This window comes from Triturus cristatus, chromosome 1_1 (genome assembly GCF_964204655.1).
Source record: "Triturus cristatus chromosome 1_1, aTriCri1.1, whole genome shotgun sequence".
Classification (NCBI taxonomy): Eukaryota; Metazoa; Chordata; class Amphibia; order Caudata; family Salamandridae; genus Triturus; species Triturus cristatus.
This window is the reverse complement of record NC_140579.1, coordinates 716,183,179-716,327,357: the sequence shown is the minus strand read 5'-3', so window position 1 is coordinate 716,327,357 and position 144,179 is coordinate 716,183,179. Positions and strand designations below refer to the sequence as shown.

Below are 144,179 nucleotides of genomic sequence, written 5' to 3'. Positions count from 1 at the left end.
ACCATGAATACTTAGAGGGTTCAACAAACTATGAACAACTTTTTTGTTACAACCACTATGGTCATCATTTCGTGCATAGATCTGCAACATCTAGAAATGTATTTATGTATAACCAATGGGAACATTGTACTACACCACCAAGGGGTAGCTCAAAAACATTTGCAATGAAGTTTCCATATTTTTCAGTGTACAATACATCCAATCCAGAAACGTTTTACTTTAAAAATGTGAACAAAACAGGAACATAAAATGTTAACTAATACAAAACAGATTTATTCTGCAGCCTTTATTGCCCAATTGTCTAGACAGGGTGTTGAGTTTAGGATAAAAACAATTGACACAAAATCTGTCTGGGGTACACAAGATTGGCAAGTGCAGGGGATAGAAGCTCTGTTTAGAGCATGCATCATCCCACAGCAGATAATGTTTTTGAATGACACGGTCCAACAAATGTCTTGCCTTGGGTTAGCCAAGATCAAAGACATGAACACACCTTCTATACCAACTCCAGCTAGTAACAGCACTGAACAGGGAGCGGTGACAGTAGAGACACTTTTACAAAACAACAGATCAGATTCAGAATGGAAAAAATGGTTGCTCTGGCCCACAGACACAAACATCTGTCAAGAAAGATTCCTGAACAAAATACAGGGTTTTACTATCAATAGGCCAGACCCACGCTATGTTCAAAGAGCATCCAGGGGTTGTAACAACATACAGTGTAGGAAACTTATGCCTCGATTGGCTACAGACCTCTACACTACAGGATGTGAAACAACACTTATCTTTACTTAAATAAGACGCAGACCTTAGGGATTTGTTGCTAGGCCCATGAAAACCGCGTCAAAATTTTTTCATACATGCCGGCATCTATGCTGCTTATAATGAAATATGGAAGGTTACCCAAGCTGACGCCGCAGAAAGAATATGAGAACTTGATCGTATTAATTTAGAGAAATCTCTTGCTGTTGTTGACAATGGGTTAACGACTGTCATCCAGGAAATATTCACTGGGCAACATTGTATCCTCTGCTATAGACATTGTGGAACAAGATTTGGTCCTGCTGCCACAAGGCCAGTCTCAATTACGTTCTATTCTGTCATTAGGCGTTTCATCAACACGTCTTCTCTGTTTTCTGAATTCAATCTCACTGATAAACAGATCGAACAGGCACAAAGGGGAGCAAAGTATACAGTGCTGAGCATTGAAAAACTGGAAAAATTGCCATTTACAGTAGCAGAAAAACCAGCTACAGAATGGATAATTCATGGCAAAATAACTCTGCCTGTTACAACTTTCCATTTTCAGTATTGCCTCAAACAAATGCAAGCAGGCAAATATGAAAGGTTGGGTAAAGAATACATCAGGACACCCTGGGATTTACCTTACACAGTTGTTGGAGTGAGGGGCATGAAGTGTTACTTAGCGGTACACACTATGAAAATACACTGAGCGGCTCACTCATATGTCGGGATATTAGTTTACACGAGGCTTGTAGCGGTTCCACTGCAAATTTATCCTGCCACCTGCAAGGTTCACCAGCCGCTGTGATTAATCCAACGTTGGACAACTTTCAAATGGAGGTTACCTCATGTTGAATGATCAGAGCTGTTGTGGCATGTTGCCAGGTATCCCATATCTAGTAACTGTTAGTTCCAGGGTCACTTGCTGTAGGAGAGTAGGATCTGCACCTTATGTTGCCCCCAATTTTTCTGATGTTTACACTGGTTACTGGCTATAGTCTGGCTGGGACCCTGCTAATCAGGGCCCCAGCCTCTCTGTTCTCTAAACAACTTGGAGTGCTTATCAGATGCACTAGTGATTGGATACTGTGGTACCTTATGAGCCCCTAGTATATGGTACCTTAGGTACCAAGGGCATAGTTACTTCACAGGCCTACCAGGGGCTGAAGCATGAATTATGCCACCCCTGGGAAGCAGACTAAATCTGACACCACAGGCCTGCTCCTGCAGCCTGGGTGAGGTAGTGTACGCACTCCTCACTGAGATATAGGTTCACTTTAGCTCTACCTACACACACACATAAACCTATCAGTCACCCCTAAGGCAGGCCCTATCAATCCTGAGGGCAGGGTGCTTGGTTTCCATGTGAGGGGGTGCCTCTGCCTGAGCAGGGCCCCTCTGCAGCTCTCAGAGTCCATTCTCTGGGGCAGTTTGTGAATGCGGTCAAACCATATACTCTTAAGTGCATTATAACCTCATGGTAAATGCTAACTCTGGGATGGCTGCATCAAAACATGTCGTGTTTGGTGTCAAACGCTTTGGAATCATACCCCCCCACACCAGTAACTGGTGTGGGAGTATGATCCCACCATTCTGGAGGGATAGACATGTACCCACTGTGGAAACACGGTAGAATCCTGAAGAGCCCTGGCATCACAAAATGGATGCCACCAGTCACAGACACAGGGCTGCCCTCCTGCTGATGACCGAAACTCGCAGTGGAGGAGGCCCAACAATAGGCATCCTGTCACAGGGAGGTTTGGTCACCTCCCAGACAGGGTTTAGTGTATTGGGGTTGGGTGGGTGCACTCCCAGAGTGCTTTGAAGTCCTGCACTGGAGGAGCAGTAGGTTCCACTGTGCATATGCCAGCTTAAACCAGTTCAGGGGCTACCTGCCCCAGCTCTGGAGCGAAACTGGACAAAGGGAAGTGGGTGTAGCCACCCACTCCCCTGACCCTCCCATAGGTGGGGTCATAGAGCTAGTCCCTCCCTTCCTTCTAGTATAAGTTAGGGAACCCTTGCCATTGCAAACTAGATATCCCTGGACAACGCTCTGAAGAAGAATCCTGGACCTTTGACGTTCCACTACCTGTGGAAGACTGAAGAATCTCCCTTGGAGTAAAGGAGTGACTCCCCTGCTTGGCAGGCACCAAAACTTTGAAACAACGGTCGCAAACTTTCCCGCTCCCGCCGGAGTCCGAAGTCCCTGGTGCCCCGGAAGTGGATTTCCTGACTTCTCCAAGACCATCATGAGTTCCCAGCGACGCTGAGGCAAGTGGACCCCACGAGTGACGAGGAACCACAATACCTGGGTACCGTGCACTATTTTCGAGTGCAACCCCTTCACGACGTTCTACGAACTTGTGCATTGAACCACGTGTGATCCAAGCCTCCAGCAGGATTTCCACCGAAGATCAGAGGCCTACCACGTCCCGAGTGACCGTGGGCCCCTGTTGAGTGAATCCTCCCGAGGCATTTTCACGATCCCTTGTCGGTTGGCTTGTGGGTCCCCAGAAGACTTTTCTACAAAACCAAAGGGCTCCCCTGTTTGCTCCAGGCCTGCCCTGACTTACCCTCGCTGGGTGAGTCCCTCAGACCTTGCTGGTCTGCACCGCTGACTTTTTACACTTTCCACGAGACTTGCTGTTGCCAAGGCTTGTTGGCTCCAATCTGGTCACCGACACCGCAGTAAGCTGCAGACTTCGTGGGACACGCCGAATCCAGCTCCTGGTCACCGTTGACACCTCCTGGACCTCGTGGCTGAAGAGTCAAGACACCCGTGGATCACCTGAAATCACCAGACGACTGTGGGCATCCATCTTCCTTGCCCCGGGTCACTGCCAAGTGACTTTGAACACTGTCCCCTCTGCTTTCAGGTCTCTGAATCCAGACTTGGATTCCACCGGACACTTCACCTGTCTTCACAAGCAGCATGTCTTCTTTGGCTCCCATTGGAAACGCCGCCGCGACCCGACACCAAAAGACACCTATGCACCCAGCTTCCCTGGGTGAGGTAACTCCAGCACTACGGTGCTCCTGTGGGTGTTGGCTCTAGAACTACTTACCCTGTAAGTGACTTGCTTGTAGACTCTCCTGAAGTATCCTAAAACTCAATTTCCAATCACGACTTACTCCATTGAAGGCAATTGGGATCCGCGGCTGTGTTCTCACGCTGCATGTGTCTCCCGTGAGTCCCTTACTTACCTGCCTTGGGTGGATTAGTGAGGCCCCAGCACTTCTGAAGGCCCTAGGCCTTGTCCCCTTGCAAGTCGTTATCTCAAAGTCTTTTTTAGTATATGGTCTGGTACGCCCCTAGGGCCCCAGCCATATTTGTGCTTAACTTGTTGTGAAATGTTGATTTGTGCATATGTCCTTGACTTCTAATCTCATAAAGAGATTAGTAGAGTGTGTCTAGTAATAAATATATATATATATATATATACCTGTGTGGTGTCCTTTCATTTGGTAATTCAAGAGATTATAAGGTAAAACAAGCTGCTTTACATTCCTCAGAGACTTAGCGTGAAGGCTGCTCTCCACAGCTACCACTAGGATAGCTTTCTTTAAAAGGTTGTCTTAAACCTATCTACCATAAGAGTCGAATTGTACTGGTGCAAGGTGGACACTTTAACTAGTGACCAGCACATACCAGGCCAACTTCTCACACTTGCTGTATGCAAGTCTTGTTACCCCAAATAGACACAGTCAGGGAGTCGCCTTCATGGCCTTCACTGAACATCTCTTCTATACGAATTGATACTTTAAGCAGAATAAAAGCCATTCTTTTACAACAAACCGTGCCTTTGACCTTGGCCAAAGAAACCTATGATCTGCAAATTGCAAGGACTTCGGCAGAGATACAGGCTTTGTTAAGGACAAACTGCCCTACACATTTCACAGAAATGTTGGGACGTATCTTAAACATGTCTGATATGGGCAGTATTGTGCATGTATTTAAGACTGTATGTTCAGGACTGTTAACACCTTTTCAAGCAGTCCTCGGAATCATTCCAAACTTCATGCACTCGGTGTTTGGTCGTCTGCCGCTAATTTTGGCACTCGCTGCAGGAATCCTATTTTTATTCCTACTACTATGCTATTGCAAGCCAATCCACCAGCGTCACTCCCTGCGACTTGGAGAAAGCTCTCCTGGAGAGGAAGTGTCGTGAACGCATAGTACAGCTAATGGGTTTTACCTCGTCTATGAGAACTAAATACCACATGGTGTCTGTCGTTCAGACCAATCTGGCAAGATTGCATCTTAACTGTTCTACGCTGCCTGCTTTGCAGTGAAGAATGCGTGCTAGACATCTGTCTAACACCCCCATCAGTCATGCCAACGGATATCGATACTCTGCTGGACCCGATAACGGGCCATGCTCTGTGTTGTCCCCAGAAGCTACCAATCCTGATGACGGCATTCATTGAGATCTCACAGACGCAACATGCTACTGCTGAGGTACAAGATGGATCAACAGGCACACAGGTAACATCGGTAACGAACACTGCTACTGACGATGCGTCACATCTATGTGCAGTTAGTCTTCTAAACGAGGTAATCAACCTATCACCGACTACGGTAGACGATTTTTGGTCTACGGGAATAGAGGATTTCATGTTTTCACCAGCATCTTACACTGACTTTCGATTTGGCTCACAGTGTACCGGATAATCTATGAATTTGGCCATCATTTTTTCAAAACAAGAGACAAAATTTGGAATTGTTTTCAGATTATTGACTTTTTTCTTTTATGGCAAAAAAAAAACTCTGCTTACAGTAGAACTATTTATAGAGAAGAGACTTCTTTGGAACACTTCCGGGAACACAGTGTCACCTTTTCTCCGCATTTATGTAATCATGACATGAACTGGGCCAGAACTAATTTTTTTCTCCTTTCTGTAAAAATGGACCATTTCATTATATATGTGTATATTTCTGTGCATTAATTTAGCATCCATTGTAAACATATGCTTCGGATGAAACATTACTTTAAATATGTACAGCACCTCTGCATTCCACGTTTAGCTGAGAGTTTTTAACATGAACTTATTTTTAAATATGCTTTTAGGAAAGTTTTTAGCGAACATGTGATACTCAATTTTATGTGTTTAGCATGTTTAGCATTTAGTAATATCGATCATTCGTCAATGGAGTGGGTGTTGTGTTTCGATTTAGATGCCCGTACATAGGTTTCCCAGAATCATGTCCTTATATAGGCACAATTCACATTGTCTTTATTTAGGCATAGATTCCCAGTCCTTATTTAGGCATTAGCCATGCTATCCAAATACTGGCATGGTCACCTACATCCGTCCATCCCCACGTCACAACGAGTGCTTAGAAACCAGACCCTTAAGCCATCGGGACTTTCCCTAGCTAGGATTATTGATTTCTCCAAGAACTCATCTATTATGCATGAACTACTATTCCTTAGGGGTTCATTCATGGCGTCTTCCTCTGCCAGACTTTACGTCAATGCTAGCATTCCTAAGCACCTTCCAGGTATAAATATACCTGCCCTTACCATGGCAAGCACGGCACGGCTCAGCTCGATACGGCTCGCCACGGCAAGGTCAGAAGAATTCGAGTTCCCGCCTGACGCATCGACCAGACGCTGTCATCCCTGCTCGCAGAGAATCCAGCTTCCAGTGTTCTGACTCAATTCGCGGGGTGTTGGAGTTTGAGATTCAGAAAGAGATTCCCACCTCTCTCATTCTAAGGACCTAGAGGGACTCTTGGCAGATAAACTTAGTATATACTATACTATAGAAAACAGCACCTACTTCTTACTTTGTACTACACTTAGGTTAGGTACACTGGGGTAGAACTATTTAGAAGCATCAGACGAGTATTCACTTTTTAGCCTGTGCTATTTATGTATGAATATAAGTCATAGCTAAAAGACAATGCTATTGCAGTATTATTTCTTCTTACTGCTTACGCTGTGCGTATTATATCTTGCTTACTGTCTAATGATTGTAACAGCTCATATCTCTTACACGAGAAACAAGACTGTTCAATAAATCTTTTTATCCTTTATCATAAAGGAATGTCATCATATAACATTTCTGTGCAACTCTGAAGAAACTAAGCATGCGCGATTGACTGAGTGAAACTTATCTATTGTTTCCACAATTCTGAGACACGTTCTAATTCTAGGGGAAACAAAGTTGTCATGTTTATGCAGTTGTCAGAAACTACTCCCTTCTTGTTTATTCGAGAAGTTTATAGTGACCTCTGAGTTAGCTGGTAAACAAGTAATCAAGTTTAATGTACTCGATAGAGGCATACTGACCTTAGTCCTATTCAAAAACTATAGTGTATATTATTCCAATGCGCAGAGCCTATAAGGGAAATGGGAACTACACTACAGTGCCCTAGATTGAAGCACCAATTGGCATCTACGAAGGCTTGGAGCCAGGACAGTGCAGCGGGAGAAGCATTCGCTGACTTTTTGCAAAGCTGGGGGAGGTAACTATTTTAGCTATGGGTCTCTTCCTTGTGTGTTACCTGCCTGCCCCCTGCTGTAATTTCTTCCTATAATGTGTCCCCACCACAAGCTGCACTGGACATAGATGACAAGTTTCTCCCTCTGCATGAGGTCTTCTATTGGTTTTATTCTTTTCCTTTGCCCCAGTTGGGTATCCTTAAATGATTGAAGTTGATTTTTGCACTGTTTGGGCATTCCGGACTATTGATGGTTGACCCCACACTGAACATTGTTAGGCACTAGGAATTATGGACCATGCACTGCGAATATGGACGGTATTATAATCTGTGGTTATTCTGATATTTGCTCTTAGGAATGTCTTGCCTCTGCATATTTTATGAAAACGTGTATTACTAAAATTTGAAAATGCCAATAAAGATACTTAAAAAAAAAAAATCAATATAGTTAGCATTGCAGCAAGACTATATATCATAAAGGAATGTCATCATATAAAGACAGTGGAGAAAGGACTATAAAGCCTAGCCACCCTCCTCATGGTAAGAAGTATTATTATATAATAGAAGATCTCTCAGCCTTGTCAGCAGACCCCATACCTTAGTGCCTAGATTGTATATCTACATCATAGGAAGTATATGGCTCTTCTCCCTGGAAAGCTCCCTCTCTAAGTGTGTGTTACCTAAGCATGCAGCCCCATAATATCTAAGCACGTGTTTCCAGCAGCAGCTGTGTTAGCATGTTTTGTCTAGGTGCTAGGGACTGACCAGAACAGAAGGGGCATTGTTTATCGACCTTGCTCAGTGTTCAGACTACACTCCAGAAACAGGCAGATAACAAACAAAGCAGACGGTTTTCTTCTGAAAGGCATAAATGGAGTCTTGCAAAAATAAAGCCCTTTCACCATTCACGCCAGTCCATTTTAACCCAGCATTCCCACCGGGTATTCAGGAGGGACCTTTCGATGCTTGGAGGGAGGGAGGTTGCCTAGCTTTGACCCACCTTTTTCACAACTCGGACCCTCTCACCTTCACTAACTGCCAGCGAGATTACAGGTTAGGCGAAACGGAGCGATACCATTACACCCAATTGATGCATTGAGCTCTTACGCCGCAAGTACGTGAAGCGGCTATCCGCCTGCTCATGAAGTTTGAAGCCTTCCTCACTAAGACCACGAGTATAAGGGGGACGATTTCGTTTATATACAACTTTCTTCACACCACTACACCTTCCCCGAGACCACGTTATATGACCATGTGAGAAGAAATCTTACAACGGGGTATCTCTGATGTTGATTGGGAACACCTATGGACAGATATTAAATGACTCAATCATTCCTCTGAACTGCGGGAGGCCCATCTTAAGACTAAGATGGACTGGTACCTCCATCCCTCTAGGCTTAAGCAAATATTTCCCGCTACCTCTGACAGATGCTGGAGAGGATGTGGATTGTTGGGAGATTTCCAACACATTTGGTGGGACTGCCCGACTATCCGCCCCTTTTGGGAAGAGATACTTGCGCACATTAAAGATATGCTAGGGTACTCGGTCCCGACCACCATGGCAGGGGTCCTCTTGGGACTTCGGGACCCTGCGCTAGAGCATCAGACCCGAGCAGACAAAAAAAAAATGATGTGGCTGTGTATAGGAGCGGCGAAGGTGACCCTGGCTGCCGCCTGGAAAAGAAAGGAGGCGCCAGCGATTTTCCTTTGGCACTACCGATTATGGAAACTACTCAGTCTGGAAAGTATGTCGGACATCTTCCGGGACAATATTAAGGACTTTGAATTCAAGTGGGGCCCCCTAGCCACCTTCCTCTCCCGGGGTCTACCATCTGCTGTATGCCCCTCATCCATTAGAGCTCTTCATCTTTTTCAATTATAAAATGACATACGTGCCTTTAGGCAGAATTGTTGTTTGATCACCGCCGCCACCATTGTTGGGGAGGGGGGAGGGAAGGGGTTCTCCTTATTTTCTGTTTTCATTTCCCCCTGGTTGGGGACTATTCTTGCATGTGTGTTCGCTATCCAAGTGACTTCCTCCGAATGAGGGCCCTAGTAGGCTTTCCATCGCAAAATAAAATGGGACGCACAATGATATGTTGGCTATCACTGACTGTTCTTAACTGGTTCACCCACTCTCCATATATGTAAGAAACTGTAACCCTTCTTTAGCTAACCAGCGCTTTTGGGGTTGGGTTTTCAAGGACCGTTAAGTGTTCTTCGCTTCTCACAGTCTTGTTGAACTCAGCGTTCCCCCTGCGAGGGGTGACTGGTTAGCATTGATGTATGCTGTTCTTTGTACAAATCTAATAAAAATATGTTTGACAAAAAAAAATAAAGCCCTGTAGTAACGTGCGCAAAAGCAGCAGCACGGTTGCTGGGCTCATGCTAAATTAGCGGTGTTTACAATGTCCCTATCAGCCATGTGACAGGATCAATGCCCAGTACGGCTGGTCGAACACTTGCTGATGGCTGTTGATCTTCGAGTCTTTAGGATTCTTGATTAAGAAGAAAAATTCCTCCCTCGTCCCATCACAGTCTTTGCAATTCCTGGGGTTTTTGATAGATTTGGTCAAGGCTACTTTGTCTTTGCTATACCAGTTGGCACAGATTGTGGGCTTTCTTTCATCCTCCATTCAGGCCATCTTCCCAGGCCCCCTCCATTATCAGGCACTTTAACGGTTGTAGATATCCTCACTTCAGCGGGGCCTTACTTATTCCCAGTTGTTGGTTCCCCTCCCGATCGAGGAGAAAGAGGAGCTTCAATTGTGGATTTCTCACATGGAGGCCTGGAATGATTGATCGATTTTTGGTTCCCAGCCCGATCTGGGGATAGAGTCAGATGCCAGCAGCTCAGGTTGGGGGGCACATTGCGGGGCCTTTGCTACAGGCGGAGAGCGGTCTGCCACAGAACAAACCCTCCATATCAATAACCTGGAACTGATGGCAGGTTCCTTCGCAGTCAAATGTTGAACCAATAGAAAGGTCCAGTGCTCGGGCCTCCTAAAGATGGACAATGTGGTGGGAGTGCGTAATGTCAACCACTTGGTGGGAATGGGGTCCAAGACTGTCAGACCTAGCGCAATCCCTATGGAATTATTGCTTGGCCAACCAGATTTCAGTATCCGCAGAACACCATCTGGGGAAATACAATCAGGTGGCATATTGGCATTCCCGACATAGGAAAGCTGTCACCCTATGCCAACTTCACCCCAGGGTTTTTCAACAAATTCAGGACAGATGGGGCCCTTTCTCCATAGACCTGTTTGCCTCTCAGCTGCACTTCCAGTTGGACAGGCATTGCAGCTGGCGTCCTGATCCATATGCAGCAGCTACGGATGTGTTGCTCCAGAGAGTATGCGTTTCCTTCTTTGCGATTATGAGGTTATCCATGCAGGTACAGAGGCAGCAGGCAGATCTGATAGTGATCACCCAGGTCTGGAGGTCTCAAGCTCAAGTGTGGTTGCCAGCTCTGATGGAATTTTCTTGGGATTCTCCAATCCCTCTACCCATTCCCCGATTTCCTTTGGGATCCCCTGGGAAATCTGCATAACCTGGCACTAGCAGGATCTCTGTGTCTCAAGTCCTGGAGGATTACAGGGAATGCTATAAAGTGGCTGCCTCTTTGCTCTACCGATTATGGAAACTACTCAGTCTGGAAAGTATGTCGGACATCTTCCGGGACAAATTTAAGGCATGGGAAGACAGTACTAACAAGCATTTCTGCCTGGTCTCAATGGTTGGGTTGGTGTCTTCAAAGGCAGATGGATCCCTTGGGGTTGGGCATTGTCCACATAATGAATTTCCTGGCATCTTTGGCATCTGACGCCTGGTCTATAGGTCAATAAATACGTTCCGCTCTGCTATCTCGGCAGGTCAACCGTCAACGTTAGGACGGCACCCGGTTGGGGAACACCGTTTGGTTTGTAAGCTTTTACAAGGCATTAGACTATGAGTGCTCCCAGAACCCCGGTATTCAACCTGTGAGATGTGAATAAGGACCTTGCTTTGTTTAAGGCCTGGCCTTCCAAATGGGTTCTGTCAAGGAAACAGCTTTCAGCTAAACTGGCCACCCTCTTGTGCCTCATTTCAAACCATAGAGTATCAGATGCACGGGCACTTGATGTAACAGATAAAGTGCTCACTCCGGAGGGGGTGACTTTTCATATTACTTGAAGGACCGAGAGTAATTCAAAGGTGGTATCTTATCTTGCATTTCCAAATGTGTCAAAACTTTGTGTGGTCAAAGCCATAAATGCTTAAGAGGTAATGACGGAGGATCGTTGTCCTCACGGGGAGAGACAGTTGTTGATTGCCCTGACTAAACCTCATAAAGCAGTTTCTTCCCCTACTATTGCCAAATGGGTGAGATGGGCAATGGAGGAGGCTGGTATTGATGTATCTCAGTTTGGGGCTCACTGTCATGGAAGCCATGGATTCTACTGGCTTTACGTTGGGGGTTCTTCTGGAGGACATCCTTAATGCAGCTGATTGGCCCTCAGATTCTACTTTTAAATGTTTTTACTTCAAACCAGTCTCTTTGCTAGCAAAATTTGTGGTAGAAAACCTTTTAACTAGCCTAATCCTCGCCTCTGGATCCTGACAGAATTAAATATTTCCTAGCTATTATAACGGAAAGTTTCAATTCTATTAAGGACGTGGAGGCGAGGATTAGCCCACCCATTTTTTTCTGACAGGGTCAGAAGACCAGTCCGATGTTTATTCCTTTGATGAATTTGAATATGTTACTTGGCTATATCTTGTGTATTCACCATTCTGGAGATGAACCTCTATTGTGAAGTTTATACTGTCCCTTTATTTCACAGATACTGATTCCACTGGGAAGATTAAGTTTTGAAGATGACTGCTGCAGTAGCACGAATAAAGGAGGAGGATAGAGAGCCGCCAGGAACAGTTATAGCAATGTGCCGTGTCCTGACTGGAGGAACGGTTTGTCTTTTTCCCCAGGGACTTCGGGAAAATGTAGTCCTGTTGTTGAACATAACTTGTTAAAAATGGCTGCTGGAGATTAAAGTGAAGGAAGCTGTAAACCTAATCCTCCCTTCTGTGTCCTTGATAGAACTGAAACTTATTGTTACGAAAGCTAGGAAGATTTTCATTGTATATCTGAGACTCATACCTCAGCTTGATGAAGGTCATTTGATGCAGCTGACTTGAGGGATCTTTACTAATGAATTGTGGAACTGCATCTTCATTCAAAGAATATCAATTTGTATTTGACATGAGGGATTTCTAGTAACAGCTTGTAGAACTGCCACTTCATGAAAGGATGTCGGTGCTTTTGCACAAGATTGAGAGAGAGACCTTTAGTAGGACTTATATTTGACTGGAAAGGGACCTCTAGTAACTCCTCAAAATGCAGGTCATGGAATTAATTTTGAATATTTTGCATCGGACTCAGAGGGCTCTCTAGTAACGACTGGAGGGATTGTATGTTTGAATATGTATATATCCTCTGGAAAAAAACATTAAAGTGACATTGATGGGAAATTTACTGAAAAAAACCAAAGCTTAAAATGCCCTTATAGTTAAGTGAAACAGATTATGTTACTTACCCTGTAAGCATCTGTTCTTGGCATGTAATGCTTTTCGTAAGTCCGCCATCTAGTGTTGGGCTCGGATGATTACATGTTTTTGTTCCAAAACGTTTTCTTCGAGTCACGATGCTTTGTGACATCTCCTCTTGGGAGTACTAGACATGGTCATCGACACCATCTTCAGATTGTTTTGTTGTAGGTAGGTGAGAATGTAAGTATGCTGTATATGTAAGCATTGAGATGTCCATGTGTTATTATGAAATGTAGTGTATGTACTGCAACCGACACAAGAATTATTTGGAGAGGAGGGTTGGCGCATGTGAATTTACAGCACTACATGCCAAGAACAAATGTTTACAGGGGAACAATCTGTTAGAGGGATGTGTGCTGTAGATACAAATGCTTTGCATAGACTGTAAAGCAGTCCCTCTCCCTTGGCAGTGGTTGCCTTTTGAGGGCTGCAGTTGTTTGAAAACGAGGTTTAAGTACTACCTGACCAACATTAGCTTGTTGGCATGCAAATACATCCACACAATATTTTGTAAAGGTGTAGGGAGTGTACCATATTGCTGCTATGCAAATATCAGCAGTAGGAACGTTCCCCAAAAAAGCCATAGAAGTTCAAATTTCTAGTGGAGCGTGCTTTTGGTGGAACAGGTAAAAGTAGTTTAGCTATCCATCTTCAGATGCTTGATTTAGAAATTGCTTTCTTAAACGAAGAGGTGCAAAGGCAACAAACAATTGTTTCGTTTTTCTAAATGATTTAGTCCTGTCGATATAATGCATCAATGCTCTTTTTACATCTAAAGTGTGTAATGACCTTTCTGCAGCCGTATCTGGTTGTGGGAAAACACAGTTAAAACAATAGATTGAATAATATGGAAATTGGAAACGACTTTTGGTAGGAATTTAGGGTTACTTATAAGCACTACTCTGTCTCTAAGCAGTTGAAAGAAAGGCTCTTCTAGAGCCAACGCCTGAATTTCACTGACTTTTCTACGAGAAGTAATGGTTCCCATGAAAGATATTGCAATTGACAAGAATGAAATGGTTAGAAATAAGGACCCATTAATCTAGTGAGGACAATGTTTAACTTCCATGCTGCGGCAGGTGGAAGCTAGCAGGAATTATGCCTTTAAGTCCCTCCAGTAAGGCTTTTTTTAACTGGAATTTTAAACACATATGTGTTGTCTACTTTGGAGATATGCTGCAGTTTGTAAATACAATGGGTATAAAATAAGTGTTTGTACCTTTGCCTAAAGAGGGTTAATGTTTCATTTGTGACAGACGAAAACAAAGTGTTTCCATTTTGCTGCATAACATTGCCTTGTAGTTGATTTACGAGCCTCTTAAAGAATGTTCACACATTTGTGGGGTAAGTTTAAGAATCCAAATTCTAAGACTTCAGGAGCCAAATTGCAAGATACATTATTGGGGTATTGGGATGTTTTAGTGTTCTGTGGTTCTCTGTGAGAAAGTGTGGGTTCAGGTGAAGCTTATCGTGTGGGAATAAAGATAGTTCCAGTAGTGTTGAAAACCATGTTTGTCGAGCCCATATTGGAGCTATTAGTATCATGGTGAGAGATGTCTGAGAATCTTGACCACTAACAGAAGTAGTGGGAGAGGTGGAAAAGTATATGCAAATATCCCTGACCAGTTCATCTATAGAGCATTGCCTTTGGATTGATGGTGTGGATACCTGCTTGCAAAGGGTAGGCATTTCGTGTTTTCTTTTGTTGCAAACAGGTCTATCTCTGGAAACCCCCACTTGTGAAAGAATGGTTGAAGAACATTGGGGCGAATCTCCCATTCATGGACTTGTTGTTGTGTTCTGCTTTAAAAGTTCGCAATTTGATTGATGTCCCTGGGACATGTTCTGCTAGGAGACAAATGCTGTGACGTATTGCCAATCTCCATATTTTCTGTGCTACCCAAGATAATTGGAGGGTGTCCCCCCCCCCCCCCACTTTTTGTAAATAAAAAATTGTTGTCCTATTGTCTGTCCGAATTTGGTCAACTTTGTGTTGTAGGTGAGGTAGGAAGGCTTTGATTTCTAGATGAACAGCTTGCAGCTCTAGGTGATTCATATGGAATTTCTTGTATTTGGAACCCCAGTTTCCCTGAATAGTGAGGTGCCCCCCACCTGTTAGGGAAGCCTCTCTTGCGAGTATTATCTGGGGAACTGGGTCCTGAAACTGGCACCCTTGTTTAAATTCTGTGGTTTCCACCATTGCAGAGAATGATTTGTGCAGCTGTCTACCAACAGTAGATTGTGAATGTGACCGAGTGATTGAGACTACTGTTGAGAGAGACATTGTTGTGGAGGTCTCATATTTAGTCGAATGTGGGACTATGTGAATACAGGACGCAATCATGCCAAGACGACTAAGAAAAGTTTTTGCAGGAAGTGGATTTCCTGTGTGAAACTGTTGAATTAATGTTACTATGTTGTGCACCCTGTCTGTTTGGGTATGCTAGTGCCGATTGTGTGTTTAGGATAGAGCCAAGTACGACTGAGTTTTGGCTGGTTGTAGATGAGATTTTTGTAGATTGATGGTAAAACCTAGATGATGCAGCAAACCTAGAATATTTTTAGTGTTTTAGTTGCGAATAATGTAGTTATTTGCTTTGATTAACCAGTTGTCTGGATATTGGAAAACATTAGCATTTTGTCTGTGTAGACTTTTAGCTACTACTGCTAGGCATTTTGTGATGATTCTTAATGCTGTGGTAATTCTGAATGGAAGAACTCTGAACTGATAATATTTTCCTCGAAATAGAAATACAAGGTATTTCCTGTGTGCAGGGTGAATTGGTGTGTGGAAGTTAATGGTCCTTTAGATCTAAAGCCGCCATAAGATCTCCTTTTTACAAAAATTGAATGATCTCTTGTAAAGTGACCATATGGAGGTGTTCTGATCTGATGTAATGATTTCATGGCCTAAGATGGCGAATGGGTTGTAGGGACAAATCTTTTTTGGGTATAAGGAAGTATAGGGAGTATACTCTTGTTCCTTGAAATTGTGGTGGAACTTTTTCTATTACTCCTTTTTGTAACAGAGCGGAGATCTCCTTTTGCAAAAGGGTTTGATGTTGTACAGATAGTTTGTGTTTGAGAGGTGGAATATTTGCATGAGTTGTTATGAGCTCCAGACAATAGCCATGTTGGATAATGTCCAAAACCCATTGGTCTTCTGTGACTGATTTCCAATTGTTGAGAAACTGTTGAAGATGACCCCCGACAGGTGTTAGATGGTCTGGGGGAATGGTAAGGAAGTCATTGTTTGTTAATGGCATTTGAAGAACAGGTGTTGTTTCCTCTACCTCTTTCTTTAAAACGGTTTCCTCTATAGGAACCTCTGTAGAAAGTTCTAGGAGTAGAGGTTTGTCCCTGATTTTTGTATTATGACCCAGAGATCTGTAGTGGCAGTTTTGGCACCTTGTTTGTAATTTGACCTACTAAAATAACCATGGTAGGTGTTAGTTTGTAGGGTTCCCATAGATACGGCCTGCTGTACTTCAGGTTTAAATCCAGACAGCCCTAGCCATGTGTGCCTATGTAATAGGGTACTGGTGTTAATACCCCTAGCAGCAGTGTCTGCTGCATCTAGTGCACACTTAATAAAGGTGTTGGTAATAAGTTTACCCTCATGCACTATTTATTGACCCCTCTTTTTGTGCTCTTCTGGGAGATGTTGGAGGAGCCCCTCCATTTCAACCCAGTATGCCCTGTCATACCTTGCTAATAAAGCTTGGCTATTGGCTATACGCCAAGGATTAGCTGCTTGTTTGCAAATCTTTAAATGATGTCTGATGGTGCTGCTTTGTACTTTGTCAATGCGTGGAGTAATTATTCTTGCTTTAACTGGTCTTTAAACATTTTGTCACAATGACGTGTCATATCCTTGAGTAAAGGTAAATATTGTGGCCCTCTCTGTGCAGTAGATAAAGTATCGAATAGAAATACCTCCTCTATAAAATCTTTCTATAAAGGAACATTGCTGCAAGTATTATGTCCTGGTAAGCCGAGGTATCATCGGTGGTGATGAGTTAGTAGGATACAAATCAGGATTAGTGCCTGCTTGAGCCTCAATATCATAAGTAGCCCAAGGATCCCCTGGTTGTGTATCATCTGGGATATCTTGATCTTCCCCTTATGTATACTGCGAGGATATGCTACCTGCCTCAGATAAATGTGGTGAGTGAGGTGGTAGAGTAGGTGGTGCAGGAGGTGTTTGTGGTGGTGGTAAAGTGGGAATAGGAATGTGCAATGGACTAGTTGCAGCATTCTTCCTTTTCTTCTTTACAGGTTGAACAGGAATGTCCAATGCCTCTTCAAAACTCAACTGCTTCTTAGAAGTGTGTTGTTTTGGAGGTGGTATCATATTTTTTTGTGTTCCAGGCTGAATTTGTAAAGTCTTTTGTTTCGGACCGAAAACAAAAGCATTTCAGTGGTGGGAGCTTCGATTTTGACAAAGGAATGTTTGGTTCCAAAATTTGTAGTCTTTGTTTCAGTGCCAAGACTAAAGAATGAGGTGTTTGGCCTCATACATCGAAGAGGTGGAGGCCCCTGCTGTAGGCCGGATTTTCGGAGTCTAGCCAGAGGGTGGGCTTCGGAGTCACATTTTCGGCACGCGCCATGGCTTACGTGCTGGGCTGGGCTGTAAGTCGGTTTTTCTGTAGAAACCAATGGTTTAGTCTTAGGATCAGGGGCAGAGATACTCACCATCTGTTTTTGTGCTGACTGAAAAACGTTGAGTCATCTTCAGTTTGGGACTCAGACTCTGAATCATGGATGGAGAGCAACTCCTCCTGTGCAGCTGATGCTACTTCTTCCTCTTTTTTCGACCAAGGATGTCTGGGACATCATCCGCTTGTTTACACTGCATTTACAGTCATCTTGCATGGCGATCCCGGAGAGTCTCTTTGAACCGAACGGATTATCAGGCCTCACGGGTGTCTTCTCAATGCTCGGGCAAGAGGCATAAGTTAAAACCGGATGTTGGTCGGTGTTAGGGTGTTTCGAGTGGCACTTCGGACAGAAATGAGTGTGCTCCATTAGCATGTCATTCTCTGTAAATGGAGAAATCTTTGCCCTGCCAGCGCGGACCGGAACCAGAGGTAACAAGCCAAAGATCCGCTTCGGAAAGGTTGTGCGAGACACAAAGTAGACCGATCAAGATAATACTGTCGAATGGGAATGAACACCCCGAAGGGAGCCTGAGGGAGTCTCGAACCGGAGCGCTAGATACTACATCCAAACTCGTCAGCGGAAAAAAATCTATCTGAAGATAGCATCGATGGCAATGCACAGTATTCTAAAGAAGAGGAGTCACACAGCCATGTGACTCGAAGAAAACTTCTTGGAACAAAAACAACTTGTAATCATCCGAGCCTAACGCTAGATGGCGAACTTATGCAAAGCATGTGTATCTACAGCACACATGCCTCGAACTGTCTTACACTTAACACTTCAAACTAAAAAAACAAGCATTTTCAATGCAATAGGTCTCGCATTTACTAGAGTTTGAGCTATTGGCATTGTAAATGACAATGCCTTTTATTTACTTGTTGATTTTTAAAACATAAATAAAATGCATTATTATTTACAATGCCAATAGCTTAAACTCTCACAAATGCGAGACCTATTGCGTTGCAAATGCTTGTTTAAACGAGTTTGTGTGCGCCTCCGAGAATAGCGCAACTTTAGTCACGTTGGCACTCGACACAGGAAGCGGCGCTAACATGGTTTTGGAACTGTCCAGTGCACCTGATCCAATGTTACTGCCCTCTCCGCCCATCTTATAGATGTAAACTAAAAAATCTACTGCCAGTAGATGGGAGGAGGTGGAGGCGGGTAGGCGCCCGAGGGAACGTCACCAGGAGCTGCTGGCATAGTAGGCTCATCCGTTACCCTTCGGATGAGGCGGTTATCATGCTGCCTGCCAGTGATGTGTCGAGTGACTGGCGGCACATCTCTTAAAATGTCACCCAAAGCAAATATTTCCTGTGCCAATGTACAGTCAAAGGCAGCTCTGTTCAGCGGAGCGGCAGAGAGAAGGCCACGTGGACAGTATGATAAGGGTAAGAACGGCCTCCAGGTTTCCATCCGCCTTAAATGGGGGTTGGTGCCTTCAAGGCGACTCCCGGTGTTTTTGTGCCCAAATGGCTGCAACTTTGATATGTTGAGGTGAAGACGTGGATTAAATGTGACTGTGCCCGTTTCGAAGACACTGAAACGACGGGGACAGCTATGAAGGGACGGCATGGGATGTGGATAGGGGTCAGAAAATGGAAAGCGCGAGGTACCTATAATTTGCATATGACCTGGTCGTTAAATAGTGACAGCAGGACTTGATATTGTTTAACCTTTCATTCTCATTGGTATTATTGCAGCGACGTCACTACCTGTAACTTCCATGTGCACCCGTGAAATGGATAAAAACGAAAATAGATGGTTGAAATAAGTACCCAAATCCTACAGCTAGTTCTATTCAGTGGATATGCATTGCGTTAATTTCACTAGAAAGAAAACCTGACAACTTTGTGACTACAAAGCTAGGCCAGTTCTTAAAATGGATGGTGAGCTTTGGAAGGTTAAACTGATGTGGAACAAGCGGCCGTGCGGCCGCGAAAGTGAAAGTGATCGCGATCAAACATCAAAGCGGCCGCGAAAGTGAAAGCAAATGGTATGCAGGCTGCCAAATGGTGCGCGCGCCCGGCGCACATGCACTGTATTTGGAGGCCTGAAAGCACTCGTTTGCACTTCCAGATCCCCCATTTACAAAAGCTCTCGCGAGAGCAGCGCTAAAGCGCTGGCTCAGGCGAGACCTAAAAAACCAGCTATTGAACATTTATAGTTATTTCAAGTAACATTAACTCGCACCCTGAGGCCTTATGAACCCGGCTGTCGGTGTCTGACCCCTATGGTTACATGTCTGCCCCCTATCAGATGTCATAGGGGTGGGAATGCAAAGGCAGGCCCGAGTACCTAGTGACCGGCAGCTGTGGGTGCTTCTGATGCTGGCTTGACTGCGAGCTGCACACGAGGTAGCAGAGAACGGATCCAACATATTGCAACTGGAGAGACCGTTTCGGATTGGGCCCCTGGCCGGGCCCAGTCAGTGCCAGTGAAACAACTGTGTTTTATACCATGGACATTAGGACCAATCATACTAAGGCAGACAACTGAGTGAGTATATATCTTCAAGTTTCCCCGAGTGCTTGTCAGATTGTCCCTACTTAATGCATGCAGTAGCCTTAGCAATCTGGGACTTCATACACCCTTACGCTAATCCCACTAGACGATGGCTTGCTTGCATGTGATCTATATGGAACAACAAGGACTGACCCATATCCCCAGAATGGAATCTGGGTCAAATTCTAGAATAAACACAAAGATCCAGTGGGTCACATTAATCTAGTGATCTAAACAAAACCTAACCAATCTATGGGTATAGTAGTATACCATTAAATGATTCAAGGCCCAACTGAATTTGAAAATGCAGTGAATTATTCCATCAACATAAACCAGCAAACGTCACAGTCTAGTGCAAACAGTGCAAGGTGCATAAAGTGCTCATATTTACATAAGCAAACACAGGGTATCCACACATTGTACACTACAGTATAAACATTAATATATCATAGTCTTTACTCAAGTGTGAGTGATAACCCTGTCAACATTTCAACCCTAGTGGAATTAAGCCACAAGCTTCCTCGGGATGGTGCAGTCTGTCTAGTGTCCACAATTGAAACACAGGGACCTTGAAATCAAGTATGTGCTGTCTAAATGCTAACCATCATGGTGTACTAACACCACATTCAGTGGGCAGAGTCGCTTCTCAGCCTCCTCTGGTTCTCAATCATATGACAATATCTGGAGTTGACCTTTAATCAAATCAAACTAAAAATTGTATTGCAATTAAGCGTACATTATTTTGCTACAGCAATGTATGTAGGGTCTGTCATAAACTTATTAGACTTATTTGTGAACCATAATAATGCCAGACAGTACCACATAGTATTGAATACATAACCCTGAATAGAGGGGGGCGTAATAACCCCAAGAATGCTAGACTTGTGTTTGCCACCTCAAAAAAGACACCGTTCTCCAAATGGAGACCCATTTGGATACAAGGAGACCTAAGGACGTCGCTTCAAAATGGTGGACCTTATCAATATATTTCATCATTTAGCTACTATGCTAAGGGAGTGGCTATCCTCTCTAGGAGAGCAGTGCATTTTACTCAGACATTTTCAGAGCCAGAGGGCAGCTTCTTGACGCACCCTGGTATTTTGTGAACACCAGTGTACACTGTAAACATATATGCCCCTAAAACAGTCATCTAAATTCTTTGAAAATGTATTTGAAATACTTCAACAGAACAGGAACCCAAAAATGATAGGTGAGTATGACTTCAACTTTAACACTGACCTCCTACCTTGACATGTGGGATCCGCCTCTTGCAGGCCATTCCATACTACGGAGTCCTCTGTCTAGACTACTAGATGACTGCTGTCACCTGGAAGCCTGACGGCTTAAACAGGGTTTGGGAACAGTCTTTCCATGTTAGGTGAGGCCATAGGTGTGGGTTAACCCTGAGACAAACACGGAGTACAATTGGGGTTTGAGAAACCTTGTAAAGCTGCTTTAAGAGGGGCTGCATAGTCAATCAATCAATCAATCAGGGAATTGTGAAGCGCGCTACTCAGTCGTGAGGGTCTCAAGGCGTGGGGGGGGGGGGGGGGGGGAGGGGGGGGGGGGGTTTCGCTCTGGGTCAGCCGAAGAGCCAAGTTTTGGGGCTCGTCTTGAAAGTGTGAAGAGTGGGGGCGCGTCTGAGGTTTATCGGGAGCTCGTTCCAGGCCTTAGCCACAATGTAGGAGAAGGCTCTTCCACCCACTCTGGTTCTGCAGATGTGCGGAGTTTCTGCGTGGGAGAGGTCGGCGGAGCAGATTTTTCTCCTGGGTACGTGAAGGATACTCATTTGGGTACGGTGTTGTGGAGGGATTTGTAGGCATGGATGAGTAGCTTGAAAGCTACTCTTCTCGACGGGGAGCCACTGGAGGTCACGCAGGTGTTGGGTGATATGTTCATGTTGTGGGATGCCGAGGACGTGTCTGACGGCGGTGTTCTGGATGGTCTGGAGTTTGCGTAGCAGGGATTTGTTGATTCCAGCGTAGAGAGCGTTTCCACAGTCCAGTCTGCTTGTTATGAGCGCATGTGTGACGGTCTTTCTGGATTCAGGGGGGATCCATTTGAAGGTCTTGCAAAGGATGCGCAGGGTGTTGAAGCAGGTGGAGGCGACGGTGTTGATTTTGTAGGTCGTGGTGAGGGTGGAGTCGAGAATGATGCTGAGGTTCCGGGCGTGGTACGTGGCAGTAGGGGGTGGGGGGTTGCCAGGGCAGTGAGCCACCAGGTGTTGTCCCAAGCTGAGGGGGTGGGTCAGAGAAAGAGGACTTCTGTCTTCTCAGAGTTGAGCTTCAGACAGCTGCTGCTCATCCAGGATGCAACGTCTTTCATTCCTTCCTGGAAGCTGAATCTGGTGGGGTCGGGTTCCTTCGTGAGGGAGAGGATAAGCTGGGTGATGTCGGCGTATTGATTTACCAGCTGTAATTTTAAACGTGTAATTTTAAGACTGTATACCCATAATGTTTTTATAGAAAAGCATTTGCTCAATACAATAAGTCTGGGTGTTTTTCTATGGTGAAAAGTCCATGCTAGAGGCTACATGCCAAATTAACTGAAAAAAGTTAGATCAGATGCCACAGGTTTGATCTGTTCACTACACTACGCAAGGGTAAGACAATGGCAATAGGTGTGACTAATTTATTGTGAAAAAAATATGCTAAAGCTAATTAGCAAATGTTAATACACTGTGTAAAAGCCTTTCGAAAGACTGGTATTGTGTTACATGCCTGCACATATTTCTAAATGTATGACAGTAAACTTCATGGTTACCTTCTATGCTCAATACAGTAAACTTGAACTTGTTATGGTGATGAACCAATGATATAGGGTGTAGGCCTGATTGTTTCATTGGAAAAGTTTATATCAGATGCCATAGATTTGATTCATCATGAAAAAATAGAACAAATGCAGAAGGCTTGAGTTATTTATTGGGAAAATTATATGTTAAAGCCAATACGCCCTTAACAGTGGATCGACGTCACACTATGTTAAAGCCTGTAGACAGGCATTTTGGTTCATGACATCTCACAGATTACTGGAGTAAGCAACAATTTTGGTATTGGTTAGTTACTTGGACAAATTAATAATTTGTAGCAGTGGCTTAAGTTAACCGCACATCCAAACAAGTCTAAGCATGTATAAATTTGGGTGCTACATAAACCCGAACCCTTGCTACCTGACGAGTGCGAAGAGAATGTAGTGATGAACAAGTTACTTACCTTCGGTAACGCTTTTTCTGGGGGATACAGTATCTGCCTGTGGATTCCTCACCTTGTGAATATCCCCTGCGCCAGCATTCCACAGAATTTTTCCTAGCTCTCCACGCCGACGTGGACGTCATAATACCACGGCTCCGCTCGCGACTGTATGACGTCACCGGAGCCATAAGAGAGCCATGTCGGCGTGATGACGTCAGTTCCACCCATTTTTTCCGTGCCTCCGAGGCGATCAGGTGGACTGACACAAACTCAAGTATACATAGTACACAACATTTGAACCAATATATACAACACAAGCCAAAAAAGGAAAGCTAAAAACATCAGCATTTCCTATAAATGTACTAGATAGAAATAACAATGAATAAACAACCAGTCAAAAAAGCAATCTTTTTAGGTATACAAAGGTGGACAACGGGGAGGCGGGTGGGACTGTGAGGAATCCACAGGCAGATACTGTATCCACCAGAAAAAGCGTTACCGAAGGTAAGTAACTTGTTCTTCTGATGGATACATCTGCCAGTGGATTCCTCACCTTGTGAATAGATTCCCACAGCAGTCCCCCTCCCGGAGAAGGGTGTCCACCTTTCCTATACCAAAAAGTCCTGCAAGACAGAGCGTGCAAAATGGCCCTCCCTCCTCATCTCAGAGTCTAACCAATAATGCTTTGCGAAAGTATGGAGGAAGGCCCAAGTCGCGGCCTTACAAGTGTCTGCAACTGGAACAGCCCTGGCCAAAGCAGAGGTGGAAGACTTAGCTCTAGTAGAATGAGCTCTAATACCCTCAGGTGGAACCTTACAAGCCAGGGCGTAGCAGATCTTGATAGTTAGGATGATCCAACTGGACAGAGTGGGCTTGTGCACAGCTTTGCCTTTTGAGAGTCCAACATAGCCCATGAAGAGCTGATCTTCCAAACGTATATCTTTTGTTCTGTCCAAATAAAATCTCACTGCTCTTTTAGGGTCCAAGCGGTGAAGTCTCTCCTCCTCCTTGGAAGGGTGAGGGGGAGGATAAAACACAGGGAGAGTAATGGACTGCCCCAGATGAAAAGGAGTAACTACCTTAGGTAGGAAAGCAGCCCTGGTCATGAGTACCATCCTTTCAGCATTTAAGGTTAAAAACGGGGGTTTTGAACTAAGAGTTTGAAGCTCACTCACCCTCCTTGCTGAGGTTATGGCTACAAGAAAGACCGTTTTAAAAGACAATAGCCTCAAAGGACAGCTATGAAGGGGCTCAGGAGGGAACCCCATCAAAAAAGTTAAAACAAGATTAAGGTCCCACTCTGGCATTACAAAGGGAGTAGGCGGAAACCTATTAGTAAGACCTTTGATAAATCTTAATACAATTGGAGATTTAAATAATGACGGCTGATCTGGAAGACTCAGAAAAGCTGATAAGGCTGATAAATAGCCCTTAACCGTGGCCACAGCACAACCTTGCTGAGCCAAGGAAAGAGCAAACTGAAGCACAATACACGAGTGGGCCTTTAAAGGGTCAATGGATCTCTCTCCACACCATTTCACAAACTTAGACCATCTATAGGAATAAATTGACTTAGTGGAGTGTCGCCTGGATGATAATATAACATCCACTACGTCCGGAGGGAGAGAGAAAGAACTCAGGTTGCCCCGTTCAATCTCCAGGCATCAAGGTGCAGGCTCTGGAGGTGGGGGTGAAGAACCTGCCCCCCCCCCCCCCCCACTGCGAGAGGAGGTCTGTCATGAGAGGGAGACGGAGCGGAGGGTGCGGCGAAAGGTAAAGTAGATCTGTGTACCACACCCTTCTTGGCCAATCCGGGGCGATCAATATAACTTGGGCCCGGTCTTGCGAATCTTCCTCAGAACCAGAGGAATCAAGGGTATGGGAGGAAACGCGTAAAGGAGTTGTGAGCTCCAACTCAACTGAAACGCGTCCCCCAACGCCCCCTGCATCGGAAACTGGAGACTGCAGAATGAAGAGCAATGCGCTCTCGTGAGTGGCAAACAGGTCCACCTGAGGAGTCCCCCCACATCCGGAAGATGTGCTGAACTACCTCTGGATGAAGCCTCCACTCGTGGTCGGCGGAAAACTGCTGACTGAGACTGTCCGTACGTACGTTCAGCACCCCGGCCAGATGATTCACTATCAAGCAAATCCGATGGCCCTGAGCCCAGGACCAGAGTCGCAAAGCCTCTCTGCAGAGACGGTGCGACCCTACTCCTCCCTGCTTGTTGACATACCACATTGCGGTAGTGTTGTCCGTCAGGACTTGAACCGACTGACCGCGAAGGGAAGGGAGAAAAGCCTTGAGCGCCAAACGTATCGCCCGCAATACTAGAAGATTGATATGAGACAATCTTTCCTCTGGAGACCAAAGACCCTTGATCTCCAGATCCCCCAAATGAGCACCCCACCCTAGGGTGGAGGCATCCGTTATCACTGTGGCCACCGTTGGAGGAAGACGAAAGGGCTTTCCTTGAGACAGATTGCCCTCCACGCTCCACCAAGACAGATCCGCTGCACCTTCTCTGGAAATCCTGATTCACTCCCTGAGATCCCCGTTGTGCTGATACCACTGCCTGCGGAGGCACCACTGGAGCGCCCTCATGTGCCAGCGTGCATGGTTGACCAACAGAATGCAGGAGGCGAACAGACCGAGCAGGCGAAGGACCTTCAGAACTGGAACAACCGCTCCATTGTGGAATAAAGGGATCATCTCCTGAATGTCGAGAATTCTTTGTGGAAGAGGAAATGCTCGACACACAGTAGTGTCCAGGACCGCCCGTATGAACAGGTTGCGCTGAGAGGGCACCAGGTGAGATTTGGGCACATTGATTGAAAAACCCAAGTCGAATAACAGATGAGATGTTACCTGCAGATGATGTTGCACCATCTCCGGCCACTCTGCTTTCAGTAGCCAGTCGTCCAGGTAGGGGAAAACCGGAATTCCCGGCCTCCTGAGATGGGCATCCACCACCGCCATCACCTTGGTGAAGACTTGAGGTGCAGTAGTAAGACTAAACGGGAGGACCGCAAACTGGTAGTGTTGCGACCCAACCGTAAAACGGAGATACTTCCTGTGCGACTTCAGGATTGGGATGCGGAAATACGCATACTGCAAGTCGATCGACACCATCCAGTCTTCTTGCTGCAACGCCTGAAGAACCTGAGCAAGGGTTAGCATCTTGAATTTCTCCTGCTTCGGGTAAAAGTTAAAGACTCTGAGGTCCAGAATCGGACGCAATCTGCCGTCCTTTTTGGGAATCAGGAAATACCGGAAGTAGCATCCCTGACCCCTTTCCTGCTCTGGAACCACCTCTATCGCGCCTTTTTGTAGCAATACAAGAACCTCCTTCTGCAGAAGAAGCAGATGGTCCTCTGATCAAAAACCTTGGCAAGGAGGGTAAGGGGGAGGAAATTCCCAAAAGTGAAGGGTGTACCCATTCTCCACAAGGTTTAAAACCCAAAGGTCCGTTGTGACCAATTTCCAACCTTGCAGAAAGTGGGACACCCGACCCCCAACAGGCCCCACATGATCCAGGATGGGGGATCTAGGGCTGCTTCCCTGTAGCATCATTGGGAGCAGAGGAGGCTGAGGAGGAGGAGAGATTGCGGCCAGAACCACGCCGACCCCTTTGTCTTCCTGTTGCTGCTGTTGAGGTTGACCGAAGGTGCGAAAGGAAGACCTCCCAAAACCCCTATACTTTCTGAAGCCAAAACCCTTCGACTGTGTCTGCAAACCTAATGATTTCGCAGTCGCTCTGCTATCCTTGAACCTCTGTAAGGCAGAATCCGCTTTCTCTCCAAAAAGCTTTGTCCCATCAAAGGGTAAGTCAACAAGTGTTGCCTGAACATCAGGTGAAAATCCAGAAGAGCGGAGCCAAGCCTGTCTTCATGTGGCTATGGAAGAACCCATAACTCTGGCAACAGAGTCAGCCGTATCCAGGCCTGACTGGATTACCTGCCTAGCTGCAGCCTGAGCATCTGATAGAACCTCCATGAAACAACCCTTCTCCTCATCAGGCAATTTGGGGGCCAATTGCTTTACAGAGTCCATTAAAGCGTGAATGTAGCGGCCCAACAAACAAGTGGCATTAGTTGATTTCAGTGCCATACTAGCTGATGAGAAAACCTTTTTAGCTGACTGTTCAATTTTCTTTGAGTCTCTGTCAGCTGGTGCTTGTGGAAAAGCCCCCGAAGATTGTTTGGAGCAGGATGCTTGCACTACCAAACTCTCTAGAGATGGATGAGAAGAAAGGAAGCTCGGATCTCCTGGAGCTACTCAATACCTTCTAGCCACAGACCTCGAAACAGCAGGCGAAGAAAGTGGCTCTCGCCAAACATCTATAATCGGATCCAGGGTGGCCTCATTAAAAGGCAACAGAGGCTCAACAATTGAGGAAGGCGAATGAAGAACCTTGGTCAATAAGTTAGGCTTATATTCAGCAGAAGGCAACTGTAAGACTAAAAGCTCTGCAGCCTTCTTTATTACCAAATGGTAAGGAGCCAGTTCTTGAGGCGGAGAAGACCTCGAAGAAGAAAGTTCCCACTCAGGAGTGGTGTCTAATCCGCTTGCCTCCTGAATACCTTCAAACTCATCCATTAAGCCGTCTAATTCACCTTCCTCCACTTCCTCTGCATGATACTGCTCCTCTTCTATAAGTCTCTGAGCCTCTCTTCGAGAACGAATCCGTGGACTCGGGTGTCAGCGGTGCCGTTCGTGGAGTCGGCTGCGCCGATTGAGTCGGCGGCATCACACGCGGCGCAGCTGGAGCCGGCGTAGAGGGAGGCTCCGACAAAGGCACACGATCCAGACGAGGCCGGGAGGAAGGCTCTCCAGACGGCTCCTGGAACTGTCATGACGGCGCCATCGGCATGAAGGGCATAAAAGGTGCCTGAGCATAGTGTTGTGGCACGCCCAAACTGAATGCCAGCGGACCCACGGGACCAGAAGGTGCACCGGCTGGGAAGGCTGCTTTTTTAACAAACTCCATACATTGCATTTAAAAAATGCGACGGATCCGCCCCTGGAGTCGGGAATTGCGGGTATGGATTCGAACCTGTATCCAGCCGGGGAGTCACTGGCGTCCGAGCCGACGGATCCTCTACCGGATCCACTGGTTCACCTTCAGGCACAGGAGAGAGTTCAGCATCCTGATCCGGCTCGACATCGGAAGCTGGTGAATCCCTCGGCGCCGGAGACTGCGCCGGAGTTACCTTTGGCAAAGGAGACTTCACCGGAGTGACACGAGGAGAAGGTGGAACCAAGTCCCTACTGCGACGTCGAGGCGAAGGAGATCTCGAAGCCGTACTCATCGTCAATCGGCACCGAGACTCATGCTTCCTCTTTTTCTTATGTCTGCTAGACTTTGATGAGTGCGAAGTCGACGACTCCGGCTTCGACTTGTCCCACTTGCAACCTCTACCTTCCTTCTTCGCCATAAACAGCTTCGCTTCCCGTTCCTTAAGTGCCTTAGGGTTCATGTTCCTGCAACAGGAACAGTCCTCCACGTCGTGATCCGAAGACAGACACCATAAGCAATCTTCATGGGGGTCAGTGATGGACATGTGACCCCCACATTCCCTACACAGCTTAAATCCGGACTTCCTCGACGAAGCCATGAGTACTTAAGAAACGGTAACTCACAAGGGGCCTCATGTAGGTAGCCAAATACCGGTCGGTAATGGCCGATTTTCGGTAAATATGCCGTTACCGACCGGTATTCAGACAAGTGAGATGTAGGAGTCCAAAAACCACTTTTCGGTAAATATGAGGCGGTAAATACCGAATCATATTTACTGAATTCTAAAATACCGAATCAGATTTACCGAATACATACTTAACGAATCGGTAAATATGAAGTGGTAAATTTGAAGTGGTAAAAATTAAAATGACATGTAGGAGCACTCGGTAATTAAGAAATCCAGGAAAATCGGTAAATAAGAGTCTGTAATTAACACGGATTGAAAGCAGGTGGTAACCATCAACAGTGCACATAAGCAATCCCAAAATGCAACAGCGTGGACAACATGGCCGCTATGTACGTCATTGCAAGGCGCCTACGTCTACAGGCAGCAGGACTGAGGGTGTGGCGACGGGAGGAACAAATCCACAGACAGCGCATCACACTATTCCAGCTGACTGATGCAGAGATACATGAGAGGTACAGGCTACACCCCAAAACCATCATGGACTTAATCAGGGACCGACACCCACTCCTGGACCATCCAATAAGAAGGGCGCACGCCATACCCCCACATGTGCAGGTGCTCTGCAGCCTACATCTGTTGGCATCCGGCAGTTATCAGGTGGTGATAGCTGCGGTGGGTGGGGTATCCCAGAGTTGCCTGTCACGTGTCTTCAGGAAGTTCCTGGATGCCATGATGCAGAGAATGCACCACTACATAAGCTTCCCAAACACACAGGCTGCACTGCAGAAAACAAAAACAGACTTTTATCACATGGCACAGTTCCCCCATGTCATCGGCTGTATTGATGGTACACACATCCCAATCTGTCCACCAGCTGACACAGAGCACATCTACAGGAACAGGAAGTCCACCCACTCCATCAATGTGCAGGTGATCTGTGATGCAGGGAACATCATCACAGATATTGTTGCAAAGTTTCCTGGGAGCACCCACGACTCTTACATCTTCCAGAATAGTGGGATCTACACACGACTGAGTGCCGGAGAATTCGGAGAGGGATACCTGCTAGGTAAGTAACAGTGACGCCCCTTGAAACCTGCAAATCATACTGTATAGAGGCATGTTACTGATGGTTCCCTTTTACTCATCCAGGCGACAGTGCATATGCATGCCGTTCATTCATCCTCACTCCCTACCTACACCCAGCAACCCAGAGTGAGAGACGATACAACGTGGCACACAAAACAACACGCAATGTGGTGGAGCGCACGTTTGGACTACTGAAGAGCAGGTTCCGCTGCCTGCACAAGAGCGGAGGCGCACGCCAGTACAAACCCATCACCTGCTGCAAGATTATTGCCACTTGTGCAATGCTGCACAACCTTGCCACGAAAAAAAGGGACAGATGTGGAACTGACATATTTTGAGGACAACGAGGATGAGTCAGGCCAGCCAGAGGGCAACGCAGCTAGAGTGCCAACTGCAATCGATGGGAGAGAGAGACTGGCAGAGATCACATGCAACTATTTCTGAGTAAGTGAGGGGACACAGCGAGTTGTGAGAAGTCATGACGTAGTTTTAATGTGGCACCACGCCATGAACACATGAACAGGCCAATCTGGCAATATACCATCTATACAAGGAGTATGTCCAGGGTTACGTCACCCAATGGGAAGTGGCTAAGCAGGGCTACATCAATGTTTGCGCATACGCGCTGCAGTGGTGGATTGCACGGCCTGTGCATCCTCACTAGAGCCAACCCCAAGCCGCCTGCTGCTCCTGCGTGCTTCTGGGACGGGGGGTGTGATGCTGCTGCTGGTGTCGATGCTCTCCGCAGCATCCCCTGCAGCAGTTGTCGACGCCTGACTAGTCAATAGCACCCCTAGTGCACTTGTCACCTGCACCATCCCCCGAGACAGGTCGCTGCAGCACTGTGTTAGGCCCTCCTGCATCGTCACAGAGCGCCGGCACAGTAGAGAAGTCGCAGTTGCCAGACGGTTGAGTGCCCTGCTGGTAGTGTCCCTTCTCTGGCGTTCCCGGCGCCGTGCTTCGATGTCAGCATCTAATTTGCTGCACAACTGCTGGATTGACTGGGACATGTCCCGAATGCCCGCAGCCATGCCGCTAATGTTATTGTCCATGTTGACTAATGTTGTCTTCATCACCCGCATGTGCCTCTGGACTGACATAACTGCCTTTGATTGCAGGCGCTGTTGCTTCAACATTTGGCCCTCGAGCCCCAAGAAGACACCATGGCCGTCAGTGGGTGCTGGTGGACTCTGGACACGCGACCTGCGGCGCCCTCTTGCTCCCGTCTGTGCTGCCTGTGAGGTGTGGGGCACAGTGGCATGGCTCCCTTCCTGGGGCCCGGTGCGGTCTTCTGGGCCCATGCTGTCGTCTGACGAGGTGTCTAAGGCTCGTAGCCTGGCTGCTGGACGCCTCCTCATTCTCACACCTGCAAGCGGAGATGTGGCCGGTGATTCGAACATGAGTGGCGATGCTGGCTCTGGTTGTGGTGATGCTGGCTCTCGGTGAGGTGATGCTGGCTCTGGGTGCGGCGAGGCTGGCTGTGTTGGTGGTGCGGCTGCCAGTGGGCCTGCTCCCTGGTCTGAACTTGTGCTGGCTAGAGGTGATATTTGTGGCCGGTGTGCCGTCTCTCCTGCAGCATGCCCTGTCCTGCATGATGTCACATCTGTGGACAGAAATACAACATTGGCTCAGTGTCCCCGAAGGGCTGCATTGCAAGCGTCACAATAAATCATTTCACATTCCAATATGTCCTCTGTCTCCTTGTGCCTCGAGTGCGTGACATGCCTTGTTGCCCTGTAACATTTACGTCATGGTTAGTGTTGCCCTGACTACATCTCCCGGAATGCATTGCCTGTCTGCACTGACACGTGTGGACTGCAGTGTGATTCTCGTTTCACAATGGGGGATGTGGGATAGGGGTAGGGGGGGCTACATTGCTGTGCTTTCGTCTTACCTTGGTGTGTTGCGGCTCTGGCAGAGCTGTCGGCGTCCCCAAGACCCACGACGCTCTCCTGCTCGATTGTGGCCGCCACCAGCTCCTCCAGTTCGGTCAGGGCAGGTGCCCTGTTGGTTCCACCTCCGGTCTGGCTGGCCTCCTTCTGGATGTCGCCCATCTTCCTCTTGGTTACAATCCTCCGGTCATACCAGCGCTTTTTGAGGACCTCAATGTCCCTGTGGGTCACTCCCACAGCATTGACCTGCGCCTGGATGGCCAGCCATATGTTGCGCTTTTCAGCCTCAGGCACTTGCAGGGATTGCCTTCCAAACAGCTTCTGGTGCTGCTTCACCACCTCCTCCACCAGCACCTGGAGTTCCTTGGGGCTAAATTTCAGCTTCCTCCTCCTTTCCCCTCCGTCTCTCTGTGTTCTCTGGCTGGACATGCTGTTCGTTTACCCGCTCGCACATGCAACGGCTCCCTGCCTCTCCTCTGCACTCCAAGCCTCTCCAGGGTCGGCTAATTATGTACACCTGCCTGGGTGTGGCCACTTCGGCTAATTATGTACACCTGCCTGGGTGTGGGCACTTCCTGGTTGGGTGGGCTGTCGTTGCACAGGATTAGCTGTTTCGTCAAGTCATGTGATTTTATTTACCGAATCCGTACATACCGATTCGGTATTTTCCGATTCGGTAAATACCACCTCGGTATTTTCCGATTCGGTAAATACCACCTCGGTATTTACCGATTCGGTGAATTCCGATTCGTGATTACCGAATCGGTAACTGTTACCGAATTTTTACCTACATATAACTTTCCGATTCTAATTTACCGATTCGGTCCGGCTCGGTATTTAAGAACCGGTAAAATTTATTTACCTACATGAGGCCCAAGATATCTACAAAGTAACTCTTCAACAAAGGAGAGTGCTAGAAAACCGTTACGCGTCGATGGCGTGTCAAAAAGGAAAGACGTCATCACGCCGACGTGGCTCTCTTATGGCTCCGGTGACATCATACGGAGTCGCGAGCGGAGCCGTGGTATTATAACGTCCACGTCAGCGTGGAGAGCTAGGAAAAATTCTGTGGAATGCTGGCGCAGGGGATATTCACAAGATGAGGAATCCACTGGCAGATGTACCCATCAGAAAACCACACTCAATATTATAGGAAGATCTAGAGCACACCAAAATAGAACATCTAAGTGGTAGTATTGGTAATACAAATAATATCCACTCAAAATATGGGTTTCTCTTTTTATTCGAAGTTCAAATTTATCCAATCTAAAGGAGGGTCCATAGGCAATATAACTGTGTATATAGTAAACGCATATAGATCCAGAACCAAATACTGCAGATGGATTCAGCTAGAGACTTATTGAGTAATTAGCAACTCATCTGCTAAGCATTCCTTAACTTCCTGAACAAACAATACAGCTGTCATATGTTTTGTCTAAGCGACTCTTCAAGTCTATAAAATATATGCAAGTATCGTCATCGCCAGGATCCTTATTTTCCATGACCACGACACCATCCTAAAATTAGCAAAATCCCAGGAAAACCTGTCATATGAATCCCACCGAAACATGATCTTTCCAGATTATACCAAAATGATTCAGCAGCAGCACTAGTCCTTTACAGCGACAAAGGCCCATCTTAGGGATCTTAAAATCTCCTACATGCTTTTATTCCCTGCCCACCTGCATGTGCTCTACAATTGATGCTCACTATATTTCTTTACATCCCAGATGAGGTTGTATCTATCTGTGAAGCCCCATATTCCACTGTCTTGATTCGGACTCGTCCACCAGCAACGCACGCCAAGAACTGAATAAAATGAAGGAGAAACCCAGACCCAGATTGTCATGGCATTTTAGGCCCCGCACAGACGCCTCCAAAGAATGGATAATAAGTGCTTTGCGTACTGCTTTGGGTTGATCTCTCCCACCGGGCTTGAGGACATAATTTATAAGCCTGAACATTCGGTATGATAGCACTCTCTGGAGAGCTGCGTTTTTCTAACTTTCCATAAAGACTATATGTTGATGGGGCATATGGGGGATCCACTGGACAAACCAGATTCTCGGCCCGCTGGGGATGGAGCTGGGTTCCCTCTGCGACAGATACTTCAGTGGTTTTAATGTATTAGGGTGGAAATTTGGGCAGGTTACGAAGTTGTAGGTTGTTTTATATATCTCATGTGCAGTTCTGGTGCCCTCCACAAAGAAGCTCTGCTTACAGACGTGTCAATCATGCGCCCAAATGACTGATGCGAATGCGAACGCTTTGCTAAGGAGACTTAACGTTGTCAGCTGGAATGTTCGTGGGGTCCTGGATAAGGTAAAGTGGGGTCCAGTGCTTCACCAGGCTAAAGGTCTATAGGGTGATGTATTGTAATTGCTGTAAACACATCTCCTGAGGTTAAGGATCCTTGTTTGGCCCGTTTTGGCTATGTACACACCTTTTGCTCAGGGTTTAGAAGGGGTTCCCTAGGTGTGGATTTCCTCATACACCCCAGGGTTCCCTTTCAGACCCTGAAGGCCTGGGGGGGTGTGGGGGATACACAGGGGAGGAGTGTTTTTGTGACTTAGACCGTACACGGGAAACTCATTGTCATTCATAGTGACTATGCTTCTCCACCACTTAGTCAAACCTTTGTAGACCAGCTGGTAGACGTATGGGGAGCAATATCGGGTGGGCTGGCGATCGGTGGGGATTGGAATGATGTTATGTATCCTGACCATGATAGATGGCGGGTGTCTTGGGAGGGCAAAGGGGGTGCAGGAATACTGCCTAAGACCCCTGGTGGACATAGTGGAATGGACGGATATATGGAGGGCCGATCACCCCACAGAGGCAGGATATACTTTCTATTTTTCAGTGCATGGATCATTCTCTCGGCTTGATTATATATTTGTGCCGATGGGTAATGCTCAGAGTGTCTGAAGTGGAGATACTACCCAGGGGGGCTCTCTGATTATTCCCCAGTAGTATTATGGATTTTGGTGGGCCCCCATCATCCTCCATTTCTCTGGCGACTTTCCCCCTGGCGCTTTAGAGACCCGCTGTATAAAACACATTTACACTGCGCTGTGAAAGAGTATTTCTCCCTCAACGAGGCAACCGCCTCTTCTAGGAGCATTCTATGGGAGGCAATGAAGCCCACGATACAAGGGGTTGATATCAGTTTCTGCGCAGCTGGACGCAAATAGCGACGGCACAAATTATAACAAATTGAAGCCCTAATCTTAGACCTGGAGTGGTGGGGGAGGTAGGACGTGTGACAGCACGACAACAGTTGGGCCTTGCTCAGCAACAATACCAGTGGCTGCTGTTGGAGGAGGATAGGTGTGCGTGGTTGGCTTCTCAGAGCGGCTGAGTCAGAATGCTCAGAAGCCAGTTCAGGTCCATGCGATTTGCAGGTCAAGGTGCTCAGCAAACCGGAAACTGTGGCGGATAGTTACTGGTCCTTATACACAAACAGAGGTGCCTTGACTAACGCATAGGTCGCAATGTTTTTGGACAATCTGCCCCCGTAGGCATTGTCGGCAGAGGCTAGGGAGTCGCTTGAGGCTCCCCTTACAGTCACAGAATTGGTTAAGGCCTTGTTGCAACTGCACCTGGGACAGCCCCCAGGCCCGAAAGGATTCCCCGTGAATTCTTCAGAGCATTTATCCGTTGCTGGGTAGCCATTACCTAGCCGCAGTTCAGGCAGCACTGAAGGAATCTTGTATGCCTCCGGACTGGTGACATGCCGAGATTGCGGTGTTACCCAAGCCTTGTCGTCCCACAGAGTTCCCCTCCATTATCGTTCAATCTCACTCTTAAATATAGAGCCTAAGTTGTTGGCAAAGTTCCTAGCTAATAGATTGATGCACCACATGGCGGACCCGGTAAATCCGAATTACAGGTCTCACTGAGCTATGCGTCACAACATTCATCGGGCTCACAAAGTCATTGTACTTGTGGATCGCCTGGGGTGCCGGCGGCCTTACCCGATGCAGATATAAATAAGGAATTCGATTCGGTTAGCTGGACGCACCTATTTCCACTCCTTCAACGCCCTAATATGGGCCCCCGTTTTCTTTCTTCCATCCACTTGCTATACACGGACCTGAAAGCTTCAGTGCGTGTAGCGGGCTCGGTCTCGTCCTCCTTCCCCATAATACGCAGTACTAGGCAGGGATGCCCCGTGTCCCATCTTTTATTTGCCTTGGCCATGGAGCCTTTAACTGCATGGGTTAGAATAAGATGCCTTAGTCCGGGGTTTCGAATGGTTGCAAGAGGTTTCTGACCACATCGGGCTATATGCTGAGGATGTATTATTCTACCTTACAGATCCCCACAGATCAGTCCCCAAGGATACTACGTATAATGCAGGTGTTTGGGGAAACTTTGGGATTATACATGGTCGATAAGGTGTTCACTGCGGGGGTCGATGGGAGATGGCACATGGGCCGCAGACTTGTCCACTGTAGTGGACTGCCTGCGGTACCTTGGCATCTTCCTGTCCTATAGTCCGTCGATTTCCTGAGTGTGCAATCTGCGCCCCCTGATAAAACGGGTGAGGACTGAGGTTAGGTCATGGTCTCAATTGCCCCTATCCGTATATGGTCACTCTGCCATCTTCAAAATGGTATCCCTTCCATTACCCGCCTCCTCTACCAACTACAGGATTACCCCAACCCAATTCCTCCTGTGTGGTTTCACCAGATTAATGAACTGCTGGGTTAGTTTCTGTGGGAAGGGTGGTGACTTCAGAGTGGCTCAGCAAACATGCTTTCAGTCTACATATTGTGGAGGTATTGCAGCAGCTGACGTTCAGTCTTATTATGTGGCCTCACACCTGCGGGTGCCTAATGAATGGTGGCATACGCAGTTGAACGTTGGATGATGGAAGATCTATCGCTGCACGAGTATTTATATAATAGATCGGATGCAAGATCTCTTCCTCTGGAAATACGAGTGGCAATACTGGTGTAGAGGCAGTCTCTTCACAGGATGGGATGGTGGGCAGTCTTACGAGGACGACCCCACTGTGGCAGAATAGACTTATTCCTCAAGTGGAGGGTTTTGCCAGTTTTTCGGGAATGGGTCCATACTGGCATCTCATTAACAGATGTGATGAAGGCCTTATCCTCAAATCATCCCAGGAACTCCAAACCGAATTCTCAATGACCTGTAGCCAATTTTTTAAATATCAACAATGCCGTCATGTCCTAACACCATATACGTCAACAATCTTTCGGTCCTTCCAGATTTTAACCCGCTGGAGGGTAAATTCCTAATGGTGGACCTTGGGAGTCATGAAATAACCAAGTTCTACCAATCTTTATTCACAGTATTACCACTTCAGATGCCATCCTGACAGAGTGGTAGGAAGATATGAAACAATTGATGACTAGACAGAGGCCTTGGAGTCTCTGCGCAGATTTGCAATATCCTTTCGCCTGCTATTGATTCAGTTTAAATATCTTCATCGCGCATACTAAAGCCCAACATAAGTTGTGGAGAATGGGTCTTGTTAATTCTCCAGTTTGCCTGCGTTGTGGTGATGATGGTACCTTTTTGCATACAGTGTGGGTTTGTAGAGCTCTCGCTTGGTTTTGGAGGGGGGTTGTTGCAAGGCTGGCTGAGGTCCTGGGTTGGGATATTTCCATGTCCCCGAAACTAGTTCCATTACATATCACTGAGAGGCTAGGGGGAAACCGGTATAAACACCACTTGCTGTTTCTTGGCCTCACCAATGCTAAGAGAGATATCGTACAACTTTGGAAGACTAAGACTCCGCCCCCGTTGAGCGTTTGGGAGAAGGCAATGGATTTCTGCATGGATTTGGAGGCACCCATATTTTCAAGCGAGGGGATGTCCACAGAAACACCCTAAAATTTGGCAGCAGTGGCGAACTATCGGGGCTTGATTCTCCAGCCAACGACCCCGGCGAACTCACTCCTGGAGATGGAAATTTGACAATATTGCCTGGACACACATTGCTTCATAACTCAAGCATATGGCGGGCTGTAGCTGTGGGTTGGGCGGGCATGGAGGTTTAAGGCACATTTGGTTAAGTTGTTGATTTGTATTTTTCTTTCTGTATTTGCATTACTGCTTGGTATAAGCATAAAAAACTGCAAAGTCACTGATCGAGTGACTACTTATACGTGTATTCGGCCCTCTTTGGCCATGCTATGGCCGAAATTCTAATAAAATGTATTGTGAAGAAGAAAAAAAAAAAAAAAAGGGGGTTCAGTAGTCATAGCAAAAGTTGCTAAAAAGCAGTGACTAGTACCCGTGAACTAGCAGAAAGGGAATTTCAGATTCAAATTATGTTTGATAAAATAGTGAGAAAAGAGACTATCTCCAACATTGAGCTATGCTAGATTAATGGCAGAGAGGGGATTTAATCAAGGAGACTGAGCTTATTAAAATAGTAAGAAGCGGAACCATCCCAGAGATTCATCTGTGTAATTGATCTAGATCAAGACATTAACATGACATTACAATTTGTCACTGCAAAAGTACTAATTATAATGAACTTTCAGTAACTGGAAGAGTATAGAGAGAATTGTGCACAAGTAGTGCTACTCTTATGCGTCTCATGAAGAAAATATTTTTAAGAATGCTACCTAATTTCCACTCCCCATCCTTGGGGAGTGGAAATAAGGTAGCATTCTTAAAAATATTTTCTACATGAGACGCATAACAGTAACTCTACTGCATAGTACTCAAATGGTCAGTCTGAGAACAGAAAAAGTATGATGAAACAGTATGTTGCCAAAAGGTTTGTTAACATTTAGTGGAAAGTATAAAAAGGAATGTTATTCACTGCAGGTAGGTTGAGCCAAGAGAGGTGAGCTTTTTCAATTGATGTATGCAGTACTTTTAGTAGAAAGTGGTGGGAGTAGGAGTTAACCCACACTAGATTTGGAGCAGAGTTGCACTGACAAAGTTCAAACCTACTGAACATAATGTAGCAATAAAAAATTATGGCACATCACAGAGCCACTAGAACAGGAACCAATTGTTGAAAAAACAGGAATTATCTTTATTGTAGGCCAAATAACCATGTATGCGCTAGAATATTTAAGAAGCAAAAAGATTAAATTATAGTATTGACTAGCATGCAATGTGGTGAAGATTCACCAACCGGTTTTTAATTAAATAAAGAACCTGCAGAATAGTAAGAAATATATATATATATGGGAAAGGAGGCCAACTATAGTGTTTTCCTGACTGAGGGGCAGAAGACACAGAAACCAAAGCGCTGCCCAGCATTGATGAAATGTAATGGATAATGCCCTATGAGAGTCCGAGTGAAACAGAGAATATTATACACTTTCAATCTGTTGTACAGACAACTTTAGGTAATTCTTAGAAAATGATGTTGCTCTAGTCCCGATTAAGACCTAGATCCACTGCCCTAAATTGAATAATCCGTTTAGCCTCCATATGGCACCGTGAAAGAATGCTATTTCCACCACATGGTTTATTTTTTGTGACCTCCAGTGCATGAAACCTTAACTGCAGATCTTTTAAATTTGGATGAGTATTATTGTAGTGGACTACTAATTAATATGCAACATAAAATATTGTGCATAGCTCATGTTTCTGTACGCATTTCTTTAGGCACGTAAGGTACTACAAATGATGATGCAGGTTACATATTTTGCATTGCAATTGTTACAGACCTAACCAGCCTGCAGATCGGACCCACAGCGCTGCATTTTTACACAGGGATGTGGAACTAAAATAGTCAGAGGTCATGTGTAACACCAGACCTAATTAAGGGCTCAATTATTATTGAAAGTCTCAAAAGTGCACTCAAGGTATATGTCCTTGCATTAAGTGCAAATTTACAGCTATCATGATTTCAAAAGAATGTACATAAGTAGGCCAAAAAAATAGTACTCCTAGAAAATATCTGTCAACTGCATTTAAACATGAGCAAATACGCAGGTGTAGGTTTGTTCATGCAAAAATCTGTTGAGTGTTTGCAAGTTCACTTTCCCTCAACTTTTTCCCAGCCCTAGAGAAAGTTTTACGCCTGCCATTAAAATATACAGGTTAGTAGGTTTGCAGACTCAAAAGAGCATTCCAACCCTGAAATTATTGCATACCACTAACTTCAGCCCCAGTTGTAGATCTGCCGAAATGGTGGCAAATCAGGGGAATTGCTAGTATTCAAACCCTACTATGGTATGAACCCAGGCATAATCGGAAAGGGTATATCAGAGCTCTTATATAATGATATCGCTGCCACAATTTGTTGTTGTATTAAAGGGACAAGCAGATTTTGTTACAGGATGAGTAGGCGATGTTAATAGGCGATACGGATCGCTAAACTCAAGTGACATCGCATTAGATGGCATTAAATTTGTGTTTGGATAAAGTTTACAGCACAACTGTTAGCGGTTTCATTTGCTATACATGCCACACAAGTAGGAGAAGGTCAGTACCCGCATTAACCTAGCTCTTGTGAACTGGTTAACTGTTAAGTGATTGCTAAACCTATTAGGAGTTGAAGCGTCAAAAAGTATTAAATCATTTACCACCATATGGTGCTTGACCAGGGAACTATGATAAGTTTCATGGCAAAAAAACATATTGTAATCAGCACAATTTTTACACCAAACATCAATTTGTTATTATGCCAATACAGGCTTCATAAAGATAACCAGCTCTTGATAGCGACTTTTGTAACACTGTCAACTAAGACATTGCATGTCAGCATGTCATTCACTGGGGTAACAGGAAGAGAAGGAGGATTTAGTGAGGCATCACAATCCAACAGTATCTGAAACAATCAGTACTGCTAAAAGTGTATAAGTGGGGGCGTGTCCAAGATGGCGCCCGAGCAGTAGTGGATCTGCTGAGCTACGTCGCCTGCCCATCGATTCTAGGCAAAAGCTATATATACACAACACGCTGAAAGCTTTCCCATAGTTCCAGGGAGGGGCAGGACTGCAGAGAATATATTTGATCGAGGCAACATCCCCCCTGCATTAAGTTTGGAGCGTTGCTGCATCACAACCAGGCCCGCCTGCATTCAACAAGGCAGATGTATGAAGACAGCTACAGGGAAAACCAGCTCTTAGCTGCTAGGAACCGCACTTGACACCTGTGCATTGGCAGTGGTGTTTCCTGACTGCTCCTGGACAATGCAGACGCAGGCACCAGTGGCCGCCGATCGATCGAGAGGTGAGTAGGACGCTTGAATGGTGGAGCTGCAGGCCTGACGATCATGCGGGGCCCATCGGGCCATAGGAATAGCCGGGTCCCGCTCCCCACGGCTCGGAGAACTGATTCCCGGAGAGGGCGAGGATATGGCAAGGGCTAGCCAGTTCCAGGCACGACTCACGAGGCGCTGGTTAGAGTACCGCGACAACGTGGGCCCAGGCTGCTTCTTATACCTGTTCTAACATGACAGCCAACCAGTTGCGCCCAGTGGTGTGAGACTGGACACTACTAACCAGAGACTGGAGGCGGGCGGCCCCCTTCCGACATCTACCCCCTCAGAACAGTAATGGTTGGTGCTAGGACCTGCCACCGGTGATCATCACTGCCACCACCACTTAAAACACACATAGCATTGGACTCCTAGACTGTACTATTTGAGGTATTTCTGGGTAGAAATTACACCCTTTACACAGTGTGCTTGTTCAGTGGAGACTGCGTGGAACTATTGGGGCTCGTCTGGGCGGTGTGCGCCCTGCCCGTTTGCCTGATTGAGAAGACCGGTGGGGCCTTCTTCCTTACGGCTGAGTAGACAGAGTCCTTTGCGCTAGTTGCCCCCTAGAGTGCCACTTAGACAAACTTTCAATAGGAGTTCAGTTTACCTGCAAGTGGTCACCGCATTCACCTCTCCGGCCAAATTGCTCTCTTACCACGGCATTGAAATTATGCCCTTTCAACTTCAGCGACATTATGGCGCTCCAGCGAAATCCCAAGAAAGATGCCTTTATTAAGGACCTCTTGGACAAGCAGACGGGCAAAAAAAAAAAAATCCGATCAGACTGGGGAAGCCACCCCCACCTCAATACCTGAAGCAGGCGACACCTGTTTCGACGCAGCGGGCAGAGATGCACCAGTTATCTGTGCATTTCTTGAGAATCTCTTTGGTCTTCTCTGGGCAGATATTGCAACCCTCAAGCACGACATTATGGCGGACATCAAGCTTCTCCCACAAGAAGTGAGTGAGTTTGGCAATACCACTGATAAAACAAATGATTCACATGTTAACGAGCTGGAAGGTCATTGGAGAGAACAGCTGGAATTACGAGACCAGAACGAGGAGCTACGATACTAAGTGGAAGACCCTGAAAGCAGGTGTCGAAAAGCAAATATACATGTTAAAGGATTCCCACTCCAGGCAGCAGCAGGGGGTCTTGGAAGACTACATCCGCAGGGTCTTTCATCATGTTGCGCCAGAGATCCCTGCTGCGGAGATCTATGTACCACTGTTCCTGGCTGCTGCAACATGGACCCCAGTTGCATTGGTTTTTTTTATCCAATCTGTTTTTATTATTTTAAGAATACACACAGTGATAACAGGCATTGCATACAGAAGTTTGCAAGCATGCATAAATTGTTAATCAGTACATGGGCGTGTGACCACTTTAGTTTAACATGCGTTCAAACTGTACTGCAAATGAAACAGTGAATGCTCACCCAGGAGCTAGCTGTACTACATTTTGTCAATTCTGGTGCAGTCTCTAAGGGGTAGTAGAAAAAAACGTGTGCCAACCTCTCAGTTACTCGTGTGATCCTATGCCAATCATTCAGCTCAAGCAATGAAACAGATGAATTACTTACAAAGCAAAGAAACCATAACAATGGCAGCGTAAACCATTTGTACATGCTTAACTCCCTCCCCCTCTGTCTCCACCCCTCGCCCCCCGGGGTCACTTATGTGCTCCTCAGCCATAACCGCATTAGTGTAGTTGCACTCGTGCCAGGGTAGGGTAGGAGAGAGTGGGACCATACTATCCCGTCAGTACAGCAGCCTGTGGCATGCCTCCACCCGTGCGGACACTGCCAGCTTCCCCCGTATGTCCCATGTGGCCCTCCCTTTCCAGCCGCTGTAGCGCGCAGAGCATTTGCTCCCAGCAGGTCTCTATAGGCTCCTTCCGCAACCCCAGGGTTTCCTCCCTTTGGATGGCAGTCCCCTCTGCCCTAGCCCATGCCTGAAATGAGGAGCTCCATGCCCGTGTGTGTGGCGGGTCGTGTGCCTACCACCTCCTTGTAAGGAGGCGCTTTGCTACTACGAGTCCCAGATCCAAGAATCGGGACGTTACCTTGTCTTTAGGAGACCTCTTAAAGTGGTGCAAGATGTGTTCAGGCCAGTCAAAGGGTATGGTACGACCCGCACTACCTTGCAGCAACCCACTGACCACGCGCCAATAGGTGCCCAACCCAGGACAGCTCCACAGCATGTGCAAGAACCCCGCCCCCAGCTCATTACATCTAGGGCACAGTGCATCGTTGCGGTGAAAATACCTGTTGATCAGCTCTGGTGTGAGATAAGCCCTGTGGACAATGAATAACTGGATTTGACGGAACTGCATGTTCCTGGGGATACGCACGGAACTTTTAAGTATCCTTTCTCACTCCTTATCCAGTAGTGGCCGCCCCAGGTCCAGTTCCCATTTGCATCGAAGCGGGCCCAAGCTGACCGCCGCATGTTCCCTTAGCGATGCCGCGAACCAGCGAACCAGGTGCCTGCCTCTCCCCATGACGTGCAGGTATTGCATGGTTAGATGCTGGCTGGGCTCCGTGGTCATGCCCCCCCATTTGGCAGTCAATCTCGCCATCAGGGAGCGGTGCGCCAAGAACCCCCCGGACGGGAGCCCGTCCTCTGCCACTAGGGTCTTGTATGGTATGAGCTTACCATCCCGGTATAGATTTCCTAGCATACGTACATCGGCCTCCCACCATTCCACGAGCGCAGGAGCCGCAAGCACCCCTCCACCACTAGGGGAACCCTCCAGAGGTATGGCCGGCGCGTAAGGTACAACAGTGCGGGTGAGATATAGGGGCCCTTCTGTAGCACTTGTATGCCACAGCCAAGAGGAGCGGCGTCTGCCGCGTGACTGTAGCAAGAGGGTGGAAGCGCCTGGTTATTTGTTCTAGCGAGTAAGGCAACATTGTTGTGGCTGTATCATCCCTGCCCCTATCCGCCAACCAGCGAGCAACCCATTGCAGTTGAGCGGACCCCAGTTGCATTGTTGCTTGCAATCTCAGAGTGAGACCACATTTTTTTTGTAGTTCATTATTCCTTCTTCTTTTCTTTTTCTTCCTACTCTCTCTATCTCAGGTTCATTACGGGCTATAGCCTTCCTACATTAACACTACAGGGACCACACTTTCAATTCATGACTATCTTGCCATACCTGGGCCCTTTAGCTGCCTATATTTATAACCTGATTGATGAGTCGAGTAATTAGCTAGAACGTTAGAGGCCTCAACACATCGTCAAAACGTTTGGCACTCCTTTCTAATGTTGAGGGAATTCAAGTGTGACATTCGTCTACTCCAAGAGACAACCTTCTTAAGACAGACTGGAGAAACTTGCGCTGTAGCTGGTTTGATCAACAATACTGGAACACTCTAACAAAGGGTTTTTAGTGGTCAGGGAAATTACTTGCCGCTCTGCTCAATAGACACAAATGTCTGAATGGAAACTAAATCAGTATGGTGCAGCTAGGTGAGGGGATGAGCCCTGTAACCCCTCAATTTTGTGTGGGTAAATCCCTCACAATATAACATAAAACAACAACCTAGGCACACATAATAGTAGGTAAACAGTATGTAAGTAAGCACAAGAACTACAGTGTAGTAGCCATAAATTAGAGAAATATCTTCGGATGTGTAGAATATTGTTCTGTATTAATTTTTCTTTAGTTTAGAGCCAACGAACAGAAGAAAACCAGCCGACACGTGTTTCGTCGCATTTGGAAAATTATTCCGCGACTTCCTCAGGGCTGTATATAGAGGATGAATGTCTTGGTCGTCGCTCAGCCGGTGATAATTCCAACCCGGCTGGGCTAAACACTCAAGTAGACTTGGGTTGCTCTATAGGTATCAGACGTGCCGTGCTGTCCAACTGTTTTTGCATTTGTCACCCCGAGTGGGACGGGTATGCCCAGACGTGGGTCCCGTGCTCTCCATGCCACTGGAATCAAGCTATCCTGGCTGAAGAGGGGTGAAACCCCGAAACCAGTCCTAGAATGCTTGTTTCCTGTCCAGGGAGGACCTGGCTTGGCAGTTCGGGCTGGACTGTTCCCATGAGGCACAGGGTCAAGACTGATTTGCATATGGCTAGGTTCAAACTGGAATGGCATAGTGAGCAAAAAAACGATGGATTTAGGCCCAGATCTCTGTACTGGGGTGAATATATGACATTGTTCTGCATTCTGTCCATCAACTGTTGTTTTTACCTTTTTCCCCCAGAGTCTAGACTAACTGACTTCACATGGGCTTACCGATGCATGGCACAATCATCAATTAGAGAGGGACTACACCTTTTCTGCTGCGCATCAGATGCATGCCAGAATTTACCTCTTTTTCACAACCTCACGGCATCCACAACTGCAGTTGACATTGGCACAATTGCTCTTTCCGATCATGCCCCATTTATTGTTGGCTTGAGGTTGCCAGGCTCCATCCCACAACATCGTACCCAATGCCTCAACCATAATTTCCTCACATCTGAGGCCCACATTACAGAGTTAAAGGCAGAAATCCACGATTTACTAGACACAAACAATAACCCAGACATTCCTATAGCACTCCTTTGAGATAAACTGAAAGGAGTGCTACGCAGCTGATTGCGTATGTTAGCAGTCCGCTTAAATCGGGATAGAAGTGCCAAGAGAACTGCACTAGAGGGACAGGTGAAGGAATTGGAAGACGTGCATAATCAACCGGGATCACACAGAATTCATCGGCAAATTATAATCCTATGCAACAGTTTTCAGCTTTAGAAATGGATAGGGCAGAGTACGCCCTCCTATGCACTAAACAGAAGTACTTTGTAGGCGGTAATAAAGCGGGCGCATCACCTGGGAGCCCAAGCAGTTAGGCAACAGATAACTGAAGGGGAGGGGTTGCAGGGTGAACGCTTACTTCAAAATGAGCAAATTGCCTAATTCTTTAAACATTTGTATGCCGCTCGATTCAGCCGATGACTTGGCGAAGGGCGATTTTTCCCTATATTTAACGCAGACCACTATGGAATACATATCCCTACAGGATGCCTCTCAACTAGATCAGGTCATTAAAAAGGATGAGGAGCTGGCAGCAATCTCTCATTTGCACTCAGGCAGAGCACCAGAACAGGACGTCCATACTCCTAACTTCTAAAAGTGGTTTGCTACCTACTTTGCTCCCATTCTTACTCGATTATACAACTGATTCAGTACTACAGGTTCATTAACGGACACAATGAAGTTAGCTACCATAATGGTCCTGCCTAAACCAGGCAAAGACCCAGTACACTGCTCATCACATTGGCCAAACTCCTTAATAAATGTCGATACCAAGATTTTTACCGCCATATTTGCAAACAGATTGGCATCATATATGCAAGTCCTTGTAGACCAAAACCAAGATGGGTTTATACCCAAACACCAAACCCTTGTGTCAGTTTTTGGACAAAATTCAATGTTCCAAGGTCCATGCCCTTTTATCAGTGGATGTCAAAAAGACATTTGACCGGTTACATCGGCCCTACTTATTTTCGGAACTCCAGAGGGTGGGCCATGGTGAGCAGTTTCGACGCAGGGTTGAATGTAGCTACTCTTATCCTCGAGCAGCAGTTCGGGTAAACGATGTGGCTTCTTCCTCCTTTGCAATTGCCCTATGCACCCAACAAGGTTGCCCCCAGTCACCATTATTTTTTGCATTATATATGGAGCCCCTAGCGGAACTTATCCATAACAATTCCACTATAACAGGGATTACCATGGGAGGGAGGGATCATAAACTGGCTTTCTACACGGACAACATCATGATAGCCTTGACACATCCACTCCAGTCCCAGCCCGGTTTGATGGAGGAATTAGAGGCCTTTTGATAGGCATTTAAATTCAAAGTACATTTTCAGAAATCGCAGATTCTTCAATTTAACAGTCCCAAAGACCAACCAGCCTATCCTCGAACGCCTCTTCCCCTTCTCTTGGACTTAACAGGGGGTTAACGTAGCTAGGCTTTCACATCTACTCTATGGCAGAGCATAATTATAGCTTTATTCTGTCTCAAGCACGTTCTGACATCCAGACCTGGAAGGGCTATACACTTTCTTGGCTTGGGCGCCTGGCAGCCATTAAGAGGACGCTGCTGCCAAAAATGTTATATGTGAAGCAGATGTTGCCTCTGAAACCCCCTCCACAAGCTCTGAACAAACTACAACATCTTACAGAAGATTACTTAGTCGGGCAAGAAAGCACATATAGCCAAAAAGCAAGCCTATCTATCCCCGGCGGAAGGCGGCTTGGGGGGGGTGGGGGGGGGGGTTCCACATCTCACGCATTATTACCAGTCCGCTAAACTTCGGCACATAGTTGAATGGACAAGACCTAGCTCGGAGAAGCATTGGTGCTTAATCGATCAAGCGGTTGCTGGCATCCACATTTGGAAGATGCCATGGCTCACCATATGTCACCGACCACCCGTGGATTACATCTCACCGGTTTATAGACGGACTATTGGGACATGGGACAAGGTACAGATACCACTGCCGTACACCCCTCCCAACAAAAACACCATGCATCTGCATTCCAGGCTTTCCACCAGCATGTCTAGAATCCAGCTATATACAATGGCAACAAGTCAACTACAAACAAGCAATATTTTGGATCATACGGGACCATTGAATTTTCATCAGTAAAGCAGCATTAAAGTATCTCATCTGCTGCTTATTGCCAGTATTTAGCTATCCACCAGTGGGTTACTCAACCTGCCATTCGCCCACACACAAGCCGGCCCCTATTTCCATTTGAGAAATGGCTTCTCCCTAAATAAATACAGACAAACATCTTCTCTCCGAAATTTATGCCTTAGTCAATGCTTCTCAGACCCCCACTAAATCAGGGCCACAGTTGCGTAGGGAAAAAAAATGCAAACGCCCCTTTACATCCAAGCAATGGTTAGACATCCATAAGCGAGCTCACTCCTCTGCAAGTAGTGTGTCATGCAAAGAGACACTCCTCAAAATAGTCCACTACTGGTATTATACACCAGTATGAACAGCTCAATAGAAGTGAGATGCGGATGCACTGTGTTGGAGAGGTTGTGTACAGGAGGGAACGTTAACACATTTTCTCTGGCAATGCCCAAAGCTTTAACACTATTGGACTGAAGTGCTGGATTGCCCTGACCAAATGTATGATACTCAACTTCCCAAGATTCCCAAGCTACATACTACTAGGCCTTCCCAATGCACTTACATACCCCTTGAAAGCAACATGTGGACAAGCTATTACTCTTACCTTATGTGCTGCCAACAATTACTGCTGTCCCGCTGGGGTACTGCCAAAATACCAACTCAGACTAGCTCTACAAGATCTGGGATCTCCTTGGCATGGAGAAGCTAACCGCTTCCCAAGAGCGTAAAACGCCCTTATTTGATAAAACATGGGTACCATGTCTACGATTCCTGCGCATGAGTCCTCAGAGCTGACCTGCCCAACATTTACACGTCCTGCACCTCATGCCAGCCACTCCCAACAGTTGATTGATCACCATAGGCACTGGCACTACATCCTTCTCCATTTTATGTGTTGGTGATACCGTGTGTTTATACTTTGAATCTATCACTATACCCAGATTGCTTTTTTCATCCTCCTTTCCTATTTTATTTTTCTCTTCCCTATCTTTTTCTTCTAAATGCAGTCCCTCACAGGCCAGTGGATGTAGGGGAGAGAGTCCTTGTATTTATTGTCTAAAATCAATAAAAAGATTTAAACCTAAAAGTGTATAGCTTACTAATAAATGTTTTAAGACATTCAATTAGTTACTGCAGTCACTAGCAAAGCCAAAATTAAGTGTTCTAAATATGGGTTTAGGGACTACATCCCATCAAGCAAAAGCTACCCGGCTTAAAGGAAAGAATGTTTAAACTGCACCAAAACTGGTCTTTTTGCAAACGTCGGTAACAGTGTGAATGAAAGTAGCGTTAGTCTAAAAAAAATAAAGCAGTCAATGAGAAAAAGTCCAACTTAGTTTTCAGTGTTCAAGAAACAACTTTAAAAAAAAAAGAAAGGCAGTTAATCCTAAAGGCAAATTGACAAGAACTTTGTTAACGCTGTGGGGAGTAGAAGACAAAACTTATAAGCCACCTAATTATATAATTATTGATGATGGGGCGTTTTAAGTGGTGGACTCTATACCCATTCACAATTACTGAATAGCTACATAATGGAATACAAATTAATTAGAATTGTTAAAGACAGATGATAAAGCATTTGCATATGTTAAAAGTATGACTAGGTATTTTATTACCACTATTTCACATCAAAATAGGAGTGTGCAAGCAAAGGTTTAAGTTGGGAGAAAAAAAAGCAACATCTGTTTGGGTGGTGCTACCAAAGTAAATCTGCGAGGAAGCTTTATCAGCGAACAGCTATGTAACATAACATGTGTATTTGTAAAGCGCACTTTCACCCGCAGGTATCTTGGAGCTGAACAACAGATGTCTTTGTTACCTAATTCAATGGTCCTCATTTTATGGACCTCAGATAGATGAAAGGCTGAATGGACCCGCCGGGATTTGAACCTGTGACCATGAGGTCGAAAACAGGCCCCTGAAGTGGAGGCATAGTCCACTGCGCCACCAGACCCGGCTGGAGCTATATTGCTGGAGTGTTGGTGGAAAGGTGTCCTTTAATCATTTTTATTGATTTTCAAAACAGTAACAACTAAAATAAATAGCAGTATGGATGGAAGAGTCAGCACAGCAAATCAATATATTGAAGATCATGTAAGAAAGGCAGACATTGTGGTTAGTTGGAATGTACATCTATTAAAAAGTGTATTAATACTCAAGGGTATTACATTTTTAGGAGGTGAATCTTTGTGAGGCATGCATTACATTAAAGGAGAAAGTTAGATTTGACAGACTAGAGACTGACATATTGAATAATTGACAGTAGAGTCTGACAGGACAATGACTGAATATGGATGCAGGTCCCTTTGTGGATCTCAAATGCCAAAGTGGTGTCTGCACTTCCTCATCCCTTCTGAAGTGTCTACTCACATGAATTCTTGTCCTTTGGTACAGATATTCAACAAGTAGAATAGTGGGGTCCACATGGAGTTAAAACGTCATTATGACAGTTTGGTAGCTGTGTCCTTGATTTAAATGTAAAAGTTATTATGATGAGAGAGCCGAGTTCAAGTGGGTGGATTACAAGCTAGCCAACTGATGTTAATGTTCTGAAATGCAATAACCACAAGTAGATCTAGAAATGTCATTATGTTGCTGGTAAGTGTTTGATCGGTGAAGTGTCTGTACATAGAGATCATTTAATGATAGTTTGGAGTCAAGTGTAATAATGTTGAATATTTTAGACAAGACCTTATTCAAACAAATACGTAGTTCTTGTCACAACAACATGTGGTCAAATGTAACATCCCTTTCACGGCATTACCAACAAGAGCGGTCTTTTGGCATGCCACTTCATAAAGTTTGCTTGGCAACTACAGTATCCGATTAAAAAAAGGTAATAAATGGATTGATTGTGTTATGCAAGTGGATTCGGAGCACTGGTGGATTCTATTTCAAATCTGTTCCTGCATGTGCTCTGCCGAGGGGGAAACAGCCATTACAACACAGCTGTTTCCCCGCAATGCCATTACATCGCAGGCGTAACAACGCATGCAATGTAACAACGCATAGCCATTACTACGCGTGTTTTTACATCACATGAGCTGTTACAACGCATGCGATGTAATGCCGTTCCACCTTGTTGTGAGGGAACAGAGGCTCTTCCGTTTCCTCACAACGACGTGCACCGCCCCTCGAGGTGAACCAGGAACCAGAAGCAGAGACGGCGACGCTGGAGAGGAACCACAAGGAAAGAGGAAAGTGGGTGATTGTGCTTGGGGTGGGAGTACTGTGGGTAGTGGTTTAGGGTAGCATTGTAGTGTTTGTGTAGTGTAGTGTTTTAGGGTTTATGGTAGAGTTGGAGTGTGTGTAGTGTTTTAGGGATTAAGGTGGTGTTGTAGTGTTTGTGTAGTGTTTTAGGTTAGTGTTGTAGTGTTTGTGTAGTGTATTGTTTTAGGGTTTAGAGTAGTGTTTTAGGTTTTAGGGTAGTGTTGTAGTGTTTGCGTAGTGTAGTGTTTTAGGGTTTAGTGTTGGTATAATGTAGTGTTTTAGGGTTGTGTTGTAGTGTAGTGTTTTAGGGTTTAGTGTAGTGTTTGTGTAGTGTAGTGTTGTAGGGTAGTGTTGTAGTGTTTGTGTAGTGTAGTGTTTTAGGGTAGTGTTGTAGTGTTTGTGTAGTGTAGTATTTTAGGGTTTAGTGTAGTGTTGTAGTGTTTGTGTAGTGTAGTGTTTTAGGGTAGTGTTGGGGGGTTGTGTAGGGTAGTGTAGTGTTATTGTAGGGAGAGGACTGGGGGTCGGGGAAGGGTTGTGCAGCGGTAATGTAGAGTCACTTACCTTGCAAACTTTAACCACTAGTACAGCTTTACTATGCATGCCTTTACGTTGTAATGGCATGCGTGGTAAAAGCATACTCGTGGTAAAAGGTTGCGATGTAATGGCATGTCGTCGTCATTGACATCCCGTAGTAATACCCGCGTTGTAATGGCATGCGTGGTATTGGTATGCGATGTAATGACATACATTCCTTCCGAGGGAATATTAAATTAACTCAGTCAAGCCGCAAATTGAGAATTGCTACATGATTTGTGAATATTTTTCATGATGTATTAATATATGGATGCAGATTGTTGTTTGGAAAGAATGGTGCATGGTTCCTAAGTGCAGGTCTACTTCCCTTGAAATCTAAATTTAATGCTCCTATCCTTTCTAGGATAAAGAAGGAAAATGTTTTTCATCCTTGTCATATAGGTTAAAATAGCATTTAAATTGTGAAAAGTGATAGGTACACCTCCTTTGAAGAGCTGTTTAATGGCGAAAACGCTTTGAATAAACCACCATTTGGAGATGTTATTTGATGAGTATATTATTAATGGGACAGGGTCTTGTGTGATTCATGGTGGAGCTTTAAGGTGGTGTGTTTGCACTAATATAATTGCAACCTAGTAGATATTACTTTGGAAATGAATTCCCAAAAGAACAAGCATTGACAAAGCCGATAGGTCTCACATTCGCCAGTTTTTTTTTCCCGTTGTTCTACAGTAGTGTGGGTGTATAGTAAGTGTAGATAGTAAGTGTAGATTGTAGGTGTTTTTGATAATAAAATAGGCTTTAATATTTTGCTGATGAACTGATGCATGATGGATGCTATGAATCTGTAAATAAACTGAGTCACCGAGATCTATTTGCTACACCTTAAACACTCTCCTATCCCAGCACAACAATCTAAGAAACTCTGAATTGGCCAACCAAAAAGTGCTTTGAGGCCTCATTAGGCCTTGCAGTGTGCTACACGCATCCTACACAAAACTATAAAAACATTGAGGATAATATTTGGTGAAGGCTTCTGTTTACTACAAAGTGCATGTTGGGATCTGTAGTCTTACTTTATAGCTCAACTGCAGTGCCAATTACAAGGGACTGTAAAATTAAAGCCTGTGAATGAAACATAGTATCCCAAGACACTTAGAGCAATCTAGCTTCTTTTAAGTTGTTCTACCCCTCCCCCAACTCCCTTCCGACCAACGTTTCTCTTTCCCTACTGCATGTCCCAAATGTTGCTCCAAAGATTCATTCCACACAGCTTGTAAAGGGGTTTAAGACCGGATACAGTGGTGTTTTCTTTTCAGTAGAATAACCTGAGAAGGTATTGATCTCAGCTGAATACAATAAGGTGATCCCAAGGCCAGAGGAAGTGGGCACAGGATATGTCTGGTTTGGAATCCATTATGGTCATTACAGTAGAGTTAGCATGTAAATGCCCGCAATTTCATCCGTAAAGTCAATTAAATAAAAAATAATTTCCTGTATCAGAAAGTGCCTTTCTTCACCCACATCAATCTGAGAATTAAAAGTCCAACAGTCTGGCTTTCAAATTCAGCGACGGGCTAATAGGCTTTATGCGGCACAGGTCCATCGAAGGAAGCAGCAGTTCAGGCTGCAATCTGTGGTGGAAGTACAGGAAAACAGAGCGTCAAAAATGAAGCAGTACTTCGAGATGGTTGTATGTAGGCACAATGCATTCCTTTACAATGCGGCCCAAACCTGTGTGCCCTGGAGATGTGCGACGTTCCCTCGGCAGCAGGAAGCACACGTCCGAAGAATGTTGGAGCTGCAGGAGGGATGAGCACAGTTCAACAAGAGAGAACGCAACAAACAGAAGGACGAGCGGAAGGACATCACTGACATAGGTAGGCACTGTGCAAAAAGCGCTACCAGTCCCCAGAGGAACGTGACCAGCCCCTCTGCACCAGCAACTGTGAACCTTGGATCTTTGTCAATTCATTCTAGTAACCACAAGCGGAGGAACTCGCCATCGCAAAACGCACAGAGCTCTAAGATGACTTTTTCCCCCTTGCTGAACTTTTACTTACTCAACCCTTCCAGGACTGTGCCTAGCCTTAAGAGGACGCCTGGAATTTTTTCGGACCATAGTTCCCCCCCTGACCCCAAGATGGCTGCCACAGTTTTCCCTACCACCGGACTCCGAACAGACCTTGATCACATCCCCTATCGTCCTATATGGTAGCCCCAGGTCCTTCTCCGACTTGTTTTTTCACTCCCTCCCCCCCACCTCCTTCTTTTACCTCTATCCTCATAGCCTATGTATCTATTAAAAACTGTTTTCCCCGAACGTTGAGACCTGAGCAATATGGCTGATGCCCGGTGGAGTTGCTAGACAACTAATGAGGAGATTGGCCCTGGTTTACCCCTCGACCGTCACCTACCCAGCCGGACATTGGACACAGTTCTTCCTAGTCTCCCTGCTATGGCTCCTTCCTCCCTCCTTTCCTACAAATTCTCTCAACCTTGTTGTTTGTTTACTGTACCTTATTACGCTATTGTAACTGATGTAATTTGTAACGCAATGTTCCTCTGTTATAGCACTCGGATACCTCCGGGTCTAGCCAGCGCTACATAATCCTTTTTGATGTACCTTGTAATGCAACAATCCCCTGGTTAAGCGCTTTGATCCCTCCGGGTCTAGACAGCGCTATATATCCTTCTCAAATCAAATAAACAAAAAAAACTGGTTTTCCTGAACGTTGAGACCTGAGCAACATGGCTGATGTCCAGTGGAGCTGCTAGACAGCTAATGAGGAGATTGGCCCTGGTTTCCCCCTTGACCGTCACCTACCCAGCCGGACAACGGGCACATTTCCTCCTCGTCTCCCCGCTAATATTCCTTCTTCCCCTCCCTCCTACAAATTCTTGAAACATTGTTTATGTGTACTATACCTTACTAAGCTCCTGTATCTGATGTAACTTAACGCAACGATCTTAAATGTAAAGCGCTCTGATACCCTCTTGGGTCAAGTTCGCGCTATATAAAACTTTATAAATAAACAAACCATGAATGTGTCTTAACAATGCATTCCTTTACCACAACGACTTGCCTTAGGGAATGTGCTGGATTTTGAATAGTATAGTTTACTATTCCTATTCCAGTTCCAGTCTTCACAACAGTAGGGAAAGAGTTGGACTTAAATCCAACATTAGTCCAACACTTTTCCTAAGGCAAGTTGTTGTAACGACTTGTGTGGTAAAGGAATGTGTTGTGAAGACATATTCGTGGTTCGGACCGCGCTGTAAAGGCACAGCGGGGTTCGAGCTGCGTTGTAAAGGCCGTTTCCCCTTCAAGATAGCCCACTAGTAGTCACACAATTAGAATAGCAAGTAAAACAAGAAGAACAGTAAGGCAGCTGACGGTAAGCAAAGTCCTCCTGAGAGGTGTGTGAGAAAGTGGCTCTGTATATACTGTTCCCAAATAGGTACAGTGTGTACAGAGTCCACAGTCCCCAGAGGTTTGGCAGAGGTTAAAGTTAGATATAACCTTACTCTCTAAAGTGGTAGCTTGGTCGCGCAGTAAGACAGTATCAGAGGACAGTGTAAAGCATTTGTTGTACACACTCAGTCAGCAAATGGTCTAACACACTCAAGAACTGAACTCTAGGCCAATGGTTTATATAAAAAATATATGGTTGTTTTATTTTAGAACCAACAATAGGTATCAAAATATACTTTCTCAGAATGAGATGCTTAATATAAATACTTTTGCAATATGCAATTGACATTTGTAGGTAATAGTTACAGGTTGTTGCAATAGGCAACACAATTTCAAACACAATAATACATTGAGTTCAATGGGAATTTTAAGTTATGTGCACTTGATTACTTTTCTAACTCCAGGACTGGATCCTAGATTCAGTCCTGGGACAGTTCTTAGAAACAAGTGAGTAAATTCGGTTAAGTTACTGCTGCGATTTTTAAACAATATTTTGCTATTTTAAAGGTTGACACAAACTTTTTCTGATCAAATTACCAATGTTATCCTATGGAAGGAAATTCACTTAGCAGGTAAGTGGGGTTATGGGTACTTCTTCTAGGTCAGTGTTGGATCCTGGATCCAGCACTAGTGTACCACCTGTAAGCAGTTGAGAAACTGTGTTTAAGTTATACAGACGATTTGTAAGGAATATTTATAAGTTTGCAAAATCGACACTTAGAAGAAATTTCATAGAAAAAAAACAGTCAATGGTTTCCTATGGGAGAAAATTCAAGTTACTGGTAAAGTATGTTCTCGTTACTTTTGTAATCCAGTGCTGGGCTCAGCACTGGGGCATCTATCTAAAACAGGTAAGTAATTACGTTTTCACAGTTGGTACGATTTTTAAAGAATTTGTAGTTTGCAAAAATCGACACTTAGAAGAAATTTCACAGAAAAACAGTCAATGGTTTTCTATGGGAGAAAATTGAGTTAGTGGTAAGTACGGTTGTAAGTACTTTTCAGAGTCGGTGCTGGGCACCAATATCCAGCACTGGGATCTCTCCTAATAGCAGGTGAGTATTTCCGTTTTCGTTACTCGGTTGTTTTTAGGTGAATATTTTAAAGTTTAGAAACTCCAAACTTAGAAGAAATTTCAGAAGAAACCAGTCAATGTTACCCTATGGAAGAAAAGTGAGTTATCGGCTTTTGGGTAAGTACTCGACTGGCAGAGTTAAGGTTCTGGGCATAGACTCAGGGGTCTCCCAGGGTCAGGTAAGTACAGTTGGTACACCCTCAGCGGCACAGGGGCAGCCGGGTGCAGAGTGAGTTAGGCCCAGTGTTATCCTATGGGAGGCAGGGGGGCCTTGGTTGGTGGCTGCGGACTAGCAGGCCACATGGCTGTGGGAGCTGAGCTCCTGGTCACTTGCTCAGGGCAAATGGGGAAGTAGGTAGGAGTAGAAGTTGCACTGCCAGGGCCACTCGGGCGGCTGGGTGCAGGGTGCTTTTGAGCCTTCGGGCGCTCAATGGATTTCAATGGGAAAGCTCAAGGACGAACAAAGGCTGCAAGCTCAGGGACGAAGATTCTTCAGGTGCCACCACCACTTCGAGAGGTAAGTTGGGTAGTTGGAGGATAGGTAGATACCCAGGAGTCGGGCACAGGGGGCCGCCGGGTGCAGGGGTGCCTTTTGATGTCGGGAAATCTTACCCTCTGTTGATCGCCTTTGGGGGGGGTCCCTGGTTCTGAGGCTGCAAGCGTGATCAGGAGCGTCGAGGTGGGACCTTGGGTGCCGGATTCAGGGTCACAGTCGCCAAGGGGACGTCTTCGGGGTCTTTGTCCACTCCGGCACAGGCCAGGCTTGGCAGGTGCAGAGTGTGCAGGGTTTGCGGTTCCGGGCTGATGCCAGGGGTTAGAAACTTGCTTTGCATAGAGCCACTGCTCATGGGAGACCCAGATGCTCAGAATCACCAGGTCCTCCGGGGTTTGTGAGGTTGCTGGCCACAGGAGGTGCCGGGATTTAGCAGGAGCAGGTTCGAGGGTCGACAGGCCGGTAGGGCTGGAGCCAAAGCAGTTGGTGTCTTCCTCTTCTTAGCAGCTGCACGGCAGGTCTTATTTCTTCTTGTTCTTCTTTGCTTTTTCGGAATCTGATGAGGGAAGATTCAGGGTGCCCCTAAATACTAGATTTAGGGGTGTTACAGGTAGGTAAAGGGCAGGGACCAATGGGTCCCTGCCCTGGGGTGGGTACACCCCCTATCTTGCCACTCTCCTGTGGGAGGGGGGCAGTAGCCGGTCCTGATTGGGCAGGGCTTTCCATCTTCAAGATGGCGAGAGCCCGGAGATGTGCTTCACCTCGCCTCCCCCACCTGAGGGGTGGAGTTGGCAGAGGCTGGCACATCCCATGTTCTTACTTGGGGTTTCCGGCCAATCTTTCCGCAAGAGTGGGGGTCAGAACCAGTAGAGGCCAGTTGCTGGGTACAGCAAATGGCCTGGAGAAGCTCACAAAGGTGGCATGTCTTTGAAGCTTCCCCCTGCCCATCCTGGGGGAGGAGACCTAGCACCTCGCCTAAGATGTGCATTGTTGCAGGCCCAGGAGAGCGGGAGCTCTCCACCCAGGGGTCCAGCAACATGTCTGCTGTGTGGCAGCCTCTCAGACAAGACGTGGATTGAAGGGTAGGTTTCAGGGGACATCTCTAGAATGCCCTCTGTAGTGCTTTGTACATTAAATCCCACACTGGCATCAGTGCGGGTTTAATGTGCTGAGAAGTTTGATACCAAACTTCTCAGTCTTCAGTGTTGCCATTATGGTGCTGGGGAGTTCTTGTTTGACGAGCTCTCAGCACCATGTACTCTTAAATGGCAACACTGCACTTACAGTGCCCAGGAATGGACCTGGGTACTGTAGGGGCACAGGGCTCATGCTCCTGTGCCCACACCACTGGCATAGGGCACCCAGCTAGAGGAGTGGCTGATGTATGCCAGGGCAGTGTAGGTTGTGGGCATGGCACACAGGGATGTGTGCCATGTCGACTCTGTTTTGTCTTGTACCCAGACACTCAGCCTGCAAGGGCAGTGTGTTTGCGTTAGGGTACAGGGCCTTTAAGGGTGACACAATAAGTGCTGCAGCCCTTAGAGGCCTTCTCTGGTCACAAGGCCCTGGGTACCTAGGGTACCATTTACTAGGGGTTGTCATGTGGCCAGGGTTTGCCAATTTGAGTTTTAGGTTTTAGGGAAGGAACATAGGCCCTGGGCACCTGATTGGCAGGAGCCTAGGGCACACTCAGTCAAAGTACAGTCAGCAATTCAGCAAAAAGTGGGGGCATACCATGCAAGAAAGATGGCACTTTCTCACAAGGTGTGTGTTCAGAGAGCCAGTAAGGCAGGGGGAGAGCTGTGAGAATGGAGAGCCTTCCTGTGCCACTAAGGCACCTCGCAACAAAACTACAAAGGAAGTACCAAAAACAAAACCCGTTGGATGAGTGTGTTTAAATCAGAATACAACATTTACCACATTTTGGGGGGAAAAAGAGAAAAAAAACCATTAAAAAAAGAAAGCCTAAACAAAGGACATTACAATATCACTTTATTTTTATAAGAGCTCCCTAGGTCTCGCCTTTGATGAAGTTAAAGCCATTTGCTTTGCTAATGGTATAGTATAGCAAAGCAAATGGCTTTAACTTCATAAAAAGCGAGACCTATTGCATTTTTAATGCTTGTTTAAAACATGTATTTTATTTTCGAAAACCCCCCGGGACTGCATAACTTCTGCTGGAGGCCGCTTTCTTTCCCTGCTGTTCACTCCTCCTTTGGCAATTGCATTTTCTGATTACTGCACAGCTCCCGCCTCCCACACTGCAGATTTGTCAGGTACGTCCCCCCTCCCCGGATTACCCAGGCCCCCCAACACCCATTCAATGACTACACTGCCTCTCTCCCTCATCTAGCCTTCGCTGCATGTGGTCTCTGAAGATGAACACCATGGGCTGGTCCGGATGCAAGCGATTTTAAGGCTTTAGGGCAATGACGTATTGTGACCTGAAGTTTGAGGCTGGGAGGGGTAGCTTTGGAGAATGCGGTAGTGTATGTAGACCAGGGAAGAAACTAGGCTGTAGCAGATACAAGATAAATACATGGGCATGCGAGCAAATTCCGGGAGAGCGGAGGCGAAGTGAGAGGATGGGGGGGGGGGGGACAAGAAAGTAATGGGGGAGATGAGCAAGCAGATGCTAGTGCCAGTAGATCACACCACCTACCCTCTTTACAATCTTCTCACAAAGCCGCTTGTGACAACATCTTACTCTACCAGTGCCAGCTTCTCACTACCAACTAATGACAGCTCCTCACACCAGTCACCAGTGTTAGCTTTTCACATTGTTCATTAATGACAGCTGCTTGCACTGTACACGAGGGACAGCGTTTCATTCTACCAACCAATGCATGCGCACTATAAAACCCACGACTGTTAGTTCCCACAATGCCCATCAGTGCTGGTTCCTTACACTTCTCACTTGTGCTAGTTTCTCACAGCGCACACAAGCTCCAGACACTCCCTGTCCACAGGTATCTTCTCCTTAAGCTGTCAATGGCAGCTTCTCACACTGCTCACCAGTGACACTCTCTCACTGCCCACCGGTAAAATCTCACATGCTGGAACAGTAGCAGCTTCTTGCACTGTGCACCATAGGGCCCCTCATGCAAACCCAGTGTCAGCTTCTCGCACTGTGCACCAATACTGGCCCCTCATACATCAGTATCTGCTTCTCACACTGTGCACCAATACTGGCCCCTCATACACCAGTATCAGCTTCACACTATGCACCAATACTGGCCCCTCATACATCAGTATCTGCTTCTCACACTGTGCACCAATACTGGCCCCTCATACATCAGTATCAGCTTCTCACACTGTGCACCAGTACTGGCCTCATGCAAAAGTAAGGATTTTTTTTTACAGATTTGTCTAGGTAGCGGCCACTGTCTTTTTGTCCCACACCTGTCACTCATAGTCGTTGAAATGTCACTTAATAATTACACTGAAATTATGAATGTTACACACAGCAATCTGAAACCTTGACAGTTATGAGGGAGTTATTGCTGGCAGGGTAGTACGGACATTACGGGGTCACAAACAATGCAGACAATATGTGCTGAGGGACAATTCTACTTCAGAGGATCAGTGAGCATTGCTCTGCGGGTTATCCTGCCGCATATTTCCTCTTGGGTTGCAAAAAGTGTCACTCAACGATGTCACATGGACTGTAAACATGGCAGCCTTGCTTACCCCCCCCCCCCCTCCTTTCATATAGAGTCGACTGGTTACTAGGAATTAAAAGTTCTCCTGCCCCAAAGACACGTATTCCAGTAAAAAGAGACAGAGCGCGGGGAAGGGGGCTTGTACCCCCTCCCCCAACACGTTCTATTTTTTACAAAACCATACAATGGTAACATTGCCTCAAAGGTGGGATCTCTCAATGGAAAATTAATATTACATGCAGCTATCGTAAAATTCTTAATGTGCCGTATTGACCGCTCAAAACAAGATGCCGAGCAATTAAGAACTCAGCACGTCTTCTGCTTAATGTGCGTCACCGGACTGTTTAATATTCTACGTTTGTGTATCCTCCTTCTTTCGTAAACGCTACGCAACGCAAATATCACTTCCGGGTGAGGCTACTTGATCACAAAAACATTTCCTGTGCAGATCTGCGCCCTATAATAAGCCAGACCAAGAGTAACGTAACGCTTGCGCAGGGGGTGGGTTCTTGTCAACAACCACTGAGCCTATAGGCAGAATAAAAATACATTTTTTTACCTGATCTTATTGTAATCTCGAGGTTTCTTGCAGAGCAAAGCAAGCATCGCCCATTCTGGATTCAGGAGCTGTGTTCTGTTGACAGGGTACGACTACATAGTGCAGAACTAAAGCACAAGCTCTTGTTTAAAGGGACAGAACCACTTCAGGGGGCAGGAGGCGGGAGTATAGGAGGAGTCAAGGGAAACCAGTTTCTACACAGATTGCCTCCTCCAATGTTTACGACACCCAGCATCAAGCGCGTGCCATTACGTATTTGCTCGGCTTTCTCGCCTGCTAAAAGGTTTCTTGTCTTTATGGGGCCTTGTGTTTGGCCCCATAAAGATAAGAAACCTTTTGCGACGAACGCACAGCAGGCGAGGCGTCCAAATGGGATGGCCAAAAAAGCCGAGCGAATACGTCACCAGCAGCTCTTTTCCCAATGGCTGGCCACTGTTTAGCATAAACGGTGATGCCAGCCAATGGAAAAGAGGGGCGGGGCTTAATGCCCCTTACAGAAAATACCTCATATCATTAAATCTCGCCAGCGAGATTGCGCATGCGCGCAGTCTACGCCAGGCGAGACCTAAAAAGGCGAACAGCAAGATTTTCCATATGCGCTTTCACAAAAGTTTATTTTATGTTACAAAGTGCCCTTTTACTTTCAACAACCGACCAAAATCAAATGAAAACATCAAAAGCTTTACACGCAGACTTAACCAAAAGTTGATATAATTCTTAACTTTAAAAAAACTCAGTTGAGCATATTTAAATTAGAATGCAACAAGATTTACTGTATTGCGGAAAGAAAAACACACGTAATATCTTGCTAGCAATGGTAAAACACAAGGGTAATACAGCGCATGATAATTCAGGAGGAATAAGTAAAATCTACACGTAGGCACGCACGTTAATGCAAATCGCTTGCATGCATTAGTTTAAAAGAACGTGTTACAGGAAATACAAAAAAACGATGTAATGCCAAAAAAAGATGTAATGCCTTGATAGCCGGGGTAAAGTACGATGTAATAGAGCCCACGATAATTTTGGCGGAGTAAGTAAAATCTACAAGTAGCATGTTAATGCAAATCACTTGCATGCATTAGTTTACGAGAACACAATACCGGATATACAAGAAAACAAGGTCTTTCCAAGAGTACCTTGGTGCCCAGCCGGTGCCCATATATTAACTACGCTCAGTTAATTACAACATACTGTTTCTTAACTGTGTACTTCGACTCATGCATGTGTACATGAAGATGCTTTTCAGGGATACAAGCACAACAGCTGAGAAAGAAAGATAAGCGTATCGGACTGCTAGAAAAGATCACACCACTCACCAATTCACACCTTATCCAGCATAGATTCTGATAGGGCACGGGAAAAGCAGGTCTTGAACAAGCCACAGACTCAAGATAACCTCTTTGTTCTTTGACGATGGCACTTAACTGGTTGTACATTTCTGTGGTAATGCTATTAGGGGCTATGAAGGCAAGTGTTTTTTAGAGCCATGCTTATCTGCTGGGCATAAAGAATGATTGCGCCAAAAAAATAGACACTCCGGTTTGAGCTTTAAGTTATTTAAATTCCAAATTTAAAAAACAAAACATGTCAGATGAGAGTTTTTAAGTCAGAATGCAACAACAAGATTTACTGTATTGCCAAAAAACACAAACACACGAAAAACGAAAGAAAACTTCACCAACACGATAAGCGTACCTTCCTGAAACACGGACAGAAAGAAAAAAAAAAAATAGGGCACACAAACACAAATGTACAAAAGAAGAAGGCTACAAGTAATAGGGCCATGCTGCGTGGGCAGTAGCAAAACACAAAAAGGAGGGACATATAAGAAAGAATAACCACATAGAAGCAAGTCTTTACAAAAGACACTCGAAGTTACTAATCAAAAGCGATTGGCGGGCTGTAAGGCCACAGAGGGAATACAGCATGTCCCAAAGAGATAGGGCATGCGCTGCCTAGGCAAGACCTAAACAAGCATTTACAATGCAATGGTCTCGGCATTGGTAAAGTTAGAGCTATTGGCATTGCTCATGACATTATTTTTGTTTATGTTTTTGTTTTTAAAACATTTAACCCCTTCGGTGCTCATGACGGAACGGTTCCGTCATGAGCCACGGTTGAGCTGTGCTCATGACGGAACCGTTCCGTCATGACCACGCCCGCGCAAGATTCCGTCAGCACAGCGGCGGAATCTGCGCAGCATGGAAGGGGTTAAAGAAACGGCATTGTTATTTACAATGTCAATAGCTCAATCACTCTCTAATGCGAGACCTATTGCATTTGCACCCACACACAGATTAAGCTATTGACATTGTAAATAACAATGCCGTTTCTTTACATGTTTTAAAAACATAATCAAAAATAATGTCATGAGCAATTCCAATAGCTCTAACTTTAACAATGCCGAGACCGTTGCATTGTAAATGCTTGTTATAATGATCCCCACAATGCAGAGAAAAAAACTTGGGTTGGAACAGTTCATCATGCATGCATGGGAAGCTTGGCAGGGCAGAGGGAATTGACCCTGTTCTGTACCAGTGATTTGGGCAGTTTCTGTGTACACAATCCCTGTATTTACAAAACTGTAACATAGTTTTTATGCGTGTCATGTCCTCTGCTATGAACTGTCATTAAGGGTGCAAGGCTGTTGTCCTGGGTTTGCATTTAAAATCTTTTGAATTGCATTCTGGGAGTTGTAGTCCTAGATCAGTTCACTGGATACAAGTGACTGCACAAACTTTGAAACTGTGATTTGTAAAAGAAAGGCCCTGGACTGCAGCAGCACACCCTTGAATATACCCAGTCGCTCGGTATCCTTAATTTCCACATCTTTCCCGCTGGCCCCATGTCCGGTGTGTGACTTTCAGCCATCCTGCGCTTTTCACTTCAGGCATTACAAAGAAGCATGCGTTGGTGCAGTTGTGTACCAGAACGGAAGTGGCTGATGGACACCATGTGAAGGGGGTGGCGGGGTGGGGACAGTGGTGCTGGAATAATCTTCAGAGTGCCTGTGCTGTCATCAATGTTATGTCAATCTGGGTAAATCATTTAATCTCCCCAAGCCCATTGACGGTGCATGGATACCCTCACGGGTGACAAGCCGCACTATATAAATCCACAAATGAATTATTTATTGAAATTACGAGAAGGGTGAGGTGGGGAGAAGTGAAGGCGTAGCAGAGAGATGGGAGGGTAATTGGGTTAATAAGGAGGAAGCAAGAGGATGGGTAGTGAGAACAAAAGGATAACTGTGATGGGGAGAGAGGAGGGCAAATTGGAAAGACAGAAAAGAGTAAGCAAGAGTGAGAGGAGGGCGAGGAACAGAGAAAAGGGTGAGGAAGAGAGAGAAGAGTGAGGTGGAGAGAGAAGGGTGAGGTGGAGAGAGAAGGGTGAAGTCTAGTCAGAGTAAATTGAGGCACAGTGAGAGGTTTGCGAGTTCAGGAAAGCGAGAAAGTAGGACAAGGTGGAAAGAGAGGAGGATGAGGTGAGAGGTAGATTAAAGGGAAGTGTAGAAAGTGAAGAGGAGTACGGAAACAGGTGGCTAAGATGGAGAGTGAGTTGGATGATGTAAGGAGAGAAGATAGTAGGGTGAGAGGAAGAGCGTGCAGTGAGCAGGAGAGCAAAGTGAAATGAAGAGAAAGAAGGGTGAAGTCGGAAGAGAGGGAGTGACACGGAGAGAAAATAATGTGATCTGGAAACAGCATTAGGGATGAAACCAGTAGGTGTAAACTTCTAGCAATGCTCAATGAAAACTAGTAGTCAGAACCCGGTAATAGGTATGGTATGCAGTTCAAAACCGTACAAGACCACCCAACATGCACACACCAAGCTCAAAGACACCTGGGGGTCTCTGGACAACCCCGCTTATCTTTATGGCCTATCCATTCTTCTTCTTGGCCCACCCAGATCCCAAATCCTGGAGCCAGGCCTGATTTGCAGTTGATAGTGACATGCGGATGGCCCGACTTATCTAAATAGAGGACAAACATCTGCAGTCGGGGCAGTCAATTCTAACAGCAACTTATTTGGACAAGCTATGGGAACACCAAGTTATTTGCATCGGCGCAAATAACATCACGAGCCAGTGTAGGAGTCAAAGTGCAAGTGCCGGGAGCGTGGGAACAAGTGCCAAAATTAGATTTCAGAACAGATATCTTTCAGGTAAACCGTAGGGAGCATGAAGGCAAGTGGGGGTACTACTATTACCCAATATCTCAGGATGCTTGTCTTGTGCAGTCAGCACACACACCAGTCTCAATGGAGGCTAATATTTGATGCGGTTTAAACTGTCAACGCCCTTTGGTTGGAGATTCTCACTTGTTACTGAGGAAATGTGGCCTCGAACACACAGGAACACAAATAACTGGGATAAGAGCTCCACGATGTGCCAGCCCTGGGCTGACACCCATCAACTGGGCGCTACTGGCATCCTTTGCAGAGGAGAAACACATGCCCAGCATCCCCAGGGCCACGTCCTTCAAGTAAAAATAAATAGGTCACCTACCAGACAGCAGCAAAGTAAGGAGACACGAGGAGCGGCAGGAGGTAAAGAAAAAAGAAGAAATAAAAGCACGACCCAGGGACGGAGAGGAGGGAGCGGTCCCGTTAAAAAAGCGTACAGATGACCGCCCTTCTGAATGCAGTTCTTCCTCCTCTCAAGCAGTTGCCGGCCGCTGCTAGGAAAAGCTGCCGGCGCGCCTGTCAATCGTCTCGCAGGACCCCTCCCACCATCTTTACCTTTTGTCCAATAGGAGGCGCAGTAGCGTCGCCGCGTGACTCGCGGGGTGAGTTCTGGCCCTCGAGTTGATTGGCTGAGGTCAGGTGGGATGTTCAGTGTGGAGGTCGAAACTCGGGAAGGAAACGAAGGGAGGCTGAAAGCTTAACGAGGCGAGTTAGATTTCGAGGTGTAGGCTGCTCTTGTTACCTCGGTGGCCGTGACGTTCCTTAGGAGCTGTAGTACATGATGGAGCACAAAGATTGTTTAAGGGGAAACACTGGAAGAAACACTGAGCACAAGTGCGACGTAGCCAAGACCAGTGCGTGTCCTAATAAGGGGAAACACTGGAAGAAACACTGAGCACAAGTGCGACGTAGCCAAGACCAGTGCGAGTCCTAAAAAACCACGAGGGCACCGAAAGACACCACCGCCTTTCCTCGAGGCACAGCAGAAATGCCTCGGAGAAAGGGAGCGTCCTTTTCGGATTCGGGGGCGTGTTTTGCTGTTGTCTCCTCCCTGAGACTTTTCGCAAAAAAACATGCCCGCCGATCCGAAAAGGACGGGGCATGATTGGAGTGACGGGACCTCTTCTCCAATGGCTGGCCAGCATTTACTAGGCCAGCCAATGGAGAACAGGGGAGAAGAGGGGCGGGTTCAAGCCCCTCTTCTCCCAAGTCATTATCTCTCGCGAGCGAGACTGCGCAAGCGCAGCCATCGCTAGCCGAGACCTAAAAAGGAGTTTAGAGTTTCTTCATTGAAATTTTGCGGTGTCTCCAACGCCACAGAAATGCACTCGTCATACAATTAGTAGCACAAAACAAGGATGGACGAAAAGTTAGCAGAAGTATGTAGACTGAGTACAAGATGGTGGCAGTGCACATAATCTGATGGTATCAAGAGGACCCCATCATGACACTTTTGGGGGATACCAAAAAGATGCACCGTTTTGATGTCATCTAGAGGTTTTCTAGTTCAGCTGAGAGAATTTATCAACATGCCAGGACAAAACAATTTTAAGTATGAGGTATGGTAGGAGTTATTAATAAACTATCAATATAGGAAATTGTGTCTGATGGAGGTTCGTAAGAGGCAAGTATCCACTTTTTACTTCATTTGCTTATAAATGGATATTATTTATATTTTAATAAAGAATAGAGCATTGTTCGAGTAAGCAGAAAATGTGAATTTGTGGATGTAGATTTAGATGCCTAAATAAAGTGATTGTTTCTGATGTTTTGTATGTGAGATCTAAGGGCTACTATATGTAATAGGTGAGGAAAAGGGCATCATTATTTGGTGCCACTTGGGAGGTTGAGTCTTGCTGGAGGAATGTCATTGAGCAATACTGATGCTTTGGGGGTGGCGCGGTGACTGCACAAAGACGTATCCAATTCTTTAATAAACCGTACTATTCAAATGCCTTGAAGAGCAAAGGTTATTACAACTTACCAAAGGCTTTTTCTTCATGGCAATTCAACACCACATATTATCGTTGTGATCAGAGTATGACATGTGGTATGCAGCAAGCCTTGAACTGGATGCTAAATATCGACCCATGTAGGAGCCAGATTAATCTAGAGGCATTCATTTTAGAAAGATTGGTTCTAGACAACGCCGCTCCTCCTTCTCCCGCAGTTCTCGGTGGCCGTCGTTTCTGCTTCTTTCCTCATCCTGACTTATAGGTCCAAGGGTCTTGGTGGACTGCTGGGGGCAGATTGCTGCTCAATTAGCCACAGCTGCGGGCTTCCTCACCCAGAGTAGCCAAGGGTCTCAGGCTCTGTCGAGGCTGATTACCAGATTGTCTGCACCACTTGGACTACTGACTTGTGAACTGCAGAAAGGCTCCTTTGTTTCCCATTCCAAATCTAGCTCCTGTCCCCATTGCATTCTTCCCGCAGTACTAGACAAATACAAATCCAACGAATCCTAGAGCGTGAGCCGTACGCTGTTGAACCACTGGCCCACACCACACTCCCCAAACGCAGAGGTGAAGCCAGACTAAGGAGCGGGAGAGGCAGCACCAGATAACATCAGTCATGTTTTGTGACATCATTCTTCAGCTCTCAAGTTCTGTAAGGATGGTGGCGAAAGTAGACCACAGAAACGACTGGGTGTGCTCATACCCTTGGGCGTTCCTGCAGTCTACCTTCCAACTTGCTATATCTGGTGCAATGGCTGCTTCCCCCTCCCCAGTGGAAGAGGCAGGAATACAGCTCGGAGGACCAGAGGATGAACGCCAGTTGTTCTGGGAGAGGTGAGGATTGGGCAGATGAGCTGAGACTCCTCCAGAGAAGCCAGCCCCAGTGCAGTAGCAGCTGCATCCAAAGTCCAAAGCAGGAAAGCCCTGACGATCAACATCCCTATACCCTCACTGGGGAAAACCGCAAAAACAATCCATTAAATAAAATGTTTAGATATTGTTGCAGCAACAGACCGAGGTAATGACTTTTGACTTAAAGATAGTCTGAATTAAGCAACACATAGCATATAATAGGCTTAAGAACCTGAGTATGGATAAACTATTGCACTTATTTCTGCCCTGTAGGTAATAAGTACAAATCAACACGAAACTTCATTATTACAAAAGTTACTAAACTAAGATAAGCAGACCAGCAAGAAATAATAAACAGGAGGGCATGGTCAAGGCATAGGTCGCTCATCTCGGAGCTCTGCCAACGGCATTCACTCAATGCCGTGATCTAGCCACAGTGCAGCCTCTCCTGTGGCGCTCTCTAGCCAGTGGATACCTCCAAGAGCCACTAGGAAGCAGCACAGATGGCAAGGTTGCAAACGAAGAAGCTGCCTCACCCAAGGTAATGGTGGACAAATAGGTTGAGCCAGGGGCAACCCAGACTTCCAGCAGAAGTAAGGCTGCTAGTGTGTGTGTGTTTGTGGGAGGGGGTCTTTGATCTGGATTCGGGAGGGGTCAAGGAGTTTGCTTGTGATAATGTTGACTGGAGTAGAGAACAGTGGAGGGCAAGACTTTACTGGCAGTTATACTTTAATAGGAGTCTTTTCTTCCCTTGGAGGGGAGTTTTGCCAGACTGTATTAGCCGGTCCAGACTCTCATTACGTTGTTACTAATTTCACTGTTTGTTGGAAGGGGGTAGGAAACACACCTTTTTTGAGTTGGAGCAGCATTTTATGGCTTATAAATAGGAAAAGGGTGGAGGGATAGAGAGGGAACAAGTGTTTTGTTGGGTTCTAAGGCGGACACATGAATATTGAAGCAAGCATGAGGCAGACTGTGGAGTCAGGGTGGCAGAGAGGCACCTGAGACAATCTTGATAACACAACATGGCAATGGGGCTGATCGTCCTAAAATCCTGTCCTGGAATATAAATGGCCTGGGGACTACGATCAAACTGGGCATGGTCTTGCAATACTTCAGACACATTGCACCAGATATAGTATTCCTACAGGATATACATCTGGTGGATAGAGTGTAGGTTCCTGGGGAGAGACCACTATGTGTCACTTTGCCACACAGGGTTCTCCAGGGGTGTGACCATATTGGCATAATGGAATCCCCCCTTTAGCAACACTTAGGAAGTGTCAGACCCCGATGGCATGGTGCTCTTGATATAGGGAGACAGAGGAACCAAAGCTCCCTTGCTCGTTAATGTCTATGACCTTACTTATCTGCTGAAGCAGGAACTGGAGAAGGGGAATGACAGAACACCCCACACACCCACTTGGCGCAATTTATCAAGGCATTGGGACTAGCGAGAACATCGAGGTGTAAACACCCGACTTATGTAGCGTACTCCTTTTACTTGGGTGCCTACTGGACATTCTCAAGACTGGACTACTGATCTCCCGCGGGGTTGGTACTGACGATTGAGGAGGCAGAGTATTTAGTGAGGGGCGAGGTTGACCACTTTCCACTGCTGCTTACCCTAGGAGATATTAGGCAACACAATAACCGTCAGTGGCGACTTAACACCTGGGAACTACAGGATTCCGACACAGTGACCCAGATACGGCCAGATTCTATTGTCTACTTTGAGAAGTATAAGGACTTGGTCAAATCACCAGGGGTGGTGTGGGAAGCCTATAAAGCAGAACAACTGGACAGACTGAAGTCATTGATAATCCCGAAGAAGAGGACAAAGGCAGAACAAATCTTAGCTCCGGTGCGACAGATGGTGGCACAGCTGGAAGTGTAGATCTCTACCTCCTGGAGCCAGCCAGAGCAGAATACTGCGATGCAGCAGAGAAAAGCAGCCTGTCGTCACTAAGATTACAGGTAAGTAACTTATCCTTCTCTTCCAGGGGATCCTCATCAATAGTCATAAGCACTGAATAGAATAGCAAGCCCATCAACCACCTGCAGGCAAATGAGAGTAAAACATGAACCAACAAATAAGAACAGCCGAAATCAGCTGTTGAACAGATTCCTCAAGGAAGCCTGGCCTACTTGAGTGTCTGTTCTGGTGTCTGAATCCAGACAGTAGTGCCTCGTAAATGTATGGACGGACCTCCAAGTTGCCGCCTTACAAATTTCAGACATGGGCACGTTATGAAGAAAAGCAGTAGTAGCCGCTTTTCCTCTGGTATAGTGTGCCTTGGGAGTAAACCCAAGGGGCTTCTGTGCTAATTGATAAGCAAGTTGGATATATGAAACTATTCATCTGGAGATGGATCGCTTTGAAGCTGCAAAACCAGTTCTGATCGACTCATAGTTAACAACTAACTGATCAGATTTTCTCATAGATCTGCATCTGTCCAGATAGAATTTTAAACCCTTTTCTGGTCCAGAGAGTGTAAGGCCCTCTCAGCTGGAGTGGAGGGATTGGGGAAAAAAAAAAAAAAAAAAAGTAGAGATATGGTCTGATTCACATGAAAATCTTACACCACCTTAGGAAGGAAATAGGGGTGCATTCTCAACACGACCCTATTAAGATGGAAAACTGTATAAGGCTCTTTAGAACAGAGAGCCTGTATTTCGCTCACTCTGCGAGCTGACGTGATCGCTACCAAGAAAGCCGCCTTCCAAGAAAGAGGTTGCAAGGTTGCTTTGTGTATGGGTTCGAAAGGCGGACCCATCAATTTTGATAGCACCAGGTTTAGCTCTCCCAGGATGGTGAAGGAGGCCGGACCGGAGGGTAGACCTTCTTTAAACCCTGTAAGAAATCCTTAACAGCCTGTAACTGAAATAAAGAAGGTTGAGAAGGTGAGCGTCTATATGCAGTTATCGCCGCTAAGTGCACCTTAATGGAAGAAAACTTCAACCCTGCTTTCGCCAGATAAAGTAAGTAAGGAAGGATGACCTCTTCCTGATCCTTGGTAGGATTACAATTGTTTTGCATACACCACATATAAAACCGCTTCCACTTGCATGCATACGAATGTCTAGTGGATGGTCTTCTTGCTTCCTTCAAAATGGACATACAGGCCTGCGGTAGTCCTAGGTGGCCATACTGGAGGACCTCAGGAGCCATGCTGCTAAGTTCAGTGAGGGAAGGTTGGGGTGATGAATCCTCCCGTTCATCTTGGACAGCAGGTCAGGTCTGCACGGCAGCTTCCTGTGAGGGCATTCTGATAGGTGCAAAAGGTCCGGGTACCACCATTGTCTCGGCCAGTCCGGGGCAATCAGTATTATCCTCGGCGCGAATGAGACTGCTTGGTCACCACCTTCGGGATTAGCGGAAGAGGTGGAAAGGCGTACACAAATGCCCCTGACCAGTTGATCAAAAGGGCATTCCCCTTCAACCCTGGTCGGTAAAACCTTGAGGCGAAGTTTTGGCATTTCGCATTTTTGTCGTCCGCGAAGAGGTCGATGGTGGGACGACCCCATTCTTGCAAAATGCCTTCGACAACTTCGTCGTTGAGGACCCAGTCTTCTCTGTCCTCGAAGTGACGACTGAGAGCGTCTGCTTTCACGTTCTGTTCTCCCGGCAAGTGGACTGCTGTGACCGAGAGATTCCTTGCTAGGAGCCAATACCAGAGCGTTTGTACTTCCGATGACAGTGCGTGAACGTGTTCCCCCCATGTTTGTTCATGTAGTACATGGTGGTGGTATTGTCCGTCAAGATCTAATTTGTCTGAATCGAGGGGAGGAAAGCCTTGAGGGCTAGGTGAACAGCCCGCAGCACTAACATGTTGATGTGGTAAGATTGTTCTTTTGTTGACCATAAGCCCGGAGTCTGGAGAGACCCCATGTGGGCTCCCCAACCCTGTAATGAGGCAGCTGTGATTAGAGATTGAACAGGAGGAGGTTGGTGAAAAGGAATTCCAACTTGCAAATTCCCCTCCTTCATCCACCACAGGATGGAGGTTGTTGCTGCGTGTGAAAGCCTTATCTTTTCGTTCCAGCGAGATGCTTGTTGGTCCCACTTGTCCTCCAGATCCTGTTGAAGAGGACGCATACGCAGTCTGGCATTGGGGACCAGGAAGATGCAGGATGCCATCGACCCTAACAGGGAGGCAATCCGACGAACCGGTAACCTGCTGGCGTGCAGAACTAGCTTGCATTTCTGTAAGAGGGAACACTGTCTATCCTCCGAAGGAAACACTTTTCCTACCTCGGAGTCTATCAGAGCACCTAAGTAATGAATTCTCCGAGTTGGTAGAGACCTTGATTTGTCGAACGTTACGTGCAGGCCCACACTGACAAAGTCCAGAAAATGATTCCTCACAGTGCTCGGGGAGGGACCTTTCAACAGCCAATCGTCTAAGTAGGGGTACATGAATATTCCTCTTCGTCGCAGTGCGGCTGCCACTACTGCCATGCACTTCGTGAAGACCCGTGGGGCTGACTTAAACCCAAAGGGCAGAACCTTGAACTGGTAATGAGGATCCCACGCGAAATCTCAGGGACTGCCTGTGATGTTGGGCACTTGAAAATACGCATCTTGCAGATCCAGTGAACACATCCAATCCGCTTGTCTGAGATGTGGATATATTTGATGGAGAGTCAGCATGCGAAACTTCTCCTTTTTTATTGATAGGTTGAGTGCTCGCAGATCCAGAATGGGTCTGTACTCCGATTTTCGACCCTTTTTCTTTACCAAGAAGTACCTTGAGTAAACTCCTCTCCCTCTCTGAGCCACTGGCACCCTCTCGATGGCTGACTCTTCCTGTAAGAGCTTCAGTTGGTGACTCGATGATGGAACTGGTGGGATTGAGGGAGGACGGTGTCGGAAACGTAGAGAGTACCCATGCTGTAGTGTAGGTAGCACCCACCAGTCCTTTGTGATAGCTCGCCACTCTTCGAGATGATTTGCAATACTTCCCCCCCTCCCCCACTGGAGTCGTTAACGGCGACAGGGGAAGTGGGCCCTCATTGTTTCGTCTGCGTCTTGGCGGAGTTGTTGCCTTGGCGCTGATTTCCTCCTCCTCTGGAGGGGCGTCTGCCTCAATATTGTGATCGTTGTTGACCTTGTTGATCCTGATTTTTTTGCCAATGAGGAGTTTGAACTCTCTGTTGGGAGGATCGCCGGTGGTAAGGTCTGTATCTTTTACGGAATTCGTTCCGTTTCTCAAGGCCCACTGCCTTTAGAGTGTCCAGTTCTGTTTCATGCGGGACATCTCATCCGTGTGAGCCCCAAATAGAGAAGAACCAGAGAAAGGAAGGTTCAGGATACACGCCTGCGCTTCTGGCTGAATGTGGAGACCAAATTATTAGCCACCATTCTGGCTCAACAGGGTGATATACCCGCTGATTTACCAGGACCAGACAGGGTTCATGCTGCGCCAGTCCACGGAACAAAACTTCAAGTGCCTGCTTCGTTGGCTGGGTGCAGCGAGAGATGTCCATCACTGGGGAGGGTCTTCACTGATGCTGAGAAAGCGTTTGAGTCAATACACTGGCCTTATCTCTTCAGAGTGCTGAGGCATTTCGATTTTGGTCCTCATTTTTGCAGCTTGGTGACCCTCATGTATACAAAGCCTACAGTGGTGGTAAGCGTGAATAGGATGACATTGGCAGCATTTCTGATGGGGCGAAGGACCAGACAGGGATGCCCACAGTCCTCCTTCCTGTTTGCCCTGTGCATGGAGCTCCTTGCTTGTTGTTTCAGGGCTGCAGGCAATGGAGATGGTCTGCTCTAGATCAGAGATCCCGCAGCGACCCTAGGCCCCTTGCTTAAGATGGTGGAAGTATTTGGAGATTACTTGGGCAAATTGGTACTTTTTAAGATCGGGAACTGGAACCAGGGGATCCTCACAATCGTCTCCATCAAGATGGCAATTGATGGCTTTAAGTATCTCGAGATAGATAATCTCACACTGGGCCTCAAGTGCTTCTGGGATCGAGCAAACTCACACAACTCCTGCACATCTTGCAGAACACACCGTTTGATTCTAAAGTACTTCTTTACACTATTGGATAAAGAGGTGCAACTGCTTGTATGGGATGGAGAGTTCCATTAGATAGCATTGAGAACTCTATCGTTCAGTGTACAATGATGGGATTGCCCTTCCACAACTCCAAGCATACTACCAAGCCTATTAGATCCAGGTAGTCAACTATTGGGCGCATGCACCAAGGGATGATCCAGCCATACGCCTCAAGAGATGCTCCATGGTGGAGCTGACCTGAAGGCACTTTTACTACAAATCGAGAGGGCCTGGGGGGGGGGGGGTCTACTGCCACCACGACAAGCTATTCTACTGGCGTGGGACAGGGCAAGGACACACGTGGGCTGGAATGGAAGAGTTACCAAGGCTACATCACTTTGGGAGGGGGAAATGATGCGGGAGGTCAGCAAAACTGCAGGACTTAGCCCGCTGGGACCTCATTGGCATTTCCAGACTGGGTGACATGGATGAGGGTGGGACAATTAACTCCTCTGAGCACTTGCAATACGACTACAAGCTCTCAAACACGCAACTCTAAATATACCCAGCTTAGACACCCCCTACATGCTGAGACAGCAGACTGGTCGACCTCCCAGATTCGTCCCAACCTGGAGGTCCATCTGGAAGATGGACCACTCAGCCGAGGGGCAGCCTGTGCCACATATAAAGTAATCATCAACAATATCCCAGATGGCCTTGGGAGTCTCAGGCGACAATGGGAATGGGACATGAGCGACATGGAGAATGTAGACTGGGATGAGGCCCTAATGCACCCCTGTGAGCTAGCCATCAGGGCACGGTTGGGTCTGAGCCAGCCAATGATTCCACAAGATGGGGACAACTCCCATGGCGGATTGCCTTCAATGTGAAGCCCCTAGAGGTTTCTCTTTAACACGTTATGGAGTGTTCGGAGATCCAAAAATACTGGGAGAATATATGGAGGGAACTGGGGGACATACTGGTTGAGGACATCCTGCTAAGCCCCCACTTAATTCTCCTGAGAGATCCCAAGGGGCACTGACCTACCCTGTAGGAAACTTGTGTCGTGCTCAATAGGCCTAGTGATGGCGAAGACGGACACAGCATAGGTATGGGCACCCAGATAAAGCCCACCAAGGCCCAGGGAATTGCAGTAATGGACATGGGCATGGGGACCGAAAAAATGGTGTATACAGCAGATGGTGCCCTCAGAAATTTGCTAATACATGAGACCGCTGGAGGGCTTCTATGGTCTAGGATTGTAGGGCCTACAGCAGTCTCAAGGGTGAGACCCACATACTGAAGTACTGGACACAGCGTCTTGGACTGGGTGCTAATGGGACACCTTCACCAACCCCCTCTTTAACTCAGTGTTGCCCCCCTGCCCAGTATAGTCCTATTCAGTGAACTGACCCACATTGGCGTCATGTTTGTTGCTCAATATGCTTGCTTGCGCACAAAATACTAATAAAAAGGAGTTCTAATAAAAAAAAAAAAAACACAAATAAGACAATTAAACATTCAATCACATGTCCTAAATTTGCCCAAAAATAAATAAGACTTTGAACAGCTCTTCACAAATTATTGGGAGCTACAATAAAAACCCACCAGAAGAAACAGAAGCAGCATCAAAAATTAAACAGAAACAACAATGAAACTCTCACTGGTCAACACAACAAATTAGAAGCATATTAACGGGAACTTGGAAAGTCAAAATTGTTCTCAGGCGATTGCATTTCTGGCAGACCAATCAATCTCAATGGCAACCGGTTCCCCACTCAACTTATCTTTCTCTCTCTCCTAGATTCATCAACTTTAGCCAGCACGACTCAGGGAAGGGACAAAGCTTGTACGCACAATACTTAAAATGCTAACCTTTGACTGCTGCATCGACAGTCGGCAGACTGTTACAGGGAAATAAATTGATCTTACACAGAAGACGTCCAAACCCAAAATCCCTACACACAAACAGAAGACAATTGAGGCCTGATTCGATTTTTGCATCAGCAGCACCACCAGACTTAAAATTACAACATATGCTCCCTACAAACAGATGAAACTGAAACTAAACTTGAAACCATAGCAAGTGCAGGAATATTCTTAATTAATTTTAAGCCCAGTCTTCACGATAACTGCTGAAATCAATAAAACTTCACAAATCACTGTCCTAAGCACCGCTACCTGGGAGCGATTCTATATATGGCCAGGAGGACATAGAAACTGGCACTAAGGATACCCACACCAAGCTTTCATGTAGCTAGGAGCAGATCCATGCGTTTAACATACCATCCAAACATCTCTGAACAGGGATCCGAACATCTTGCGAGCTCCTTTGATAATACAGACCTTCAGATCGATATACATGTAGTTATTCCAAATTTAACAATTCACACATCATCCCCAATGAAAGATACTGGAACAAGGGAACCACCTGCACCATACTCGTATGCTCTTCACAAACGATGAAACAACTCCGCCAATATACCGAGCACTACCTGCCATGGATGAAATAAGATCCACTCTTATCAAAAAGGTAGACATTATCGAAGATCAGTCCAGCCTTATTAGAGAACAGGTCATTATTTTGAAAGCTTATAACACGAAAATGTCATTATGTCAAAACACTACTACTAACATTTTAACTAATACAGAATGAAAAATAACTAGCTTAACTCAGATCATCAACACCCAACTCAGAACAGACCATGCTATTCATCTGTTACAGCTACTGCCCACGAAAATTTGCACACATCTAACAGCTGAACGTGCTTTCTTATTTCAATCCAATTTTTTAATGTCTGTCCATAATCCCCTTGTATTAACAGCCAAACCAGACAAATTAAATAGACTGGCAAAATACACAACTGCGCCCAAGGTTAACACACAAGAAATATCGCCACTAGATAGTACCAAACAATTGAAAAGAATGCACTGCAAGGACGTATCAGGGGCATCAATAGAATGAGAAAATTTTCAAACCTATATCAGTAAAAGACGCCTAAAGAATGTGAAAAAACGAAACAAGAATTTAGCAGAGCAAAAGCAAGCGTCTCCTACTCTCCCAGCATTATTTATAATTCTCAGAAGCAAAACACATACCTAAACTTTACTTCTGTCACACAAGGGGCAATTAAATCACGGTTCCACAATAATCCGAATGTTTCAGAGACCAGCAGCAATCTTGCTACCATATCAGGAAATCAACGAGCAAGTGTTGCCGAGGGCAGCAACACCACAACTGACCTCCAATTTATAGCCAAGTGATAGTCAATGGCACTACAGAACCATTCCTAATGCAAAGAAACTCAGATGATCAAGGGTAGGCCACTGCCCAAGAGGTGTCGAGCACCACAGAAAAGGAAGCTTCAACTTTAACCAGTTAATTGTAAAGTGTTGCAGATGGATCCATATTTTTATTAAAAAACTATGCACCTCAAGCCCCACCGGGGCATCAAATTGGCACAAAGACTTGGGCAAAGATAACACACCAAGGAACTTGAACATGATTAAACCTCAAGCAAACACTGGACTGGGATAAATCGATACATAAGGGATAAAGTACCCCCCTGCAGTACATGTTCACGCAATCACCTTTCCCACAAACCACTTAAGACCTTAGTGAATAGTTCTTTCATATGAAAGAACGAGCATGTTTGCAAACATGAAGAATAAAAATAAAACCCACGTGCAAAATTAAACACATTAAAAACCTGTTATACATTTGTGGCAAATGCACTGAACTGTTTCTAATATCGAAATCATTTTTTTTTTTTTTTTTTTTTTTTTATTAACACAGTAGCTCGGAATGTGTAGAAAGATTCTAGCTTTTCTCTATCCACAGAGTGCAAAACAAACATTCTCTCTGCTTGTCATTGTAAGCAGAAAGGAGAAGCAGGAAAAGCAGTGTTAAGTTTGAGTTGCTTTAAAATAGTGTAGTTCCTATAGTACCCCTGCAGGACCTGCGCTTTTGGATAACATACACTGTGGGTTGGGTGGTAGACTATCTCTGTGCACCCCCACCGCATATGTTAGCCTTGTTTGCATTAGCTAGATCACAGTGCCACTAGAATCTTTTTTATCAGAGAGATTAGTTGTTGGCAACCTCAGAATACAACAAACCCCGATTCCTCAGACTTGTGGAAACAATATACTACTTTTCACCCAGTCACTCGTGCTTGCTCATTTTGTCTCAGAGAGATACACGGAAGAAACAGTTGAGCGTGTTTACAATAAGAATTTATTGCACCGTTCTTCTAGTGTAAAGTACAGTAGCAGAGATATAGGGTCAGCAGTATAGTGAATAAAAAGGAACAGCACAGTTCTACCATTTAGCAATAGTCATGAACAAATACATGAATATAAAATGCATTTATAAAATAAAGCGCATACTTCTAAGATGCCTGTCTAGATGTACCTAAGAGTACATAGCATGTGAGTAGGTGTGAAAGAGATAAGCCTAAAAGCCAAGAATCCCACTAGGATTTAGTCGAACCCCATTACCTGAATAATGAGTGTGGGGCCTCGTCCTGGTCTCGAGTTGGACACTCCGCAAGGGATGTTTAGACCACTGTCAGCTGGAGTGACTGCATGCAGGAGTCTAAACGTCTCCGGTCAGTGTGTCGGCCTTGAAGTCTCGGTTCCCTCCTCAGTATTGATAGCAAGAGGTGCTGTATTTATACAGTCCTTGTGCGTGTGTTAGCCATTATTTAGTATGAGGATGACGTATGGGATTAAACCTTGTGCGTAGATAGGAGAGGTGAACTATATCCCCTGGGTAGTGTTCTCATAAATTATTCATATGTGCTAAGGATGACATCTTAGCAATATCTATTGGGAAAAACACTCCCTCTGCATGGAACTAGGTGAAAGGTTTATTCCATAAAAGGTGTCAGTCCTTATTAGGCGTTCTGTCCTTATAAGGCTCGTTCATATGAAATGAAGGGGAGAGGATGTAGGGAAAGAGTACGATGTTCCCTGGACCTATATTAGGGTACCGATATGAAATATAACAATAGCTTCCTTAATTATGCTCCATAATCCGACCTGCCTTTCACCTCCGGTGCTGGCTCTGGCAGCAGGCTTTTTGACGTCAGAACTCAACTGTAATAAATTATAATGGTCAAATTCTGATGTCTTTTCTTTACAATTGCCGATTGGGTGCCTCACAAATCACAGATTATAAAGAAATAGGAGACTTCCGTTTACACAGGGATTTGTATAGACACAATATCGCTTACTCAAACAAGGACCAACACGGGGAAATGTATGACTGTACTGATAATACACCTCCGACTAACAGCGTTCAGTTTTTATAGCAATGCGAAACATAGGGCAACATCTTTCAGAACAATTACACCATCCATGCAATTACAACAATCCCTGGAAGGATCCTCCTTAGATTTTATACCACTTTATAAATCCAGAAGTACGAATGATACCTTAAAAAAATAGAACATCTTATAAATTGTGAGATCCTTTTCTGAACTCAAAGAAACATCAACTCAAGGCCTGACGAGTGTAAGCTTCATTGCAGGCACTCACTCAACAACGAAATGAACTAGGACTACATGAGCTTCCGAGCCAACTATGTCCAAAATCTGGGCTAAGGGAAAAGAATTAACTGAGTGGGAAACAGAAGCCATCCTTGTTAAGCTGCCTGCTGAAGTCTCGGTTCAATCACATCCTTCAAAATCAGTTAAAAGATGAAAATGAGTTCAATTTAGTGATCGGTTTAGTCGTGAACATCATTTAAACAAAAGTATTTTCATTTTGAAAAGAAAAAAGGGAATTCTATTGGAAGTTAGACCATCAACCAAATAATTCTGTAGATACTTAGGACTACCTTGGATTTACTTTGGACACGAAATTAACAGCATCTCAGTATCTGACAAAGAAACACAAAAGCTAATCAAAATAACCAAATCATTAGAGAAAGGTGCTCAAGTATATGGTGAAGAACAATTAATCCAACAATCCGAGCATTGAACACTAAGCTACTTCCAGTATTTATTTTTTTTATAAACATTTTATTGGCATTTTCTATTAAAAGACAAACGATACATCAGTGGAATACTGAAAATGACATAAGCATTATGCAATAGTGATACACATTGATCAATAAGTACCATCTCACACCCAGTACCTACAGATCTGCCGCGTGCTGTGGCACAAACCCAGATATCCCCATCTCTGTTGGTTAGTCACTATCTGCCGACAGCGGTTCCTCTTGAGGGGGTTCGCAAATAGTACCTCAGAATGTATTCTATCCTCCCCACACCCGGGTCCATTTTTTGGGTCATCCCCGGTGGATATAGACTGACTTCTCAGCTATCATTGTGCCGTCCATATCACAACACCACTGTCGATGAGTTGGAGTCATTCTTGAGCCCCAGTGCTGAGCTATACTGCATTTTGCCAATGCCATTCCCAGGACTTCCAGTTTTACCATATACTGCCACTTCTCTCACTGAGGAAAAAAGCTCAAAACCATTTACAGACAAAACATAAGAGCATTATTCAATCTTCTCACTTCAACTCCTCAATTGATTATTTAGTTGGAGTTTAATGTTCCCTCTGTGAAAATCAAAGAACTTATCGCAAAAAAAAAAAAAATCAACTACATGTATGAGTGTGCCACAGCGAAAAAAAAGACACCATGAAGGGTATAATCTATGAAGATCTTGCGGCAGACCCATAGAGCTCTCTTCCCTTTACTTTCATAGGTGTCTCAGTTGCAATCCAGGAATACGATGTACCATCATTAGAGGACTTTCTGAAAGTGACAAGACCCAACCACAAAAGTACCATAAGAAAGACCCAGGTGTATTCGGCCATTATAAGTGTCCTTCTACAAACATACAGGTTAACTTCAGGACACTTATCTTCCTACTAGAAAAGAGAATATCGACTCCAATCTTGACACCAACATAGAAACAGAAATATTCAAGATTCCATCTTCTTTATATTCCATTTAAGCAGCTTGAAGGTTCCTAGAACAAAAACACAAACTGCTTAAAAAAGCCTGCAGAATTATAGATAAGAGAACTCAAGACATATCATATGCATTTGCCTAAAACTATAATACATACAAAGTAAGCACCTTTTGCCAACATTCAGAAAATTAACTCTTAGCACAATTAGAGAAGCTATTGAGAAGTGCTTAACCCAACAAACAAATAGTCTTTAATTGGCAAACTGACAAAGTTCATGGATCTTGCTTATGACACACTTAAGACAGTTGCTTAGAAACCTTTGCTGATGGTTGGCAGAAGGAATTTCTGATTGGTCTGCAGGACAGAGCAGGACTCAAACTAAAACCTTGAGCTGTCCCCACTGTATCTTGTACACAATGCACGTAAAGATTTTTTTTTTGTAATATATAAACTGACCACTGAAGTGAATGCTGCACATCATACGCACACGTTCTTAATAAATTGAGTTCTGGATTGCACTTTAGCACAAATTTTGTCTAACATTTTAATACTTTTAAACTGCTGAAAGGATGACATTTTGTAATCTCTATTATGAATTATAATGTTGTTGATGTTCTCAATTATAATGAATTTTAAACATTTATAAAATAAAGCAATACCTACTTACTTTCTACACCAGAATTTTTCCAGAAATGTTGCAGTTAGATTTGGTCAGTGAGACTGGGCGTTATTTTTTAGTTTCTGGGGTTCCTTTCCTATGAGGGTTTCACAATTTGATAAAGAGTCGATAGAGAAAGGAGACTTTTATCACTTGGTCAGTACGGAAGAGCCTTTGGAAGAATTCTGGAAGAAGCCTACCCAAAACTGCCACTGGCCTTCTTTTTAAGGACCTTTATAATACTGATAATTTCCATTTCTGCCATATAAGAATGTGAAGGTTGGAGGTTCTCTGAATCAAACGTTCTGTGGGTGACACCTCTAACAAAGTTTTCTAGATGTGCATTAGACAAATTCTATTTCTCTAGTGCAATGTGTCTCAGATGTTTAGAAAGACTAGGGGGGTTCTTAGCTTTTTGTTCTCGTTTCACGCAGAGTGTTTTTGATGGTTGCAAGGCAGGTGGCTAGAAATTTCCTCTCTGCTAACCCTGCATGGCATTTGTTTTAGGAGCAGATTAAATATGGTTTACCTGTGAGGGTACATAATTTTTTTGAGTTCAATATTAACTCAGTTTTGGGCTAATGTAGGATGTCTTGGATGAACTGATTTTAGGTTGATATCTTCAAATAAATCTCTGTGAACCTTTCAGCACAACTTTCCAAGTTTATAACTTCTTTTCAGAAAGTGGTTTTCTAGGCATGCCGATCAACTTCTTTTGAGAGGTCTTCAACTTCACAAACTGGTAAAAAGTTAGTGAATACTTTTGAATGTTGCATGATTTCAGGGTCAATATGGAGATGCCATCTTGAGGTGCTGTTTGGGTGTTTCAAAGGCGATTGAGGTGGGGCATGGTCAAATACAAAGTGTGAGCCAATGTCGTCATGTAGGCAAGTGTGTTTAGAGAAAAAAAAAGGTAGCCAAACTGTCACATGAAAATTGTGCAGTTAGTAGTAGTACATGTATACTTGTGCATCTAGGTTACTGCAAGTTTCATTTATCCCAGCAGGGACCATCATCATAGGTAGATGACTGAATTCATCATTCTGTATATTCACTCCTTGTTCAGATTCTATTTCATAGCATTGTAGAGTTCTAGTACGACAGTTACTTACAACTGGGAAGGTCGCTGCATGGTTAAGGCACTGCAGGCAACTTAAAACTTTACTGGTTATGCTATTCTGGACCGTTTATTATAGTGGTTTGTAGAAACTCATGTTTCATTGTCAGCAAATATGATATATAAATTCAGGACATGGGGTAATGGTAGGGTGAAATTTTGAATTATGGAACGGGTTTATGAGATACAGCCAGTGGTACATATTTCCGGAAGCAATCACAGAAATGACATTTGTATCTTCAAACTTGGAGATTATCAGGTACAGAGAAACAAGTTAATCTCAGATTTTTATGATCTATGCTTCTGATGCAGAGACACTTGGTCATGCTAAACTGGTGCAGGATTTAATTGAAAAGCAAAATTCCAGGCATGTGATCGCTGGAAATGGTAACAGAAGACAAAGCAAAGGCAACACAGACTACTGCTGTGATCTCAAGGGGAGAGTCCGAACTGTCATTTAGTGTAACCCAACGCCCACAGCATTCATATCAAATGTAAGCATGGGCGGAAAAAAACAAAACAATGAATGCGTCAAATCGACTCATAGCCAAGGAACACAGACTGCAGCTTCACCATCATGTAGATAAACTAGTGGAATGTTGTTCAATTAAAAGCATCAATGTGGAAGTTATTTTGGAAAAGGGGGGTTTAATTTTCATTATGGCATCAACATGGCAGTATCATTGCAACAGTCTTGAGTAGTAAATACGCGTCAGCCACAGATAATTTCATTTATTGAGCAGCAGGAGCAGTTCCATGCAAAATGATGCAGATAGCAACAATATCACACTACATAGGTCAGTGTTCTTTTCGAGTGGGTAAAATGCAGAAAATTATCTTGGTGATCAATGGCGATATAAAAAACATGCTTATATATGTTAACCGGCTGTACATACTGGCAATAGCCTATTCCCTACAAGAAGACAGTCAGTATTGCAATTCTTGTAGGTGCTCCTTGACCGCAGCTTTCAACGTGGAAAGCGATGAGAATGAACGCAGGGTCAGTTGGAATAGAGATCTAGTGAAAGGGACCAGATAGACTAAACTGATGGCTGCCAGGTTTTATTACTGTTATCTTGATGCTGATAGAAAGAGAAAGGGTGAATACAATAATAGCAGCAAGAGTCCCACCCATGTGCGCTACAAATCTGCTGTTATATTATCTCAGAAGGTCATAAAGAGTACTTGTGATGACATGTTGTACCTTATCAAATGGGGAAGAGAAGTGTAACAATGGCCAGGTTAGCGGACTGTGTGAAAGTTAAAGTCTGGGTGAATTTCAAATACATTTATTTGTTGATACCTAGCCACTTTGCCTGTTGCTGCTACTGAATAGTCCATGCTCACAGGGGATTGAAGCAAAGAATGAGACTTTTTCCCCAGGGAACTGTGGGTCACAGACAAACAGATAGGCTAGGGATGTAGGTGGTAGGTAGAAGAAAGCCACATTCTGTTTTTTGACGAGTGATCAAACTTCCATCCCATGGTGGATGACTAGACAGTCAGAGGTATGTGACTGGAAGTGGGAGGTAACGATTAAAAAAGGAAGAAAAGTGTTGTCAGCAAAGAGATATACCCCAAAGGAATATGATGTGAAGAGAAAGTGAAGAAAAGCCAAGAGGCCTACTTGGAGAGGTATATGGATACATAAGGAGAAGCGCTATGAAGAATTTTAGAGCTTAGACGAGAACCGGTCAAGTGATGCTCCAGCAATGACTATCTTCATAAGGGTTGACTGTGGAGTGGTCTAAATTACCAAACACTAGAGACAGATCAAATAGTATGAACACGAATAAGCAGCATTTGTGATGGGCAGGGGTTATGAAGTTACTTATTGAGAGAGGGTAATTTCTGTACTGTGCTAATTTCACCAGGCACATTGAAAAAATTAAGCTGGAGATAGATAGCGAAAAAAGACTGAAGAAGCTGAAACCCATGATTTTAGAGACAAAGGGAAGTTGGGTGAGCAAGAATCACCATGTATTTTTAAATGGGGGTATGCCCACTACAAGCGTAACACACAGTGGGGCAAAGACTTCCTTGAATGAGTGGTTGAAATGTAAAGTCAGACAGAAAATAACACAGAAATAGAGGGCCTGGGGTTTCAATGTTTGAGACTGAAAGGCTCGGATTCTGGAAAAGAAGGGTTGGAAGTTTTAAATGTGGGGATTCATTGATCAGGAGATGCGGGAAAGAGGGTAATCAAAGTTTACCACAGTTAGTGAGGAGTTTAAATGGGATTTAAGAGAGAAGGACGTAGGTTTAAGTGGAGTGGACTAAGGACATTTCTAATGATAATCATAGATGAGACCGAGGCAAAATCATGAATGGTAAAAAGGAAGGATTAAGTAAACGTGCAGAGCATAGAGACTTAATGGTGAAGGCAAACTGTTGATGAGATTTAGGGAGGCAATTAGCGTCCCCCTCCCCGATAGTAAGAATATGTAGTTGCACCTGAAGTTAACATAATGGCAAGACAGCTTGTTAGTATGCTTTAAGATGCTCTGTAATTTGGAGTTCGTGCCATTTACGACAACATGCAAACATTGTAGCTTTAAAAGAGTGGAGAGTATGCATGATCCAGGGTTGTGGACAAGAAGCAACTTAGGAAAAGGTTCTGATAGGACCAATCAAGTAAAGTGTCCTTTTCACGGGGTTGTTAAAATGAAGTGATGTTTTGATTAGGCATGAGCTTTTTGTGTATTTGGTTTACGAATGCTAGCATGAAATTCTAGATAACTGTCATTTAGTGATTAGTACTGAGTTAAGGCAGTGGGTGTGGGAGGTGTAGAAGCAGACATGCATATCACTGCATGATCAGAGCAAGATAGGGTAATGGTGGGTGGAGGGCGAGCTCAAGTATTCTCAATATCAGTGAATTGTCATTTAAGTGTGCGGAGGTGGAGTCGGTGCTTCTTAGGGAGTTATCAAATTCAAGGTGGACATTCATCTGTTGATGGTTGTTTAGGTTGAGATGTAGGTCACCATGGATGGCGATTGGGGTTGTGGGCGATCGTGTGTGAAAACTGGCATCAAGATCATTGATGAAAGAACGAAAGCAACTTGGTTATGTTGTTGGTATTGAATGGAGTGAGGCTAGTGGTAGAGTTGCACTGGAAGGATGAGAATAGAAGTCTAAAGCGAGAGTGGATGAGATTATGAGTGACACTAATGCGGTGGTGTGGTCCCCTCCACTTTTGCAGTTACTGCATGATGTGTGAGGTGGTAAGATCAATGGGGAAGGCTGTTCGGGTGGAAACGTCTTTGGGGTCGATCCATGCCCCTGCAATGGTTGTGAAATGTTATAGAAAGTCAACATGGCCAATGGTGTCGGCAGTCTTGTTGAAAACAGACTGAGCTTTTGGCAAACAGAACAGGACAGAAAGGGCATCATATTGAGGTCATCAAATTAAAATGTTTTTAATTCAATGGAAGTAAAGGTGAAGGGAATAACAATGCAGGATACTTGATATCTGGAATAACTTTGAAGGTCTGTGATTTTGGGAATACACAAGAGTTCTGTTGTGAAAGCTGTTATTGATGCAAAATTAGAATCATAGACATTCCTAGCTCTAACAGAGCAGCAACGCAATGGTAGCACTCTTCTACAGGAGAATAGTCAGTAGCAGAGGAAGTTACGGTGATGCAGGTTGTCACTTGCTTTGGTAGCACCCCGGTTCTTAAAAAGACAATAGCAATACTTTTCCCTTAGTGGTGTTTAAAATTAAATTCACTTAGTAAGTCTACATTTTAGGTAAAGTTGGTAGTTACCCAGGGATAAATTCATCTGAATTAATATGGAACATTTGGTCAGCCAATAAATTGAGTAAGAAAACAAGTTACTTACCTGTAACTTTGGTTCCCCAGTATTGGTAACTTTCATAGATTCTCATGCTTTGTATCATTCCCCGTCGTCGGAATGGGAGCCTCGGTAACAAAAATATATATATATATACACATATGTATAACCATAGAAACAAAAGAGAAAAATTAGGCCTAGGCCTCATCTCATTTTGTAGTATATCACCCTCTTTGTGTAAAAGAGCCCAAACTTTTGCCAGGGCCAATCAGCACAGCCTCACCCTCTGGAACCTTCCTGAGAGAGCTCAGAGCCTCAGATTTTCGTAGCCGTTGTGCCAACAGCCACTATCTTAGTAAGCCTGCAGAGCTTTCCCAGGGGAGGTGGGTGGGCGCATGAGAATCTATGAAAGTTACCAATACTGGGGAACCAAAGTTACAGGTAAGTAACTTGTTTTCTTACCCCAGTATTGGAACTTTCATAGATTCTCATGCTTTGTATCAGAATAGCAAGCAGTAGATCACGACAAGCACATTTCGGTAATTACATGGCTTTACAAAATCGTCTCAGTGCACATGATAAAACAACCATTACTGAAACCAAATGTGCTTACCAGGATGGAGGGATTGTAGGGAAAGCTCACCTCTCATTGAAAAAGATTCCGGAGGACTGCTTGACCAACCGCAGCGTCAGCTCGTCCCACCGATTCCAGGCAGTAGTGCTTCGTGAAGGTGTGTACACTGCTCCACGTTGCTGCCCTGCAGATGTCCTTAATCGCCACTCCAGCAAAGAGAGCCACTGAAGACGCCATCGCTCTCGTAGAATGCGCCCGGGCCCTCTTATCCAAAGGTTTGCCCGCAGCCTGATGACAGTACTGAATTGCACTGGAGATCCAGCGGGAAATGCCACTCTTGGCGAGCGGTAACCCCTTCCGTGGTGCACTGTAGGCGATAAATAGTTGAGTAGACTTTCTGAAAGAGCGTGTACGCTCCAGATAGAATTTCAGGCATCTTTGGACATCCAAAGAATGCAATGTTCGTTCCGCTTGAGTGGAAGGACGCGGAAAAAAGGAGTTCAAAATTAAGGGTTCATTCAAATGAAACTCCGAAGGCACCTTCGGGATGAATTTTGGGTTGGTTCTCAAAATCATGACATCCCTCTTGAACTGTAGAAAAGGCTCCACTATAGAGAGAGCCTGGAGTTCACTAACTCTCCTAGCCGAAGTCAATGCTAGGAGAAGGGCCAGTTTCCAAGATAGGAACTTCAAGTCCGCTTTGTGAATCGGCTCAAAGGGCGCTTTCATCAGTTGAGCCAGTACCAGGTTAAGTTGCCAGATAGGCGGAGGTGGCCGGACCGGAGGATACATCCGAAATAACCCCTTAAGGAACTGCTTAACAATTCTTGCAGACCATAGAGATGGCCCCGATGTCTTCCGTCGAAAGCGGGATAAGGCAGCCAGATGCACCTTGATCGAAGAGTGCGCCAGACCTGATTTGGCCAGAGACAGGATGTAGGGCAGAATCTGATGTGGCCGGGATTTGTAAGGATGGAGTTTATTCCTCTGGCACCAAAGGCAAAATCTCTTCCACTTTGCCCTGTAGGTCTTATTAGTGCTGGGTGCCCGTGCCTGAGATAGAACATCCCTGCATTCCTGAGACAGATTCAGATGGCAGAATTCTCTGTGTTCAGGAGCCACGCTGACAAGTGAAGTGACTCCGGATCCGGATGGAGGACTTGCCCCTGATTTCTCGATAACAGATGGAATCAGTGGCAAGCGAATCTGGCGATCCTGGGAGAGAAGTAGGAGTTCCGAGAACCAGAACTGCCGCGCCCATGCTTGAGCAATGAGGATCATTTTGCATGGTTCTGCCCTGACCTTCCTGAGAACTCGAGGAATGAGGGGAATCGGAGGAAAGGCGTAGCAAAATGCGCCGAACCAAGCAATCGAAAGGGCATTCCCCAGAGACCCTCGCTGGGGAACCTTGCTTGCGTAAAACCGGCACTTGGCGTTCTCCGGGGTCGCAAAGAGGTCTATGGTCGGAGTGCCCCATTTCTTGAACACTGCTTCCAGAGTGGCCTGATCCAGCTCCCACTCGTGCGTCACCTTCGTCTGCCGACTTAGAGCATCCGCTGTGATGTTGAGACACCCCGCCAGGTGCTCGGCTCGCAGAGTGATCCCGTGAGAGATGGCAAATTCCCAGATCACCTGAGCTTCTTTGGACAGCGTCCGTGATCTCGTTCCCCCTTGCTTGTTTATATAATGCATGGCCGTAGTGTTGTCTGTCCGGACCAGCACTGCACGGTTCTGAAGTCTGGGGAGGAACGCCAGCAAGGCTAAGTGAATGGCCCTCAGCTCCAAAAGATTGATGTGGCGCAGTCTGTCTGCTGGACTCCAGTGACCGCTGACCTGAAGCTCCTGGAGGACAGCTCCCCACCCTTCTAGGGAAGCATCCGTGGTGACCACCATAGGAGAAGGAGGGATTCGGAACGTTAATCCTCCTGCGATGTTTTCCTTCCCCAGCCACCATTCGCAAGCCGTGCGCATGGCAGGTGTTATCCATACTTTGTCGTTGAACGATCCTTCTGCCTGACGCCACTGTTTGTCCAGCTCCTCCTGTAGAGGACGCATATGTAGCCTGCAATGCGGTATCAAAGGTATGCAGGATGAGATTGATCCGAGCAAGGACTTGTACTGTCGAACCGATACATGTCTCTTGTGTAGTAGTAGACGAGCGGAAGCGGCCAGTTTGCCCTGACGCTCCTCTGACGGACGAGCCGTGCATCGTCTCGTGTCCAGAATTGCCCCAAGGAACTTCCGTGACCTGGAGGGTATCAGTTCCGACTTGGACACATTGAGCTGAAGACCCAAATGGGCGAACAATCTTATGCAAGTTGACACAGCCTGAGACGTTGCCCTGAACGATGGAGCCTTGATGAGCCAGTCGTCCAAGTACGGGAACACTTCCAAGGACTGCTTCCTCAGGAAAGCAGCGACTGGTGCCAGCATCTTCGTGAAAATGCGGGGTGCCGACCGAAGGCCAAACGGGAGCACCTTGAACTGGAAATGGCTCTTGCCTACTGTGAAGCGTAGATATTGCCTGTGAGCTGGGTGGATCGGAACATGAAAGTAAGCATCCTCTAAATCCAGGGATGCCAAAAAATCTCCCGGATTGAGCAGCTTTAGAATATCCTGGAGTGTGACCATCCTGAAAGAGAGCTTGATGAGATAGGTGTTGAGCTCCCTGAGGTCTAGTATAGGACGCCATGCCTCCTCCGTCTTCCGAACCAGGAAGAACCTGGAATAAAACCCCTTGCCCCTTTGTGAAAGTGGCACGGGCTCTATCGCCCCCTTGATGAAAAGCTGGTGGGCTTCGAGATGTAATAGTCAGAGATGTTTCGCTGCACGGGCGTCTGGAGCTCTTGTTGGAGGAAGATCTTGGAACTCCAACGTATGGCCACTCTGAACTATGTTCAAGACCCACCGGTCTGATGTTAAACGCACCCAGCTGTCCAGACAAAAAGATATCCTGCCCCCAACCGGTGTTTGTGGCAGGGGAGGAACAGTAGCCAGAGCCAGGAGGCCGCTATTGCCTCTTGGCGTTGTCTCGTCCCTGACGATTCTGACGTCCTCTCTGGGACTGCCGAGAGAAAGACGCCGACTGTCCTTGGCGCTGGCTGGAGTATTGTCCTTTATAAGACTGTCCAGATTGAGAGGAATACTGCCGTTGGTTTCCTCTGTAGTTAGAAAACCCCCGACCACGTGCCCCCTTAAATGGCACCTTGCGGTAGGTCAAGGAGCCTAAGGACTTAGCTGTATCGGTGTCCTTTTTAATGCCTTGGAGGGCGTCATCCACATGCTTTCCAAAAAGCATCTCTCCGTCAAAGGGGAGGTCCAAGATCTTATTCTGGACCTCCTGGCGAAACCAAGTCGCCTTCAACCAGCCTTGGCGGCGCAAGACGGCAGAGCCCGCCAAAGCCCTAAAAGCAGTTGAAGCAATGTCCATCGCACAGTCGATGACTTCCGAGGAGCATCGTTCTCCCTCCATCAGCACTTGTCTGGCTTCGTCTTGACTAGTTTCTGGTAGCTGGTCCAGGAATGGTTCCATATCACACCACATCTGGCGGTCGTATCTGCCCAGAATAGCCAGAGAATTTGCTGCCCGCACCAACAAGCTGGCCATGGTGGAGAATCTTTTACCCACATTGTCCAGTCTTCTGCCTTCTTTATCTGGAGGCGTGGTTAAAGGAGTGGACGGATTCTTAGATTTACTTTGAGCAGCTTGTGAAATAACAGAATCCGGCTTAGGTTGTCCTAGAAGACACGCAGGACTGCCCTCTGGTGCCTTGTATTTCTTCTCCAGCCGGGGAAGAACCGGAATGACAGTTGCTGGATTCTGCATTGTCTTCAATCCCTCATCCCAGACATGTTCTATAATGGGAATTGATCTTACAGACTTCTTATATTGGGCTTTAAAGTCATATAGGAAGCAGTCGGACTGCTCCACCGTAAAGGGCAAACCAAACCTCTTGGATGCCCGTTCCATCAAATTATGGAAACCACCAATGTCCACCGGAGGCGATATATTTGTCTCTCGGCCTACAGCATCAGGATCCTGTGCATCATCAGGGTCCCCATCTGGATCCCCTGGATCTGTAAGTGGGATCACCTCTCCCTCGTCGTCTTCGTCCGTATCTCCATCGTCCGCGTCATCAGCAGGTTCCGTACCTGAAGGTTGGGGAACCACTAAGGGCAGCACTGGTGAAATGGACCGAGGTACCTCTCTTGGTAGGGGTGGCAAGTCCATTGGTATGTCACGTGGCACTTCCAAAGGAGAAGGACGCACTGGAGTGCGATCCGGCAACGTCGGAAAACGAGATCTGTAGTCTTGCAGCATCTGTTGCAAATCCGACACCAAAGCCACTGGCAAGGCAATTAGGTCCTGCCTTACAGGGCGAGGGCGTAATCCCTGTTGGTGCCCCTCCTGCCCCTCTGGGCCATAAAACTCCTCCGTATCTGTGTCCTGCTGTTTGACATTCAGGTCTGAAAGGCTGTATGCGTCCCCAAACTGCCCATCCTCCTCATCCTCCTCCGAGTCCTCGAGAAGCATGGATGGTGGCAAAGGCGTGACCCGCCTAGGGGAAGTCATGTCCGGTGTAATCACTAATCTTTGGGTTGAAAAATCCAAATTTTTCGTCGTCGACGGTCCCGACGGCGGTCTCGTCGACGGAGTCGATGGCAACGGGATTTCCAATGTCGACGTACTCGACGACGACTGAAAGGCAACTGTCGTCGACGGAGCTGAAATCGTCGTCGACGATGAGGCCGTCGACAGTCCTGTAATCCTCGTCGACGGAGTAGTCGTCGACAGAGCAGTCGTCGACGAAGCAGTCGTCGACGGGGCAGCCGTCGACAGGGCAGCCGTCACCGGAGCAGTCGTCGACGGAGCAGTCGTCGACGGAGTTTTCTTTTTCGTCGACGTAGTATGTTTCATCGTCGGCGGAGCACCCGTCGACAGTCTCGTCGACGAACTTGTAGTCATCAACATCGACGAACTCGTCGTCGTCGTCGACGTGGTCTTCGTCGTCGACACCGCCGTCGACGAAGTAGATATTGTCGACGGTCTCGTGGACGACCCCATGGAAATAGGCTTAATTGAGGAGATAGTCGTCGACGTACCTGCTGCCGCCTGCGTCGACGGACGCGGTTTCTTCAGTGGCACCAACTGAGGAGTTTCTGCAGCCTGTTTCTTTACAGGTTTCTCCTTCTGGGACGGAGGGGTAGATGTAGCAACCCCCTTATTGTCCTTAGGGGCTATGTCCACAGTAGCCCGTCCCTGCCTCTCCTTTACACTGTCGTGAGGAGATTTTTTGGGACCAGCCTCCTCAGACCTGTCAGAGATCCCGTGAGGGGCTTTGAGAGGAACCTTGAGAGGGGGTTCCGCAGAAGTGGAGGGCGATGACCTACCCCTCTTCTTCGATCTCCTGGAGGAGGTGCCAGAGATAGATTCTTCCTCATCCGAAGAAATGACCTCCCTGGTCTTTATCTTCTGCAGCCACGTCAGCAAGCGCCCCTCTCTGTCTCTCAAGGTCTTGGTCGAGAAGGTCCGACAGATTTTACAGTCGGTGGCCTTGTGTTCCGGGTACAGGCAGTATATGCAGTTCTCATGCCTGTCTTCCACAAACAGTCTCTTCTTCCCACAAGAGGCACAAGCCCTAAATAAAGCTTTCTTCTCCTTTTCTGACATTCTGTCTCAAAAGATGGTAATAAAGATATCCAAAAGTAACTCTGTGAAAAAAAACTGAGCAGAGCTCAGTGGAGACTCCCTAGCACAACGTGCGGTAGAAAAATCTGAGGCTCTGAGCTCTCTCAGGAAGGTTCCAGAGGGTGAGGCTGTGCTGATTGGCCCTGGCAAAAGTTTGGGCTCTTTTACACAAAGAGGGTGATATACTACAAAATGAGATGAGGCCTAGGCCTAATTTTTCTCTTTTGTTTCTATGGTTATACATATGTATATATATATATATATTTTTGTTACCGAGGCTCCCATTCCGACGACGGGGAATGATACAAAGCATGAGAATCTATGAAAGTTCCAATACTGGGGTAAGAGTATTTACTACTCCCGTTTCTTAATAAACATTGTAATAAGAGAGACTGTAACAGTCAAAATTCTGTGCATGCCGCTTATTTCAGATCCCCTAGAAACTCTCCTGCGTTTGAAAAAGACCTACTACGCCAGGAGTCTACACTGTGTAGTGTCTGGGTCACCACTTTACTGTTCACCATCATGCCCTCAATACTAGTGTAATATAAGAAATAACCAAAGAAGTGTGGGTTACAGACATTTTCACCATATAATATACACAAATTTACCCAAATCTGTGCAATGTACGTTCTCTATATATGGGTCTGCCAAAACTTTCACATGCCAACTGCTGGTGTTCCAGAAAGAAGGCAGCATTGTTGATCCCCCATGGAATCAAACTGATTCAGCTACCCCTTTGCTGCAGGCACTCCACTGGCTTCCCATTTATGTCTGTCTTGTTTTAAAGACCCCAAGTGTTATTAACCAACAATTTATTGTAAATATATTCACCTCCTTAAGTAAGAACATCAGTGCTATGTGCCAGCGTGTACACTTCTCTTCTCAGTGCAGGGGCTGCTGATAGTTCCTGATTAATGAGAGAATGGAAGGTCCTCAGTTCTGAATCACTCTCCTTCTGGAAATAATCATCATCTCCAGCGCCACTCCTATCTTGAGGAAACACAAAACTCAGCTTTTTTTCCTTTTACTGGATATCTGGTTTACAGTTGAGCAGCAGAGCGGGGGACATGATCGCCGATAACGCCGTGGGCGGTTTTGACCCACCCGCATGTTCCACCGCCCGGCTCTCCCGCTTCCAAAGCCTCACTCGGATTCTACCGAGACTTTTTACCGGTCCAGCGAGCGCTGCGAGCACTGGCTTGAGTTGAGTCCATGGGTACTGAGCGGCAGAGCTGAGCTGAGAGGGCACGTCATGGGCTCTCTCGAGGCATGCGGTTCCCCCGACAGTGCAACAGAGCAGTTGTGCTGTGGCCCACCATTAACCATTGTCCATTCTTCGCCCGCTGTGTGACCACTGTGAGACCACCGTGACCGCCAGACCACCAGAAGTTGAGGTGGGGCGAATCGCAAAATTGGAAGAGTTGCCTGGAGCTTGGAGCCTTGCCATCTGCCTTGTCTTTAGCTCAGACAGCAACGCGGAGAGGCAGTTGAGCGAGCTTGTGGGAACGCGCTCTCAGCCGACACTGCACTCATTGCTACCGGGGATTGAGTGGAGGCTCCATCTCCCACCAAGACTTGTTTCTCCCAGGAGGGAGGGACCAGCAGACGCGCTCAAAGCGCCACAGCACCACCGCAGTGCGGGCCGGGCCCCCTAACACATGTTCTCGAACCTGGACTGCAGACCGAAGGTACTGTTACAGACCTTTTCCAGATTGTTTTTACTTATCCTCAATAATACCTGTTCTATACTTGAGAGACTTGGTAAACTGCCATTTTCCTTTTTTGGACCCATCTGGTGTTTTTTACGCCTATATTTCTGGTGGGGCTCTCTATTCACTTCGTCAGTCGATTTGTGATTTGGGGTGTTTTACACAGAGGTGTCATTGAAAAATGAGTAAACGCAAGGGTGTGACTGGTACTTTGGATGCCTTTATTATTAGGGCGGAATCCATGCTTTGTCATGAAATTGAGCGAACGGAAAGGCACCTCTTGTTAGATCCTGTATCCTTACAGAGGCGCTTATCCCTAGGTCCAACTGTGCTGTGTGATGCTTCTTTAATTTGCTCTCCACCGCATGGTTATGGTCAGCCCCAGCCTCCCTCGGAAATTGATTTACCCCACACAGATTACCATCTGAGGCAAGGACTGTAACAAGATCGAGCACTATCGACACCCCTAATGAGGTTATTGGGGTAAACGAGGACATGCAGAATGAATCAAAAGTGAAGCAAAGGAAAGGGGCGGGCATTCAAAAACCCAAACAGAAGCGGAATCACCAAACTCACCCCGTGGTGTCTAAATCTCGTACTACTGGCACACAGACTGATGTTGTTCCTTTTGTATGTAATGTTCCTGGACACTTCACGATGGAAATTGCAGGGGGGAATCCTTGGACCGCGCTTGTGCTCATTTGAAAGATCTGATTGATAATAGCTTCGTTTCTCTGAGGGGTCGCCTAGATCACCTGGACTCTACTATAAGCAAATTGATTGGTAACTACGGGCCCTCACATATTGTTATAGAGGGTCCGGGTCTTGCTGTGTCTAATACTGAAGCCATAATCCCCTCAGTGCAAGTACTGGCTAGGCTAACATCCATTGAGGACCTGTTAAAAAAAAAAAAAAGCCATCGAGCACGTGCTACCGATCCTCTGAAAAATCACATATTACTGGATGGTGCCACTTTAGCCCCGGTCCTTCAAGCTAAGCCCCCCATCTATACCAGATAAAGCGCCTATGGGACTTAAGAGTAGTACTAGCCTGACCCATAATGCCATTAGGGCCATGCTAAGCATCCCACCACCGCTTCGCTAACTATCCAGCCTGTAATTCTTAGGGATAGAACGGAGATTTATTTGAGTCTGCCCCCTGAAGCTGCCCCATGGACTATAATTTTGGCAAATGTACCATCTCTCTCCCCCCCTGGCAAATGAATCATGGGAGACACTGAGAAACAAGGCCCTCGGGTGGATCGGAAACAAAACTGGACTAACAGAGGCCTTGTTCAGTGAGTTTAAAATGGTGAGAAGAATAGGATGGGTAGGGAGAATGGAAAAAACACTACCCAGGGATTGTATTGTTCTAACCTTTAAATCCCCAAATTTGGTACGGGAGATCTTATGTAGACTTGGCAGTGACCACGTGTCCCATAGAGGAATCAACGTCCTACCTTTAGGATATTTTTACCCGCCAAGGATCCAACCCTACCAGCCCTTACAGCAGAAACCTACAATTCTTAATAGTCACTACCAGCCCAGTGTACCCTTTCAGAATAGATTTGACATTCTTCCCTCCTTGGAAGACATTGATTGACTTACATCTGTTGTGGGCTCTGTAGCTTATAGCAGGCCACTCAAAACTAATTATGCTAAGTTCCAAATCGGTATTTATTGCCCCGATGGAACTGAATGAAAAAGTCAATTGTGCTGGTGGGGCCACAGACGGGAATGCTTTCTCTGTACCTAGGTGATGCCCAATCTGATAGAACTGTGGTAGAGGACCACCGTGCACCTGGTATAAATGAGCCGGGCTCTTCACTGACCTTAATAGACATATACCCTTCCCACTTTACAAACAACACTGCTCTTCATACAAACATCTCTTCTGTGGCCAGTGGTTATACAGAGTCTGCCACTAAGGGTGACCATAGGCCCAACCTACTGAATGTTCTTACATGGAACGTTGCAGGTTTAATTACCAAACTGTCCAACCCTGACTGGCTTAAGTTTATACATGATTTTGACATTCTATGCCTGCAAGAGACTTGGTCACTTGAAACCCTACACATTACCGGGTTCAAAACATTTTGTACGCCGGCTGTGTCCTCTAGTCATGGGAGGAACAAGGGTGGCTTATGTATTTTTTTATCCCATAGGTTGAATGTGAGAAGGGTAGCTTTGGCGGTATCCAATACCTATGACCAAATATTAACAAAAGGATATCGACAAGTCGCATTGTACTGTCCTTTTAAAACATCCCTGCCCTTACTGTGAGGGAAGTTTTTAGACAGTTACGTGAGGACCTGGACACTGTCTTTAGGAACACAGAGAAATAACGGTGTTTAATTTGGGGAGGGGCTTTTAATGTGGGCCCATGCACCCAGGTGTGTGGGGGTCGGTGTGGTTTATCATTGTAGGACGACACAGACACTTCTCATTTTGCGCACACCCCTGTTGGGGAAATGTTAAACTTGGTTATGTATTCTATTGATTTCGGTTTTGTAAATGACCTTTGCTCACCACCTATAGTGTTTGGTAGTACCTTTAATGGTCGTGCGCTGTCCTCTATTATTGATTTCTTTTTAATTTCTAATAGATACGCAGATAGATTGTATAATTTCAAAACTCACACAGTGGCCTTTAGTGACCACTTCCCCATTAGTTTTATTTTGGATCTGCCGTCTGGAGTGTTATCCACTAGTTCAATGCCCACCGAGCCATTACAAGATATTGTCATTAATAGACAAAATGGTTATACCATTAGATGGGCCGTAGTGGACACTTTGCAATTAACCAAGTGCCTTTTAACACGATGTAAATCAGATTTTTTTACTTGCCTTGATGAGATGGCAACAGACATTAATATTTGCAATTCTTATTAATCTGGGGCTTATGATAGCGAAGAGGGACGTTGCTCAGGCCTGGGGAGCTGCTGCACCACCCACGATAGTTACCTGGGAAACACATCTCAACTGGTGAATGTACCGGGAAAAGACATCAAGCACGTGCTACCGAGGAAGGAACTGAAGATATTAGGTCTAAATCATTTGGAGTTGATCAGTGTATCCTCCAACATTATGAAAACAACGGTCAGAGCCAATCAATTGCTTTTAACTCGTGTGGGGATTCAACTTTTTTTATTTTTTTTATTTTGAAGGTTTTATATAGCGCGAACAAGACCCTTGCGGGAAAGCGCTTTACATGTCATACATTGGAAGCAAGAGTAAAACATGGAAAAAAGAAAAATCAGCATAGAAGAATACAATTATAGATGAATCAAATAAGATTCATATGAGATGCTCAATAGTACGAAACTAGCAATTAAAATACGGTGCTAAATAATACAGCCTAGTAATTAACAACTAGTAAAAAGTAAGTAGTTCAGGTGAAATTGGCCATGAGAATCGCTTTCACTTCTTTTTTGAAGGCGGCAGTGGATGGATTTGTTCTTGTTTGTGGGCAAAGCATTCCAGATCCTGGGAGCCATTCCAGGAAAGGACCGGTTGCAAAAAATGTTCTTGGCAAATCGTTGGGGTTTTAGTAAAAAGATTCTTGGAGCTTCTGGAAGCTCTATTACCAGCAGAGAGTACCAGTTTCTGAGCTAGATAGCTCGGGGAATTGTGGTGTATGGCCTTGTGCGTCATACATGCTATTTTCAGATGAATTCTAGCTTCAAACGGTAGCCAGTTGAGTGTTCTAAGGTCTGGGGATATGTGAGAGGTTCTCTTTGATCCTATGATGAGTCTCGCTGCTGAATTGATAGCGGCTCTTAACGGGGCTGTCGACCACCTAGGGAGGCTGCATAAGGTTACTGCCCCCTATTCCACTCTTGGGATTACTAGGGCCTGAACTGCTTGTTGAAAGTCGTTTGCTGGCAAGAAGTGTTTCAGTTTACGCAGTGTGTTCAAGTGGAAAGTTGCTCCTTTTGTGGAGGCGCTAATATGCTTCTACATTTTTCGGTTTCTGTCCAGTGTCACCCCTAGCGATTTCGCTGATTCGACAAAGAGCGGTTGCCCTTGGAGTGCTGTTAGGTGCTTTATCCATTCTAGGATGGTGGCTGATTTGTTGGGGTGGGGGGGCGATTAGGAGGAACTCGGTTTTGAGGGGATTTAGTTTCAAATGGTTTTTGGTCAGCCATGTTTGAGTTTTTTTAGCGTGGTGTTGAGAGCTTTGATGTCCTCAAGAGAATGGAACTTGATGTAGAGTTGGGTGTCGTCTGCATACATATTGAAATGGACCTCTGAGAGACTGAGAAGTTCGGTGAGCGGCTCCATGAAAAGTTTGAATAGTGTGCGTGAGAGGGAAGAACCTTGCGGTACTCCTAACGTGACTGGCACGGGGTTAGATAAGGTTTGATTGACCGTGAATCTTTGAGATCTATTGGAGGAAAGTGGTAAACCAGGTGAGCACAGCCCCAGATATTCCCATTCTGAGTTTCAGGAGTCCTAGCAAGTTGTTGTGTTTGACGGTGTCAAATGCCGATGACAAGTCGAGTAAGATTAGTAAACAGGCTTCGTTTTGGTCAAGGATTTTTAGAGCGTCGTCAACTATATGTGTCATGGCTGATTCAGTACTGTGGCCTGCACGGAAGCCAGATTGGTATTGGTTAAGCAGGTTGAATTGGTCAATGTGGTTGCTAAGCTGCGAGTGAACACATTTTTCCAGGAGCTTGGCTAGAGTGGGGATGTTGGGTATCGGGCGATAATTATTTAGGTCCGATGGGTCAGCAGTTGGTTTCTTTAGAATAGGGGATACTTGCCCTGTTTTCAGGATATCTGGGATGGTACCTTGACGGAGGGGTAATCTTGGTCCAGAGAGGTAATAACAATGGGATGAAGTCTTTTAGATAGTTAGCGGGAAGTGGGTCTGTGAAGTGGTTGGCGATTCAGGGTCTTTAGTATAGAATCTTCGCTATAAGTGTTGAAGTGGGACCAGGATGCGTTGTTTTTCAGGTTGAATTTTGTGGAGCATTTGACTGAGGCACCTGTCAGGGGCGGCGCGGAGTTATTTTGCTTGACAGTCAGGGATAAAAGATCATTGAGTAAGTCAGTTTTTATGGAATCTGATTTTGTGGTGAAAAAGGATGCAAATTCCTCACAATTAGGTAGGGTGTCAGGGGTAGTCTTGGGTAGTCTTGGGGTGAATGGATGCACTCTTGGTTTGGGCTTGGATTAGATTAAAAAGGTTTTTGGCACGTTTTTTGGCTTGATCTAGTTGATTTCTGAAGAAATTGGTTTTATATCGTCTGATTTTTCTGAAGTAGGCGTTTCTGGTGATTCTTAGTAGTTTGAGGTGGTCAGCTGATGGAGCTGATCTCCGTCGTCTTTCAATCAATCTAAGTGAGCGTCTGTCATCATTTAGCCTACCATCATAACAAGGTTTTGAGTCTTTTGTGGTGGTTCTTTTCCACTGTAGAGTGGCTATTTTGTCTAGTAGGTTAGTCATGGAGTGAAAGTAATGGTTGGTTAGACCTTGTACATCGGTAAGGTCTTTCGGGGGACATAGTATGTTTGGAATAGAGGATGCTAGTAAGTCAGAGTCTACGTTTTTCAGATTTCTCTTCCATATCTTTGTCCTCACAGGTTGTGTTGGAGACCTTTTAAATGATACCATGACTTGGAATGTAATGATGTGATGGTCAGACCAATCACATGGTAGGATTGAGTCGAGCTGAATGGAGTTAACTTTGGAGAGGACTAGGTCGAGGGTTGCGCCTTTGTCATGTGTGGGACTGTTACAGAATTGGTTCAGATTAAGGTCTGATAGGAAGGCTTTGAGGCTGTTGACCTCTGGTTCGTTCAGGTCGTCCCAATGGAGGTTGAAGTCACCCAGGAATATTTGCATATTGTGTTGGTCGTCGTTTGTAGCAAGAATATCTATGAGGTGTTCTATGAAGGTGATGTTGTCACCTGGAGGGTGATAGAATGTGTGAAATGAGCATATTTGTTTGTTATTACTAAAGATTTTAAATAGGAGGATGGTGCTAGGGCATTGGAGTTGATCACTGTTAGATTGCTCTAATGTATGCACGCGATCCCACCACCCGATCTATCAATTCTGTCAAGTCTGGTGATGTCATAGTTCGGGGGTACTAGTATGTCTAGGGTGGGTGTAGATGATTCATTTAGCCAGGTTTCCATCAGAATTAGGATGTCTGGTTCGTTTGTGAGAAGAAGGTCGGCTATATCGGATGCGTGTCTAGATGCGGACCTGCAGTTTAAGAGTATACATTTTAGCCGCGTCTTGTTGGGTAATATGGTGGGTTCGGATGTGAGAGGGATTCGTGTGAGGTTGCTTTCAACTATGCCTCTATAATTGACTCTTGTATCTCTGTTAGCGTGGATGGGGATAAACTGGATTAGGGAGTCTATATGTAAGTTATCTGTGTGCCCAGAGTTATGTGGGAGGTAGGACTGTTCGTAAGAGCAAAGTAAGGCACCTAATTTTTTAGATAAGGAATTTTTCAGCCTGGTTGGGCGGGATAAGGCATTGGGGTAAGGCACTGTACTCCATTATCAAAATATCATGACTCAACGGATGCGGAAATTAAACATCTAGGTAAATATGCCACGGCGCGCACGTACGGTGAAGGTTAGAGGCCGGGTACGGTATTGGCGCAGCTCCTTAAGAGGCGGGAGAAGACGATAGTAACTGAGATTAAATCTGCGGAGGGAGACACGCTGGTTGAAGAGGTAGCTATAGCGGGGAGGTTTGGAAGCTACTACTCAGAGCTCTATTCGACTCGAAGTGGCGGCTCCGAAGCGGAGATACTGGACTATCTGACATATATCAAGCTCCCATGGTTAACAAACACGCATCGCGAATTCCTTATGAGGCCGGTGGAGAAGGATGAAATCGCCCTAGCGTTGTTGGGCATGAAGTCGGGGAGCGCGCCGGGGGTTGATGGCCTGACTGTAGCCTTTTACAAGGCGTTCATGGACTTACTGGTCCCCCATTTGGCTATTCTTTTTGAGAGTGTGTGTGTCACAGGCACTATGCCACCATCGATGAATGAAGCAATTATTGTGGCTATCTTGAAACCGGGCAAACCACCGAATGAGTGCCCCTCCTATCGTCCGCTCTCACTGCAGATACCAAAATATTCGCGAAGATCTTAGCTACGCGGCTGGTCCCGCTTGTTCTGACATTGGGGGCACCGGAACAGGCAGGTTTTGTTCCAAGTAGGAACTTAACTTACAATTTGAGAACAGTGATCGGAGCGATGCAGCACACCAAGCCAGAGATACAGGCGATAGCTGTATTTCTCGATATGGAAAAAGCTTTCGACTCGGTGTAATGGCCCTTTATGCAACAGGTCCTACTGAGGGGGAGGGGGGGGCTGGGGGGGGGGGGGGGGGCAGTCTTCTTGCAGCTGATAAGGATATTAAACAGCGCACCCACTGCTATATTAAAAATTGGCAATCTAGTGATGGCTCCTATACGTATCACTAGAGGTATGCGACAGGGCTGCCCATTGTCTCCCATTCTATATGCGTTAGTAGCAGAGCCCTTGGCCTGTCCGCTTCGAGAATACCACAACTACGAGTTGATTGTTTCCACTTACGCAGATGACAAGTTGCTTTATGTACGCGACCCAGAACTGCACCTCTCTGAGTTGCGTGAGGTGGTACGATTCGGAGTAGTGTCTGGACTAAAGGTTAATTGGCCAAAATCCATGATATTTCCCCTTACGCCCGTCACGGTCCCGTTCGAGCCTGACTATCCACTACAATGGACAACAGAATCAGTGAGGTACTTTGGGATCAAGATCCATACGGACTCGGAAGTGGTGTTCAGAGAAAACTATGGGGTAGCCATAGATAGGCTAGAGGATGACGTGGAACGTTGGATCCGTCTGCCATGGTCCTTACTAGGCAGAGTTTCCATCATGAAAATGGTGGCACTCCCCCGTTTTTTTGTTTCTTTTCCATAATATTCCTTTGGTTCTCCCTTGCTCTTTCTTCCGACGACTTACTACGCTGATGACCAGGTTGGCTTTGGCGGGTAAGCAGACGCGGGTCAGATGGGAGGTTCTTAAGTTACCATATCATATGGGAGGGCTGGGGGCTCCAGACTTGGATCTTTATTATCGGTCAGCTCAGAGTGTGCATGCTTTCCACTGGGTGCATGGCTTGCATGACACCCCACACTTACGTATTGAGAAAGTGGTGGCCTCCCCTCTACCCATGCCAGTTTTAATGTTTTCATCCCCAGATCGCAGAACTGGGATACTTGACTCTGAACGGCCCAACCCCTGCTTGGCATCATCTCCTGAAGTTGCAGGCAGGGGCTATATTGTACTCTCCGCACGCGCCATTAGAATGGTGTCACTGGTTGCCCCCCTGCAGGGAAAAGGGGGTTACAGGTGCACTCAATTCCATAGGAGTTGGGACTGTCGGAGACTTATTTGAGGGGGGCACGGCAAAGAGCTGGGATGAGTTGGTAAAGGGTGACATGGTGGCAACTTACCTTACTAAATTTCAGTTCCATAGAACACGACACGCATTGTTACATATCTTGGGTGGAGCCTGTCGGAGCCGCCGGAATTATCCTCCTTGTCCTATGTCATCAAGGCTGCGTCACCGCAGTGGATAGTTTCGAAGATTTATAGGCTGTCCATGAATTACAGGGAAAATCATTACACTAAAGCCCGATTAGCGTAGCAGAGAGACTTGGGCACGGAGATCGATAACGCAATGTGGGCCTATTGTTGTAGTAGTACAAAACGCATATCACTAAATGGTAGGCACAGACTCATTCACTTCAAATACTTGAATAGAGTATACTACACCCAGGAGAGACTATGTAGATACGGACTAAGAGATGGGGTTGAATGTGACCAATGTAGCAAACAGAGCTGATTTTATACACCTGGCATGTCTGTGTCCGGCGATAGCCAAATTTTGGGACTTAATTTTTAAGGAATTGGGACGAATTGTGGAACTGCCCCTCTCTCCGGAACCAGCACTAGCATTATTGGGCTACTCCAAATTGATACCTAAAGGTGCTCGTAGACTGGTGGATATGGGGCTGCTGTTAGCCAGGCGTAGAGTGGCAATGTGTTGGCTACACGGCCCGACCCCTACGATTCCAGAGTGGTCAAGTGATAAGTGATATGTTGTACTGCAGTACACAAATGGAAAATTTCAGTGATCTACTACCGCCACGTAGTCGACCTAAGAACATTTGGGCACTGTATAAAACGTACATTGAAACAAGGGGGAGGGAAGCTACATCTACGGAAGCTGAAAGCTAGGAACTGTGTGGGATCGACATAACTGACTGGGGAGTCTCTTGTCTAAACAGATACTTGATGTTCGACATAGAGCGCAGAAATAAACAGTTCAAGTTGGGAGGATGGGGGACGAGTTCTTGCAACCAAACGCCATGTATTACGTCGTACCTGACAACTTTGGTGATGTGAAGCATACTATATGATTGATATGTACAATTGTTAATGGCATGCTACAAAATTCAGTCTTGTGTTTGTTTTACATGAAAACTTCAATAAAGTGTTAAAAAAAAGAAACTAGTTATAGGCTTGACTGGTGAGTAGGGAAATGGTCTGGCTTCTTTATTATGAAACGTTATTTTAAAAGGTACAAGGTCTGGCTTATTTATTTTGAAAATCATATGGTAAAGCCAACAGTCCTCCAAAAGGGGATTGTTATCATATATTAAAAGATATTTGGTTACATGTAATGTCTCAGATTATCATAGGAAATGGTTTTGGTGCTTGACGCCCAATCTGACAAACCATAGGAGTAGGCTTTCACTGTGATGGTTATTGTTAGGCCACATTGAGAAGGACTGTATATTGTTTTGCCAACTGTAATTTCGTACATATTTCTAATTTGATACATTTATGTCTGGTGGTTGCCAGCTTGGTCTCATCAGTTCACTAGGAAACGTTGTGTTGGATTCCTAAGGTGTGGTCTAATGAAAAGTTATAACAGAGCAAGTAAGCCTTATTACTTATTGTGAAAAGCATTTGTTAAAGACAATACACTGTTCTAAAGGCTGTAGGCAGGTATTGTGTTATATGGAATCTTGCGGATTACTGTAGTAGACAAGGGTTTTGCCTCCCCCCACCCCAAACAAAACCATATGGATAAATGAATTGCACTAAGGTAGTCTTTATTAGGCTCTATTAGTAGGGATTTTATATTTTGTCAACTGTACTTGTACATATTTGTAATTTTTTTTTACAGTATACCTGGGAAGGCTTATGAAAAAAACACAGTAAGGCTAAGTTGATTATGGTGCCAATGATAAAGGTTATAGGCCAGATTGTTTAGAATGAAAAGTTATGATAAAGGCCGTTGGTCTCATATAGCGATTGTGAAAAGCATATGTTAAAGTCAATAGGCATTTAGAGTAGATTGTTTTACCTTGTATTATAGCCAAGAGACAGGTATTTTCTTACATGGAATCTCACAGACTGCCATAGTAGGCAGGAGTTTGTGCTTGTTACCCCCTCTTACAAGCTGTGAGAAGAGACTATTTGTACTGTTGGATTCCTGGTTAACTCCTCCTAAAGAGATTGTATTTTGCTTTGCCAACTTTAATTTTGAACAATATGTAATGTTATGACTGCATGCCTGATGGCTGGCTTGTGGGAAAGCTTAAGCACAGTACAGGAGGCCTTAGTTATGGTGATAAGCCAAGGATAACAGCTACAAGCCTCAATGGTTCAGTAGGAAAAAATATTTGTTGACATAGATCTAATCTTATTATAATGAAAAGCTATAACAAACGCATTAGACCATACATTAACACATTAATATTTACACTCTGCTTCCATCCATGACAACATACTGCATGGGGTAATGGTTACGAACCTATGAAGCCCACCACACTCGAAATCCATCAAACATGCCAGTTGGTACACCTCGGAACTGAGAACCATGAAACGCAACTACAAGCTACTTGAAAGAAAATGGCACACCAGCAAGGAGCCCACAGACAGCACTACCTTCAAGACACCGCTCAACGACAACCACCAACTCCTGAAAGAGAACGCCCTAGCTGACCGCATCAAATCCACCTCCAACCACAGCAAAGAACAATTCAGCATAGTCAAGGAGTTCTTTAACCACTCAGCAACCAAAAATACAGTCACCCCTTCCCAAAAACTATGCAACATCCTGATGGACTTCTACCACAACAAGATCTCCACCATCTACAAACACTTTGAACCCCAACCAGCCAACTACATCCTCAGCCTCCTTGCTCCCACAGACGCAAACTCCAACCACCAGATCACTGCTTGGAACCAACTCACCACACAGAACACCACAGCCATCCATGCACTCCATCCACTCATGGAACCCCGTCCCCACCACATGCTCAACTTCGGAAACAGCAAAAACAGTTGATGAACATAATGCAGAACAATGTCATACATTCACACCAGTACAGAGATCTGGGCCTAAATCCATAGTTTTGGGGCGTGGCCAAGATGGCGGGGTGAGCGGACGCTTCCTCCCGTAGCTCCTCCGGACCGGCCAAGCTTGAGCCCTTTTATTACGCTTTTCTCCCCCTGCTGAGGCTCAGCGCGGGAGAGGAGAGTGGCGGAGCATCAGGGGTGCATATTGGTGCTGTTTTGGTTCGGATCGCCCCGGGGGAACCCCCCCAAAAGTTCGATCGAGTTCAAGAGACGACGGCGAGCCCGAGGGGCGGAGCGCATTGGAGTGCTGTCCGGACGCCTCGGTTGGGCCTGGTGCTGAAAGTTGCGATTTGGAGGGGGATCTGGCCCGCCGCTCGACGGAGATCGAAGGAGCCTTGCGGGAGAGGACCCGACGGGGCGGAGGGCTTGAGACGGGCGCCCCGGCACTCGGACTTGTGACGGCGACACCCCGCACTGCGGGGGCCCCTAACCCCTAGCCGAGGTACAGCGGACTCCCTGACGGGGTTGGACCAGGTGGGCCCTGTGCGTGACGGACTGGGGCCGGTGGTGGAACTTATTTGACTGTGGGGTGCTTCAGGGGCCCCGGTGGTGTCGTCGGGCCTGGTCATTTTGGCCTGCTCCGCCCTGCCGCCATTTTGTCCCCGAAGGAGCAGTGGTGGCAGCCTTCGCCGGAGTCCTGGCTGCTGGATGCAAGTGACCCCCGCTGCTGCTGGGCTGACTCTCGGAGGGATGTGCTGATGAGACCCCCCCACTACGGCCCCCTTGGTTGTCTCGCACGGGCTCCCGCGTCTGACGGTGACCGGACTGGGCCGCCATTTTGTCACCTGTGACGCAGCGACTTCGCTCGTGGGGGATACCCACGTCGAGTGCTTGCCGGCGGCTGAGCACCCCTGGGGCGCCTGGATCTGTGTTCGACTGCCGAGCTAGCGATGTCTGGAAGAGGTGGCCCGAAGAAAGGGGACCGTACCCTGCCGGACATGCTTGGCAGGGCCCAGCAATTGCGGGACAGGACGCAGCCCTCACCGGGGTCCTCCTGGGCTCCGGCGGATGTGACTGGGGGGGGAGCCACCCATCACGAGGGCCTTTATGGAGGAACTGTTTAGCTCCCTCAGGGAGGACTTCCAGACACTGAAGCGGGAGGTGGCCAGTGAGGTCCGAGAAGTGCGCAGGGAGGTGGAGGGCCTTGGCGAACGTGTTGAAGCGGTGGAGACGGAGGGCCAACATCGAGCGGAGGAGATAGTCCACCTACAGCAGGACGTTCTCCGCCTCCGGGAGCAGTGTGTGGAGCTCCAGGCCCACTCTGAGGACCTTGAGAACAGATCTCGGAGGAACAACATCAGAGTGCGTGGTGTGCCGACTGCGGATGAGGGGTCCGATCTGAGGGGCTACCTGCAGGCCCTGTTCCGAGAGATCCTGGGGGAAGCTGCGGACTTTCCCATCAGCATTGATAGGGCGCATAGGGTCGGCCGGCAGCGCCAGTCATCGGCACCTCCACCGGACATTCTGGCCTTCCTGCCCGACTTTCCACTGAAGGAGCGCATCATGGCTGAGGCCCGCAGGAAACAGCCCCTGACTTTCCGGGATCGGCCGGTGGCGCTTTACCAGGACCTCTCCGCCATCACGCTGCAGAAACGCAGGTCCTTTAGGATTGCCACTGACTTTTTGCGCGAACACGAGACGCAGTACTCTTGGGGTCACCCCTTCCGCCTGATTTTTCGGTGGAATGGGGGTGTTACACCAGCTACGCTCCTTGCAAGACATTTGTGGTGTCCTGGGGCTCACGGCGGCGGAGGAAGAAGGAGCTACGCCGTCGTGGAGGTCCTCGGAGAGACGGAACTGGCGGAGGTCAACGAGGCGGCGCTCAGCGGCCAGCGTGGGGCGTCCGGACTCCCCTACCATCAGGGCGGACATGGCCGACGCTCTGAGGGCGGCGGCCGGGGACTCGACCGGCTCCTCTGGCGTGGCCTTGACGGCCTAACACACACTCAGGGGGGAGATGTCTTTAGCTTCTTTACATGCTTGGTACGGGGGGGTGGGGGGGGGGAGCGGATGGAGGTGAGTGGCTGGACGTCCACTTCGTTCTTTTCTATGGACTTGCCCGTCTTGGGGCTTGACTGAGACAATGGGGTGTTTGAGTTTGTGGGTGGCTAGTTGCCAGGGGTGTGTTTGGGGTGGGGGAGGGGGTTGTTTTGGGGTTGGGAAGGTCCCGTCCGATGTTGTCTATGCCCGCTTTGTTTTGGCTTGTCCTGCGCGGCGGCCCCACCCGCTGATTCCCTGCCCATTGCATGGCGCTCCCGATCCCCGCGAGGAATGCCGGGCCTAAAGGTAGTGACCCTTAATGTTCAGGGTCTGAATAACCCGGTGAAGCGCAGAGCGATCCTATCGTTGCTGGAGGGGACGCAGGCGGACATTTGCCTTTTGCAGGAGACACTTATTGCCCCGAGATTGCCATAGGATGCGTTCTGCCAGGTTCCCTACCCAGTTCTTTTCCTCGGCAGCGAACAAGACGGCGGGGGTAGCCATTCTCCTAGCGAGCTCCTTTCGGGGGGAGGTTTTGCATAAGTGTGCTGAACAGAAGGGGAGGCTCCTTGCGTATCGCATGCGCCTGGGAGGCATAGCATTTACGGTCGGCTCCGTTTATAGCCCAAACGATCACCAAGAGCGCTTCCTAGACTCCGCGCTGGTGGATGTCACTGCTTCCCCCGACCGCTACATTATCTTGGGGGGGGACCTTAACATTGTCTTAGATTCTGTGATGGACAGATCGGCGCAGCGCTTCCCGCAGACGGGGGAACTGTCCCAGGCTGGGAGAGCCCGGATTGCGGAAATGGACTTGACCGACCTCTGGCGCTCCATGCACCCCACGGATAGGGACTACTCTTATTTCTCGCACGCACACCGAACCTACTCACGGCTGGACTACCTCCTGGTGAGTGGACCGATGCGTGCCGCTGCCACGGCGGCGGACATCGGGGTCCTGACCCTGTCTGACCACTCCCCAGTCACCGGCGTTTTCCAGTGGCCGGCGGCCTCCCCCTCTCGGGGGGTGTGGCGCCTCCGGGATACCCTTCTACACAAGAAGTCGGTGGTGCAACGCATCGGGGAGGTCATACGGGACTATCTCACCCACAATAGCAACACTGACACCTCGCAGGCGACACAGTGGGCGGCATTGAAGGCAGTCCTCCGGGGGGAATTTATCTCTATCTCTGCAGCTGAAAATAAGGAGCGGCAACTGAAGAGGGATGAGCTGACAGCTCAGGTCCGGGAGCTTGAGCAGGTCCACCGCCGCACGGGGGCGCCGAGGGTGTGGAGGCAGTTGAAGGCAGCGAGGAAGCTCCTGTCGGCTCTGGATCTTGACAGGGCGGAGTATGCCGCCCTACGCTTGAAACATGCCTACTACACTGGGGGGGGACAGATGTGGCAAGCTCCTAGCACACCGGCTCCGGGTCGCGCAACAGCGTAGCGTTGTGAAAGAATTGGTGGGCACGGACGGGGGGGGGGGGGGGGGGGGGGGGGGGTTGTCTCCGGGGACGCGGAGGTAGCGGAATCTTTCCGCGGCTTCTACGAGGCGCTGTATGCTGAGGAGCCCTCCTCGCCACGGGATGCCGACGGCTATTTGGAGTCGGTGACCCTCCCGGTACTGGATCCGGCTCAGGCGGACCACCTGGAGCGGGACATCCATGTTGAGGAAGTGATTTCCGCTATCGCGCGGCTGAAACATGGCAAGGCCCCGGGCCCGGACGGGTACACGTCGCTATTTTACAAGACTTTTTGCACGGTTGTGGCCCCTGTCCTTACTCGGCTATTTAACTCTTTCTCCGAACCGGGAGCCATCCCTCCGGATCTCCTGAGGGCGACGGTCGCGGTAATCCCGAAACCTGGGAAGGACCGGGCCCTCTGCGGCTCGTACCGACCCATCTCGCTTTTAAATGTCGACCTAAAGTTGTACACGGGGATTCTCGCGTCCAGGCTGAGTCCACACCTCCCCGGTCTGGTGGAGGCGGACCAGGCTGGTTTTGTGCCCGGCAGACAGACGGTTGACAACACCAAGCGGGTGACGCATGTTCTGGAGAAGGCCTCAAGGATCTCGGGGGAGCGGATGTTGCTGTCCGTCGATGCGGAGAAGGCCTTTGACAGAGTCCACTGGCCGTATCTTGAGCTGGTCCTCAAGAAATTGGGAATCGGCGATAAGTTCCGCACCATGGTATTTAACTGCTATAAGCATCCTTCAGCGTCGGTGCGGGTCAATGGGTGTAGCTCCGGTGGCTTTGCCATCGAGCGCGGCACACGGCAGGGCTGCCCTCTTTCGCCGCTCTTGTTTGCCCTCTACATGGAGCCGTTTGCTCAGAGGATTCGTAATAATCCGGATGCTGTCGGGGTCCGGATGGGCCAGTACATCCACACCGTCAGTCTCTACGCGGATGATGTCCTGTTGACCTTGGACGACCCTAGGAGGTCGCTGCCTGCTTGCCTCCGGGAGCTGGACGCCTTTGCGGGGGTGGCCGGCTTCAAAATGAATATGAGCAAGTCGATGGCGTTAGACGTGTCCCTGGCTGCGGATACCAGGAGGGATCTTCAGCGGCTCTTCCCCATGCAGTGGTCCTCGTCCACGGTGCCGTACCTGGGGATCCTACTGGCGCCTACATTACCGGAGATGGTTACGGCCAATTATGCCTCCCTCAGCAGGAAGATCAAGGATGAGCTTGGCCGCTGGAACAAAGGCCTGCTGTCCTGGCTGGGGCGCATCGCGGCGGTCAAGATGACGGTGTTGCCCCAGATACTATATCTTTTCCGGGCCCTCCCGCTCCAGCCCCCGGTGGGCCGGATCCGACAAATGCAGGCTGACATCTCCCGCTTTGTCTGGCAGGGCCGCAGGCCACGCATGAAGAGGGTCCTCTCCACGCTTGCTCCGGAGGCGGGGGGTCTCGGTATTCCAGACCTCCGTAAGTACTTTCAGGCGGCACAGCTACGCTATCTGGTGGAGTGGAGCAGGTGGGAGTCCGACAAACATTGACTCTTCCAAGACCAGGCAGTGGCGGGCCGCACCTTACAAGAGGTTCCATTCCTGCGCCGCGCGCATCGCCCCCTAATCTTTACGCTTCCTTTGTTACGCGGGTCCCCCTGCGTGTGTGGGACGCGGTCTGTGAGGCCCGGGGCCTTACCACCTTCCCTTCGCCGCTCACGCCCATTGTGAGCAACCCGGACTTCTCCCCAGGGATGGAGCCGGGGGTTTTCTCCCACTGGGTGCAGGCGGGCTGCAGGGCACTCTTCCAGATCTATGGCCCGGAAGGAGTGGTTCCTTTTCAGCAACTCCGCCAGGAGTTCGGCCTGACGGAGCTGGACAGATTGCGCTACATGCAGGTTCGGCATTGGGCCCTCCAGCCCCAGGTGCGTGCCACCGCCGCCCGTCCGATTACACCGTATGAGAGGTGGTTGGCTACTCGGACCTCCGACGCTAAGCTAATTACCGATCTGTACAAATACCTACAACCCCCGCCGTTTCACTATTACAACCCGGGGAGGGAGCGCTGGCACAGGGAATTGGGCAGGACACTCAGCCACAAGGAATGGGACAAAATTGCGTATCGGGCGCGGCACTCTGCATATCACACGGGCCTTACGGAGACCTTTACTAAGGTGTCCACATACTGGTACTACACCCCGGAGAGACTGTATGAAATGCATAAGCACACTGACAGGGGGTGCTGGCGGAGCTGCGGGCAGGAAGGTACCCTTTCACACATTCTTTGGGATTGCCCAGTGCTGACCGCCTACTGGAAGGAAGTTCTGGACGAGGTGGATAAGCACTTTGGGATAGAGCTGCCGCGACTCCCGGCGTATGTCCTGTTGGGCCTCCCCAATGACCTAATGTACCCACTGAAGTCCCGTAGGGGTAGGCAGATCGCAATTGCGCTGGGGTCTGCGGTTCAGAACATTCTAATCCACTGGCGCACAGCCACCGTCCCCTCCATCACCGGTTGGTTGCATAGGCTTTGGCATGTGCTGGGGATGGAGAAGCTGTCGCTTACGGTTGCGGGGGAGATAGACCAATTTGAAGAGCTGTGGCAACCCTTTCTAGCGCTGCTGTCCACTGAATTCCGGGAGCTCACCTGCCCGAGGTATCTTAGGCTTCTCAGGCTGACGCCGCCGGTGACCCCGGCGGACTAGTTTACATGTGAGGCGGGGACCTCCCAGGGAGGGGGGGGGGGGGGGGGTGCGGGGCTTCCTGGTGAGGATTACTCTGGTGCGGGACCATAGGACGGGGGGGGGGGGGGGGGGGGGGGGGGGGGGGTTCGTTACTGGGAGGATGGGGGATGGGGGGGGGGGGGGATTGTGTTCTGTTGAGTTGCTGATGGCTTTCATTGCTTAGATTTGGGGTGTCGGATGCGCGGGCGGGGTTCCATAGCTTGTATTTCTAGCCTTCATCTACTGTGTTTTCCCCCTGACTTACTGCGCTACCTATTGCCAACCCTCTGGAGTTGCACCCTTTTTCTTTGACTGTATTCCATGTATCCTGACCTCCTATCCCCCTCCCCCATGGTTTGTTTTTGTTTCAATAAAAACGTTTTAAACATAAATCCATCGTTTTTTTGCTCACCATGCCGTTCCAGTTTGAACTCAGCCATATGCAAATCAGTCTTGACCTTGTGCCTCATGGGAACAGTCTAGCCCTAACTGCCAAGCCAGGTCCTCCCTGGACTGGAAACAAGCATCCTAGGACCGGTTTCGGGGTTTCACCCCTCTTCAGCCAGGGTAGCTTGATTCCAGTGGCATGGAAACAGGACTATCAGCAGCGAGCTCACTGCCATATTCAACACATCAATCACCTCGCCCACCTTCCGAGAAGAATGGAAACATGCTAAAGTCAAACCTCTCTTTAAGAAACCGGCCGCTGACCCCAACGAGCTCAAGAACTACCAGCCCACATCACTACTCTCCTTTCCTGCCAAAGTCATCAAAAAGGCCATCAACCGCAAACTCCCAGAATACCTGGAGAACAACGATCTTCTGGACTCATCCCAATCTGGATTCCACATGAACCACAGCACCAAAAACCGCCCTGATAGCAGCCACCGACATCAGAACCCTCCTGGACTAGGGAGAAACGTCCGCCTGATCCTCCTCGACCTCTCAGCAGCCTTGTCTCACCACACCCTGATTAAGAGGCTTCATCAGGTCGGAATCCAAATGAACGCCCTCAAATGGATTACATCCTTCCTCACAGGAAGAAACCAGAGAATCCGCCTTCCATTTGCATCTGCAGAGTCCCTCAAGGTTCATCTCTCAGCCCTACCCTGTTCTACGCCTACATGAACTCCGTGGCCAACATAGTCAGAACCCATGAACTGAACATCAGCTCCTATACAGACGACACCCAACTCATCCTCTCTCTATCCGAAGATTCATCCAGTGCGAGGGCCAATTTCTGCCTATGCATGACAAGCATCGCCGACTGAACACAAAACAACTGCCTCAAACTCAATGCAGACAAAACAGAAGTAATGATCTTCGGGACAACACCTCCCTGGTGACTTACTCAACTGGGACCCTCCCCTACAGACCATGCCCGCAACTTCTGCATTGTCCTTGACAACAGAATCACCATGAAAAATCAGAGCAACGCAGTCTCAATGTTTGCTTCCTCACTCTTCGCATGCTCCAAAAGATCTTCAAATGGCTCCCAGTCACCACCAGACACACCTTCACTCAAGCCCTCGTCACCAGCCGCTTGGACTATGGCAACATACTCTACATAGATCCCGAAGAGAATGGAGACCATACAGAACTCAGTGGTCAGACTCATCCTCGACCTCCCTAAATTGTGCCACATCACCCCCCACCTAAAGAAACCCCACTGGCTCCCCATCCACAAGCGGCGCCAATTCAAAATGCTTACCCACCGCCTGAGCTTCCACAAACCCTCCATACACTCTCCCTCACTCACTCCGCATCTGCTGAAACAGTGGAGGACTCTCCTTCTCCTACCTAGCCATGTACTGAAACAGCCTCCACCTCCATGTCTCACCTTCTCTTCAGGTATTCGGAGGGAAACAAGATTTGGTTGATAAACTAATCCGACCCAAGTAACTTGGCTCTCAGCACCTCAATACCCTCGCGGATGAATAGCAGCACTTTATAAATCCTGTTTGATCAAATGATTTAATCTCTTGCCGCACATCCAACACACAAAAGGTGATGGTAGGATACTTGTAAAACATCTAACCGCTGGCAATCGTTCATTGTAGCACTCCAACCCAGTGTACTTTTGCCTACAATACCACGCCAGATTAGACCCAGCCATACGCAAATCTTTCTCGACTCTGCTACAATAGGAACAGTCCAGCCAGAACTGACAAGCCAGGTCCTCTCCGAACCAGAACACAAGCAATCCAAAACTGTGTTTTTCTTTACCATTGGGCCTCTTCAATCAGGTGCAGCTTGGTTACAGTGGAACAGTGAGCAAGGAACCCATATCTGTGCATACCCTTGGCAAGGGTATGCCCATACGAGGGTCCTGTGCTCACCATGCTAAATGTGGCAACCATGGTTGAATTTTAAAACAATAGACTATTTTCAATATCTTTGCTTTGTTTTGTTACTGAGAGCATATGCCCGCTTTAGATGACAGAATGTTTTTATTTTCGTACTTGTATTCTTTTAATTTATCATGCATGTTCTTGAGTTTGTATGTATTTTAGTGTGGTGGTGTCAGAGGGTGAATACAATAACGAGTCAGTGGGTGAAAGAATGAATGCATGAGTGCAAAGAAAGTAACAATAATTCACGTACAATGAATTGAGTGCCTTAACCCATCAATGACACAAAATGCACTTTCATTCATATGCCAGGCCTATTGGCATTGCCAATGCTTGTCATTTATTTTTTACAGTTTTTATACAGCGCAGACTTAGCCCAGAGACATTAGAACATTTTAAAAGCGCGCAAGAAGTGAGTTCTAGTTAGTAAACATCGTTATTACCACCAGGAAAACAGGGATCTAACTGTTCTCTAACTAAATCAGCAGCAAGTAACCAACAATGCAAGTAGAATAACAATGTCGTTAACAAGAAAGAGAAGCAAAGTCAACAAAGGGTATGGGAGCAGCGATCACAACTTTTACCAAAGTGTATTTTAAATAGGGAGAATTTGAGTTCCTTTTTGAATGGGAACATTCAAAAGGTTGAGGTGCGCAAGTCGTGTCTCGATGCCAATTGTTTATTAAAGCGAACGGTAAATTTCCTTTGCAAATGGGCGAGTGTTCACAAGCAGTACGTTGTTGTTTCTAAAAATCTACATAGCTGATAAATGTTGACATTTGAAATGCCACGTACAGACTCGCCCGTCTCCACCCCACCCCTACTCTAACTTGTAGAAAATTAAAAGCTCCACCCCAGCATCATCTTCCCTAAAGGGCCACCCACAGCCCTCTCCCTCCAGAGTCTGGTACCTGTTGGATTACCACATTGTCAGGCTGCATGAGGCTGCTGAGGATGGACTCCAGTATTTGCGCCATCATCGGGGCGACGACAGCGCTACGGGGGGAGTAACAAGTATGTTGGAGATCAGGGGGGTTACGAAAAGTGTTTTTGTCAGGGGGTGCAGCACTTTTTAGAGGAAGAGATTTTTGCCCGAGGGAGTCGTCAAGCAGTTGGTTAACCCTCAACCTGCCCCACAGATAAAGTTAGTATGCAGTGAAGTGTGGTAAAGTTGCGGTTCCGTTAGGGGTGGGATCAGAGGACTGGGAAGGAGAAAGGCTTAGCATGTCAACTAGTAGTTTAGTGCGCAGGAGTAGCGTACAGGGCTGAGTCGCCGAGCCTGTTAGTTATCAGGGACACAGTCTGAGGCCTGTGAGGTGCGGTGTCCCGGGGTTAGTGCGAGACCGGTGAGGTGCGAGCGGCATAGACGATCTCTTCCAACATTCCACGGCGGGTAACTAACGAAGTGCAGAGGCGCTCAACAACCTAAGAAGCCGGCAGTCGTGCAGAGCGAGATAGACGCACATGGGTGCTAGCGAGACTTGACAGAAGCCAAAGCGGCCAAACAACAGTATTGCCTCCTTCTGGAGAGAAGGACGCACCGCACGCTCCACGTGCATTGTCGGTCTATACGCCTAAAAACCTGATTAAGGGCCATATGTAGGTAAATGTATTTTACCGATTCATAAATACCGAATCGGTATTTATGAATCGGTAAGTTATATGTAGGTAATCATTCGGTAATAATTACCGAATCGGTAACAATCGGTATTCAAGAATCGGAATTTACCGATTCGGTAAATACCGAAGAGGTAGTTACCGAATCAGAAATTCAAAAACACATGACTGGATGAATCAGCCAATCCTGTGCAACCAAACCCCACCCAACCAGGAAGTGGCCACACCCAGGCAGGTGCACACAATCATCAGACTCTGGAGAGGCTGGGAGTGCAAAAGAGAGGCAGGGAGCCAGTGCCTGATTGTGCAGCTCAAACTCACAATGTCCAGCCAGGAGACAGAGAGTTGGAGGGGGAAGGTGGAGAAAGCAGAAATTTAGCCCTAAGGAACTGCAGGTCAAGCAGCACCAGAAGCTGTTTGGGAAGCAGTCCCTGCAAGTGCCTGAGTCGGAGAAGCGCAACATATGGCTGGGAATCCAGGCGCAGGTCAATGCAATTGGAGTGACCCCAGGGACATTGAGGTGCTGAAAAAGCGCTGGTACGACCTAAGGATCGTCACGAAGAGGAAGATGGGGGAACTGCAGAAGGAGGCCAGCCGGACAGGAGGTGGAAGGAACAGGGCACCTGCCCTTACCGAACTGGAGGAGCTGGTGGAGTCCACAATAGAGCCCGAGAGTGTCGTGGGGATTGGGGATGCCGACAGCTCTGCCAGAGCCGCCACCCAACAAGGTAAGACGCATGCACAGCAATGTTGCCCCCCCTACCCCTATCCCACACCCCCAATTGTGAAATGAGTATCCCACTTCAGTCCATGTGTTAGTGCATACTGGCAATGCATTAGGGGAGCTGTAGTCTGGGAAACCCCAACCATGAACTGAATAGCACAGAACAACAAGGCATGGTACACACATTAGCGAAAAGCAGGCAGAGGACAATGTGAGAGGGTTACAGAAATGTATTGTGATGCTTGCAATACAGGCCTTCAGGTACACTGAGCTGATGTTGCATTTCTGTCCACAGATGATACATTGCGCAGGACTGCACATGCAACGGGAGAGAGGGCACACCGGCAAGACAGTACAGGGAAGGCCAGCACCAGTTCTGCCCAGAGATCAGTACCACATGCAGCCTCACCACCACAGCCAGAATCACCACCACAGACAGCATCACCACCACAGACAGCATCACCACCACAGACAGCATCACCACCACAGACAGCATCACCACCACAGACAGCATCACCACCACAGACAGCATCACCACCACAGACAGCATCACCACCACAGACAGCATCACCACCACAGACAGCATCACCACCACAGACAGCATCACCACCACAGACAGCATCACCACCACAGACAGCATCACCACCACAGACAGCATCACCACTCATGCTGGAGTCACCGGCATCATCACCGCCTGCATTGGTGAGGTCGAGGAGGCGTGCTGCCTCCAGGTTGCGAGTGTTAGAGTCCTCATCTGACGACTGCAGGGGGCCGGAGCCAACCACTGTGCCCCAGGATGGGAGCCATGCCACTGTGCCCTCCACCTCAGAGGGAGCACACACAGGTGCCAGACGTCGCCGCAGGTCTCGGGTGCAGAGTCCACCAGCACACGATGAGAGCCATGGGGTGTTCTCGGGGCTCGAGGGCACCATGTTAAAGATACAGCGCCTACAAACAAAGGCAATGATGTCAGTTCAGCGCCAAATGCGGGGACTGAAAGCTACATTTGAAAACATGGACAGGGGCATCAGCGCTATGGCGGTGGGGATGAGTGAGATGGCTGCGGGCATGCGGGACATGTCCCAGTCGGTCATGCTGTTGTGCAGCAAGTATGATGCGGACAGAGCTGCACGGCGCCTGGAACGGCAGAGGAGAGATACTCATACGAGGGCACTCAACCGGCTGGCAACTGCCACTTCGCTGCTCTGCAGGCGCTCTGTGGCTATGCAGGAGGGCCTGACACACTGCAGCAATGACGTTTCAAGGGGGATGGTGCAGGTCACCAGTGCCCTGGAAGTGCTACTGACAAGCCAGGCGGCCACAACTGGTGCTGGGGATGCTGTGGAAAGCATAGAAACCAGCAGCAGGAGCAGCATTACCCCCCCTGTCCCAGATACACGGAGGAGCAGCAGGCGGCATGGGGCTGCCACTAGTGAGGATGCACAATCCGTGGCATCCCACACTGTAGTGCGTGGCCGCAAACAGTAATGCTGCACGGTATAGCCTAAGACAATTGGGTGTAGTAACCCTGGATTTGCAAGTAGTCATTACACAATGTAGACAGAACGGCTTTTTCTTGTTGTTGTGGCGTAGTGCCGCATTATTAAACTACGTCATGACATCCAACAACTGGCTGTGTCCCCTTACTTACTCAGAAATAGTTGCATGTGATCTCTGCCCGTCTCTCTCTCCCATCTGTTGCTGTTGGCACTCCAGCTGCGTTGGCCTCTGGCTGTCCTGACTCATCATCATTGTCCTCAAAATCAGTTAGTTCCACCTCTGTACCTCTCTTCGTGGCAAGGTTGTGCAGCATTGCACAAGTGGCAATGATCTTGCAGCAGATGATGGGTGTGTACTGGCGTGCGCCTCCGCTTTTGTGGAGGCAGCGGAACTTGCTTTTCAATAGTCCAAACGTGCGCTCCACCACGTTGCGTGTAGATTTGTGTGCAACATTATATCGTCTCTCACTCTGGGTTGATGGGTGTAGGTAGGGAGTGAGGATGAATGACCGCACGGCATATGCACTGTCGCCTAGGTGAGTATGAGAGAACCATCAGTCACATGCCTCAATACACGATGATTTGCACTAAGTAGAATGGAGCGTCACTGTTACTTACCTAGCAGGTATCCTTCTCCAAATTCTCCCGCAAGCAGTCGTGTGTAGATCCCACTGTTCTGGAAGATGAAGGAGTCGTGGGTGCTCCCAGGAAACTTAGCTACGATATCTGTGATGATGTTCCCTGCATCGCAGATTACCTGCACATTTATGGAGTGGGTGGACTTTCTGTTCCTGTAGATGTGCTCAGTGGCAGCTGGTGGGCAGATTGGAATGTGTGTGCCATCAATACAGCCTATGACATGGGGGAACTGTGCCATGTGATAAAAGTCTGTTTTGGTTTTCTGCAGTTCAGCCTGTGTGTTTGGGAAGCTGATGTAGTGGTGCATTCTCTGCATCATGGCATCCAGGAACTTCCTGAAGAAACGGGACAGGCAACTCTGGGATACACCGCCCACCGCAGCTATCACCCCCTGGTAACTACCAGATGCGAGTAGATGTAGGCTGCAGAGAACCTGCACATGTGGTGGTATGGCATGCACCCTTCTTGTTGGCTGGTCCAGGAGTGGGTGCAGGTCCCTTATCAGGTCCATGATGGTTTGTGGGTGTAGCCTGTACCTTTCATGTATCTCTGCGTCAGTCTGTTGAAAGAGTGTGATGCGCTGTCTGTAGATGCGTTCCTCCCGTCTCCAAATCCTCAGACCTGCTGCCTGTAGACGTAGGCGCCTTGCAATGACATACAGAGCGGCCATGTTGTCCATGCTGTTGCATTTTGGGATTGCTTATATGCACTGTTGATGCTTACCACCTGCGTTAATTACCGACTCTTAATTACCGAATTTCATGGATTTCCTAAATACCGAATTTACCTACATATCTTTTCTCGTTTTACCACTTCATATTTACCGAATCGGTAAATATGTATTCGGTAAATATGAATCGGTATTTACCGATTCATATTTACCGAAAACTGGTTTTTGGCCTCCTACATCTCACTTGACTAAATACCGGTCGGTAACGGGATATTTACCGAATTTCGGCCGTTACCGACCGGTATTTAGCTAACTACATATGGCCCTAAATCTTTAATCTTTCGCTGCTCGGTACTGAAAACGAAGCGTGTCAAGAAAGCTTTCCAGCTACTTCTGTCAAAAATTGCTGCTGCAAGTCCTCGCTCACAGTTAAACTAATTTAACTTAATACTCAAACCCGATTTATAAATCCTGTCAGGCATTCTAGGGTTGTACTTTTTGAGGGAGAAAATTACCAGTCACGAGATTACGTTTGCAGATTAAGGTTGGTTTTAACATGAACATTTTACCTCTATTAGCTTCAGTAATTATTTAGAAAAAGTTGATAGATCGAAAATGTATTCTTTAGAACGATTTATGAAGTACTCAGGTGCGCTGCGATAAGCTCAAAAATTGCCTGTGTGTGTGCCCGGGAAGTTGTCTCAGCCCGGGCTGACTCACACGAAGGGGGTCGCTGAAGCCCTTTTAGCCCTATGGGCGTTGCCCGCCTCCATGTACTCCAAAAGGGAGAAAATCCTAACTTTTCAGATTTTTTCCCCCCCAATATTTCAGGGTTTTACGTGAAAATGCCAAATGATTGACAAAATAACATCTAAGGCAAACCTAACCACCGCCCTCTGGGTGGGTTCTGAAAGAGTGGGTGTGCGCAATCTTTAAGGATTAATTTATTTCCGTCTTCCAATACCCCTGAAAGAAAAATGAGCTACTTTCCATAGATACCACAAATATTGCAGTGTTGGTGTGCACCATTCAACTAGCACACATTTTGAAGTCGCACAATGAACAGTGCATCAAAGTAATTTCTAGTGATCTTGGTTTACTGAATCAATTCATCTAAGCTTCTTTTCATAACTTTGTACTTTTTTGGAGCCACATTTTCGGTGCTCGTTAATGGAAACGTTTTTAGAGCTGAAATCGACATATAATATACAAATACAAAAATTAAAACCATAATTAAAAAAAGTCCAATACATATAAAAATTGCATGAGATGCAGACCTTTGACCAACGTGCCGAAGGACACGGGATTGGTCCAGATAATTTTTCTGATTTGTCTTTTAGAACTGAGTTCTGTTAGTGGTGCCACTATGGTACCATAACCTTTAACACACCTATTAAGTACCTAGTCAGGCCAAGAGAGGCTCTCAATCAATCATTTTTAGAGCACACTACATACCCGCAAGGGTCTTGAGGCGCTGGGAGGGGCGCTGCTGGTCGAACAGCCAGGTCTTGAGTAGCCTCCTGAAGGTCAGAAAGTCTTGGGTCTGTCGTAGGCTCAGTGGGAGGGTGTTCCGGGTCTTGGCGGCGAGGTGGGAGAAGGATCTTCCGCCGGTGGTTGTTCTACGGATGCGAGGGACGGTGGCGAGTGCGAGGTCGGCGGAACGGAGCTGGCAGCTGAGGATGTAGAAGGAGAGTCGTCCGTTGAGGTAGGCTGGGCCAGTCTTGTGGAGTGCCTTGTGTGCATGGATGAGGAGTTTGAAGGATATCCTCTTGTTGATGGGGAGCCAGTGCAGGTTTCTCAGGTGGGGGGTGATGTGGCTGTGGCGTGGTACGTCGGGGATCAGTCATGCAGAGGCGTTTTGGATGCGTTGCAGACGTTTGATGAGCTTGGTCGGAGCGCCCGCGTAGAGGGCGTTTCCATAGTCGAGTCTGCTGCTGACAAGGGCCTGGGTGACTGTTCTTCTTGTGTCTGTCAGGATCCACCTGTAAATCTTGCGGAGCATGCGAAGGGTGTTGAAGCAGGAGGAGGAGACGGCGTTGATTTGCTTGGTCATAGAGAGCGTTGAGTCGAGGATTATTCCCAGGTTGCGTGTGTGGTCGGTGGGTGTCGGGGGTGCCCCCAGTGCCGTCGGCCTCCAGGAGTCGTCCCAGGCTGAAGGGTTGGAGCCGAGGATGACAACCTCCGTCTTGTCCGTGTTCAGCTTCAGTCGGCTGATCCTCATCCAGTCCGCGACGGCCTTCATTCCTTAGTGAAGGTTGGATTTGGCGGTGATGGGGTCCTTGGTGAGGGAGAGGATCAGCTGAGTGTCGTTGGCGTAGGAGATTAGGTTGAGGTTGTGCTGTCGGGCGACGTGGGCGTGCGGGGCCTTGTAGATGTTGAACAGTGTCGGGCTGAGGGAAGATCCCTGGGGTACGCCGCAGATGATCTCGGAGGCTTTGGATCGGAATGGGGGGAGGCGGACGCTCTGGGTTCTGCTGGCGAGGAAGGAGGTGGTCCATTCCAGAGCCATGTCTCGGATCCCTACGGCGTGGAGGCGTGCGCGTAGTGTGCGGTGGCAGACGATGTCGAATGCGGCGGAGAGGTCCAGGAGGATGAGGGCAGCGGTCTCACCGTTGTCCAGCAGGGTCCTGATGTCGTCGTGGCGGCGATGAGGGCAGTCTCGGTGCTGTGGTTGCTGCGGAACTCTGACTGGGAAGGGTCCCAGATTCTGTTTTCTTCAAGATATCGGGTTAGCTGTCTGTTGACGATCTTCTCGATGACTTTGGCCGGGAACGGAAGTAGAGAGATGGGCTGGAAGTTCTTGAGGTCTCTAGGGTCCGCCTTGGGTTTTTTGGCTAGGGCGTTGATCTCGGCGTGTTTCCAGCTCTCTGGGAAGGTCGCGGTCTCGAGGGAGAGGTTGATGACGTTGCGCAGGTGGGGTGCGATGGAGCTGCTGGCTTTGTTGAAGATGTGGTGCGGGAGTGGGTCTGACGGGGAGCCAGAGTGGATTGTGCTCATGGTCTTGATGATGTCATCGAGGCTCACGTTGGCCCAGGCTAGCAGGGGGTCGTGGTCGATGGTGTGTGGAGATTCGGTTGTGTTGATGTCTGTTGGGGCTGGCTGGGTGTTGAAGCTGTCGTGGATGTCTGCTATCTTGCGGTGGAAAAAGGTGGCGAGGGAGTCGCACAGGGCTTGCGACGGCGGGATGTCGTTGGTGTTGGAGCTGGGGTTGGAAAGTTCCTTCACGATGTTGAAGAGCTCCTTGCTATTGTGTGCGTTGTTGTCGAGGCGGTCTTTGAAGGAGGTCCTCTTGGCAGTCCTGATGAGGTGGTGGTGGTTGTGGATTGCGTCCTTGTGGGCTGCGTGGCTGTCAGGAGTCTGCTCACTGTGCCATTACTTCTTCAGTTTCCAGCAGGCTCGCTTGGAGGCTAGGAGTTCTGGGGTGAACCTGCTGGCCCTCTTGCTGGTGTCACTGCGGGAGGGTTTTTTCAGTGGGGTGAGGGTGTTGGCGCAGTCGTCGATCCAGCGTCTGAGGCTGTGGGCAGCGTCGTCGGTGTTGGAGGGTTCGGTGGGTGGGCTGAGAGCGAGGTTTTCGTGTAGTTGGTCTTCGGTGATTTTGCTCCAGCAGCGGTGAGGGATCTGTTGGGTGCGGTGGGTTTCTGGAAGGTGAAGTGGATGCAGCGGTGGTCGGTCCAGTGGAGTTCGGTGGTGTGGCTGAAGGAGACGTGGGAGCTTGTGAAGACGGGGTCGAGCGTGTGGCCGGCAGAGTGGGTCGGCGTTGTGACGAGTTGCTCCAGTCCGAGGTTGGCGAGGTTATCGATCAGGGTGGTGGAGTTGCTGTCGTTGTTGTTCTCAAGGTGAAAGTTCAGGTCTCCGAGGAGGACGTAGTCGGTGGAGGTCAAGGCGTGCGTGCTGATGAAGTCGGCGATGGTGTCGCTGAACTGGGGTCGGGGTCCTGGGGGTCTGTAGACGAGGGTGCCTTTGGGGTCTGTGTGGATCTGGAAATGCATGTGTTCGGCGGTGCTGAGAGTGTCGTCGGTGCTGGTCGAGACCCTGATGCTGTTCTTGTGGACGATGGCTCTGATTTGGGTCTGGCTCTTAGGAGCCTCCCAGACCAGAAATGTCTGGATTTTGGGTTGGAGAGCAAGAGTTTCCTTATCATTAAGATTAGTATATGAAAGATGGCGTAGTTGGCAGTATTAAACAAGTATTAGCTGATTCAGGTAATTTTATAGAAAGATGAGTGAATGAAAGCTCGAGAGAAAGATGCGATTTGGAAGCTTATGCATGATGAGTGGCCTTTATCTGCAAAGTGCATGGAAAGGTGTGATTGATAAATGCTCCATATGAACACAGCTGCATGTCCGTCTAAATGTTTGTTGAGATTGAATTCGTGGAGGCCAGGTATGGATTTTGGAGGCTGGCAAATGGGTACTTACAAGCGATGTTTGCATAACCAGTTACAGAGGATTATAAAATCAACTCTGTGACTTTGAATCTGGTGCACTGGGTGAAGCATTCCTGGTAGAAGATTGCGTTTGACGTCTTGGATTCATTCAATGTTTTGCCTGTTTATGTTGCTTTGGAGAGTGAGTGACTACGTCTGTTGAGAAGACTACCATTGATGTTGATATTGAATCTATGTTAGACGTTTTATTAATGAAGTTGTGCCAGAGTACTTGTTAAATAATGGAGTTAAAATTGGTGTCTAAAAGTATGCAGGGCTTTCTCAGTCAACGTGGAATCAAACATAGTTGCACTGCATTACATACAATAAAATAGATTATACATTTTGATAGCTGTACCAATTTTCAACGATATTGGTAAGGATCCGATGATGAAGAAGGAAAAGTTGCCTGTAATCTTCATTTTCCATCATATAAATCTCAACTGAATTCCGTAAAGTCCACCTGTCTTCTTTAGTATGTGAGATGAAGAATGACTTGTTGGACATTAAATATTATAAGTTCTAGACATCTATGGGATCCCGCAAATGAAATGCACTGAATGGGCTAATAGAGCACCCTAATGTATAGCCATGGTTAGCATGTTTAAAATGGAATTTGAAATTCCACCTAATTTTATTACTTGGTCCTAAGAATATTGGCTCTCATAATTCTTCCCTATCCCTCAAAAGGGAGTTTATTTGCGGTGATGGGCAATAAGAAATCTTTGTAGCTAATACATTCTCAAAACTGTCAAAAACTGTGTTAGTTTTTGTCTGTACATATTGCCAGATATGTCTGGCCATTCTGTTTTCATCTTTGCTTCTAAATATGATGTAGCACTGTGACTCGACTAAAGACTTAATTTCTTAAAATTTCTATTTCATTTGGCTATTGTTTTAGGAAAAAAAGACAGGGGGAAGTATAGTGTGCCTTTAACTAGGGGTTCATGTTTGTATGTTAAAGCAGAACGATGTTTCCTCTTGTATAAATTGTTCTGACATCTCTCCCACTCATGAGATATTCATTGTTTTTTTGAATTTCACAGACCTATAGTTATAAGTGATGAACTTATCCTTATGCGCAGATTACCATACAATCCCCTGAACAAAGGTACCATATGTCACTATAAGCTCTGTAGCATGTCTTTACAAGCTGCTGCACATCTGTAGCTTGTCTTGTGATAAGATTTAATAACAAACAGAAAGGTAATAGAGGGTCCAAGGGATTTTTTAGATTCATTCCGGATTAAATCCCCTGGTCCATATGATCAAACACCACAAGTAATCCGGGGTCTGAATATACCAGCTATTAATTTGAGGAGAGAAGAGAAAGAACTGAACACATTTGTCATCAAGAGTAGTACCACAAGGAAAAATAAAGGATTATAGAGTGAAGAGACCCTTGTCAGTGATTGGATTCCCATCACTCACCAACGTGATCATTGTCATCATTTGGGTATCCATCCAACTTTCCATTAACCCTCTTGATCATAGAGGGGTCATGGGTGGTTTATATTCTCAAGGGGGTCTTATAGAAAAGACAGAAGAACCGAGAGAAATATTTAGCTCTCATGAAACTTAGAAGGAAATCCCCAAGTAAATGTGGGAGTGATAAGTGCAGTGCAACCGTGTAAGTGTGGTTAAAAAAGGATTTGCAAAAGAAAAATCTATTTATTGAGATATCTATTGCAATCCTTATTAAAAACAGTGCAAAATAAGCAGTTGTAAAAAATCACTGCTTAAAAAACGGTCAACATGTTTCAGCCTACTGGACTAATGGTCCGCGGCTTTCTTCAGGACCTGTCTGTTAATACTATTGCAAAACCAAAATAATATCATAAAATGTGAAAAGTAAAGAGAGAACAATATACATGCAGGTTGGAATTAATACAACCTTTGATATCTTTTACTGATCCTACCGTATCAGCGAGATGTGTAGGACATCTGTAAAAGAAAATCAAAATACACAACGTGGTACTCTTAATGACAAAACATAGAATTACAAAATCTTCCGGCTGGTAAAAATTCTGAGGTATATAATATTATTAACCTCAAGACAGCTTCAAGTCTATAATACACTTATAGTCAAAACTTATTTTGCTCACCCGTCTGATACGAGGACTGGACCTCACCTCGCCTGGTGCCAACTCAGGTCAATTGAGGCCCCGCTCTAACAAACAAAGGGAAAGGGACAAGTAAAAATAGAACTCAAGGTTCAAACTATTTAGCAGATCACTCCATATGCCCAAACGTATATATATCAAAATAACTACATCCCTGTCAACTGATCAGAGAGGTAAAATTAAACTTAGATGTTGGATGTAAGATGAATATCCCTTCAAAAGCATAGCGAAAATCAATGTGCGGCTATTATGATACATCTAGTGACTCAATGTGTACAGGTTGGTATATGCCTAACAAGTATCGTAAGTCAAAAAACGTTCATCTCTGTGTCAAAATCTGACAAGTTAATATGCACGATCTCTAAGAACTCTGCAGCCATAGCGTATTGGAATAAGCTGCCGCTGTCTACGCTGCGATATTATGACTGAAAGACAGGACGCTTAATCATAAAAGTACATGGGACAAAAAGCGAGTATTATCAGTCTGTAAATCTAAAAAAGTCTTGAGGAGTTGTCTGCGCACGTTGCTCGGCTGAGACTGGTTTAAACATTAAACTCGGTCGAAAAACAACTGTACCCAACAAGATTCAACATAACATAGTCCAAGACACACCCGCACCGATCCTTACCTGTCCGTCGTTGCCTCGTGCTCAGACCAAGCTGGGTATGGAGGTAACGTGCAGGAAGGTCGGTCGGTCTTTTGTATCTTCAGCAGTTCACAGGTGAAACCAATTCAGAACGTCGTGTCGCTCTCTGGCTGCGTCACGTCGAACTACTAGATGACGTCAAGGACGTCGGAAAATGTAGTCATTACAAAATCGTAACGCTCGTACGAATATGAGGAAATAAGCTTGTCGTATTAAGCAATTACAGTTATTTCCAGAATACGTGCTAGTTATCAACAATAAAACCATAAGAGGAAAATATAATACCAACAGCAGTCAATTGCTCCCATAAAACAAAACCAGCGTAAATACGCCTGAAAAACTACAGATCTATGTCATACTCATTGGGAGATGTAGTTTTAAACGTATCAGGTTAGTAGCTCCGGTTTAGGGATGATATTAGATGCTGTATTTATTCATATACCGCATATCTTAATGCGACCAAAACACAACAACAAAAGGCTAAATTTCTTATTCCACAGAGCTAAAATACCTCGTCAGCATGTGTGTTAGGAACTATAAACACAACTATGTCTGTCATTACAATAACAGGTACTTGCTCTCAGGGGCGTAGGAGACACTAAAATTCTGGGGGGGACAGGGACAACCTTGTGCACTTTCCAGTGACCCTATACAAATCACCGCCCGTTAAACAAATACAATCGCATACTTTCGAAGTGAAATATTGAGAAAGGCAGGCATGTAGTCACAGTTTGCATGTATGCTTTATTGTTATTTACATTCATATAGTAATGAGACCAAATGTTTAAAAAAAACATATATATGAATCTTGCATCTTAATGCACAAAGCAAACAAAGGCCGCTGACTTAGGGTGGGGGTGTTGTGTTTGCAAGTGCATTAGGGTTTGAAAAGTACCTGCTGCTGCATTCCTGGTCTCCAGCAATTTTCAGGCAACAATAAAAATGTGAAGATAACTTTGGTGATTAATGTTCTTTTTTTGAGAGAGATCGAAGGCTTGTCTAGTTAAAGTTTTGATTCAATAGGTCAGTGAGTTACTGCTTTTGTCTGAGATATTCTTTTGGTATTTGAAGTTTATAAGTTAAAATCCTAACATTGAACAGTGAGCTATTAACCGTCATCAAAGAGCTGCATAAAAACTTCAATGTATAGATTAGAACGTTATGATTTTTCCCCAGTCTTTACCTATCCTAATGTTGGAAAATGGGTTCATTAGGTTAGAAATCAATTCTGATTATTGAAGAGAACCCCCCATCCATGGTGTTATGTTTTACATTCTGAGTTTGTCTTTCTCTAGTGTTGCAAAGCCGCCCTGGGCACTCCCCAGCTTTTTGCTGACTGGTACTGGTGGTACCTGACTGACTGACCCTGGCCTCTGCCTAAACAGCCAGTGCTATTCTGAAAGAGGCACTTAAAAATACAGTGAAAACACCTACATACACTAGGGTGCACTATGGGTTAGGGTACCCCTATGATTGGCATGACCTCTCCTATAAGACCCTAGTACATAATAGGGCAGGGGGATTAGAACTACTTTTAAGTCCTTAGAATATAATAAGGCATGGCAGTTTAGAGGCCAGCAGCCCTTTCTGCACTTGCATGTGTGCACTGCTGACGCCTGAGGTCAGTTTAAAAGTAGGGCTGCTTTTAAAATGCAAATTGTGCCCAAACTCGACTTTTGGGTTTGGGGAACTTACAAATTAATCAACTACAATGTTGGGGCAAAATTAAGTGGAAAAATGTTTTCCACTTAACTATGGCTGTATCATATTTGCCACATAATACATCATCTGCTGCATAATCTAACGATTTCCTCCAAAACAATTTTGTAGCTCAAACGGATCACAAATTACTAAAAGAAATGTGACTTGTGTTGCTGTGAAGTTTAGGGCCCTTTGCAAAGGTTAGTAAAGAAAATGATTCCTAAGAAAACAATTGGTCCCAGACACTCCTAATGACACTCAAATTAATACCTGTAGGAGAGTGTAGTATGCAATCAATTCATACAACCAAAAATGCATGATGTAAAGGCACATTCAACAGGGAAATCTCATAGATAAGAGGCCAACCAAAGTCAATTAAATTGCAAACATCAATTTATTTCCCGCTGAATCATATTCATAAAATGCAAACTTAGGGGCTGACTACGATGGCAGGCGGACTTCAGTACCACCGCCATCGAATCGGGGAATGGGACCGCTGGCCTTCAAGGTGGAGGCCCCACGATAGGTATTACAATGCGACTGCCACTACGGTGTTCGCAGTACCTATCTTTTACATTGCAGCAGGTGCTGCTGGCTGCATCATCCGCCGCAAAGTAAAAAAAAAAAAGGAACATGTTAAATATATCGGTGCCTGCCACATGGTGCAGTGATATATTGTGGGGCATCATTGATGCCCCCCAGGACCCATGTCTGACTGCCAGGGGTAAAGGGGCCTGCTACGGGCCCCCAATGTCCCTTTCGCCAGCATTTCCATGGCAGGTGAACCGCCATTGATAAGCTGGCGGGTAAGGGACATCGTAATCCCTGCTGCGGTGCATGGTAGGCACCACTAGCATTATAGGAACCACGAGCCCCTCCACCACACCGGCGGGCTCAAGAAGCCCGTCGGGTGCGTGGTGGTTGGTCTTTCCGACCGCTAGGTAACCACCCGCCATTGTAATATGGCGGGCTGTGATGCAGTCACCAATGGCGGTGGGACCGCCACCGACGGGGTGACGTGGCGGTCCCACTGCCATTATAATCACCCCCAAGTTTGGTGTGCATGCACATCCTACATTGCCAACCCCTGGCAATTTGCACTGCTAGTGCTGGAAAAAGGCCAATGGAGGTACCAATGGGTGAGGTGGACTGGCCTCAAGGGTCTTGTGACCTCAGTGACAGATTCACTGTCGATCTAGGATGTGCTTCTTCATATGCCTGCCCATTACAAGACTGGAAGTGAACTGCAGTATGGATCGTGGTGGACAGGTCCACCTGCGGGTGCTAAGACACCTGGGCTTCTAAGGTCTATCTGGCCTTCTAAAGTGTAGTGTCAGAATAAGCTCTGTCAGGAGTGTGGTATGGTGAACTTGTCATGAAGGTCTGAACATGGTTCTCCAGTTCCAAATTCAGCAGCTCTGGCCAGAGTGCCACATCCTCTCCCACACTGAACACCATACTGCCCCACTGAGAGAAACTCGCACTGCCTTCAGCACAACTCAATTGTGCTGCGACTAAATTCAAATTATGCACTTGACAACAGTAAAATGCTGCCTGAAAAAAAATGAATAACACCCTGGAAAAAGCAAACACTCATAGGGAATGCAAGAATAAACAAAGCATTTGAACTGTAATCAGAAAAAAACATGGCTACCTTAACGGTTTTAAACTCATTATTCAGAAATCAGTAAGGGATTTTGCCTGAAAAGTTCAAGACATGGCTACAGGACCAGGAAGGGACCCCTTTCAATGTCCATTGCTTATATCCTTTCAAAATGTATGCAGTTTGGTTTAAAAAAGACCACATCCCCAAACACAGAGCCGCATTTTATAAGCTAAAATAATTAAAAAGTTGAAAACGATCATATTAAACGTTTCCACTCTACCCATCAACCAGGTATTGCAGTCCCTTTAGGAATGGCGCACTTACCCACCCTGGGAAAACAATGTTGTTCAAAGAAAGAAGATAAAAAGAAAGTAGCGCTTTCACTGGCAAACTCTGTAAAGTGGCGCTAATGAGTGTGGGTGTAAATAACAGTCTGGCCTGTCTGCTGTCCACTCTGTATTGCTTTATTTAGGTATTTAACTATTTTTTCTCTCCATTCCGAGGTTTTTCTTTACAATAGAAAACGGTCAGAAAATGAGGACATTTACAGCCAAAGTGTTCAGCCTTTTTTGGATCAATTTCACAGGGGAACAAATAAAGAAAAGGAGAGGCAAGAGAGAGTCCCTTAAGAGCTGCCTCTTGAAATCAGCACGTGAGCAGGAGCGAGACAGAGACAGAAAGAGATGGAGGAATAAAGAGAGGAGGGCAGCCGCCAGAGGCAGGTCAGGAGGAGTGGACACGGTCCTTGCCATGAAGGAGAAGAGACAGCGTTTATTTTTTCTCCGTTCTCTGCCCTTCCCAGAACGGCCGAGCCTTCCTGCAGCAGAACAAAAGGCAGAGGGCGGGTGGCCTCTGACTCCAGGCAGGTCAAGTGCAGGGCCATTAGGTAGCGCTTTCGCGTGCTAATGGCCCTGCGAATAACAGAAGGGAGAGGGGAAATTCCTTTGTCCCCTCGTCCCCCCCCCCCCTTGTCCCCCGTGTCCCCCCCACTCCAAAATCTGGGGGGGATATATCCCCCGCGTCCCCCACACTTCCTACGCCCATGCTTGCTCTAATGTTGCCTATGGAGCTAGATACTGATAGAGGTCATCAAAGCAAAAATTCTGGATCAAGAAACATAGATCCAAAAATGCCTAGAAATTGTCCCCTAATTCGTCAATATAACTCTAGAGAGCCCTCTATTTATGCAGTGAAGACCATGGTATGTCATCATTTAGACCTGTTGTGTCACTACATAATTTGAAAACCCATTTTTGTTCCCGCATGAAAAGAAAATGGGACACCTCTTCCACTCTTTTCATTGAAAAGAGGTACCAATTTAAGGGACAAACTAGTACATACTCGACCCATAGGCATGCCACCACGAGCTGTAGGAACATTATGGGATCTTCCTGCAGTGCACCGCCGAGCAGTGAGCAGGAGGAAGGAGGAAGGAGCAGGGAAACGCCGAAACTGCTACGGCCCCCGTACCCTCCGTCCAGCTTAATCTTGGCTTTGTTACCGGGCTCCAGCACCAGGCTCCCTTATCGGGAGGATAAACGGGGGGGGCAAACGGACCGCAGTTCGGCTCAGATTGGGCCGTAATTGAGCCTCAAACAACCGCAACAGGAGCTGCAGGAGCGGCAGGCGGAGGTCTGTTGAGTACGTTCAGACCCCCGGTTCTCACCTGAACTCCTCGTTGGCCGGGTACTTTTAGCAAATGCAAGGGCTACGGCATCTGTGGCAGTCAGGAGCCAGTGTTACAGAGGACAATTGAAGTGATTGCGCATACCTGCAATTGCCTTGCCTTCGCAGGCACTACATTACTTCCTACGTTGTCCCACTTACTTTAATGCTGGGGAGTTTCTTTGCCTGTTTGGTGGTGTTCTTTTGCTGCTCGCCTACACCACGATCATCCTGCTGAGCACCCCTGGTGGGACAAGGGTCCCAGGGGCAACGCCATCACCGCCGCACCATCCACGCTGGTTTGTACATTCTGGGGTGGACTGCAACCCCCAGAGTGCACCGCTGTCCCTGCCGTTCCCCGCAGCTGCCGCGAGTAAGGAGGAGGCGTGGCCAACGCGCTCATACCGCAGCCTCTCCCACCGCGACGCAGGACGCGCGCGAAGCCCGGAACAAGGGCGGGCCCGTCTGAGCCCGTCTGGGGCTGTCAGATTCCGGGCTGGGCCACCCCTCTGACATCTCCTATCAGCTGCGCCTTGCCGTGCTGGGCTTGGCTCCGCTACCACTGGTGATACCCTCTACAGCCGGGCTTTGCTCCGCTGTATGGTACGCCCGGACTACATCCCCCAGCATTCACGCTGCTTCGGACGACGTGGATCACGCAATTTCCAGGCGCCAGGGGGCGCATAAAGGACTGTGTGGGGCCGAGGCCCTTGTGCTGTATAATTTGGGTAACCCCTTCTGGACACGTCTGCTTTCGTTACCCCTGGTGACTTTCTTTTTCAGCCGGGCTTGGCTCCGCTACCACCGGTGATACCCTCTACAGCCGGGCTTTGCTCCGCTGTATGGTACGCCCGGACTACATCTTCCAGCATTCACGCTGCTTCGGACGACATGGATCACGCAATTCCCAGGCGCCAGGGGGCGCATAAAGGACTGTGTGGAACCTCGTCCCGCGGGACACGCGCGGGACAAGTCCAGGACAAGGTCGGTCCGTCCTAGGCCGTCAGAGGCCGAAGGAGGCTGGGCCAGTCCCTTTCGGCTGTGTGAGCGAGAATATTCCTATGAGATCTAATGTCATGCTTGAGGTTTGTTTAAATCATAATTAGGGTGTACTCATTTCACCTCTCATTTTGGTGTTGCCAATTGTTTAGAATAGTTTGGTATAACAACCGAGGGATGTTATATTGTTTTACTGGTTCATACTTTCAGAGTGTGGTACCGGGCTACATCGAGAACTAATAGGCTTGAGATAATGGGTAAAACTAAAGTAGTGACTAGTCGCCCTTGTACCAGACAAAATGTGCCTCTTATTACCCCTCTTCCAAGCCTTACGGCAATTGATAAAATGTTGCAAAAAACTATAGGGGTGGTGGCAAATGCAATTGAAAATACTGAGCGACGCTTGTCTCTGACCCCAAGTTTAATTTCTTCTTCAATTCTTGGGAATGTTTCTATTCCAATAGACAACAATTTGGTCTCGTCTCTTGCATCCTCTTTTGCCGAGCTCCCCTGTGCCCAAACTCTCTTCGTGGATAGCCCTGTGGGTACTCTATCGAGCACCACACCACTACCTCAGGTTTTCCAAGTAACACCTAGGACCCAAAAACCCCGGGGGGGAAAAAAAAAAGGTCAAGCTATGTACTAAACCTCCTACGAATAACCCTGCACCCAGAACATCTTTTAATGCGGGTCCAAAACAACCGTCTGCCCCTCTAGCACCCCCGATATGGGCTACCCATCTTGTAATAGATTTACAAACCCAACTGGAATCACTCATTACTTCTCAATTTAAAATTCTGATGAGTAAGATTGATCGAGTGGTATCTCTAATTAATAGTAAACCATTTGGGCATTTGGCTGCCCCTTCTGGGAGTGGGATTTCCCACAAGCCCACTGTAACTTTCTTGCCTAGTCATCAAGGTACCAGTTCTACAGCTCGCCCTTCTGGTGTGAACGATAGTGGAGCACAGGCATTACCTAGTACGACCATACCCCCTTCCACTCTAGGTCTAAGTGCCCCTGACCCCCTCTTATTTTCTAGGCTGTCTTTACCTGTTCCTAATTTGCCACTCTTCTACCTTTTTTAATTCAACATCGAGCAAGAGGAGAGAGGATAGTGTTTCTATATCCCAATTTAAAGATGGGAATGTTCATAGTACTGGGCAACCTCCACCATCACTTTCTCCACACTTACCTCCGGAGGCCTCGCCATATGTGGTGGTTCTTACTGGTGTTCCCCCCCTGTCTGGCGCACGCCAGGAATCCTATCACGAACTGAAGAACAAGGTTACACATTGGTTAAATACTTATAGATCTTTACCAAGAGGGAGTACTGGGGAAATTTTGTTTGTCCGAAGGGTGGGTTGGCTGGGAGTGAATCAAAAAGATAAAGGAGGGGATTGTGTTATTATTAATTTCAGGGATCCCAGAGTGGCCAATTTTATTCTTGAATGGCATGATCGGTCTTCCCAGAGTTTAATTTTACCTATGCCTCTGAGTTATTTTTACCAACGGCCAGTTGGCCTGGCAAGGTCCGATCTAAGGAACCCCCACTCTGGCCCACACACTGTTACCTATAGTATTCCCGTTGCCAACTCTTTTGGTTGTTTGGACAACGAGGCTTGACTAGTTCCCTTTGTGGGGGCAACTGGTCCACCTTATGGTCGGCCTAATATCCCTAAGTTGGAGGGGGAGAGTGCAGAGGGAGGTTTTTCTATGGTTTGCGCCGCCAAAGCACCTGTGACTCCCCCTGGCTCCATTATTGGTATTTTCAATGATGATGTACGTTTGTCTCCAACACCTCACCGTGGTCATTTTGTGAGCTCAGAGATTGTATCTCTTAGCTCCTCCGACAATGCACACTCTGGCTCCTTAATAGGGTCATAGAATGTAGCGGGGCTGGGTCCCAAACTCTGCAACCCTGACTGGGAGACACTGATAGATAATTACGATCTCTGTCTCTTCCAAGAGACTTGGATGACAACCTCTCCGGTCAAGGTTGGTTTTGCTTCTTATAATGTCCCGGCTGTGCAGGGTCCCAGGGGGCGTCCCTTGGGGGGACTATGTACTTGGGTGGCTACCCATTTGGGGTGTACAGTTAGTGTTATTGATTCCCAATCCTCGGATATTCTCTGTATAATTCTGAAGTTCGGGGATGGTACTTCGATACTAGTAATTAATATCTACTTACGCCCCACTCCTTCACATCTAGGTATCATCATTCTTAATGCCCTTAATGACCTTCTGATTTTGTTTTCTGCCCTCCCATATAAGATCATTGGTGGTGATTTCAACTGCCACTTTGAACCCCTGGTTGGCATACCCTCTGTTACTACTGAGGTAGATTTATCCTGGAACATTCAGGACTGTCTCATGTACCCTGCTCCGCGTCTTACACCTTTGGCTATTGAGATTAACAAGCTCGTAGTATCTTATTCATTGCGAGCTTGTAATGGTAGACTTGCCCCAGACACCCCCGGGAAGCACACTTATAATAGACTGGGCAAAAGTTCAACCATTGATTACATCTTGGTTTCTGTGGAGTTTTGGTCCCATCTTAAACCTCTTACCATAGTGGACAGGGCTGATAGTGACCATAATCTCCTCAGTTTGGAATTCTTATACCATCTGGATGCAGCTCGAGCCCTAGGGACTTTAGCTCAATCTGCAGTACCCAATCTATTAGCGGTGGCTGGTGGTCGTCGCATCAGGTGGGCTAAGTTTCTGTCTACGCCAAACAATATTTTGGCTTTTTATTCACAGGTGGTCACTCACTTAGCCGAAGTTTCTATTCTTATGGAGGCCAGACAGGGTCCATTAAATTTTGAAGCCTGAGAGACTATCCATTCCAAACTTTTTTCAATGGCCGCTAGCTTTTTTTATATTTCGGTAAAATCTAAGCCAAATGGGGTAAGGAAACAAGCCAATTGGTATAACTCTAGCTGTAAGGATGCTAAACGGGCCCTTCTATGGGAAGTGAAACATGGGACGTCTCATAGCATCAGAGGAGCTAGGTCTTTGTATAAAATCGTTACATCTATAGCTAAAAAAGACTGGGAGGTAGACAGGTGGGCTAATATAAAGGACGCCCTGGATAGTCATGATTCCAGGACCTTCTGGAACTTAGTCAGGTGTGGTAGAAGTGAAGGATCCCCAGCCATAACACCTGGTCTTAGTGAGGAGGTTTGGTTCAGGCATTTTAAGCTCCTTTTTAGTGTCCCGATAAATGACACTGTGGTTGAACCTTCACCTTTTTTAATTAACATATTTCCCCAAGCCCCTATTGAAGTCGGGGATTCTGATTTACTTCTCTGCACCTCTTCAGAAATCCAGGTTGCCCTACTGAGTCTTTCTTCTGCTAAAGCCCCTGGTCTAGATAGGATCCCTGGGGATCTATTCAAAAGTGAACCAACGGTTTGGGTCCCATACCTGAAGATATATTTTAATGCAATTCTTTCGGGTATGGCTATCCCTTATACTTGGAAGGGTGCAGAAATGATCCCTATTTATAAAAAGGCCCCCCCTCTAGATCCAGTAAACTATCGGCCTATCAGTCTTATTGATGTCCTCCAGAAGGTGTTCGCCCGAATCTTATTAACTCGGCTAGAAAGCTGGATGGAAGAATTCCACATTCTATCGTCCTTCCAAGCAGGCTTTCGCCCTAGAGTTTCCACAATTGATCAACTGTTTAGGTTGCAGTTGATACACTGGAAAACGGTGTTCTTGGGGAAGGGTTCTCTTTACCTGATCTTTGTGGATCTTAGATCCACTTTTGATCTGGTACAGAGGGATAAGCTTTGGTCAATCCTACTCGAGATGGGCGCCCCTTCTTACCTCTGTGACCTCTTCAAGCGACTCCATTCTGGAACGTTTGCAAGGGTTCGCTATGGTAGGAACGGTGAGCTCTCTGCGCCCTTCCCGGTGGACAGGGGTGTTAGGCAGGGGTGTGTGTTGGCCCCTACCTTGTTCACTCTATTCATCAATGGTTTGATTACTCACCTTTTGGAGGCAAAGGATCTTGATTCCCCGATTCTAGCAGCACGTACAATACCGGCCCTAATGTTAGCTGATGACACCCTCCTACTTTCAAAATCTCCAATGGGAGCCCAGCGAACATTGGAGGCCTTTTGTTCTTTCTGCTCCTCGAGAAATTTGGAAATAAACCTTTCTAAAACTAAATATATGGTTTTTAATTCCAAACCATCAACCTATCCCCGTCCACATCTGGAGGGATGTTCTCTTGAGAAAGTCTCCACATTTGATTATCTGGGAGCTACCCTGAACGATGGTTAAGGCTAATCTTAAGTTAATACAATTATCAGGGGGAATTCTAAAGGTTTTTAATGAATTTTCTTATAAACCCGTGGGTCCCCCAGTGGAAATTTATAGGGCCCAGGCCGGGGGAGCAGCATTATACGGTGTAGAGCTCTGGGGCCACGTTAATGCCAGCTCTATGTCCGTTACCGAAAATAATTTTATTAGACGTCTTTTAAACCTCCCTACGAGCACCCCTTTGATCCCCTTAAGATTGGATTTGGGATTGTGTCCTATACAGGAGACTATTCTTCATCGACCTCTGTTTTACTGGAGGAGACTTTGGTCTACTCCAGAGTTATTAAGCTATAAGGAGGAGTTAGTTGATCTTTTGTCTATAAGGGGATCGGGCAAAATTGCGTGGCTTAAACATGTCAAACAACTCTGCTACGCTATACATAGGGAAGATTTGTGGACCTCACCAGAAACTTCTTGCTCTCCGACTAGCAAGAGGGCGTTGGGGGGCATTCTTAAACAGCATCACCTGAATTTCCGTGATCTGGACTCTAGCATGGGCAGGCTGTCTCTTAAAATCTTGGAGGTCAAGGATTATTATGCTTTTGAAAAGTTTTTGGATGACATCCAGCCCTCGCTAGCTAAAAAACGTTATCTTCAGTTCAGACACGGATCTTTACCTCTGAGGGCTTTGACAAACAAATGGATGCCCTCGTCATCCAGGTGGTGCCCTTGCCCTGACTGCGAGCATGTAGAGGAGACAGATGTGCATGTTTTGCTTTTCTGTCCCTCCTATAACAGGGCCCGATCTAAATGGATTATTTCCCTTTTTTAAATTAAGAGGTCTTAGGGACTACAGGGAAGTTTTTAGACTATTAAAATATGATACGACCCCTGTGTTTGCCTTTGCCGCTTCGAGATTTCTTCTCTCTATGTGGTTCGCAAGAAATGTAATGATTAAGGCAAACCATGAGTAGCATTATGTTGTTTTATTTATAGATCTACTGTCCCTCTTCCTGGTCATTAACTGTTTTCATTGTTGATACTGTTTTTTAAGCACATTTTAATTATTTTATCTATTGTATTATGGCTGAGTATGTAATATGAATTTTTATCATTGTATCTTTGTATTATATTTCTGTGCTTTTATGGTTTTTAACCAAAATAAAGCTGTGAATGACTAGAGTTATATTAACGAATTGGGGGACAATTTCGAGGCATTTTAGGATCTATGTTTCTCGATCCAGAATTTTTGCTTTGATGACCTCTATCAATATCTAGCTCCATGGGCAACTTTAGAGCAAGTTATTGTAATGACAGACATAGTTTAAAAAAAAAAATGTATAAACCTTTTTATTGGATTTCATACTTATACATGTCATACATTAATCATACTCGTCTGCTGCAGTATTACAATTAATAGTAACATTGTCGTGACAAATAGCAACGACAACAACCACCTCAAATGCATCCTCCTCAACACCGGCTCCATCCACAAGCACGCCATCGAACTTTGGGACCTCCTCGACACAACAGCACCAGACGTCGCCTTCCTCACGGAAACCTGGATGAACGCCTCCTCGGCCCCCGACATCGCCATAGCCATCCCGGAAGGCTACAAGATCACCCGGAAGGACCGCATCAACCAAACCGGAGGCGGAATCGCCATCGTCTACAAGAACACCATCAACATCACGACCAACACCGAAGACACACTCTCCGCCGCCGAACACCTACACTTCCAGATTCACACCACCCCAAGACCACCCTTGGAGGAACGCTCATCTACAGACCCCCGGGCCTGCGCACACAATTCAGCGAAACCATCACCGACTTCATCAGCCCGCACGCCCTAGCCTCACCAGAATACATCCTCCTAGGGGACCTGAACTTCCACCTGGAGAACAACAGCGACAACACCAGCCTCGGACTCAAGCAACTGGTGAACACCCCCACCCACCTCGCTGGCCACATGCTCGACCCCATCTTCTCCGCTAGCAACCACGTCTCCTTCAGCCACTCCACCAAACTACAGTGGACCGACCACAGATGCATCCACTTCACCTTCCAAAAGAATACATCACACCACCGTACACAACAAATCCCCCGCAGAAGCTGGAGCAAAATCACCACAGACCAGCTCTTCTCATCGCTGAGCCTGAACCCGCCAGCAAACACCGCTGACACCAACGACGCAGCCCACAACCTCGCACAGTGGATCACCAACTGCGCCGATGACCTCGCCCCACTGAAGAAACCCCCTTGCATGGCTGGCAACAGAAAGACCTCATGGTTCACAGACGCCCTCAAAGAATCAAAGAAATCCTGCCGTACCCTTGAAAAAACCTGGCGCCACGAACGGACTACAGAAAACATGACAGCCCTCAAGAACGCCACTTGCGAACACCACCAGCTGATCCACACCACCAAAAGGTCATCGTTCAAAAAGCGGCTCGACAGCAACACCAACAGCAAGGAACTCTTCAGCATCGTCAAAGAGCTCTCCAGCGCCAACAACAACGACATCACACCGTCACAAGACCTCTGCAACTCCCTCGCCACGTACTTCCACCGCAAAATCGCAGACATACACGACAGCTTCGGACCCCAGACTTCGCCTCCAGTCACCGAACCAACGACGCCCACCACCACCCTCAGCGCCTGGACCCCCATCAGCACTGAAGACATCACCTACGTCATGAACACCATCCACTCTGGCTCCCCCTCTGACCCATGCCCACATCATATCTTCAACAAAGCCGACATCATCTTTGCACCCCACCTCCGGAACGTCATAAACAACTCCATCACATCAGCCACCTTCCCTGAGAGCTGGAAGCACGCAGAAAACAACGCCCTTCTGAACAAACCCACAGCGGACCCCAAAGACCTCAAGAACTTCCGCCCCATCTCTCTTCTGCCCTTCCCGGCTAAAGTCATCGTGAAGACCATCAATAAACAGCTATCTGCATTCCTCGAGGCAAACAACTCGCTCGACCCGTCCCAGTCTGGATTTCGAGCCAACCACAGCACCGAGACCGCCCTCATCGCAGCCACCGACGACATCAGGACCCTGATGGACAACAGAGAAACAACCGCTCTCATCCTCCTAGACCTCTCGGCAGGCTTTGACACCGTATGCCATCGCACCCTAATAACCCGCCTCTTCAACACTGGAATCCAAGGAAAGGCCCTGGACTGGATCACCTCGTTCCTCTCCGATAGAACCAAGAGAGTCCGCCTCCCTCCCTTCCGCTTAGAGGCCACCAAGATCATCTGCGGCGTACCCCAAGGCTCCTCGCTCAGCCCAACACTCTTCAATATCTACATGAGCCCCCTCGCCGCCATCGCATGCAGACACAACATCAACATCATCTCCTACGCCGACGACACCCAGCTGATACTCTCCCTCACCAAAGACCCAGCCACCGCCAAATCCAACCTCCAGGAAGGGATGAAAGACATCGCAGAATGGATGAAGCTCAGTCGCCTGAAGCTGAACTCAGACAAAACAGAAGTCCTCATCCTCGGAGAATCCCCATCCGCCTGGGACGACTCCTGGTGGCCCACAGCGCTGGGCACCGCACCGACACCCACGAACCACGCACGCAACCTGGGATTCATCCTGGACTCCTCCCTCACAATGACCAAGCAAGTCAACGCCGTCTCATCCTCTTGCTTCAACACCCTACGCATGCTCCGAAAAAACTTCAGGTGGATCCCCACCGAAACCAGAAAGACCGTCACCCAGGCCCTCGTCACCAGCCGACTGGACTACGGAAACGCGCTATACGCAGGAACCACTGCCAAACTTCAGAAACGACTCCAACGCATACAGAACGCCTCCGCACGACTCATTCTCGACATCCCTCGCCACAGCCACATATCCGCCCACCTGAGAAACCTGCACTGGCTCCCTGTCAGCAAGAGGATCACTTTCTGGCTCCTCACCCACGCACACAAAGCGCTCCACGACATGGGCCCCGAAGACCTTAACAGCCGCCTCTCGTTCTACACCCCCACCCGCCAGCTCCGCTCTGCCAACCTCGCCCTCACCACGTCCCACGGATACGCAGAACCACCACCGGAGGAAGATCGTTCTCCTACCTGGCAGCCAAAACATGGAACTCCCTCCCCGCACAACTACGACTGACACAGGACCATCTAACCTTCAGGAAACACCTCAAGACCTGGCTATTCGAACAGTAGCAGCACCCCCCACCCCAGCGCCTTGAGACCCTCGCGGGTGAGTAGCGCGCTATATAAATGTACTGATTGATTGATTGAGTCGAGCAACGTGCGCAGACAACTCCTCAAGACTTTTTCAGATTTACAGACTGATGATACTCACTTTTTGTCCCATGTACTTTTATGATTAAGCATCCAGTCTTTCAGTCATAATATCGCAGCGTAGACAGCGGCAGCTTATTCCAATACGCTATGGCTGCAGAGTTCTTAGAGAACGTGCATATTAACTTGTCAGATTTTGACACAGAGATGAACGTTTTGTGACTCACGATACTTGTTAGGCATATACCAACCTGTACACATTGAGTCACTAGATGTATCGGAATAGCCGCACATTGATTTTCGCCATGCTTTTGAAGGGATATTCATCTTACATCCAACATCTAAGTTTAATTTTACCTCTCTGATCAGTTGACAGGGATGTAGTTATTTTGACATATATACATTTGGGTATATGAAGTGATCTGCTAAATAGTTTGAACCTTGAGTTCTATTTTTACTTGTCCCTTTCCCTTTATGTTTGTTAGAGCGGGGCCTCTATTGACCTGAGTTGGCACCAGGCGAGGTGAGCTCCAGTCCTCGTATCAGACGGGTGAGCAAAATAAGTTTTTGACTATAAGTGTATTATAGACTTGAAGCTGTCTTGAGGCTAATAATATTATATGCCTCAGAATTTTTACCAACCAAAAGACTTTGTCCCTTTCTAGCTCGGCATGGATGGCTCTGTGCTAATCTTATGCTTAAAGACCTTGATAGAAAAGCAGACATTTGAGGTGTGCAAATTTAGAGTGTCGCTGGTGTTGAGGGTGCTCTATACAGGAACTGCTTTCCACCTAAACTTGAGACCTACCCAGAGTTCTCTGCCTCTTTTTTGCATAATTTATGCATCACTCTAAGCCTGAAAGAGTATTGTTTTCACTTATACTGGGTGCTCCCTTGTGTCTGGACAAAGCTATGCCTCCCCAAAGAGCTCTATTGAGAGCGAAACACGTATCAGAGGTTGCTTTTATTCATTTCAGGTTGCTTGGTTGGTATTTTACCAATTCAAAGCTCTAATACTGTGCCTGGAGTGGTAAAATGCTTTTGTCATTTTACAGCACGGCATGGATAGCACTGTGCTAGTCCTATGTTTAAAATCTTTGCTGTAGAAATGGCTAAAGACTTTGTCCCTTTCTATCTCAGCGTGGATGGCTCTGTGCTAATCCTACGCTTAAAGACTAGAAAAGCAGACATTTTGTTGCAAGGATTCTGCGGAGTCACAGAACTATGCTTGAGCTCATGGATCCTTAGTAGGCAGGGACTGAGTCATCCTACCATGTGAGTACCCATGAGCCCGGGGACCAACTAGCTATAGTGTCTCACATGCCCTCCTACTCACTTGCAGAGGAACAAGTGATTAGACACCCCAGAACACAACCCTCTCTGGAGTCACAGTTGCAGGACACACCCTTTCACTCACACTCTTTTACCAGTCCACAACAAGATCTGACAGAGACACGAGGAAAGTTTAAATGTTTATGCAGAATACGTGTCATAACAAGTAGAAACATGCCGAACACATATACGGTTAGCATGGCAAGTAGTCCCTAAATCATAAAAGGCGCTGTCATTATATATGGCAGCATAACCTAACCTCCCTCACTTTCTATAGAAACAAAATTATTATATATCAGATGATTTCTGGGTGTTTGCAGCAGACCCCGTAACTCAGCCTATAGAAGAAGGAGCTACATCACAGGTGCTGTTTTGTTCCCTTCTCTGGAAAGATCTCTCTCCAAGTGTGTGTTACCCACCCGTGTATACCTATATGGCCAAAGTACATGTTCCCAAACAACAGCTGCATCTGCGTGTTTTGTCTAGGTGCTAGGGTCTGGCCAAAACAGAATAACAAGGGACATTGTTGTTCGACCTTGTCTGCAGTGTTTAGACTAAATCCCAGGAAAGAACAGAATGCAAAAGCAACAGCGTGTTCTGTGTGAAAGTTGCAGTGTGGCACAAAGCAAAATATATTCATATAGTAACGTGCACAAAGCAGAAGACAGTCTGCCATGGGCTCATGCTAACTTTGGGAAAACGACAATGGCCACATGGACCACGTGACATCCTCATTTTGGTCAGGACAGTCGCACGTAATGGGTGCAGAAATCACTGGTAAGCAGTGCCAAAGCGTTACAGGGGAGCGTCCAAGATAGAAGACAACCGAATGAACAGGAAGGAGAATATTTTGTACACAAAAAAATCCAATTACAGCGTGTCATCAGTATCCAATAAGTAGTCCGCCAAGTGAAACTACATCAACTCCAGTAAGGCATCAGAACCTTCAAAAGTGAAAAAAGCAGCCATCCAATTGAGCAATTCAAATGAACAGACGTGTTCCTCAAATCCAGTGGTTGCCAGGACCATCCAAGGAGAACTAGTGTTGTCTTCAATAAAATTGAGATCCAAGATTCGGTGTGCCCCTGCGTATGAAGCCGTGTCGGCCACTGGCCCCAATGATGGATTATACACAAACCGCATACCCAAGAAACAGTCCTGGTTATGGGGCATCAACGGACCCATCAACAGATCATAATCCAGAGCAGCTATCAGGATCCAGGAAACTCAGGATTACTCCGCCTGTGAAATGCTGAATCAGAACCCCCCCAAAAGGAAGTTCAAGAGTGACAAGTGTTTCGTGGGGAGAAGCTTGGCACGATTTGAATGCCAAAATGGCCTCTCAGTAGTACTCTAGGTACGCTGTCTAGTTGTTCTCGCGAAACCATTGCTCCAAGATTCCATATGAAGCGCGGGCTTGAGAAACTCGGCGCCCTTCACTAAAGTAAATTCTAGAGAACGCACCTTTCCCTGAAGAGTCGTCTAGTCAGGTAGTTTGCGTTGTATATGTCGTGTTAGCTGGCATCGCACAGCTAAAAATTCCGGTTTGTAGCCCGTCGGGAGTCGGACTTCCATTCCTGAAGAGAAGTGACTCGAGTTTTCCTTTTCCAAGTCTGCGTGCTGAAAATCTTTTCTGCGCATGACTGGAAATAGGGAAAAACAACAAAGCAAACTGGCACAAATATTTCTCCCCTGAAATTCCAAGAAGCACTCTTCCAATTCCCGGGGTTTTAGAAATAACCTTTTGACTCCTATATAGCCGAGGTAATCAGCTGCACCAGTGCCTGATAGGAGCCCTTAACCTGCAACCTTCTTCCTTAGCTCCATCCTTGGCTGTGAACTGCTGGCGGTCTGCCGTGCAGCTGTTTCTTACAGCGGTCCGGCGCTT

The 144,179-nt window shown here is 46.8% G+C and overlaps 1 long non-coding RNA gene across 1 annotated transcript; it reads right to left on the bottom strand.

The window, feature by feature from the left end:
* Window positions 1-77,863: 77,863 nt before the first annotated feature.
* Window positions 77,864-126,546, bottom strand: LOC146870942 (uncharacterized). The gene is made up of 3 exons (XR_014979902.1): window positions 126,412-126,546; window positions 125,765-125,829; window positions 77,864-80,634 (listed from the first exon to the last, which is right to left on the bottom strand). It is a non-coding gene; the product is annotated as an uncharacterized LOC146870942 (long non-coding RNA).
* Window positions 126,547-144,179: the final 17,633 nt, after the last annotated feature.